This window comes from Lissotriton vulgaris, chromosome 1_1 (genome assembly GCF_964263255.1).
Source record: "Lissotriton vulgaris chromosome 1_1, aLisVul1.2, whole genome shotgun sequence".
Taxonomy (NCBI): domain Eukaryota; kingdom Metazoa; phylum Chordata; class Amphibia; order Caudata; family Salamandridae; genus Lissotriton; species Lissotriton vulgaris.
The window spans coordinates 276,510,762-276,654,940 of NC_141685.1; the positions used below are offsets into that span (position 1 = coordinate 276,510,762).

At 44.4% G+C, this 144,179-nt stretch overlaps 1 pseudogene; it reads left to right on the top strand.

Moving 5' to 3' along the window:
• The first annotated feature begins 6,792 nt into the window (after positions 1–6,792).
• Positions 6,793–70,502, top strand: LOC147746922 (uncharacterized; annotated as a pseudogene).
• Positions 70,503–144,179: the final 73,677 nt, after the last annotated feature.

Below are 144,179 nucleotides of genomic sequence, written 5' to 3' on the forward strand. Positions count from 1 at the left end.
AGCAGGCGCAGGGTTTTGACGCAGCATTGCCCTGAAAGTGACTGAGTGAAATCTCATAGATTTCACTCAGCCACTTTCAAGAGGCGTTCCTGCGCAGGAACGCCCCCCCCTGCGCAGGAACGCCTCCTCATGGCGCAGTGCTGTAAAACGTGACGCATCTCCTAGATGCGTCATGTTGTAAATAGGGCGCAGGGATGCGCCACGTTTCCGCGCTGTTGCGCCACGCAACGGCGGCGTAAACGTGGCGCAAGCCCTTCATAAATCTACCCCTAAGTCGGGAGGGAAACATCGCGGAGGTTAGAAAATACAGACAGCTTTGGAACCTGTTCTATGTTCTTCTGTTCTTCTGTTCTATCATCACTTAATGGCCAAGGGGTAATGAATTTAATTTTTCTTTGCTGAAAATGTTTCTTAGAATGTACTTGTATAATAAAACCTTTCAAATATAGAATTTCTCTTAATGATTTAGAGAAAATTATATAAAATATAAACTCGAGTCTGTGATTATTAAAATTAAATAATGTTGACTAAATGTTGAAGTTATGGAAATAATGTGATTGAGCTGGACTTAATCTACATCAACTGGTCCATCGACCAAATAACGGAGTACCTTTGATGCTATTCACTATGACTTTAGAAAGTTTTAAGAAACTTTAATGTAAATAATGTATAAAGTTACTGTATAGAATAATAAGATACCCCGTATGTCTTGCAGCCTTTTCTACTTATCACTGATTTAGGGACAGAGGTAATCTGAAAAGTGTGTGTGTGACTCGCGGTGTTATGGCCCCGCAGATGATTAAGAGTAAGATGTTCCTGAATTAGTGATGTAAGTGGAAAGTTTTAAGGTACAACCGCTGCATCAGTTTTCTTGGTGGCTGAGATATGGTTTCGATAGGTCAGTTTGGAGATTATTGATTATTTATGTTTTATGTCTATCACCACATGTTAAGTTTGTATTAAGTTATGTGTAGTCGGTACTTTGAAGCTTCCGGGAAGTAGGAAGTGGATGAATGTGACATGAGAAGTCACATGGAATTTTGCATTGTCTGATTTCAATATTGTGATAACACAGGAAGGTGTTATGATAGGGAATTCGTGTATGTATTGAGTCGAGTGAAATAGTGATAGGTACTCTTGTAAAACACTGGCCTTAATTCTCAGAAGCAGTATAGTCTTCATATGTGTTTTATCCCCAGAGAAACAGGTTTGCCTTTTGCTTGTTAGAAGGGTACGGTAGAGGGAAGTGCTACTTTATCGAAAACGAAATTCTGTGGTAGGATAGAGGAATGCGCTGCCTACTGGAAATACAGAATTCTTGTATGCTTGAATGAACTATCTCTTTGGTTTAGAGAAATAGACAATGGAAATGTTTTTGTGTAATAACTAATTGAGTTTTGTTTAAGAAAAGGTTGTAAATACAGTGCCCATAATTTTGTAAAGGAGGGGTTACATGAAGCAGGAATAGAACTGACATCAGCAAGAGCTGCGCTGGAATTGGTCAGTAGTGGAAGGCGTGGGCTATTCTGAATGATGCGTTACTGCGTTTCACACTGGGATAGGTCCGTGCTAGTGTGCAGTGAACTATTCTGATTGGTGCATTAGTGTGTTTCGCGCTGGGATAGGTCTGTGCGAGTGTGATGTGAGCTATTCTGATTGGTATGTTAGTGTGTTTTGCGCTGGGCTTGGACGATATATTCAAATAGGTTGTTGCAAGGATTCTGCTCATACACAGAACCGTGCACAGAGACCCAGGACATAAGTGGATTGTGGTGTACCAAAAACTCACCTCAGTACCTAGAAAACCCCCAACCAGCTAGCATCAGTGTCTCATTAGCTCTTCATCCTATAGCAAAGTAACCAATGATTAGACAACCTAGAACATGCGACTTAGGAATATCTCAGGAATGGTGGAAAGTGAGAACACTCTTTTGTTATACTCTCATACCAGTCCACAACAGGAGTAAAGAAGAGACACGGTAAGGTTAAAATATTTATTTTAACAACTGTATGTATGTATGCATGTATAGGCATTTATATAGCGCACTACTTACCCGTAGGGTCCCAAGGCGCTTCGACCGCTGCGAAACCCTTCCTGGCTTCCCTGAGAGATGGTCCCTTAATGGGTATCTCCAGGGTGAGACCAGGTATCCCCGGCGGTCTGGTGGGGCCGTTAGTGAAGATGAGGCAAGCTAATGCCCAGAGTTGCAGAGTGTGATCGCTGATCAGAGTGGGCACCGAGGCGAGAGAATTATTGAGTCCGCTGACCCTGGTCCAGAAAGTGATCTCAGGTGGAGAATCTTAGCCAACATAAGCAGACATATGATTAAAAATAATAATGGGGAGAGCTTGTTTGGAGACTGGACATAGCACTAACCTCGAGAAACTGCTGTGAGGGGAACAGCTTGATACTTTTGGGCACGCACCGCCGTGAGGGAAACGGCTACCCTACCGGCCAGAAGATTGCCGTGAGGGCAGGGACCACAACACCTTAGGTGCCCCGGCGGCCACAGCGCTCGAGTGATGCCATTGCTGCGCCTGGAGGCGCTTGATATTGGAGGAACCCCTCCCGCCTCGTGGCGGCTAAGCCCGGGCAAAGGGCGGGCCGTCTGTGGCCGTCCGGGGCCAGAGGAGGCCGGGACGGGGCACCCCTCTTGGTTTTCATCACAAAGGACATAAAGTAAGAGACTTTATTTAGACCTGGGACTTGTCATCATATTTATAGTGCACATGGTTTTTACCTTTCTCCTGTTCCTCTTTCTAGCATACTGTAAGCTATATAGTTAAACCTATAGCACGATGACCACACGCTCAAGTAAAAACAGGAACTCATTGGCGGGAGGTACCATCAGGGGGACGTTAGATCATTTCCTAACCAAGACTGCTACAAAATTAGACCATGAGATAGCAGCAGCAGATCATTGTATGTCCCTAGAACTCCACCATAATAAGCGCTCGTCTTTGGGATCCATTCAGTCAGTAATTTCCCCGCCTACACAAATTATAGAAGTAAATTTAAACAGTGACCCCAGTATTCCTTTACTTCTATGAGACCGATTAGCAACATTACAATCTTCTAAAGGGGAAGTCATCAATACTGTTAATCTAGACTCCTCCTTAGACTTCACTTCGGAGGGGTCCTTACCAATTTTGGAGCTCAATCCCAATTCTAGGAATAAGAAAAATTGTATACCACACAAACACGCTGGACAAGGGGTCACATCAAAGAGAAAGCGGGGCGGGGACTGTCACAGGGGTAGACGTTCTACCACAAAGGGTCAAGGTATTCCAGCACAAAAGATTTCCCTTGATGTACAACCCTCAGCGTCTACTTTCTCCGAAGGCTTACTAAAGAGCATAGAACATCTAGTAAAATCTCTCCTATTACCCCTCACTGAGAGAGTTTAGAGGCTGAGGGCCCGATTCACAGAATGAACTTAAGACTCAATCCTAAACTTACTACTGTTTTGGTATTCACAGATTGCACTTACTACTTTTGGTATTCACAGAATGAACTTACTACTTTTGGCATTCACAGAATGCACTTTCTACTTTTGGTATTCACAGAATGAACTTACTCATTTCGGTATTCACAGAAGTTAGGACTCCTAACTTTAGGACTCCTAAATGCCTTCTGTGAATACCGAAAGTCTTAAAATTAGGATTTTTCTCAATTTAGTAGTAGTAAAGTTAGGAGCCCTAACTGTACTACTACTAAATTGAGAAAAATCCTAATTTTAGGACTCCTAACTTTACTACTACTAAATTGAGAAAAATCGAAATTTTAGGACTTTCGGTATTCACAGAAGGCATTTAGGAGTCCTAAAGTTAGTAGTCCTAACTTTACTACTACTAAATTGAGAAAAATCATAATTTTAGGACTTTCGGTATTCACAGAAGGCATTTAGGAGTCCTAAAGTTAGGAGTCCTAACTTTACGACTACTAAATTGAGAAAAATCCTAATTTTAAGACTTTCGGTATTCACAGAAGGCATTTAGGAGTCCTAAAGTTAGTAGTCCTAACTTCTGTGAATACCGAAATGAGTAAGTTCATTCTGTGAATACCAAAAGTAGTAAGTGCAATCTGTGAATACCAAAACAATAGTAAGTTTAGGATTGAGTCTTAAGTTCATTCTGTGAATCATGCCCTAAGTGAACAAATGAGCACGATATCGGAAGCCACCACTTCCAATAGTAAGCTATTAAAGGACTTGACAGCCCATAATCAGCCTAAGGCAATTTGTGGTCAGAAATCTATAGATATTAACATCATTAGGGATACCCCATCAAAACCAACAGAGACTAGTTTGGTCCCTGTAAATAAAGACAGTGCACTAAGGACAACAAGGGAGGCGAGAACAGTGGGATGTGCGAACATGTCAGAAACCAATAATGTTACCGCTAGGAAGGTAGACTCTCCAGACAGGAACACAAAAGGAATTGGGCACCACATAGATCTGCCACCTGAGGCCGCCCCATATGTTATAGTCCTCACTGGGGTCCCAGAGCTGGCAGAAGGGAAAAAGGAAGGCTATACAGACCTTAAAAATAAAGCACTTTATTGGTTAAGAAATAACAGACTGTTGCCCCCTAACATAAATGGGGAAATAGTATTTGTGAGAAGACTAGCCTGGGTGGGGCATAGACCCAAAGATATTGAGGGTGACAGCCTAATTATTAATTTTGGGGATCGTAGGGTAGTCACTCATATAGTCGACTGGTATCTAGAGAGAGGAGGTGGAGGAATATCAACTCGCGACCTGAGCTACTTCTACCCCCATTCGTTATTGGCCTCTTCTAATACTAGATCTACCCATGAGACCTATAAGAGCTTCAGACGTATCCCTCTAGCTCAAACCCCCAGACTCCCCAATCAATGGGTGCCTTTTTATCCACCTCAATTTTGTGCAAATAGGCCTCTATTTCATCATCACGGCAGACAACAACATGCAGTTTTCAACCCACAATGGTCCATCCCTTTAGGTAATCGATACGAGGCATTAACAGGACTGGATGAATTAGATTGACAGCTGCCGAACGCCCCGAAGGGGAAATCACAACAAATGACCCCTCCGCCCCTATGGGATTTAATTAGCCCCCAGAGCAATCTACATCTAGGTAGGGTTAGAATCAAAAATATGGATAAAGAAAAAGTGGCAGAAGGGGTAATGCACCATTTGGGTCAGATTGAGGTAGATAAATTACCTATTGATCTTAGGCCCCAAACTGAACATCAACTCAAGGTAGCTCCCCCCTTAAGTAGGGCTGCGATACCCAGAGATATAAGTGACAAAACTCCCCCCAAGGTGATAAAACCCAGCCATAACATCCTTTCCTGGAATGTTGTAGGATTGGCAAATAAAGTGACACACCAACCATGGCTAGATATAGTTACCAAGTATAACATCCTTTGTTTCCAGGAAACTTGGTCCATAGATGAATCACACATATCTGGGTTTCAGAACTTTCACACACTTGCAGTAGTAAGCTCCCAGGGGAGAAATAAAGGGGGCTTGTGTATTTATGTCTCAACTATAGGAGGGATTAAAGTAGTTAGGTTCTTGACTACTGAGTTCTATCAGATCCTAATAATCAGTAGGGCCCATATAAAGAATATGGTTTTAATACATTTCTATAATAATGTGCCAATAAACACTTTGGGAAATGTATTAATACATTGATGCACAGTGTTACTACTCTTAAGGACCAGATAGCAGAGGAGATGGTCCTGTTCTGGGTGGGTGACTTTAACTGTACTGTCTGTCCCAGCAGTTTGACGGGTATTTGCAGCCTAGGCGAGCAGAAGGACGACAACCCCACCCATTTTACACACTCCAAACTTGGTAACACGTTGAATAGCATGCTTTTCCATTTTAATTTGTCATATATTAATGAACTATGCACCCCAATCATCCCGTTCCGGCCAACTTTTCACGGGAGGGGGTGTAACTCAACAATAGATTTTACTCTTCTATCCACAACCCATGCACAGTTAGTATCCTCATGGGAAACACTTGATGCCGTCTTTAGTGGCCACTACCCAATGTCTTTTAATGTAAAAATTGAAGGGTGTCAACAGATCCAGGGGGACACATTTTTATATCACCCGGCGATTAACCTAGCAACTAGAAATGGATACTCCATTAAATGGGACAAGGTGGAACCTGTGGGACTTATAAAAAACTTAGGGGCAGATTTATGAGTTCTGGCGCATCTCTGCAAATCAGCAGGGATGCGCCAGAACTGATGCGTCACGCAATTTCCTCCTTGCGGCACCACAGATGCGCCGCATTTACAATGCGGCGCACCATGGTTCAAGGAAGGGCAGATGCGTGACGCATCTTGTGATGTACGGGCGGCACATTGCTGGAGTAGCGTCGCAAGTGTGACGCAACTCCTGCAATGTACAGAGGCCACCCATACATAACGTGGTGCGTCACTCCTTACACCTGCTTCAAGCAGGCGTAAGAATTTGACCCAGCAGTGTCGTAAAACTGACTCAGTGAAATCTTGTAGATTTCACTGCGTCAGTTTTACGGGGCTTTCCTACGAGGGAACGCCCACCCTGCGACAGAACGCCCACATGAAACCTGACGCAGGTTTCATGTGGCGCAGGGCTTTACAACGTGACGCATCTGCCTAGATGCGTCACGTTGTAAATAGGTCGCAGGGATGCGCCACGTTTCCGCGCCGTTGCGTCACGCAACGGCGGCGTAAACGTGGCGCAAGTCTGTCATAAATCTGCCCCTTAAAACTTTAAAGAAGGCACTGCATGTAACTCCAAGATTCCCCATGGAGATTCGCCAAGCCAGAAAGCTGTATCAGGCAGCCATCAAATCTAGGAAATTACAACTGAAGAAAGAGGGCTGGTCGGCTCTGATTGTAGACTCAAAAAGTAAGGACAACACCGGTGTTTGGAAAGAAGTTAATGCCCCTTATTTGCAGAATAAAGAGACAGACGTCATAGATATAGCCATCAAGGGGGAAACCTGGATGAACCACTTTAAGCATTTTTACGATAAAGTGAACCCCCTGGACCCTGCAAATTCTATGACCGAGAAGATGGACGTTGATCATGAAAATAACCCACCCAGTGCATTCCCGTTAGGTATTACCTTTAATTGTGAGGAGGTTATCAAACCAATCAAAGAAAGCCCCCCAGGCAAAGCCCCCAGTCTGGACGGAGTCCCAATAGATGTCTACAAAGCTGAGATTGATCTTTGGGCTCCCTTGTTAACCAATGTCCTAAACAACGCTAATTATCATGGGTTCATACTGTCCTGGATCGAAGCAATAGTTGTCCCTATTTTTAAAAATGGAGACAGAAATGACCCCACCTGCTATCGGCCAATCTCCCTCCTTGACGCATTAATGAAGGTAGCAGGCGGTATAATTTTAAACAGGATCCAAACATGGGCAGAGGAGGGCGATACCATCTCAAATCTACAGTACGGATTTATAACGGGCAGAGGGACAACAGAGCAGGGATCAAACCTGGCCCTAGTTATATCCAAGTACACTCAGGCCAAAAAGTGAAACCTTTTTGTTACTTTTGTGGACCTGAGTTCCGCTTTTGACTGTGTGGACCATAAGAAATTATGGTCCACACTAACTGATATGGGCATTGACAATCAAATTCTCTTATTTATCAGGGAATTATACAGGGATGCAGGCGCTAGGGTACGCTGTGGCAGAAAGGGAGAGTGCTCAGGGAAGTTCCCCATTAGGAGGGGTATGAGACAGGGATGCATATTAGTACCCCTCCTCTTCCCCCTATACATAAACTCCATAGACGAACACCTTAGGGAGTCACAGTTTGACTATCCGAGTATTATGGGAACATCAGCTCCCTTATTTTTTTATGCTGATGATGCCGCTATCATGTCTCGAACCAGGGTTGGTTTACAGAGGGCTGTTCTGAAATTTACCAACTTTATGAGAGACAGAGGGCTTAAAGTTAATATGACGAAAACTTACACCATGGCTTGCGGTCCTGGGACTAATGGGCTCCCTGTCCAATTTTTCTTGATGGTCGGAGGATTGAGACTACGGATAAATCCTCCTACCTCGGAATAAATTTTGACAGGAGGGGAAATTGGCACGCAGCAGTGAGTGCCAGAAATTTAGCCTTCTCCCGGGCAGTAGGCACCCTCAAAAAGTTTGCGGCCAAACTAGGGGGCAGACCTGTGAAAGAACTGATCCTGATTTATAAGGCTAAATGCATTTCCACAGCCATATATGGGTCAGGTCTTTGGGGGATGGAAAATGCACAATTGATCCAACAAAAGCGAGAATCAGTTCCTTTGATATTTATTAGGGACCCCCAAATCAATACCCACCTACATTGCACATATTGAACTGGGTTTATCATATATCTCAGATTTTATCAAAATTGCACGCATTTTATTATGGCATAAGGTATGGGTCACCGCTGAGACATCGTTGAATAGAGACTTGATCTCCGATTGCCTCAATCTTGACGGAGTCAAGAACATTACATGGCTAGCTTACGTGGCCATCCAGCATGGAATTGGTGGCCAGAAAGTCATTGAAAAAAATGGCCTTAGATCACATAGTTAGCAAGAGGTGGGTCTTGGGAAAAGCCAAAAAATCAGTTATGGATTACCAGCAAATTACCATTAACGAAAGGCCTCAACTGTGTCTTTTAAATCAACCAAGTTGTTATGCCCGTATGTTATTGACCCGTTTTAGGTTTGGTACTTTTTTCCGCTTGACCACCTTTCCAGATTGTACCAATTTGTCAAGGTAGAATCTAATATGCCCATGTGACGAAATCTCTGTCCAATCAAATATTCATTGTATATTATTTTGTAAATTTTATACTGTACAAAGGTTTTTTTTCTGAAACCTATTTTAAGGGAGTGGGGGCATCGCACTTGTAGACTAGCATTTGTCAGGCAGCTACAGCTAGAAAAGGATTTTGTTACCTATGCTGTATCTAGCTTCTTAAAACTAGTAATCAAGTTCAGAAATTCAATGTAAATAACCATGAGAACTTACCTTTTTTTAGCCTTACCTGTTTTTATTGGAACAAATAATTTTTTTACTTTGCTGAATGTCATAATTGTACAATTTTATAATTAATGTGTTAGGCACTTTTAATGTCTGCTTTCATGATTTCAATTTTGAATATCAAATAAAGCCTTTTGAATTTGAATTTGAATTTGAAAATGGTTAGCATGGTTACAATTCCGTAAAAAACAAAAGGAGAAAGCATATTATAATGCTGGTGTACAGCACCTCCCTATATAGGAACTATGGGGCATATTACCAACAAGAAGCGATATTTATCGCTAAATAGGCTTAGCGATGATTTTTTTATCGCTGCCTATCGCTGGATATGTTAGCGGAGAAAACATGCTATTAGCAACGTTTTTCTCCATTGTGCTAAAATATCCAGCGACAGCGGCGAAATGCGTGAATATCGCTGAGAATACAGCGATATTCACGCATTAGCGACTAAATGCTCTTAGCCATGTTATCCACTTCCCATTGGATAACATGGCTAAGAACTGGTCTGGGCAGGTGTTAGTATTTGGAGATTTTCGCACTTAGCGCGAATATTTCCAACGCTACGCCTGCCTTGCTAATAGGTGATAGCGACGTTAGCGACTGCTTGCAGTCCCTAACTGGTTGGGTGCGCCCACTTTGCATGTCATTAGCGATAAACATCGCTGACATGCAAAGCAGGCCCCAAACTGCTTGCTATTGCCTAAAAGCTGTCGCTAACATCAGTTAGCGACCGCTTGCTAATAGGGCAATAGAATTATCACCGCTTAGCGGCTGAAAAACGGACGCTAAATCGGCGATAATTGCCTATCGCCCCCCCTTGGTAAAATGCCCCTATGTATTATAAACTAAAGAAGGTCTCTTAGGCTTGTTTTGGGGGACCCCATTACCTTTCCGCTCAGCTAGAGTATATAACATCTGGATCAGCATAAGCTCTCTGCATCCCTGGAAACGGAAATCTTCCAAGTGTGTGAAATCATGGCAAGTGTGGCATAATAAAAGCGCCAGAATCTTACTTTGCTCACAGCTGCCAAAATGTTGTGTCTAGAAAGCGTTACACGGACATGTCGAAAAACAGCTAACATGTTTTGATAACCTTGACGGCTTCAGCACTCACTGTTCAGACTAGGGGCACGATGTAAGTCTAGAGATGTCGAAAACAAACCTTTTCTCATGTGTAAACCTTTGTGAAGGCTAACGTACAAAAACAGCTCTGCAGTGTCTTGTGTAAAAGCAACAAATGGTAAAATGGCGTTTAAAGTTCTAATAAGCCATGTTAACATAACATGCATGCAAAAGCAGGCCTTGGGCCACACTACACCCTCCCCTGTTCGGGGAATGCACAATAAAGGGGGCAATATTCATAGAAAGCAGAGTTCAAGTTCGAATGAGACAGAACCAAGTTCAGGAATTTTGCCAAACTTGGAATTGGGAGTAAAAACCCGAATTAAAAAGCAACCAAGTCAGTGAAAACAATCACGGGTGGCCATGGTGTGAAAAAAGACTGCAAAAATTAAGAAAAATATTAAGGCATCAGAAAAAAAAAAATATTCACGAGTTCAGTACGTGTTTATGAAGCAGAAAAAAAAATTCACACTTCAATCCAACAGCCTATAAGCACCACATGTTGCCACTGCCTCCAATAGGAAGTCGTTATCATCATCCATGAACATTTCAGCCATCCAATTAAGTAATGGAAATGAACATACATGTTCTTCAATTGCCGGAACCTTTAGCACCATCAGAGGACAACTCAGGCTTACTTCAAGATAACTGCGCACCATAAAGTCATTGGCCGCAGTCCAATTGTTCCAATTGCATGGAACCCCATGAGCCGCTGCGCATGCCATAATCCCGAAACTAGAACAATCTATTTCATGAGCAACTAAGGGACTCATTAGTAGATTAAAATCAAGATCAGGAGACATCATGTTGCAGAGATACAAATACAGGGCCCATTCAAATCCACAATCCAGGCAATGGAAAACAGGTTGCATGCAAGTAAAGAAGGAAAATCGGAAGGATAAGCTATAAGCTATACTCAAAGTCGCCAGAGGTAGCGATCCATAGTATTCAAGCATCCGGTTATGCAGCTGGAGCAGCCGGGGCAGATCGTCGTGGGGCACAGGATGTGCATCCATTTTGGAGTAAACAAATTAACAGCAGTATTCCCGCTCCCAAAGCGAGAATTAACCGCATCGCTGCTGCTTGAATTCTCCTCCTGTGCTGAACAATGCAGAACAGGGTGTTGTCGTGACGGAACCATTCCGTCATCAGCACAGCTCAACCGTGACTGATGACGGAATGGTTCCGTCACCAGCATCGAAGGGGTTAACAAGAGACCGCCGAAGACACTCAAAAAAATCGAATGAAAAAATGCAGGGATCACACCAAATATAGTTTGGAATGAGGTCACAAGGCCAGAATTTACTACTTTAAAAAAGTGGGCCCGGCTCGTTGTTGACGAGGCAATTAAGATTGTGTGAATCAAAGCACCGAAATGCAGGGGCAGGTCAAAGCACCGAAATGCAGGGGCAGGTCAAGGGATATACCTCAGTACGAGTGTTTGCAACGTGAAGGACGAATGTTTCACGCGCAGATGTAAGGGCGACTTCTTTCTGGGACAAAAGAGCTCTTATTCAACTCATCTTGTTGAACTCTGCTTTCAAGGTTGGAATAGAAGGTCAGATGGAAATATGGAGCCTCCCATGTGGAGGAGGAAACAGGACATTTTTACAGCAAACTACACGTTGGGATACCGTAACAATATCAGGAATTCCCACTAGCCTACCACAGCAATCTATATTATTTAATAACAAATAACTACCGTTTGCAAGCATAGTGAAAGTCCGTGTAATAGCTGGGATTGGGGTGTCTTTCAAGACACATGCAAGATTCGGTGCCTGTACATTACAAGAGCCATGCAATTGTAGATTTCTACAGACTAAGGAATGATCTGGTGTGGATGTGCAATCTTCACCTTTTAAATAATCTTCCTTTCCTTCTCTTAAGCAACAATATGCAAATGAGAGATTCCAAACTTCATGAAGATAAGCACCTCCTAAAGGTTCAAATCTACCTGTGGCATAGCGTTTCATACAGGATTCAAATTTAAACAGGGGAAAAGGTAAAGTTATTAACCCATGGATGAGCCAAACTGCCGAATTGGACTAAGCCACTGAAAATGGTAACAGCTCCAGTTTCTCAATATGCAGCAGTGAAAACGAGGCATCTTTCTTTGACATGAATTGTTGCATGACTGTCAAATTAAAGGGCAAAAATAATGAGGACATGTTCATGTAATCCCAATGTTTTACAAAAATGGGGTAACCCTGTGTCCCTCACAACCTGGGTAAGCGTGATTAACAACAAAAATGGTTTTGTCGGGTGGTTGCAAGAATTACTTTTAAGGAAGGCTGAAATAGCTCAGAACACAAAAGCACACCTCTCTGAGAACAAAGGGGCATATTACCAAGCAATAGCGATAATTATCGCTATTGCTTGGTTAGAGACAAAAATTTACCGCTGAGCTGCGGCAATTTTTATCGCAGATAAACCTTGGTATTACCAAGGTTTATCGCAAATGAGATAAAAATCGGCAGCAATGCATGAATATCGCTGAAAAGTCAGCGATATTCATGCATTACTGAGCTAATGCTCTTAGCCATGTTATCCACCTACCATTGGATAACATGGCTAAGAACTGCTCAGTGCAGGTGTTAGCTTTTGGAGATAGTCGCGCTTAGCGCGAATATCTTCAAAAGTTGGTAATAGGAGATAGCGATGTTAGCGACTGTTTCCAGTCGCTAACATCTTGGCACGCCCACTTTGCATGTCATTAGTGATAAATATCACTGACATGCAAAGTGGGGCCCAAGATGGTCGCTATCTCCTACTAGCTGTCTCTAACTGGTGTTAGCGACAGCTAGGTATTAGGGAGATCATTTTATCTCCGCTTTCTTGGCTTTTAAAGCCAAAAAAGCGGAGATAAACCCCATTGATAATATGCCCGAACGTTTTTTATAATTAAAACAAAGAACACAATTCCGTATTGGTTACGAGATGCTTAAAACGTGTGATTAGTGACTGTGGTGAACAAAGTGACTAGTGCATTGCATATAGTGACACTTATATACAGATTTTTACAATTGAACCGGGGGGGGGGAGAGCGGGGGCCAGGGGTGTTTTCTTTCGTTGGACGGCCAGTATTACAAAGTTAGTTTTCCAAGGAAATAGGTGGTTAATGTCCAAGTTCCTGGAGGTATCTTAGCCAAGTATGAGCGTCGACGTTTCGACCCTATTGCGCCCCAATTGGTGGTCGCGGCGGGTCTTTATCAAGACAAGGGGTTGGAAGGGCCTGGAAAGGAAGGGAAAGGTATCAGAGAGGTGTTGATAATCATCGTCATGAATGACAGGGGGAAGTAGAAATTACTTACATGGGGGTCTGGTAGGGTGGGAATTGACTCCGGAGGGAAGCCCGTCGGTCAACCTAGATGGAAAGGGGGTTAAGACCTGATCAATATTGAGAGGTCTGATGGAGGATATGCAATATTTAAAAGTGCCTAGGTGATTTACGCGGAGTGCTAAAAGGCAATTACGCGAGTGCTGGATGTGCCTAGGTGATTTAGGTACCCAAAATAGTTACGCTGGTGAGTCATCTGCGCAGCAGTTGGACCGGCAGAAGGCTGGCTTACCCTCGGTATTGCGAACTATGGTAGTAACGCTGGCGGTCAAAGCGATGTCAGAGCGCCATCCGAGCTGTAATGGTAATGCTCGAGCAGAAAGAATGAGCCCGGGAAACTCAGGGACGTTAAGTATGCTCGTTGCTGGGCAACGCGGGTCAGTGGTTCTGACGCGCCATGGCTGGCCCAATCAAACTGGGGGCGTAGGACTGGGAGAAGTGAGGCTCATCTCCTCGAGGACGCATGCTACGTCGGTTGCCAAGCAACTTTGTTATGCACCATGACTGGCCCATGCTATGGATCGTGTCAGACGTCACGGGGTACTAGTAGGGGAACCAAATTAAAACATTTAAAACACGATTTCAAGGTTAGCAATTGCAGTAATTCAAAGATTTCACATTTACATTCGCAAGAACCAACATACAGAAATGCATCGTTCAAGGGAGATTTGAAAAGGGGTTCATGTTAAGTCCAAATGAACAGTTTTAAAAGAGATTCATATATCAAGGTTATAGTAAGCCCATTTGTTTGGAAATCTCCTCATGTTCATTCAATCCATGACTCACAGAGTTAAGGATGTGGATCCATTTACACTCCTTTCTATTCAGAGCAGTGGACAAAGAACCCCCTCTTGGGTTTGCATTAATTTTCTCCAAGATGCGCCAACGCAAACTGTCAGGATCATGATTTTGAGTTACTGTGTTATTGTGTTATTTGTTTTTATTATAAAAAACTTTGGGGCATATTATCAAGGGGGTTTATCTCTGCTTTTTTGGTTTAAAAGCCAAGAAAGCGGAGATAAAATTATCTCCCTATTACCTAGCTGTCGCTAACACCAGTTAGCGACAGCTAGTAGGAGATAGCGACCATCTTGGGCCCCACTTTGCATGTCAGTGATATTTATCACTAATGACATGCAAAGTGGGCGTGCCAAGATGTTAGCGACTGGAAACAGTCGCTAACATCGCTATCTCCTATTACCAACTTTTGGAGATGTTCGCGCTAAGCGCGAATATCTCCAAAAGCTAACACCTGCCCTGAGCAGTTCTTAGCCATGTTATCCAATGGGAGGTGGATAACATGGCTAAGAGCATTAGCTCGGTAATGCATGAATATCGCTGACTTTTCAGCGATATTCATGCATTGCGGCCGATTTTTATCGCATTTGCGATAAACCTTGGTAGTACCAAGGTTTATTTGCGATAAAAATCGCCGCAGCTCAGCGGTAAAATTTTGTCTCTAACCAAGCAATAGCGATAATTATCGCTATTGCTTGGTAATATGCCCCTTTGTTCTCAGAGAGGTGTGTTTTTGTGTTCTGAGCTATGTCAGCCTTCCTTAAAAATAATTCTTGCTACCACCCGACAGAACCATTTTTGTTGTTAATCATGTAATCCCAAGGCACCCTATCAGATTTTAACGTTTGAAGAGTCCATGCAAACTGCATAACAGAACGCAACTGATTTTGCCCATGGTACCAAACAGAAACATCTTCTTGCACAATATTGACAACAGATGAAACAATATTATCTAACGTGTAAATGCGGGAAGAAAGGATGTTAATGCTATTATCTACAATGGCAAGCACTTTTTCTAAATTAGCCTGATCAATAGCTCTAAGCCGAGAAGCAGCTTCAATTTGGGAAAGTTTCCAAACCTCGTTGTATGCAGCACTAGCAGCCTGTCCCGACGTTGTCCGGGTATGAATTGCTGCCGGCCAGTAGTATATTGTTTTGTATGATTTCGTTTTGATAGCATTTCTTATCTGTGACAGGCCTGTGAAACGCTCCGATTCACAGTGCACCGCTGATGCACTTAAGAGTGCGCATTCAGTAGTGTGTGAACTCGAGTTTCCCTACTTTATTTTTCCTTGCAATATTATATAGCGCGAACTCGACAACATGGTATGAGAACAATTTACATTACAGAACAACACATTAATTTGTGGTAGGCACTGGGAGATAAAGCAATTTGCCTGGAATCACAGGATGTTGACCTGATGCCGAGATTCGAACTTAGCTCCCCAGCTCTAAAGGTCGCAACTCTAGAACTTGTGGCGGGAGGTGTGTCTAAAAGTGTATGTCGGTGCTGGCCATCAATGAGAGAGACCTGTGCATTTTTCAAATCGGTGGTGAAAAAATATGAGTATGTTGCTGGAGATGTGGGCCGCCGTGCCACCAATGTACTTACCGGGGGAGGGTAAACACCCATTATTCTGCAACTTTCTTTCCGCAGACCATCACTCCGCATACTTTCATTATGAAAGTACCATGACTCCGCAATGCCATTATAACGCATGGCATTACATTTTATATGCTTTTACCACGCATACATTTTCAACGAAATGCATGAATGGTAAAAGCATGTTTTTTTTTAATGTTTGGATAAGGTAAGTATGAGTATAGGGGTATATGTTTTGGGGTACTGAGGTAAATGTTTTTGGGTGTTTGGGTATTTTAAGGGTTCAGATATAGTTTTGGGTTATGGGGTACAGGGGTAAGTTTAGCGTTTAGGGATAGGTATGGGTTTTGGGGTACAGGCATGGGTTTTGGGGTATAGGGGTTTTTTAGGGTTCAGGGTGCGGGGGCGGGATTTGATCACTATCTTATCACTCTTGATCTAAACCCCGTTCTGGTCGACTGAACCTTTATTGCCTGTCATTGAGGGAAGAAAGTGCATCTCTTACCAGGTTAGTTCAATCAATAATGGACTCGGCTCGGAGAAACCACAGACTACTTCTAAGTTTAAAGATTTATTACAAAGTCAAGGTTAACTGCAAGTACAGACATCTCAAAATGAGATTCAAAAGATATACGGGCACAACTACATACATGTGCTCTCTAAAAGCCCTCAGGCGAGCAAAGAATACAACTAGGACTAATTCTAAAATCAAAAGGGCTGCAAGCATAGACACATATTGTGATCTCTCCGTCATTTACAGCAGGAGTGAAAGGTTTCAGGTTAGGCTGTCCCTACCCTGCTCTGGATGGTATCCCTACTTAACAGAATCCCGACCTATCAAAAGGTGTCAGCTGTGAATGACTTCCTAGGAAGGTCACCCACTCTTAGTCTCTTGGTGAAAACCTATGATCTCCAGTCATGACCCCTCTCTGCCTACCCATCCACTCTCTAAAGGGTCCTCAGGCATCTGCTCTAACTCCACCCAGGGGTGCTGACCCTAATACAAAACCCCAATTACAATGGAAACGCCCTCTAAAGACGCCCTTCACGTGATGTTGATTCTGGCTTTTTCCATGATGATCTTCCTCTGGGCCTCGTGCGTTAGAGTTGACCTTGCTTCTCAGACTCTTCTCCGGCCCGCCGATACCCCTCAAACATTCCTGAACCCTCCTCCATGTCTGTACCAGTCTCTTGAACAGAACTCTATTCATTTAATGCTTATTTGGATCCCCCCTTGCACCCGCAGACAGACATCTGCAGCTAGGATCCCAATTCTCATAAACTTCTAACAGAAGTTTGCAACTTATTTCTCGGCACAGCTCGACTTGTACCAGCACGTGCAAATCAGAAACTCTTTGAACATTTCAGGCCTGCAACATTTCTCGCAGAGGTTTATACTCTTCAAATCCTTTCGTAAATCAACATAGCATGTAAATACTTCATTCTTGGATTATAAAACACGTCTATAGAATATATATCTAATGAATAAACAAATCATCATAACATTAGTGCAATCCATGTCTATGCAAATGAATACCTTTCCCAAACCCTTTCAGCTCTGGCCATGGGCCTATTCCGTTCTGTGCTTTGCAGCATGTCATTCTTCCATTAGCAGCTACATAACATGGATCAAGATTAATCACGTCTAATAAGGTTATACATTTTCCACACGTTTCTGCATTAGTCCCACTTCTATATAAAATCTCTAGATTAACCACGCATTACGAAATATAAGTGAATATATTTTCAGCACTCATAGCATTTCTCTTATGATTTGTGCGTACTACTTGTAACATTGGTGTACTCATACATTTTGTTCAGTTTGCGCTCTCTCAGTTCCCCCCTTTGATGACCTCTCGGGGTCATCACTAAGATTTAAACTGAACTAATGGCTATTGCCCCTCGTTTCTGCGTTTCTAGAGCCCTCAGACTCCGGTACTGATTGTCTTGCATTGCAGCCAATCTCTGTAGCTGCTCTCTCCTGGATCTCTCCAATCTATTTGATCTATACCATTGGTATGACCTCACCAATCCCCACAACATGATCACACAGATCACTATTATGATGATAGGTTTCAGCACATACCATACAAAACTCTTCCCTAGGTTGGCGAACCAACCTCCAACTTCGCCCATTCCATGGCCCACCTTTTCCCAGACATTTACTTTAGTCAGGTCTTCGATCTCCTTGTGAATATTAGTTATATTCATAATAACTTTCTCAAGAGGTTTTGAATTGTCTGCAATGTAAGTGCAACATTCCTGGACCTTCAAAGCCTTACAGACTCCGCCTTCTTTTGCTAGCAGGACGTCTAACGCAAGACGGTTCTGAAGCACCATGGCCCTTATCGATTGCATCTCTCCTTCCACCAGCATTAAGGATCTAGCAGTGCTGGCGGACAATCTGTCCACGACTGTTGCCAGTCTCCTAATTTTGACATCATTGAGGATCAGTCCTAAAAGAGGAAATGCAGCTCCAAATACATCCCCAACCATTTCTGCATCTCCTAGGTCTCTTCTCCCTCTTGCTGAGGCCTTGCCCTCTATGATCTCTAAGTCTTGGGCATGGTATATTTTGGGGAAGACAATTGCCAAGTAACATGATCCATACCAGTTATCAGGTAGTCTCACGTAGGCATTTCTTCCACATACAAAATATACATTTGGAATCACTTGCATTCCTTTCAAGAAATCTTTAGTGTAATATTCTAATCTAAAAGCATGTTCACAACTGACTTTCCCTACAAATACATTTTCGTAGTACGTTTTGCTTCGGTGAAGGCATAACTTCCCTCTCTGTGTGCGATCCAAGGCTATTGGACCACTACTACCCTTCCTCTTATGTGCCTTCTCTTCCTCGGTCCAATCTGTTTTCCATTGTCCTGATTTTTTCAAAATCTTTTGCCTTCTGTATCGATCATCCACTTGCCCTATGAACTTCTTCTCGACTTCTGACACCTTGCATGTCAGGTTATTTCTGCGGGCATGTGACGTATCTAAGGTATCCCAAGGAATGAAGAACTTTGCCAATCTGTCTTCACTCTTCCAGTAGTCCCATTTATTCATTTGCTTGTAATTTGGGACTTCTGGTAACACTGAGTCGTAGTTAGAGAAGTAATACTCAAAACTATCTCTTCCATAAAATATGCTAAGCAATAAGCTACATGTAATGCCATAAGTCAGCGGGAGGTGATGATATCTAATGCCTTCATCTACAGATGCAGGCAGTTGCATGCAGACGTAACAATCTTTGACCTCCATGGCATCCACATATTCATACAAAAGTTTGGCATAAGCATTTGACCTAAAGTCGCCTTGGGACTCATCCATGGGTAACCTACGGGCCTCTGCTGCTAATAACGCTTTCTCCTGTATGGTTTCCCCCTCCTTACCAGCAACAGTGGGTTTTGGTGTCACTACAGACTTCTCGTCTGATACCCTTGCCTCACTCTCATGTCCCATTACATATGATACAGTAACTACTAAAGCTATTAGAAGTATCACTCCTACTATTAGTGTGCCTATTATACATTTGGCTCTACGATTCGGGCTACCGGCCTCCATTTCGTCAGACAGTATGATTCTTTCCTTCTATTTCAACACAAAGTTCTTTTCTCTTTATTCCTCTACAGTCTCTCTTGTTTCTTTCAGTCTTTAGAACCACACAATTGGAAGCTGGCAATCTCCTTTTGCAAAGTCTTTTAAGTCTTTAACACAGACAACCCTAGCCCTTCTCCGTCCACTTATAGGAAAGGTCCCTAAGTTTCTCTGCTTCCTGGGCGCTAGGTAATCTTCTTTTTCTTGTTTATTTACAAAGTCCTTTAAGCATCTACGATGAGGCTCGGGCCTGTGGCTTGAACAGCATAATTCAATATTTCCAGACGAAGAATGTGCTCTTCATGGCTTGTTATCTTTGTTCCAAAGTCGGGGAATTGCAATTCGGTGAAAAACATGTGCTTTAACTTGCTTAGGCGGGGAGGGTTGGGGAGTGTGAACGTTAGTGACCCTTCTGCTTCCACTCCGGGCACTAACAGCTGTACTTCCACTGTAATGATGGGTTCAGAGCTGGTCACCAGCACCGCTCTGATCCTCCCTGTCGCTCGTTCCCAAGACATTTGTCGCCAGATATGTCCACTCAGGAGTGGTGTATCTTCTGCTATGCACACGTACTCTTCTTGACCTTCTTAGGTCTGGTGCTTCAGAGCCCTGAGCACCTTCTTCCGGGTCTGAGTCCTCGGATATTGGAGGAAGGGTTCTCTCTGGAGTCGACCTCAGGCTTGAACTCCTTCTTTGCGGCCAGTTGGCTTCTCCACGCCTTACCCTTCTGCTCCTTGTCCTTCTGCTTTGCTCTCGCTCTCTTTCAGCCTGGTCAGTGTCTGATTCGTACTCCCAGCTACTTTCTCCTTCTGTAGCGTCGTCTGTTTCGCTGTTGTACTGACCGTCCTCAGCCTGGTCAGACTCGTTCCCAGCTTCTTCTGGCACCTCTACAGCTTGGCTGGCCCCCTCTATGGCTTCTCGGTCCGCAGCTGGACTTCCATCCGAGAGAGGAGCTGTTTCTTCCAGAGGTGCTGGAACCCTCCGCGTATGAGACGTGTGGATCCAGTTGGGCAGGCCTCCCACCTTCACAGCAGTGTTCGTGATCAGGATGATCTGGTAGGGCCCACGCCAACAAACATCTAGGCAGCTTCTTCTTACGTGCTTCTTGACAAGCACCCAAACGCCAGGACACAGGTCATTTATTTTATTTTATTTTACGTAGTTTATAGAGCGCGCAGCTACCCCCGAAGGGGTGTCCCGGCGCTAAAATCCTGAGTCACCAAGGGAAAGGGGGAGTAAAGCAGGGAAAGCAATGGAGTGACTAAAGTCCGGAGAAGAGCCAGGTTTTGAGTTTGGCTCGGAAGATGGATTCAGAGGGACAGAATCTCAGCTCAATTGGAAGGGAGTTCCACAATTTGGCAGAAATGACACTGAACCCTCTGCCACCAGTTCTAGATAATCTAAAACGGGGCGAGATCAGGAGGCGGAGGTCATTAGATCTCAGGGATCTGGTGGAGCGGGATATCGAAACCCGTTTTTTCAGATAGTTAGGTCCGCAGTCGTTGACGGCTCGATAGGTGAGGGTGAGGACCTTGAACTGAATGCGGCTAGCCACTGGAAGCCAGTGGAGTTCCCTCCGGTAAGCAGAAACAGATTGGCGGTACGGGATGTTACCGATCAGTCTGGCTGCAGCATTCTGGACGATCTGCAGCCGGCCTATCAGGTACTGGGGGGCACCAGCATAGAGGCTATTGGCATAGTCCAAGTGGGACGTGATGAGGGCTTGGGTGACTGTACGGCGGGAATCCAGGGGGAGATAGGGGAGAATTTTTCTGATCATGCGCAACTTCAGGAAGCAGGCAGAGGTGACTTTATTAACCTGGGTTTTGCATGACAGGGAGTCGTCAAACTGGAGACCTAGATTCCGAGCCGAGTGAACGGGGGACGGGGCGGGATCAAGCGCCGTGGGCCACCACCAAGAGGAGGGGATGGAGGTTCTCTGATTAAAAAACAGTACCTCCGTTTTGTCTGCATTCAATCTGAGGTGATTCGCGGTCATCCAGACACTGATGTTGTTGAGGCATTGGCGAAAATTGACGAATGCGGAGTCCGAGTGGTCCCTGAAGGAGAACACCAACTGTGTGTCGTCAGCGTAAGAGACCACCCTGACTCCGTAGGACTCCACAACGTCGGCCAAGGGGGCAAGATAGACGTTGAAGAACAGGGGGCTGAGAGCGGAGCCTTGCGGCACCCCGCATGACAGAGGTTTTTTCTCTGACTTGAAGGGACGCAACAGTACCCTCTGACTTCTAGACGAGAGGAAGGACTCGATCCAGCTGAAGGCAGTGCCACCAATGCCTATCTGCTTAAGTCGGTCAAGGAGGATAGGGTGAGAGACCGTATCGAAAGCTGCGGACAGGTCGAGGAGGACCAGCATGGCCTCCTCGCCCCTGTCCACGCATTCTCGGATTGTTTCGGATACTTCCAGCAGGGCCGTCTCAGTGCTGAATCCGGCTCTGAATCCGGATTGTGATCCATGCAGCAGAGAATGATTTTCTAGGTATTCCGTGAGTTGCAGCTGCACGGCTTTTTCCAGAACTTTGGCGGGTTTAGGGAGAAGGGAAATGGGACGATAGTTAGCAAAAACAGTGGGATCAGCGTCCGCTTTTTTTAGAATGGGGATCACCAGGACCTCCTTCCAGGTGGTAGGGAAGAAGCCATGGTGAAGGGAAGCATTCCAGATGGAGAGGAAGGGGCAGGCGAGTGAAGGCGCCAGTTCTCCCATGATTTTTGCGGGGACAGGATCGGTGGGGGCGCCGGATTTGCAGTGGATAAGTAGTCTGATAGCCTCGTCCTGGTTAAGTTTGTTAAATGAAAGAAAGGACGGTGATTCTGGGGGACTAGTGGGAAAAGGCAAGGTGGCAAGCCCTGTGGGGAAGGAGACACAAAGTTTGTTAATCTTTTCGAGGAAGTAGTCTGAGAGTCCCTCGCAAAGAGCCTGACTCGCGGTGTTCTGAGGAGCCCTGGCCGGAGGGTTAATAAAATCTTTAACAATGCTAAAGAGGGTTTTGGATGAGTTTTTGGCTTTATTAATTTGAGAGGCAAAGTGGTCTTTCATCGCGCTTTTTTTTTGTTTAAGGAATTTTTTCAGGGCAGTTCTATATAGGAGTTTGGCTTCGAGGTCGTAGTTTAATCTCCACTTGCGTTCGAGGGCCTTGCATCTGCTTTTCTCCTCGCGGAGGGAGGTGGAAAACCAGGGAGCAGAGGGTCGCGACCTAGTGGAGGTGATGATTTTCTGGGGGGCGATAGAATTAATCGCATCAACGAGGGTAATATTCAGCCTAGAAACGTTTTCATCAATGTCCGAGGAGAGGTACTCCGACTGAAAATGGAATAACGGGTCCAAGGTGGCACATGTAACCTTGTGCCACTTTCTTCCCAACTCCTTCCTTGGGGCCATAGGGGCAGATTTTCGTCCCAGGGCAAGAGAGAAGGGGATGAGGTAATGATCAGTCCAAGTAAGAGGGAGGGGTGGGAGGACAGTGATATGTGGGAAATTGGCGAATATGAGGTCCAGAGTGTGACCAGCCACATGAGTGGGACCTACGACTAATTGCTTGAGATTGAGGCTATCCATAGTTTCCAACAGGTTGGTTGCCTTCACACAGAGCGGGTTGTCTATGTGGAGGTTAAAATTGCCCAGGACAATGAAATATTGGTGTTTGAGAGATAGGTCAGCCAGTTGGTGGACGAGGGCAGTGAGAGAGGGGGAGGTGGCGGGGGGGGATTATAGACTAATGTGCCAGCCAGGATAACTGCCTGTAATGGCTGGATTTTCTGAGTAGGTGGGATCAGCCCCTAGGGGCCCCTCCAACCCAGCCAGAACGTACTCACCTTCCCTCCTCAGGACTAACTATCCAGGCACCTGGTACCTACCTGAGGATGGGGAACTCACAATATACAAGCTCATATTATTAAAAACACCACTAAATCTATAGGGATACTAAGAATACTCACTGATTACTAGGGATATCCATACCCTACACCACACTTATTCACATCAGTTGGTCTCGCGGCCACCCTGACCCAGACCGTTCTACCCTAGGGCAGATATGACACACAATCCGGTGCGTCTACACATGGGCCTGCAGAACCCAATGCTCCCTTTTCCAAACTGTTCACAATCCTGCGAAACTACACGCCAGTATCCTCCCTGGCGTTCTCACTTATTCAAGCCACAATCCAGTGGGTATAAGCGTTGGTCTCCCACCCAACGTTCTCACTAACGCCGCATATCAACGACGACCACATTCCTATGAACACCTATACATATATATATATATATTGGGAAGTCTCTTCACTAAGGGTCTGCTACTACAATATTAGGAGTTAGCCAATTAATATCGTGTATTCCCTATTCTCGGCATCATAGGTCCACTCACTCCCTATTTATGTGATCACCACTTACCTGATTGGGATTACTCATCCATTCACGTACCTAGTAACTACCTAGGAGCTTTGTTCACCTGGATTGAACAAGAATACAAGGGGACACGTGCCAGTTTTCTACAAACTGGGGGTTGTTTTATTACAACAATATAAACATTTACACAGATCTGACAAAGACTATAGGTAGAACACACCGCTGAAAGAGAAAAGATTAAACATAACAATAGCCTAGGGAATAAGGACAAGATTAAGATGCAAGTGTAAAGTAAACTAATGTGATGAAAACAATATCACCTGATTAGTGTGAAGTCTTGTTCTAGCTGTCATCTGGGTTCCTCTCTCGTCTGTGCCTTGGCTCATCTCAGACTCCCTCTCTCTCCTGCACTCTTGGGTACACCTCTGCGCTGATCGCTCTGTCTCTGGACTCCTCTCCCCCACACGAACTGTCTCCACCTTCTATCTTCAATCTTAATGGTTCCTGCCGCTCTGATCACCGTTCATTCCACTAGCTTATTCACTCTGTCTCTGCGCCAATGTCCAATTAACTCCATCTGCTCCCATAGGTTAGTCCACGATCTCTCCTCCGTCTCTTCTAAAAGGCATTACTTCAGACTCCAGCTATTCACACCTCCTCCTGATAAGCAACTGCTTCTGACTGCTTCCTTCAGTTCCAGCTCACTATTCAACTCAGCTCTTCTCCAGCTTGAACCCTCTCTCTCTCTGCCAACTCCACTCCACTGCTTTTCACTCCTCCACCTTAACACGACCCTCTGGCTTCGCCACCTTCACTCGACTCCCTCTCTGCTTGACTCTCTGGCTGACTGACTGACTCCGCCTCTGCACTTCACTGATATAGAATGCTGTTTCCTCATGGAAAGTTCCAGCCAGCAGCTTCCTCCCACCAATCCCATGCACCAGGCTCCTTGCGCTAGACGCTCCCACAGTGACCAGTCTGCTTGTTTCGTCTAGAGACCTGAGCCCGGGAACAATTCCTGATTAGATTCAGCTCTGGCCGGTTCTCTCCGGTCCGCTTAGGGCGAACAACAGTTATAACTATAAACTTTGCCTTTGCCCTGAAAAGCCTCTCAGCTTCATCAAGATGGAGTCCCTCTAGCTCTAGGCCTGTAGGCCTGAAAGGGGTGAAATGCTCCTTAGCTCTGTCAGAATACCTACATAAACCATACCAATGTGTCTAATATGTCAAAGCCAATAGGCAATAGACAGGTTAAAGTCAAGAATAAAGGCATATTAAGCAGCTATCCTCTTCTAGATCTGGAAAAAAGGGCTTAAAAGGGCCAACACAGGCTATGAATACCTATACTAGATGCGAGCAAGATTAATGATCTATATCACTGCTAAATAAAGCCAAAAACTCTGCCATTACATTGCACCCCTAGATCCTTATCTTGCGAGCATCAGTAAACAACAACAACCATCTAAACAAACATCAACATAATCTATCCAACATAGGCTAAAAATACCTATCCTAGATGTGAGCAAGATTAAGATCTATATCACTGCTAAATAAAGCCCAAAAAACTCTGCCATCCACCCTTAGATCCTTATCTTGCGAACATCATATAAACAATAACATCCAGATAAACAAACATCAACACAATCTATCAACAAATCAAAACCTAAAAAACTCCCTAAAAACAATGACAACTCAAGGAAATTCCACCTGAAACTCAATTGTAGGGAATAGAAACCTAAAAACAAATCAAAGCACCCTTGACTTGAATGCCGAAACATATCTGAGATTGGATCTGATAACAACAGAAACTAACCAAAGCATCCTCAAACTAAATGTGCCTCAACTTCTAATGATAACTGGTGAAATCTAGTGATGTAGGGACTTATGTGTTGAATGAAAACAGCAAGGGGCCTAAATGGGGCCTACTTCGGACAATTTAAGCCTAAATGAGGCCTACCTACTATTGTCAACTTAAGAACTAAATGTGTTTCAACTCCTAATGAGAAAACAACAAAGGGCCTAAATGAGCCCTACGTACTATAGGCAACTTAAGCTAATGATGACTCATGAAACTATTGGTGTAGGGGCTTGTTTGTAAGATGAAAATAACAATGGGCCTAAATGAGGCCTACCTACTGACATTTGTCAATTTAAAGTAAAATCTGAGAAGTAGACATGGTCAAGGTTTGGGCAAACATTAATACATAACCATAACAATCCAAAATTTAAGGTAACCACCCTTTTATCAATCAAGGTGAAAATGTAAGAACAGTAAAAAAAAAAAAAAACAACCCCATTTCTACAAGATAGCTGGTGTAACACCAAGCTTAGAACAACAAAACAACCATTTTAAATCACACTGTGGAACACATGTGTGCATCACCATCCAAAAAAAAAGTCCTTCATTGGCAAAAACTGTTTTGAAGAAAACAGAAAAACTATAATAGGTGACATGTTTTTTTCTTTAAAAGTGGGGCCTGCTTGTCCAAGGGATTATTCATCAAATCCTTTTATAATTCTGTCACAAATAAAACATGTTTGTGTTTTTTTTTTTTTTAAAGTGGGGCCTGCTCGTAGTGATGTCAACAAAAAAATGCAGGCCAAGGAATTATGTAACTCAGTCCAAATTCTTCAGTGTAGGCCACCACCCTGCATCCTCGGTATCCGGACACTTCCTCCGATGCGGCCATCCATCACCCTTCCGGTCTGGTCTGGTCTGGTCTGGTTCCATCATCCAAAAACAATAAACTAAAATAAAAACATGAAAGTAAAAAGCTAAAACAAGAAAAGAAGTGGAAGGGGGAGGGACCCACGCACAACCACAACTTCAGCAATCCTAGAAACAAGAGAACAAGTATCATTATTCTTGCAAAATAGAATTTTCCATTTAAAAAGCACCCCGGGTGCCTTTCATTATTGAAAAGAAAATATCCTAATTAATTAAAAACATTCAAAATTTAACTTTTAATAACATTACGCAGGGCCTAACATACCCTAATCCTCACTAAGCCAGCCCCTCCCTTCAGAGCAGGAGCCATGCTACAGTATGAAGCTACTTGAAACACTGCCATATGATGAGCCTCTCTAAGCCAGCCCCTCCCTTAAATAAACAAGCCATCCACGGAAGAAAATTGGATTGTAGCCAATCATAACGAACAGGGACGTGATCGAAACCTGCAGAGCAAAGGGAAAAAAAACTCGTCTGCACAAACCAGCTGGTCTGCCAAGGTCGACAAACAAATACCTTTGCCTGTTCTCAGGCCTAATTGTGATAACCAACGAAAGCTAGCATTTAAAAAAAAACAATTCTGTTACAGTGTACTGCCAATTAAAAGCTCCAATTTCTAAAAATACTTTTGTCTAACTAATTCAGCTAAAGGCAAGACATTTAAAATATGGGCACTTATTTAGAAAGGGGCAACTAACTTTTGCACACAAGATTATACATTCTGCATTTGGGAAAAAAAACGAATTAACATGGTCCATTGTCAGCTGCTGAAAGAGAAATAATTTGTAAAACAACATGAAATGCAGATACATTTCAACATTGTATTTAATTTAAGGTTTTGCTGACACATTTATAAAAGAATACATTTTAATTTACATTTGGGAAAATAATAATGTTACATTTTAACATTTTTTTTCTTTCAAAGGCACATGGTTGCCTTCCACTAATTAAAAGCACATGTTACCATGCACTGTCGGGCAAGATTGATTATTCTCAACCTGTAATCATTGCAACCAACACATTCCTGTCTAGATGGAAAACCCTCAAAGAAATAATTAATGAAAACAGCCCGTAGCATGCATTCTAACGGGCCATCTTTTTAACATTTCACTCATTTTAAAAGAACACAGCTCTCTCCGTAATCCGACTGGTTGATTTATAACCACATCAGTTCCAAGGCAAACCCACACAAATTCGTAGACGCATTTCAAAAAGAATGTGAAATGAACAGAACCCTTCGCAAAACACAAGATGGTACCTTTCCGTCAAGAAACTGACAAAGCACATAGGCAGACCAAGGAATCAAAAAAAGTCAAAATCAAACCATCAAATAATCCACTGACTTTTATAGTCAGGTCAGATAACCATGCATGTTGACAGCATGTAAAAAATAAAGACTGCCATCTCAACTCAAGATATTAACCCTTTGGCAGCTCAAGCAGAATAATTTCCCAACGACTGCAGATACATGGGAAAATCATGAACACATTTCTTCACGTTTACAGATGACACGTACACATATTTTCAAAACGTTATCCCCAAGCACCCGAGAGAGATCCAGCTCTCTCCTGCCTAACGTAATGATAACATGCCCTGTCCAAGCCATGACCACATGGCGCTATTCACAAGCCATATTTACAAGACAAACTTTTCACAAACAACATTTCCAAGGCACAATGCACAAGGAACACAGCAGATTAACATGAGAACATGCACCTCACAAGCCACATTAATATGGCGCTATTCACAAGCCATATTTACAAGGAGCTATATTCAAAGAACTTCACAAATCATATTACAATGAACACATTTCACATTGCACAGCATAAGCAGATGCAGCAAGCAATTTAATGGGCAATTTAAAAGCATTTTTTACACACATTTATACAATTGGACCATCACAAAGATGTAACTGGCTTCCTCATGTAATGCCATTCTTCAACTCTGACAGTTTAAACACCAAGATGAAACCCATTCCTTCCACCCTGAATAAACCAAATGCCATGATGTAATGCAATCTCCTCACGCTGCAACCGTTCAATCCCATAGGTCTAACAGGCTACCTAAACTGCAACATTACGCCAGATGGAACCAGCGTTCAGGGCACTCCCTCAGAACACATGGGAAACAATCTAAGCACATGGCCAGGCACACAGGATTCGTAAGATGATGACTACGCCAAAATGTAATGGCTGGATTTTCTGAGTAGGTGGGATCAGCCCCTAGGGGCCCCTCCAACCCAGCCAGAACGTACTCACCTTCCCTCCTCAGGACTAACTATCCAGGCACCTGGTACCTACCTGAGGATGGGGAACTCGCAATATACAAGCTCATATTATTAAAAACACCACTAAATCTATAGGGATACTAAGAATACTCACTGATTACTAGGGATATCCATACCCTACACCACACTTATTCACATCAGTTGGTCTCGCGGCCACCCTGACCCAGACCGTTCTACCCTAGGGCAGATATGACACACAATCCGGTGCGTCTACACATGGGCCTGCAGAACCCAATGCTCCCTTTTCCAAACTGTTCACAATCCTGCGAAACTACACGCCAGTATCCTCCCTGGCGTTCTCACTTATTCAAGCCACAATCCAGTGGGTATAAGCGTTGGTCTCCCACCCAACGTTCTCACTAACGCCGCATATCAACGACGACCACATTCCTATGAACACCTATACATATATATATATATATATTGGGAAGTCTCTTCACAAAGGGTCTGCTACTACAGTATTAGGAGTTAGCCAATTAATATCGTGTATTCCCTATTCTCGGCATCATAGGTCCACTCACTCCCTATTTATGTGATCACCACTTACCTGATTGGGATTACTCATCCATTCACGTACCTAGTAACTACCTAGGAGCTTTGTTCACCTGGATTGAACAAGAATACAAGGGGACACGTGCCAGTTTTCTACAAACTGGGGGTTGTTTTATTACAACAATATAAACATTTACACAGATCTGACAAAGACTATAGGTAGAACACACCGCTGAAAGAGAAAAGATTAAACATAACAATAGCCTAGGGAATAAGGACAAGATTAAGATGCAAGTGTAAAGTAAACTAATGTGATGAAAACAATATCACCTGATTAGTGTGAAGTCTTGTTCTAGCTGTCATCTGGGTTCCTCTCTCGTCTGTGCCTTGGCTCATCTCAGACTCCCTCTCTCTCCTGCACTCTTGGGTACACCTCTGCGCTGATCGCTCTGTCTCTGGACTCCTCTCCCCCACACGAACTGTCTCCACCTTCTATCTTCAATCTTAATGGTTCCTGCCGCTCTGATCACCGTTCATTCCACTAGCTTATTCACTCTGTCTCTGCGCCAATGTCCAATTAACTCCATCTGCTCCCATAGGTTAGTCCACGATCTCTCCTCCGTCTCTTCTAAAAGGCATTACTTCAGACTCCAGCTATTCACACCTCCTCCTGATAAGCAACTGCTTCTGACTGCTTCCTTCAGTTCCAGCTCACTATTCAACTCAGCTCTTCTCCAGCTTGAACCCTCTCTCTCTCTGCCAACTCCACTCCACTGCTTTTCACTCCTCCACCTTAACACGACCCTCTGGCTTCGCCACCTTCACTCGACTCCCTCTCTGCTTGACTCTCTGGCTGACTGACTGACTCCGCCTCTGCACTTCACTGATATAGAATGCTGTTTCCTCATGGAAAGTTCCAGCCAGCAGCTTCCTCCCACCAATCCCATGCACCAGGCTCCTTGCGCTAGACGCTCCCACAGTGACCAGTCTGCTTGTTTCGTCTAGAGACCTGAGCCCGGGAACAATTCCTGATTAGATTCAGCTCTGGCCGGTTCTCTCCGGTCCGCTTAGGGCGAACAACAGTTATAACTATAAACTTTGCCTTTGCCCTGAAAAGCCTCTCAGCTTCATCAAGATGGAGTCCCTCTAGCTCTAGGCCTGTAGGCCTGAAAGGGGTGAAATGCTCCTTAGCTCTGTCAGAATACCTACATAAACCATACCAATGTGTCTAATATGTCAAAGCCAATAGGCAATAGACAGGTTAAAGTCAAGAATAAAGGCATATTAAGCAGCTATCCTCTTCTAGATCTGGAAAAAAGGGCTTAAAAGGGCCAACACAGGCTATGAATACCTATACTAGATGCGAGCAAGATTAATGATCTATATCACTGCTAAATAAAGCCAAAAACTCTGCCATTACACTGCCGCAGAGTCAGAAATGGAGAAGTACATGGCTTCAATTATACCAATGTTAGTGAGTTTGGTAAAAGTCAGCTGGAGAAGGGATTTAAAAATGACGGCTAGACCGCCTCCAGACTTACCACCAGCCCGGTTCAAGCATTTTATATCATATCCTGGGGGAATAGCCAGATAGATATCCGGAGAGGAGGAGTCTGTGATCCAAGACTCGGTGAGGAAGAGAATATCCCATTCATCAGAAGAGATGGACATCCAGATGTCATTGGCATGCCGGGGAAGAGAACGGCAATTGATCAAACCAGCTTTCAGGGTGCGCTGATTAGAGGAGGGTAGCTGTAACGGGGGACGTGTGGAGAGACAAGGTTGGCAGGGCGGAAGAGTGAAATTGCATTGCGGGCAATGGTAATGAGCGGCCTCCAGGTGGTTTGGGATGCAGCGAGTGCTGGTCAAGCAAGGGCGCGTATTAAGTAGGTGAAGTTGGGTATTGGTCCAACATGTGCGGACGGGGCTAGTGGAAGAGGCAGGGGAACTGGCCCTGGGCCCGGTCCAGGCCCGGACGGGCCCAGACGGGCTTGCCTTTGGCGCGCCTTCGGCGCGTTGCCGGCGCGCCCGCTGCGCCCGTCCGCTGCGCTTCCTAGCAAGACACATATTTTTATGTCGGTGTGAAAGGATTCATGGGGGTGTGGCCAGCTGAGGTGGGCGTGTCCGCAGTGGCGCCTCGCCCTCAGTGATGGCGAAATGGAGCGTTCGTTGCAGCGCTAGGAGCGCTGTTTCAGTGCACAGGGAAGTGGTTTTAAAAGCACGAGGTATCACACAACAATATTTTTAAAAAAGCAGATTCACTTCCGGCTTCCGCCTCAGGAGACTCACGGATTAAAGTGACGCGCTTTCCAGCTGCAAAAAACTTAATAGTGACAGAAGGGGGCGTGGCCAGCTGAGGTGGGCGTGTCCGCCGTGGCGCCTCGCCCTCAGTGATGGCGAAATGGAGCGTTCGTTGCAGCGCTAGGAGCGCTGTTTCAGTGCACAGGGAAGTGGTTTTAAAAGCACAAGGTATCACACAACAATATTTTTAAAAAAGCAGATTCACTCCCGGCTTCCGCCTCAGGAGACTCACGGATTAAAGTGACGCGCTTTCCAGCTGCGCGCACTTTATAGTGACAGAAGGGGGCGTGGCCAGCTGAGGTGGGCGTGTCCGCCGTGGCGCCTCGCCCTCAGTGATGGCGAAATGGAGCGTTCGTTGCAGCGCTAGGAGCGCTGTTTCAGTGCACAGGGAAGTGGTTTTAAAAGCACAAGGTATCACACAACAATATTTTTAAAAAAGCAGATTCACTCCCGGCTTCCGCCTCAGGAGACTCACGGATTAAAGTGACGCGCTTTCCAGCTGCGCGCACTTTATAGTGACAGAAGGGGGCGTGGCCAGCTGAGGTGGGCGTGTCCGCCGTGGCGCCTCGCCCTCAGTGAGTCATGGCACAGGTCCTGGCACGACGGAACCTGGGCAGCCTGCACCTGAAGGGACACAGAATGAATGGCATCAGACAGACCCTTACAATAGTCGCGGATCATATCATCTGTGATATTCAATAGTGCAGCAGTTGGTACAGATGGCAATCTCATTGCCCTCCCCATTAACACCTCGTGAGGTGACAGTCCCGTTCTTCTGTCTGGGGTACTACGGATGCTCATAAGGACCAATGGCAGCGCATCAGGCCAACTCAGGGACGTTGATGAACACATTTTGGCAATTCGGGCCTTGATGGTGCTGTTTATCTGCTCTACAATTCCTGAAGCTTCTGGTCGGTAACTACAATGCAATTTCTGATCTATGTTCAGGGCCGCACAAATCATCTTCACAAGCTCGCTGTTGAAATGTGTTCCCCTCTCTGATTCCAAAGAGGCCGGTACCCCGAAGCGCGGAATGAGTTCCCTGAGCAATAACTTAGCTACTGTGAGGGTGTCACACCTGCGTGTAGGGTATGCCTCGACCCATCTGGAAAATATGCAAACAACCACCAGGACATAACGAAGACGGTTGCATCTTGGCATTTCGATGAAGTCTATTTGCATTCTATTGAATGGACCTCCGGACGTCCCTAAGTGGCTTAATGCAACTGGTGTTCTTTTTCCTACGTTCAGCTGCTGACAGGTCACACAACGCTGGCACACTGCTTCTGCTGCTACTCTGAACTTAGGGTTGTACCAGGTTTGTCTGAATACTCTCAGCATAGCGTCTCTTCCTAGGTGTACTGGACCATGGATCTGTCTAGCCATTGGGCTCACCATCTCATTTGGTAATACTGCCCTTCCATCCGCTGAAACCCAGAAATGCGCCTCGCCTATCACACATCCTGCAGTTTCCCATGTTTGCTTTTCAAAATCGGGTGCATTTTCTTGCATGCATTTTAGCTCGTCCCAGGTGTCTACAGTTTCCAATATCATGGCTAATTCAGTTCTTACATTTTTTCCGCCCACTTCCACCTCCGTGAAAGAGTACCCTTGTTCTGCACAGTATCTTGCGACTTCGTCGGCATATCTATTGCCTTGTGACACGAAGTCCATATTCCTGGTGTGGGCGGTACATTTTACAACTGCAATACCTGCCGGACATTGCAAAGCTTCTAACAGCAAACGTACAAACTCTCCATTACGAATGGGAGAGCCTGAAGAAGTCATGTAACCTCTTTGAGACCATAACTGCCCGTAATCATGAACTACCCCATAACCGTATTGGCTGTCGGTGTATATGGTGACTCGAATTTGGTTGCTTGCCAGGCAGGCACGCGTCAATGCAATAATTTCGGCTACCTGAGCGGAGTGTACTCCTTCCAGACATGCAGCTTCCACAACTCCAGTAATTGTACAAACAGCATAAGCTGCTCTCAACTGCCCAACTTCGTCTCTTACACATGAGCCATCGACAAAGAAAACTTCATCGGGGTCAGTCAGTGGCTCATCCACGATATCGGGTCTCGGTTTGGTGCATAGTTCAGTCACATCGAGGCAATCATGGTCTGTACATACATCATCATCAATGTCACCTGGGAGTGGCATCAAGGTAGCAGGGTTCAAAACAGAGCATCTCTTGAGGGTCACGTTCTCTGCAGCAAGAATGACTTGCTCATAGCGCGTGAGTCTGCTATTGGTCAGATGCTGTGTTTTGGTCCTGGTCATCAACAGTTCTACAGAATGTGGCACATACACCTCTAACGGGTGTCCCATAACTATGTTTTCACAACGTTCGATGCTGACACCTGTTGCAGCAACGGATTTGAGACATCCGGGCAACGCTGCGGCTACTGGGTCTAAGGTAGCCGAAAAGTAGGCAACTGGTCTACGGGCATTCCCATGGATTTGGACCAACACAGACAAAGCACAACCCTCTCTTTCACAACAATAAAGCAAGAATGTTTTATCGTAATCAGGCATTCCCAGAGCAGGAGCACGACACAAGTCCTCTCTCAGCTGCAGGAACGCCATCAAACAGTCTTTGTCCCATGGTACCGGATCACTCACCTCCTTGTGCGTCAGTTTTTGCAAGGGTTTGGCTTTCAGTGAAAAGTTCGCTATCCACTGTCGGCAATACCCCACCATCCCTAGGAACATCCTGACCTCTCTCTGTGTTTTGGGCGCATTCATCTTCATGATTGCCTCCATTCTGTCTGGGGACACCTTTCGTTTCCCTTTTTCAATTCTGTGCCCCAAGTACTGCACCTCTGTCAGGCAGTACTGTAATTTTCCCGGGGACACCTTGTGCCCATTTGCAGCTAAGTGATTTAGCAAAGCAATGGAGTCCTCCCTGCAAGCCTCTTCTGTTTCTGACGCCACAAGTAGGTCGTCTATGTACTGGACCAGAACTGACTTCTGGGGCAGCACTAGACTTTCAAGATTTTTCTTCAACAGCTGATTAAAGATCAATGGGCTCTCTGCATACCCCTGGGGGATACGACATCATGTTAGTACGCGACCTTCCAGCTTAAAATCGAAAAGGAAATGGCTGTCCTCGTCCAATGGGATCGAAAAGAAAGCCTGGCACAGGTCTATCACCGTGAACCATTCAGCTTGGAACGGTATCTGAAACAATATCACTGATGGATTCGGTACCACTGGACAACATGAGACGACTATGTTATTGATTTTTCGAAGGTCCTGCACTATTCTGAATTTCCCATTTGGTTTCTGTAAACCCATAATCGGGGAGTTACATGGACTACCCACGATTTCTTTCAGTATTCCCTGCTTAATCATGGACTCTATCACGGGTTTTATACCTGCAATCGTTTCTAGAGTCAACTTATATTGGGGTGTTCTTGGAAACTCAGCATGCGGTTTCACTATGATTTTCACTGGGTCTACTCCCTTGACCAGTCCAATCTCCTCCCCAGTGAAATCCCACACTTCTGGTGCCACTGTCTCTCTCAGATCCCAGGGGAGCTCATCCACTGTCAAAGTGGGATAGAGCTCCACACATATTCTCGAATTTGCGACTTTGAAGTCAGCATCATCATCATTAGTCAATACCTCCACTCCCTGCGGTGTGCAGTATATTGTGCAATTCAATTTGCACAAAAGGTCTCTTCCCAACAGACATACTGGACTAGAATCGCAAACCACAAACTGATGTTCATCGCTGTATTTCCCTATTTTTACTTGCACTGGTTCTGTCAATGGGCTGGTTATTCTCCTGTTTGCGACCCCCACCACTTGTATCGTCTCCCCTGACATTGGCAGGCCTGGGACTGCAGCTGATCTTATTGTGGATCGAGTGGCTCCTGTGTCTACCAGGAAGGTCGTGGGGCACCCTGCCACTTCGGCCTCAACATAGGGTCCCCTTTGATCCACATCTAAGGCTGCCCCAAGGGTACAGTCTTCTCTCTCCACTCTCTGTCCTGTAAGGGGATCAACATAGTAACACTCCTCACCTCCTACAAAAAGAGGCATCTGTCTATAGGTTTTTCCCGTTGTCCCTATTCTGGGTGGCTGAGGGAACTGGGCTCCTGGAGCTGGGGTCCCCCCTTTGACCACCTTTCCTTGGTATGGCGTTACCCCTCTTCCTGGAGTACTTTGAACCTCTTCCTCCTCTACCTCTTGTTCTCCGTTTTCAACGTTGTAGGGACACTCGCGTTTCCAATGCCCCACCTCATTACACTGGTGGCACCGGGTCGTCTTCTTCAATGCGGCTATGTCTACCCTAGGTCTAAAGTTGGAGTTTTCCTCGTTGCCCTTATTCTGGTTATTCTGCTTCCTGCCCCCGGTCCCTGTTCCCTGTTGCTGTTGCTGTTGTCCACCCTTCCCGGCTGACTGCATCTGCACCACCATCAGTTTCTCTTTTAGCTTCTTTGCTTTAGAATCTATCTCATCACAGCAGTATCTCGCATATCTCAGAATTTCATCCAAAGGTTTGTTTTGCCAACAGATCAAGTGTTGCTGAATCATTAAACTAATATCCGGTCTTAAACCCAAAACGAATTTAGACACAAACTGCCCTATGTCTTTAGGATCCATTACATCCAATCCGCTATATTGTTTAAACGCCTTCAGCAATCTCTCATAATATTCATGAACTGTCTCTTTGGGTTCCTGTCTAGTTCGATCTATTTTGACCCAATCTATGTCCTGCATTGGCACCTTATCTTTCAGCCAAGTCATCACTCTCTCGTATTTTGCCATTTCTATCTCGGACGGTCCATTAGTCCGTGCATCTCTCTCTGGTTCTGATGTGGGCCACTCAGCACTAACCTTACATGCTGTCCACAAGTCTCCTGGTACCACGATGTCAAACAGAGTGTTCAGGTCTATCCATAGTACCTTGGATATTTTTACAAACCTATCCACCTGCTTGTACCACTCGACTGGATTCTCCCTCAGTTTAGGGAAGGAGTTGGTAAAGGCCGCTAAGTCCCCCCTACTCCATGGCACGTGTACATAATTCCCGTTTGCAACCTCTCGCAAAGGGTATGCCTCTATCTTCTGCAGTCCTCCCTCTGGGGACATCCCATGCATGCTTCTCCTAACGGTCCCTTTCTTGGACCATCTTTCTTCCCATTTATCCAGCGCCCTCCACGTCCTTATTCCAGTTATCAGTTCCCTTATGTGTGTTTTCAATCCTATTGTTCTTCTCTCATCTAGGTCCTGGTCGGAATAATGTAGCCTATGGTTACCCTGCAATGCTTTGGTCCTTGACAGGTCTACCATATATTTGCCTGCTAGTTCAACTAGTTTCTCATGTGCTGCTCTCGCCTTTCGAGTGATGTCCTTTGCCATGAACAGTATTTCATCCTGCTCGTACATCTCCATTCTCTCTAGAGGCAAGGTACCATCCACATGTCATCCAGATCTGACTTTAAGCTGGCGACATCAAGTCTCTTGGCTTTTATCTCGGCTCGCAGTATGTCTTTCTTAGGGGGTTCACTGGTTTCTCTACCGTCCCAACTCCGAGTCCTACGCTTGGGCTCAGGGGAGTTAAGGAGAGTTCTCCCTTGTTCCCATCTCTCTAGGTCCCATGCTCGGCCATCCTGTCTTGGAAGGTGATGAAACACGGGCTTGTTTCCCCCAATCTCATTTTGTCCACTCTCTCTGCCCTCCCTCGCTCCATGGTAGGGTTCCCTGCTGTTCTCCCTCTGGTCGCTGTTCTCTCTCTGTCTAGTGTCACTCAGTATTCGGTAAGTTCCCTCCCGGCTCCCCATTTCCCCTGTACTGCGTTCCTGTCCGTAACCACAAGGGTCATGGCGAGACCTCTCGCAACTCTCGTTCTGTCCACTATTGCCAGACTCATAATGGGTGCACTTAAAACTGTTTCTGTACTCCTGCGTTCTCCTATCCCCTTCGCTGTGAATTGGGCGGGACACCCCCCCACACTCAGGGCTCCTGTTTTCCCGGTTTGCTCTACCCTCACTCCTGGTATGACGAGTGTCTCCGCTGCCGTCCTGTCCCTTCCCGTCCCACTCCGGACTGCTTTCTTCAGCCCCGCAGTGAGTCCGGGTCCTGCTATCCTGGCTTTCCCTTCCAGCTTCTGCTGCTATGATGCTCTTGTGAGCCTCTACTGCCTCATCCCATTTCTTCATGTACTCGCTTAGCTCCTGGAAGGATTTCCGTCCTGATCCCCTCAGATCCATCGGCCATCTAGGGCCCCCCGGATCTCCTGTTTGATCTACTGCTGTATGTACTGGGGTGCTCCACTCCCTGGGTTTTGGCAACTGACTTGGGGAATTGATTGTATCGTTCCTCCTTGCCGTCTCTGCTCTCTCCCTGTTCATCCGTACCTGTTCTTCCCCTCTAGCTCTCTCTGGGTCGTAAATCGATACTATAGGACCTATAGTAACAGGTACTTGCAGGACATCTGGCAGTGCGTAGGACGTGGCACGCTCCGTTTCTGGCGCCCTCTGTACCACAAACCTTCCGACTACCCGCTGCACCGGACTAGGTTGAGACAATTCTTTGCTTGCAGTGGGATCCCAATCTGTAATGGGAAGCGGTCCATGCTCCCCTATGCCAGGCCCCCCTTCTCTGCATGGCTCGACGTTCCCTGTCTCTTTATTATATGGGGGTGGCCTATCTGTCAGTAACCTATTTATCAGGCTATCTTCTGTCTCGCTCTCCTCATCCTCTTCGAATGGGCTCTTGTTTCCTGCCACCTCTAATACTGGGTACAGTTTGTTTACTTCAAGGTTATGCACTCTCCGTCTTTTAGCATCCGCATCCCATTTGGCATCCTGCACTGCTCTTACCAATCGTTTCACCCTTTCTTGTCGTCTATTCAGATTCCTCTCGTGCGCTGCCCTAATCCATGCATTGAGAGCTTCAAACTGGGTCGTTCTAGGCATACGTCTCATTGAGGTCATGACTGCTTTTAATCGGTGTAGCACCTCTAACCTGAACGTCCCGTACTTTGGAAACGTCAGTTCCTCATTTCCTTCTGTAATCTTACTCCACTCTTCCACATTATAGTGTGTAGCCCAACATTTGTCGCCATATAATAAGCCGGCGTACCCTCCGGCGGGGCTTCTTCCCCATCATAAGATCTTCGCCTCTCCCTTTTAAACGCTGCTCTTAACCATTTAAAACATTTCATGATTAAACGTACAATTTCCAGCCTCGCTATTCTGTTTACTTCCTGATGACAATCCACCAATCCTAGCGCGGCTTTGCTAGCTGGCCTATCACAGCGCGGTCTTGCTCCGGCCGGCCAATCCCAGCGCGGCACTTTCTGACGTCACTCGTCTCCGCTTCGCAGCAGCACCCCTCCTCTCTCAGCTCGTCTCCTGGTCTCACATGCGTCCCATTCATACACCGAAAAATGACTACTTCCGACCAAGCCGTCACTTCTCTTGACTGTACGTCCACAGTCTATCTGTAATTGTCACCACAACTGACGAAATGTCTTCCATCTCTCTGATAGGTTGCTTACACATAGTAACTTCCGACCAGCGTCCGTTACTCACGCACTCACTCTTACGTTCCCCCTATCTCGGTCCTGCGGGCGATCAATGGTACCTCATGACCCCCTTCACACTGGTTGACAATTACTCTGGATGTCCGATACACCCGAACCACTTAAGCTCTCTTCTGAACTTAAGATTTGCACCGGTTGCGCGCGCTCACAACCTGTTCCACAGTCACTCTATAGGCATTCAACTCCGCCAGACATTACAACATAGATACAACACAAAAACACCGCAATCTAACACGCATGACCCTTTATACTCACTCTCGACCGATACTGCTGCTTTTCTGTCTCACGTCATCCGGACCCTCTTCGGCGGGCGGTTCTTCCGATCATCGATCTCTAGGGGCCTTGGGGTAATCTAACCTGGCCTAGATCACCTTCCTCAAGAAGGCAACCATCCTCTATAGCTACCAACTGCGGGGGCGGGATTTGATCACTATCTTATCACTCTTGATCTAAACCCCGTTCTGGTCGACTGAACCTTTATTGCCTGTCATTGAGGGAAGAAAGTGCATCTCTTACCAGGTTAGTTCAATCAATAATGGACTCGGCTCGGAGAAACCACAGACTACTTCTAAGTTTAAAGATTTATTACAAAGTCAAGGTTAACTGCAAGTACAGACATCTCAAAATGAGATTCAAAAGATATACGGGCACAACTACATACATGTGCTCTCTAAAAGCCCTCAGGCGAGCAAAGAATACAACTAGGACTAATTCTAAAATCAAAAGGGCTGCAAGCATAGACACATATTGTGATCTCTCCGTCATTTACAGCAGGAGTGAAAGGTTTCAGGTTAGGCTGTCCCTACCCTGCTCTGGATGGTATCCCTACTTAACAGAATCCCGACTTATCAAAAGGTGTCAGCTGTGAATGACTTCCTAGGAAGGTCACCCACTCTTAGTCTCTTGGTGAAAACCTATGATCTCCAGTCATGACCCCTCTCTGCCTACCCATCCGCTCTCTAAAGGGTCCTCAGGCATCTGCTCTAACTCCACCCAGGGGTGCTGACCCTAATATAAAACCCCAATTACAATGGAAACGCCCTCAAAAGACACCCCTCACGTGATGTTGATTCTGGCTTTTTCCATGATGATCTTCCTCTGGGCCTCGTGCGTTAGAGTTGACCTTGCTTCTCAGACTCTTCTCCGGCCCGCCGATACCCCTCAAACATTCCTGAACCCTCCTCCATGTCTGTACCAGTCTCTTGAACAGAACTCTATTCATTTAATGCTTAATTGGATCCCCCCTTGCACCCGCAGACAGACATCTGCAGCTAGGATCCCAATTCTCATAAACTTCTAACAGAAGTTTGCAACTTATTTCTCGGCACAGCTCGACTTGTACCAGCACGTGCAAATCAGAAACTCTTTGAACATTTCAGGCCTGCAACATTTCTCGCAGAGGTTTATACTCTTCAAATCCTTTCGTAAATCAACATAGCATGTAAATACTTCATTCTTGGATTATAAAACACGTCTATAGAATATATATCTAATGAATAAACAAATCATCATAACATTAGTGCAATCCATGTCTATGCAAATGAATACCTTTCCCAAACCCTTTCAGCTCTGGCCATGGGCCTATTCCGTTCTGTGCTTTGCAGCATGTCATTCTTCCATTAGCAGCTACATAACATGGATCAAGATTAATCACGTCTAATAAGGTTATACATTTTCCACACGTTTCTGCATTAGTCCCACTTCTATATAAAATCTCTAGATTAACTACGCATTACGAAGTATAAGTGATTATATTTTCAGCACTCATAGCATTTCTCTTATGATTTGTGCGTACTACTTGTAACATTGGTGTACTCATACATTTTGTTCAGTTTGCGCTCTCTCAAGGGCTAGGTTTGGGTTTTGGGGTACAGGAGTATTTTTAGGGTTCAGGGCTAGGTTTGGGTTTTGGGGTACAGGGGTATTTTAGGGTTCGGGGTAGGTTTGGGTTTTGGGGTACAGGGTTATTTTTATGGTTCAGGGCTAGCTTTGGATTTTGAGGTGCAGGGGTATTTTTAGGGTTCTGGGGTAGGTTTGGGTTTTGGGGTACAGGGGTATTTTAAGGGTTCAGGGCTAGGTTTGGGTTTTGGGGTACAGGGGTATTTTAGGGTTCAGGGGTAGGTTTGGTTTTTGGGGTACAGGTGTATTTTTAGGATTTAGGTATAGGTTTGGGTTTTGGGGTATAGGGTATATTTATAGGGTTAAGATGGGTTAGTGTTTATGGGGTGTTGGGGTATTTTAAGGAGTAAGGGTGGGTTTTGATTATGGGGTGCAAGGGTATTTAAAGGGAGCAGGGTGGACATCCGGAGCTGGAATGTACAGAACCTGGGAAGAAAAAACGATGAAATATTTGACACAACGCGCGCCCTGCACCCGCACACGCCCACACCCAGCACACGATATGAGACATGGCATGAAGGGCAGAATGTAAAAACAACAGTTGATGTACAGAATGCAGAACAAGGTCATACATTCACCCCAATACAGAGATCTGGGCCTAAATCCATCATTTTTTTGCACCCCACACCACCCCAGTTCAAACATGGCCATATGCAAATCAGACTTGACCCTGTCCCTCATGGGAACATTCCAGCCCGAACTGCCAAGCCATGTCTTTCCTGGACTGGACTCAAGCATCCTAGGACTGATTTCTGGCTATCAGCTATCAGATTTATGGCTATCCAAAGCTAGCCCTGGCCAGAATAGCTGGACTCCAGTGGTGTGGAGAGCATGGGACTCACTTCTGAGCATACCCATTCAACTCAGGGTGACAAATGCAAAAACAACAGTTGATGGACAGAATGCAGAACAATGTCATACATTCACCCCAGTACAGAGATCTGGGCCTAAATACATCGTTTTTTTGCACTCCACACCACCCCAGTTCAGACATGGCCATTTGCAAATCAGCCTTGACCCTGTGCCTCATGGGAACAGTCCAGCCCGAAGGGCGGGACGTACCACACGCCCCCAGCATTTGTCACGCCCCCCCCCCCCAGCACAAACCTACAGCACAACGCAGACACGCCCACAAGGGACTACTTTTCTGGCATGGTTCTTTTACTTTTTAAATGTATATGGTGGGCGTCTGCATAGCCTATGTCTTTCTGCTGCAACTGCCCTTTCCAACGCTGTATTGGGTGTTGTGATTGGTGCTGTGGTTCCTGAGATTACCTGCCTCAAAGGTTTGGGCTCTCTCTTTATTATATTAGTATAGATATATCCATCTCTTAGATCTGCCTGCTGCAGGACCTTTCACAAAATCATTTAAATCGGTCAGTCAGTTTAGCCAAATGTGATTTAACTGATGCCAAGGTAGAGTGTTTGAGCCAATTATGGCACAACTTGCCGACAGAATAGGTGGTGACTGAATGTTGACTCTCAAACTGGGGATCTACTCTAACCTCTGTGTAACCAGGGGTCAGACCCAGAAAACGGTGTTGGCAGGAATCTCCACTCTTTTGTCATAGCAACCAGCCCTCGGGATTCATGCTGGAAACATTAAAAGAGAAATTTCCCAAGAGGGCCTGTAAGTCACGAAGGGAAGTACTGGTGTAATTGTTCCAATCGGGGTATTCGCTCAAAACAGGAAAAGAAGGAGCATTTAATTTTTTAGAAGTAGCCAATCCAAAGCAGGTTGTTTGCGAAATAGTAGCATTCCGAAACAACATATGGTTCAGGATGAGACATGCACGATGCAAAGCCTCTCTTCCTTGAAATTGCCAACTTTTAGAACCCCAAACAGATTTAAGATCAATGGTATCTTTCCACAGCTCATAGCCCCTAACAGCCAACTGGTCAATAAAGGACTTAGAATACAATATTTGTGCGTGGGTAAGTCTAACCTTGGAAGAGGACTTCTCAGTCATCTTAAAATAAAATGCATTAGGGTTTGATTGATTAAAATCAGTAAAATAAGAAAACTTTTTCAAAAGAGTTTTTGAGCTGCTTCCACAGGGGCGGGACAGTGTTCCCACTGTGTGTAGTTAACCACATTTCTAAATGTGTTAGCTTTATGCAGGAAGTGATTTCCAAAATCCTGGTAACAGTATAAATCACCATAGTTATCAGAATCTAGATATAAATCTTCAGTATCAAAAGCAGCATAATATTTCAAATCAGAAAATCAAGCCTCTACGGCCTGGACGTCCCAATCATCAGATCGAATATTTTGTTTAACCACATCCCCCATAGAAACACGGAGTACATTGGGAACATTAATAACCCCTGTGGGCCCATGAATCTGGAACTTTACAGCATCCCATAAAATCCCACCTAAAATGGGCCAAGCAGTTATATTCACAAATGTCTGGTCCCTCTTCATGATGTGCGAAGAGGAGTGGGGAGCCAAAGTTCCATCATTTAGTCTAATTGAAGTTTTTTCTTGAACATAGTGTCCATTCATAAAACGAAACAAATACACCACAAATCCAATGGACTTGAATAAAAATTTTTTAAAAAGCACCAGCCAAATGTAAGTCCAAGGGGGAGTCAAAAAATGTTTTTTAAACCAGGTAGCAAAAATCGAAACTTTTGAAGGGGACCTTGATGTGGTCAAGCCAGTGTCAAATGAAAAACGTGATTTATTAGCCACACGGGTCTCCAAATCAGGCCTAGACAAGTCAGCTGGGTAAGTATATTCAGTATCATTAAGAGGATCACTAGCAGGCAAATTCAATAAAGGATTCGCAACTGTATTCATCTTGATGGCAACATCAGGCCCGATGGTCGGATCCTGGACCAAAATAGAGTGTCGCATCATTGCTGGACACAAAACCGCAGGACTGTCTCTAGTCTTTTGTAGGTTCTGCAAAACATTAGAATGTTCATCTACGTCAAAGGTCCGGAATATTCGTATGGGGTCCACCCACCCAGAGACCTTCTAGGGAGAATATTAAGTGCGCGCTGAATGCTATTGAGGTGGGTAAAGCAGTCTCGGCCAGTACCTAAAACCTTAGCTGTCAAGGATTGCTTTAAATCACGGTTCATCCGCTCCACAACTGAATTACCCTTAGGCCCGTATGGAGACAAAAATTTGACTTGGACCCCCAATGAACTCATGGCATCCTTATCTTATCTTATCTTAAGTGACATTTATAGAGTGCACTGACACCATATGTTTCCTGGCGCTAGAAGAAAGAGTGCAGGGATTGTGAGGAAATAAGCTAACCGGTTTGGGTAAAAAGACGGGTTTTCAGAAGTTCCTAAAATTTAATAGGGAACAGCTAGACTTAACTGACAGGGGAAGGGGATTCCATAGTTTTGGGGCCAGGTGGGCAAATCTGCGGCCGCCAAACTTTTTAGTTTTTACTTTGGGGGCGACCAGAAGGTGGAGGTGAGCCGACCAGAGATTGCGTGCCGGTCGGTGCTGCGTGATCAGTGTTTTGAGGAAGTCGGGGCTGGTGCAGCAAAGAGACTTGAAAGTCAGGCAGCCGATCTTAAAGGCCGCCCTTTATTCAACTGGTAGCCAATACAGTTTTCACAGCAGGAGTTTCGCAGACTGCCACTTTGGCGTTATGTAGATAAGTCTGGCCGCCTTGTTCTGCACAATTTGAAGACGGCGGAGCAGTGATTGTGGGAGTCCATGGTATAAAGAGTTCGAGAAATCGAGGCGGGATAGTACCAGGGAGATGACGGCCTGGACCAGTGCCGCATGTGGGAGTAGATGGACTATTTTACGAATTTTGCGAAGCTGGAACATGCAGGCGGAAATCACAGCCCCTACTTGAGCCTTAAGAGAGAGCTCCGTGTCAATGACCACCCCTAGGCTCTTCACCGAGCTTGCAGGGGCGGGGGGGAGCCCAGCTCCTTGGGCCAGAACTGAGGGCCCCAGTGTACTGGGCTGTTCCCAGGGAGAATAAGCTCTGTTTTTCCGGGATTTAATTTCAATTGGTTGTGGTTCATCCGCTGCTGGATGTGGACCATGACCGTTTGGAAGCTATTAGCATCATCAGGAGAGTCGAGAGGGAAGATGATCTGTAAATCATCAGCATAATTAAACACTGTGATTTCCCACCTCTTGAGCGAATGAATCAGTGGCCAAAGGTATAGGTTAAACAGGAGGGGAGAGAGGGATGAGCCCTGAGGGACTCCACAAGTCGTAGGTGTCTTGGCTGCCGCATCAGGGCCCAAACGCACGGCTTGTGCTCTGCCGACGAGGAAAGACTTGATCCACTCGAGGGAAGGACCCTGGATGCCGGCCTGTCTGACATGGTGGAGAAGGATGTCATGGTCCACTGTGTCGAAAGCAGTAGACAAATCCAGAAGCACAAGGGCCTGGGGTGTCCCTTTGTCAGCGTTCCCCCTCAGGGCGTCCAATACTGCCAGGATGACGGCCTCGGTGGAATGGGCCGGCCTAAAGCTGGCCTGATTAGGCTCAAAATAGCAGGAGCTCTCGACAAAGTTTGAAAGGCACCGAGTGACGTGGGCCTCAAGGAGCTTGGACAGGTAGGGCAGGAGGGATATAGGACGATAATTGGAGGGATCGCGGGGTCCGCACCTGGTTTCTTCAACAGAGGCACTAAGATGGCCTCCTTGAAAGAGCTGGGAACCGTGCCAGTCTTAAGGGAAGCGTTCAGCAAGGGTAGTATATGGAAAACATCCTTTACAACGCAACTTTTACCACGTAATGCCTTTACGACGCAACTTTTACAACGCAAACCATTACAACGCATTGCGCTGGGTGGTGCTCTAGGATAGGGAATAGGTTTAATTTACTGTCCAACACCTTCCCTACTATCCACGGGGACTGGAGTTGGAATAGTAAATTAAACTATTCACTATCCAGCGTCCCAAAGCACTATGCGTTGTAATGGTATGTGTTGTAAAAACCGCGTTGTAAAAGCATGCGATGTAAAAGCATGCGTTGTAATGTCGTACATCCGTAGTATATGATCCGGCAGTTTGAGACAGACGTCCCAGAGGACCGAGGGAGGGCAGCAATCATTGGGAGATCCTGATTTGACATGCTCAGCTAAAGTGTTGGGGTCAAGGGCAGGGAACTGGGTAAGGGACAGTGGGTTGATGAGAGAAGTGTCTGAATGCCGCGCATGGGTGAGGGGGGGTATGGAGTTCTTGATTTTGACAATTTTCTTAATGAAAAAGGAGTTCAGGGGCGTCGCAAGTCTCTTGGGTTGGGTTCTGAGTAGGTAGAGTTCTGTCATCCGTGGTAAGCTCATTCATAATCTTAAAAACTTCCTTCGATTTATTATGAGCGGACAGAATTCTGTCAGAGACATGTGAAGATTTAGCCGAGGAAATCGCACTTTTATATTCTTTGCGGGCCGCCACGAAGAGCAGTTTATCTGAGTCGGCGTAGTTACGTCTCCAGATCCGTTCCAGCTGACGCACCTTCAATGTGTGTTCTTTGAGGTCACTGGAGAACCATCTGTGTGAATTACTGTGTCTAGTGCATGGGAATTTAGTTAGAGGAGCGAACTGGTCACTGGCCGTCTTTATCCAGTGACAGATGTCGCCTTCCATTGCATCAACACTGCCATCAGTGTTGGTGGCGGGTCGAGTGTTGGCCAGGGCCGCGAGGAAGCCTTGGGAGTCGTAGGAGCTCCATTTACGCGATGATCCACCTGCCATGATAGGGGCCGTGACCCTGCCACTGACAGTAATGGTGGTGTCAATTAAATGGTGATCTGACCAGACACAGGGGGAGATGACTGGCCGGGATAGGACTAAGTCATAAGTCCAGATGTGATTGAGGGTGTGACCCTTGATATGGGTGGGCACGGAAATTTGCTGAGTCAGATTGTGACTGGTAAAAGCTTCAAACAATTCCGTGGCATGAGGGCCAGCTTTATCATCACTGAACCAGTAATTGAAATTGCCAAAAAGAGCGATTCTGGCATGATGTGTCAACAGGTTTGACAGCTGTTCACTCGTGGAGGTGGGGAACGAGGGCATGGGGAGAGGTATAAGAGTATGAGTGTGAGGGCACCAGCCTCCGTTTCCAGGCTAATGACCAGATTATCCACCTCTGGAAGAGCAAGAGATGCTGTGGTGATAAATTTGAATTGTTTCGATATAATGGCTGCCACCCCGCCCCCAGGGCGACCTGAAGGGCGGTCAGCATGGAGGATGTAATAATCTGGGGGGAGGGCCGCCAGGATATCGGGGTGGGAATCAGCAGTGAGCCATGTCTCTGTAATTAGTAATATATCGGGTTTTTCATTGGTGAAGAGGATGAAGATATCAGATTGATGCTTAACCAGGGAACGTGTGTTCAGGTACATCGCGCGAACCGATGTCTCACTCCTTACCGGCTCCGCAGTATACTTGCGGCTGCTGGGAGAATTGAGCTCCCTGCGAGCGAGCCCAGCGGCATTAATCCACCTCACCGTGCCAGGAGAAGGCAGCGGGTATGAAAGCTGTAGCTGTCTGAGGGTGTTAGCAGGGTAGGAGAGGAATCGCCTAGCGTCCCCGGCCTCTGGGCCCGGCCTGGCGCAGACGGGCTTGCCTTTGGCGCGCTGCCGGCGTGCCCGCTGCGCACGTCCGTTGCGCTCCCTATGAGAGGGGACCATTTTGTAGTTGCTTGGGCGGGAGGGGCCGAGCACTAGTCCGCTCGCCTGCTCCTCACCCAAGATGGTGGGCGCTAAGAAAGCAAACCCCAGGCAGCGCCTAATCGGCTGCAGTGGGGCTAAAGGGGCAAATACCAAGTAGCTGGGCAAGGGAAGTCAGGTCAGTGCTGCGCAAGGGTAAATTTACAATTTACAAATGCCACAAGTTAAAAAACGAAGGTGTGTGCAAAAACGAAATTACAGTGCAGTTTTAAAAATACACAAACATGCAATGAATACGAGCACACAAGTCCCGGCTTCCGCCTCAGGACTATCACTTAGCACACTATCAATCTTTGTATGCCTGGTCCGAATGGAAGGTACCACATGCAAAAATTCCCACAAAGACACGCAAATCTCTTATGACAGATCTAGAATCAGCACTCCTTTGCGGCCATAACCACAAAAAGCGCGTGCAAGAGTGAACTGCAACTAAGATGTACTTATACGCAGTATCAGAAGAGAAAGGACCGCAGTAATCCAAATAAACGCACCAAAGTGGTTTATTAGAAATGTACAACTGAGTTTGGGGCGGGCGTGCAGCAGTAGAAGGTTTAATTTGCTGACAAATGCCGCATTGAAGGACATAATCACGCGTCTGTTTGTACAAACCATGCACCCAATACCGTTGCTGGAGAAGAGATACAGTAGCTGACACGCCAGCATGCGATGAGGCCTTCCCAGCGTGGGCTGCCGTAATCAAAGTCTGTCTGCGGTCTGCGTTGGGTATTAACCTGTCACCAACTTCAATAATTCTCACGTAAGCAACTTTATCAGGACTTAAATGATAAGAGTATTTAGAAGGGAAACCTCTAGGGTAATCACCTCCCTTCCCTGTAGCGGCAATGGCTGCGAAGATGTCATCATCAATATTACTTTTGGAACGTGTAACCGCTGCTACTGCATATGTCGCAAATGCTGTCTTTGCGGCTTCATCCGCGAGACAGTTGCCAACAGCGTGAACTCCAGCACGCTGGTGACCCAGAGTATGAATTACAAACACAAGTGAAAGCCTCTCTTTTAGCTCAGCCACTCGAACCCAGATCATTTTATGTTTTATTGTGCGACCCTTAGAGCCACAATAATCATTTTGAGTCCAAAAGAGTAGATTGTCATTGTATGATTGAACACAGTAGTAAGAGTCACTTACGATAAGAGTAGCCACACTGGGATCTGCGTACTCCAATGCAAGCATCAGAGCACGAAGCTCTGCCAACTGGGTGGTACAGTCCCCTAACGTCTGTGTATGCATGACATTGGACTTGAATTCTCCATTCACCATAGTACCAACCACAATTGCGCAGCCCAAAGAATATGTGTGCTTTGAACCTGTAGCCTCTTGCGTGCTTCCGTCAGTGTAAATGATACAACGGAAATCCTCAAGTGGGGGCATAGTCAGAGGAGCAGGAGGAACGAATTCATACTGCAAGAACTCCTGAGTCTGCAGTGAGGAATCAAAAATGAACGTGACATCCGGGGATGTCAAGGACGTGGCCCATTGTATCCACCAAGGGTGCAAAGTTTTGGAATTGGGTACACTGGCTTTCGTCACTGCCTCTAAGGCAGGATACGGAGTAACAACCAAAATGCATTTTCCCTGCGACAGTGCACGTTCCTTAAGAATCGCCATCTGCACTGCTGTCAACACTTTTTCCACAGTGGAAAACCGCAACTCAGCCGAAGTGTACAAGTGTGACTTGTAAGCGATAGGGACTGTGTCATCCTCATTAAAGGTGAGGTACGTGAAACCCACTGCCCCTGGTACGATTCTTATCACCAGGTTGGTGAGGTTATCATGAGCCTACAAGAATTTAGATTCTAGAAGATCAGCCTGCAAAGATTGCAAGATGGCTGAATGTTCAGGCAGCCAGCACGATTTGGAAAAAGTAGGTTGTATCAAAGTGTAAAGTGGCTTGATCAGCTGGGCGTATTCGGGAATATAGGTACGCCCGAAATTCAAAAAGCCCAGTAAAGATTGCAATTTCTTCAGTGTTGTGAGAGGTTGCAATAGTGCGCATTTCTCCAGGAAGTGAGGAGCCAAACCTCGACCTTCATTGTTGAGCTCCTAGCCCAGGAACAACACTGTGTACTCTGCAATGTGACTTTTTGCAAAGTTGAATTTATAGCCAATATCCGCAAAATGGCAAATTATGCGGTCTACACGGCACAGATGCGGCCATAATTCGTCGTCTGTGAGATAAATGTCATCCACATACGAACATTCATCTGCGTCGAGCCTCTCCAAGAGAGAGAGACAATGCGGGCAGCAAAGACGCCTGGACTATTCATGTAGCCCATAGCCAAACAAAGGAATTGGCGTTGTTTGACACCACTGGCAAAAGCTGTCCATTGACTACTAAGAGGGGACAGATTGTGGGCAAAAAAAACATTGCATATGTCAAGTGTGGTTTTAACCCTTTTATGCACAAGAATATCCACAAGAGCAGAACTGTGAGTATTCTGCCCGCACACGTACGACAATGTGAGTTTAAGTGGCGGTAATCCAACACCAAACGGTACGAACCATCCGGCTTGGTCACAGTAAAGAGGGGGTTATTCATCGGAGACACAGACGTTTCAATTACACCTTGATATTCCAAGTGTTCAAGGATTTCTGCAATGGAATCTTTCGCTTCACGCCGCATGGGGTATTGGGCTTGAGGCTGTGGCATTGACTGCAAAGGAATCTCATGTCAAGGGGATAATTTGTCCCACCCACAGTGAGTACGGTACAACGCCGGCACGAGCGCCATAGCCCAATCTTCTGCAAAATTCAGCACCTGCTAACTCGGCACTGTGTACGCGAAAGCTGGGAGGATCACCTCTTCCACTTGTGGAGCGGCTAAGACAAAGGGTGGGGGCCAATCGACCTCCGCCAACAAAATATCATAGGTTGTAGTTAGATTTTCCACAAATACCCCTTTTATGGTACGTTCTATGTCACCTTCAATAATAAGGACAATTTCATAAAGTCTTTCAGGGAGATGTGTCAGCTGTCCGAACTACAACGAAGGTGTCAGTCGCTGTCACCTTCAGTAGTGGATGCAACGCCTCTCAAATGATTGTAATCTCCACCGCGCTGTCCAGCAGGGGGAGCGGCCATGTCAGATTCCGAAGCTGCATTCTCACTATCTGTGGCATATCTCGCTGGTACCGCAGCAACCTTGTTCTTCTGAAATTGGGGCCTTTGACACGGTGACTCGGCCTTTTCCTTCAGCCTTACGGGGCAGCTTACAGCTCTGTTGGGCACCTTGTCCTCTGCCGCCGCCTCCTCCACTGGTGGGTGAGACCTATGATTCCTGCAAAGAGCGAGGAGAACATTGTTCAGGATCCTGAAATCTATCAGGTGACTTAATCGTAGCGCGGTCGCGCAACTCATATGTACGCTCAGTAGAGGCAGGTGTAGGTGAAGCAGGACGGGACCCCTGTTTCTGTTGCTGTTTCCCCTGTTTATTGTTCTTACTCCAATTTTGTTTCTGAACTTTAGGGCGTTCATCTTTATCAGATGACGCCTGTTGTGTTAGCTGCTGTGCTTGTTTTTTAGCAAAGGCTTAACACCTAAACTATTACGGCTAACGGTCTTATAAGCCTCCGTAATAATTCTCGGTAACTAATGGGGTTTCTCAGCCTCAGGAATATCGTGCAAAGTATTATAGACTTGGAAACTAACCGCATCTCCCTTGACATTAGCAAGGACGAGATCGCAAACCATGTCAAACGCTCCCACGAGTCGCATTCCCACCTCAACAGCCGCCTCTGGTCCGTGCTCACCCTGAACACGCTTAATGATGGAGGGCAATTCAGCCATTGACGGGGTGCCAAAGCACCTAGCATAGACCGCCGCAAAAATCACACCCCAACTGGTACAGTCATTTATGTCCGACACTAAGGGCCCGATTCACAGAATGAACTTAAGACACAATCCTAAACTTACTACTATTTTGGTATTCACAGATTGCACTTACTACTTTTGGCATTCACAGAATGCACTTACTACTTTTGGTATTCACAGAATGAACTTACTACTTTTGGTATTCACAGAAGTTAGGATTTTGTCTTAAGTTTGTCTTAAGACAAACTTAAGACAGACTTAAGACAGATTTGAGACAGACTTAAGTTAGGATTTTGTCTTAAGTCTGTCTTAAGTCTGTCTTAAGTTTGTCTTAAGTCTGTCTTAAGTCTGTCTTAAGTTTGTCTTAAGACAAACTTAAGACAAAATCCTAACTTCTGTGAATACCAAAAGTAGTAAGTGAATTCTGTGAATACCAAAATAGTAGTAAGTTTAGGATTGAGTCTTATGTTCATTCTGTGAATCGGCCCCTCCGTCTTTCTGCAAACTAATGGTAAGGATCCTGTGTTTCTCTACAGGAGTGGTATTCGGGAATACTGCTTCCAGTTGGTCTAATTTCTCGGCAAGCCAGAAAAGCATTTCATCCTTATCCTGAGGATGCTTGCCCAGAACTGCATTAACCATGACGGGACTAAGCTTCAGCCCGTTCGCACCAACTGGATGCGCCGCACCCACTGGGGCCCCACCCGGGAGGTTGCGGGTAATATAATGAACCAGAGCCCTAATCACTGACACTACAGAGGCATAAAGGGGCCTCAATTCAAGAGCTGTCAACCGTGGTGCATTAGGATGCGGGATATAAGCATCTAAAACAGGCCAGGTAGCGCCTGGAATCAACAACGGCCCTTGTCTGACTGCCGTTATAACGTGTGGGAGGGCACCATTAAACCAAATGGCATGCTGCCAAGCAAAAATCGGAAGTTCATGTGTTCTATACAGTGCATATTCCGCAGGTGCTGCAGCTGGCGTGTAAGTGTGAAATACACCAGAAACTGCATCAACCGCAGCAAAAGTAACCCACGAGTTAAACAACTCAAACAGGTGTGCTGCGTTAGCAGAGACAAGAAAAACCACTGCCTGCCCTTCCATAGAGACTAAGAAATCCTGTAAATGATTGCGGCCCGCCACCCTACTATGTTGCGGGATATCGACGGCCATAATGACCCAGAAAGGTAAAACTACAATGTAAAAAAATGTAGCACAACTGGGTAGTAATTCAATAGAAAACCGTTTTATATTATCAAGCTTGAAAAGACCTATTGAACTATAGGTAGGTTTTTTCCGTCACCAATGTCAACTGGAAACAATAGTGAGGTGGTTGTGGACTGATATAAGCACTACTCATGAGTCTCACAATAGGACCACACTTGTTGGCGGTGCCATGTTGCAAGGATTCTGCTCATACACTGAACTGTGCACAGAGACCCAGGACATCAGTGAATTGTGGTGTACCAAAAACTCACCTCAGTACCTAGAAAAACCCCAACCAGCTAGCATCAGTGTCTCATTAGCTCTTATAGCAAAGTAACCAATGATTAGACAACCTAGAACATGCAACTTAGGAGCATCTCAGGAATGGTGGGAAGAGAGAACACTCTTTTGTTATACTCTCATACCAGTCCACAACAGGAGTAAAGAAGAGACACGGTAAGGTTAAAATATTTATTTTAACAACGTGATCTCAAGTGCAGTATCTTAGCCAACATAAGCAGACATATGATTAAAAATAATATGGTTAGCATGGTTACAATTCCGTAAAACACAAAATGAGAAATCATATTATTATGCTGGTGAAAACAGGTCGTACAGCACCTAGTTATAACACCGTCCCTATATAGGAACTATGTATTATAAACTAAAGAAAGTCTCTTAGGCTTGTCTTGGGGGACCCCATTACCTTTCCGCTCAGCTCGAGTATATTACATCTGGATCAGCGTAAGCTCTCTGCATCCCTGGAAACGGAAATCTTCCAAGTGTGTGAAATCATGGCAAGTGTGGCATAATAAAAGAGCCAGAATCTTACTTGGCTCACAGCTGCCAAAATGTTGTGTCCAGAAAGCGTTACACGGACATGTCGAAAAACAGCTAACATGTTTTGATAACCTTGACGGCTTCAGCACTCACTGTTCAGACTAGCGGTACGATGTAAGTCTAGAGATGTCGAAAACAAACCTTTTCTCATGTGTGGACCTTCGTGAAGGCTAACGTATAAAAACAGCTATGCAGTGTCGTGTGCAAAAGCAACAAAAGGTAAAATGGTGTTTAAAGTTCTATTAAGCTATGCTAACATAACTTGTGCGCAAAAGCAGGCCTTGGGGCATACTACAAGGTTGAAAGGTGTGTGATCTGAATTTGGAGAGAAAAATTCTGAGGAAAATGGATTATTATTATGAGCAAGAAAAAGAGAATTCCTCATGGTTTAAGAAAATCAAGAACCTTTTTAAGAAAGATAAAGAAATAGTCAGTAGAGAGGGAATAGTGCTTCCTTCCATGAAAACGGCTGCATCATGTATGATGACGAAATATGGCTATCATACTGCATTTGGTTAGAAAATTGGGTGAAATATACGAAAGATGATGGAGTGTTGGCATTCCCAGAAATAGGTTCATTCAGCTCAGCAGTGATATGGAATTTAAGAGAAAAAATTATGAAACTTGAACCGAAACCTAGGCCAACACAATTTGAGGCTTTAATGGAATGGGAAGATGAGATGTATGAGAGAGAGAAAGATGTAGAGATTCCCTAGATTACAGATATAACACAAGAGTGTTATGGGGATCGACTATTGAGAGCAGAATGAAAAGTTGGAGGTGGGCTGATATGTGGGATGGTATGTATCCTGTCAGAACAGTGGATGAAATAGTAGGAACAAAATGTACAGAAAAGAGATAACATGGAATACAAGAACAGAGAGGATGTGGAATCAGTGATACAGAAGATGAAGTGTTGGAGGATATCTATACTACTATTATAAAGAGAGAACTTGCACCTTTTGGCCAGGTAAACTCAGGAACCACAGCACCAATCACAACACCCAATACAGCGTTGGAAAGGGCAGTTGCAGCAGAAGGACATAGGCTATGCAGACACCCACCATATACATTTAAAATGTAAAAGAACCGTGCCAGCAAAGTAGTCCCTTGTGGGTGTGTCTGCATTGTGCTGTGGGTGTGTGCTGGGGGCGTGACAATCACTGGGGGCATTCCGTCACAAGTGTTGTTTTTTCTTCCCAGGTTCTATAGATTCCTGCTCCCTTTAAATAGTAATTCAGTGGAGGTCCCATTCTCTTAGAACCACCCCAAGCACAGTTATGGGCAAAAATACAACTAAAAGGCCCTGCAAAGCATTATGGGATAAGCTTAGCATAATTTTTAGCATTCCTGAAAGGGTTTCAATGTTTTTGAATTTTACTCATCAGGGACTTCTTGGGACGACGAGGTGAACTGCAGCTTGATGTATAATATTTTAAATGCTATTGCATTTGCCTCATCAGGGACATCTAGGGACGGCGAGGTGAACTGCAGCTTGATAAATAATATTTTAAATGCTATTGCATTTGCATCATCAGGGACATCTAGGGACATGAGGTGAACTGCAGCTTGATGTGTAATATTTTAAATGCTATTGCATTTTCCTCATCAGGGACATCTAGGGACCATGAGGTGAACTGCAGCTTGATGGTTAATATTTTAAATGCTATTGCATTTGCCTCTTGGGGACAACTGGGGAGAACGAGTTGAACTGCAGCTCTTTGTAGAATTATTTGGATACTATAATATTCACTTCCCACTGCTAATCTCGTCCCATAATGGTTTGCAGGGTCTTGATCTCAAAATCATCACCTCTCTCACTGCTTGCTGGAAGCTAATTTCAGTTTTGTGAATTGACTATATGCATTTTAGCATGTAGAAATACTTCTTATTTTACCTTGAATATATGAGGTTTCTGTTTTAATAATTGGAAATCTGACTGAACGAAATATTGCGGATTTATTGTACCAAGTTAGCGCCAATTCCGCCCACCCCTACTTTAAATACCCCTGCACCCCATAATCATAACCCACCCTTACTCTATAAAAGACCCCAACACCCTTAAACACTAACCCATCTTAACCCTATAAATCTACCCTGTACCCCAAAACCCAAACCTATCCCTAAACCCTAAAAATACCCCTGTACCCCAAAACCAAAACCTAGCCCTGAACCCTATAAATACCCCTGTACCTCAAAACCCAAACATACCCCTGAACCCTAAAAATACCCCTGTACCCCAAAACCCAAACCTACCCCTGAACCCTAAAATAGCCCTGCACCCCAAAACCCAAACCTAGCCCTGAACCATAAAAATAACCCTGTACCCCAAAACCCAAACCTACCCCTGAACCCTAAAATACCCCTGTACCCCAAAACCCAAAACTAGCCCTGAACCCTAAATATACCCCTGTACCCCAAAACCCAAACCTAGCCCTGAACCCTGAAAATACACCTGTACCCCAAAAGCCATACCTATCCCTACACGCTAAAACTACCCCTGTACCCCATAACCCAAAACTATCTCTGAACCCTTAAAATACCCAAACACCCCAAAACATATACCTCAGTACTCCGAAACATATACCCCTATACCCATACTTACCTTATCTAAACATTTTAAAAAAACATGCTTTACCATTCATGCATTTACAACGAATTTCGTTGTAAATGTATGCGTGGTAAAAGCATATAAAATGTAATGCCATGCGTTATAATGGCATTGCGGAGTCATGATACTTTCATAATGAAAGTATGTGGAGTGATGGTCTACGGAAAGAAAGTTACGGAATAATGGGCGTTTACCCTCCTCCGGTAAGTACATTGGTGGCACGGCGGCCCACATCTCCAGCAACATACTCATATTTTTTCACCATTGATTTGAAAAATGCACAGGTCTCTCTCATTGATGGCCAGCACCGACATACACTTTTAGACACACCTCCCGCCACAAGTTCTAGAATCGCGAACTTTAGAGCTGGGGAGCTACGTTTGAATCTCGGCATCAGGTTAACATCCTGTGATTCCAGGCAAATTGCTTTGTCTCCCCGTGCCTACCACAAATTCATGTGTTCTTCTGTAATGTAAATTGTGCTCATGCCATGTTGTCGAGTTCGCGCTATAGAATATTGCAAGGAAAAATAAAGTAGGGAAACTCGAGCTCACACACTACTGAATGCGCACTCTTAAGTGCATCAGCAGTGCACTGTGAATCGGAGCGTTTCACAAGCCTGTCACAGATAAGAAATGCTATCAAAACGAAATCCTACAAAACAATATACTACTGGCCGGCAGCAATTCATACCCGGACAACGTCGGGACGGGCTGCTAGTTTTAAATAAAAGACCCCTCCATATCAAAATACCTCTGCATTGGTGACACCCAATGCACCACCAATGGAGACTGAAATTAATAAAACCCCAAACAGATATACTGAATTGAAGAAACAATTTGAACTGGAAATAACACAAACTCTGAAACCTAGTACTTCTGCATTAGAAAAATCAACAAATGAATTAGCTGAGAAAATAAAAAAATTAACGAAAAATGTAGAAGCTGTAACTGTACCCGTAACTATACGTCCTGTGATACCAGTTTTTGAGAATCAGAAAAGAGATGCACATTCATTGACAATTCCTTTAAACTCCAGTATGCAACAAGTACGAGAAAAATGTTATCCTTACGTTAAGGAGATGAAAAGTACAATTAGAAAGACCCCACCTGTTGATTTAACAATGTAAATGTAAATGTAAATGTATTTGAGCTTATATAGCGCACAGCTACCCGCAGTGGGTTTCCCGGCGCTTTCTTAGGGAACCCGTCCTGGTATTCCCCTGTGAGATATCCCGGCAGAGTATCCACAAGGTGAAAGCCAGGCATCCCGCCGCGAGGGGCCGTTGAATCAAATTCCAATATATAGAATTCCAATGGGATCTGAATCGGCAACTCAAACCCCCAGAAAGGAGCATAGATAAAATTGATCTATCTGAAACTATAGTAGGGCCAACAGCAGAAGAATTAAATGATTGGGTTAAAACTTTACAAACGAAAGACACAGAACCAAAGCTTTTAGAAATAGTAAGACTAAAAATCAACATGGAAGAGTTGATTATCGGAACAATTGGTACTGATAGATTAAAATAATATTGAGATGACGAGGTAATGTTTATGTGCAAAAGTATAACTTGGAGAGCCAAGAACTTGCACGATAAATTAGAAGAAACAACAAATTAATTAGGAGTAGAATTTGCAAAAATGTAAATGTTACGGAAACCTTACAGAATAGATTTCACAGGAAAAGATATAGAGCATTTGAATACATCAGGACGATTGACCCAGATAAAAGAATTGATTGTATTATTAAGAAAATGGGGAGACATAGATCAATGGAGAAGTAGGTGGATAAAAAAGAAGGAAGAGACACTTGATAAAGCATCTCTAGCTTTCCCTGTCAAAGAAAAGGAACCAGAAGTAGCAGAATATCCAGTGAGAGAAATACACCAGGAGGGTATGTACATGTGCCATGGAGTATACAGGACATACTGTCATTCACAAATGATTTCCCCAGATTACGAGAAAAACCTGTAGAATGGTAACAACAAGTTGCTAGGTTTGTGAAAGTTTCAAAGGTTTTGTGGGAAGATTTAGATGGATTGTTTGACATAGTCGTACCTGCAGATTTGTGGACAGAATGTAAAATTACTATTGATTGGCAGAAGGAAGAATATCCAAGAGATGAAAAAACAGGAGCTCCAGGTCCGGAAGTAATGAGAAAATATGAACAGGTCATAACCTTTTTAAAAAATAAAATTCCTCCAAAAGAAACAGATTGGGTAAAGATAGATAGGACTATTCAAGAAGCTAAAGAATCTGTACATGCTTATTATGAAAGATTACTCCTAGTTTTCAAACAATATAGCGGATATCAGACTTTAAAGGAGAAGGATATGAGTCATTTTGTTTATTGATTTGTGTTTGCATTGAGACCTGAAATAGGTGACATGATAAAGCAGCAAATGATGTGTTGGCAGTCTAGTACAGTAGATGAAGTATTAAGGTATGCGAAATATTGTAGTGACAACATTGAAGCAAGACAGCGTACGCTTAAAGGGAAAGCTATATGGGCACAAGTGAAAGTTGCTGAACAACAAGAAGCACAATTGATTAACCAAGCAAATGAAATAGGTCAGATTAAATAGAAATTTGGTAAAGAAAAAGGTCAAATGAACATAGACGAAGCTAAAAAGGAATGGCCATGTCAAAATTGTGGCAAGGTAGGGCATTGGAAGAACGAGTGTAAGTTACCTCCAAAAATTAATACGGAAAATAAATCATTTAATCCACAGGTGCAGATTGAGGTGAATCAGCAATCACTGCCACAACAACAGGTAGCTACTCAACAGAGTCAGGTGCCAAAACCACCTCTTCCACAGAGTGTAAATCCTCTGAGATACAGTGCAGAGACAGGTTTCTACGGAGGAGAGCAGGTAAAGATTGCTGTGTGCAGCTGTTTCCCAGTATTGGTTGAAACCGGATGGAAATGATTCAGATGAGAGTTACTGACTAGGAGAGGAAGAGGAGTGCGTGCTTGGCGCAACTCTAGATGTAGATCAGTCTGGTCCTTTTGTGGATGGAAAGGTGAATGGTGTAAATGTAACCTTTTTAGTGGACACCGGTGCTACCCGTTCTACAGTTAGATCAGTAGAAATCCCAACACTTCATCTCTCAGGAGAATACATCTAAGTTGTAGGTGTAACGAACAGGCAGATTCAAACCCCTCTCACACAACCAGTGGAGGTGGAATAGGTTCCTTTAAAGAAATCAATCAATCAATCAGTGACACTTATAAAGCGCGCTACATACCCGTAGGGTCTCAAGGCGCTGGGGGGGGGAGCCGCTACTGCTCGAACAGCCAGGTCTTCAGCTTCTTCCTGAAGGAGAGGTGGTCTTGGGTCAGGCGCAGGTCGGTCGGGAGGGAGTTCCAGGTCTTGGCGGCCAGGTAGGAGAAGGACCTTCCTCCTGTAGTCGCTCTTCGGATGCGGGGGACGGCGGCGAGGGCGTGGTTGGCTGATCGGAGGTGGCGTTTGGGAGCGTAGAAGTTGACTCGGCTGTTGAGGTAGCTCGGGCCTTGGTCGTGTAGGGCTTTGTGTGCGTGGGTGAGGAGGCGGAAGGTGATTCTTTTGTTGACGGGGAGCCAGTGAAGGTCTCTCAGATGTCCGGAGATGTGGCTGGTTCGTGGGATGTCGAGGATGAGTCTGGCTGAGGCGTTCTGGATCCGCTGGAGTCTCTTCTGGAGCTTGGCGGTGGTACCGGCGTAGAGGGCGTTGCCGTAGTCCAGTCGGCTGGTGACGAGGGCCTGGGTGACGGTCTTCCTGGTCTCGGTGGGGATCCACCAGAAGATCTTCCATAGCATGCGTAGGATGTTGAAGCATGCCGAGGAGACGTTGTTGACTTGCCTGGTCATGGAGAGGGAGGAGTCCAGGATGAAGCCCAGGTTGCGTGCATGGTCTGTCGGTTTGGGTGCGGTGCCCAGGGCGGGAGGCCACCAGGAGTCGTCCCAGGCGGAGGGAGAGGAGCCCAGGATGAGGACCTCCGTCTTGTCCGAGTTCAGTTTCAGGCGGCTGGTCGTCATCCACTCGGCTACCTCTTTCATCCCTTCGTGCAGGTTGGCTCTGGCGGCGGCGGGGTCGTTGGTCAGGGAGAGGATCAGCTGGGTGTCGTCGGCGTAGGAGATTATGCTGAGGTTGTGTTTGCGTACGATGGCCGCGAGGGGGCTCATGTAGACGTTGAAGAGGGTGGGGCTCAGAGATGATCCTTGGGGGACGCCGCAGATGACTTCGGTGGCCTCTGACTTGTACGGTGGTAGGCGGACTCTCTGTGTTCTCCCGTCGAGGAAGGAGATGATCCATTCCAGCGCCTTGTCCTGGATTCCGACGTTGCTGAGGCGCCGTACTAGGGTGCGGTGGCAGACCGTGTCGAATGCCGCGGAGAGGTCTAGGAGGATGAGGGCCGCTGTTTCTCCGTTGTCCATCAGGGCTCGGATCTCATCGGTGGCGGCGATGAGGGCGGTCTCGGTGCTGTGGTTGGCTCGGAAGCCGGACTGTGAGGGGTCGAGGGATCCGTTCGTCTCGAGGAAAGCGGCCATCTGCTTGTTGACGGTCTTCTCGATGACTTTGGCTGGAAACGGGAGGAGCGAGATGGGGCGGTAATTCTTGAGGTCGGTGGGGTCCGCTGTTGGTTTCTTGAGTAGAGCGCTGAGTTCGGCGTGTTTCCAGCTCTCGGGGAAGATGGTGGTGTCGAAGGATGTGTTGATGATGTCTCGCAGGTGGGGTGTGATGACAGCGTCGGCCTTGTTGAAGACGTGGTGAGGGCAGGGGTCGGTCGGTGATCCGGAGTGGATGGAGTTCATCGTGCGGATGGTGTCTTCGGTGCTGATCGGGGTCCAGGCGTGGAGGGTGGTGGTGGGGGGTGGTTGTTCGGTCATGGTGTGCGTTGGTTGGTTGTTGAAGCTGTTGTGTATGTCTGCGATCTTGTTGTGGAAGTATGAAGCCAGGGAGTTGCAGAGGTCTTGCGATGGGGTGATGTCGTTGTTTCCTGCGCTGGGGTTGGAAAGCTCTTTGACGATGTTGAAGAGTTCCTTGCAGTTGTGTGCGTTGTTGTCCAACCGGTCCTTGAATGCTGTTTTCTTGGCGGCGCGGATCAGCTGGTGGTGTTTCCGGGTGGCAAGTTTGAAGGAGGTCCTGTTGTCCGGTGTCGGTTCCCTTCTCCAGACTTTCTCGAGGGCTCGGCAGTTCTTCTTGGAGCTCTTGAGTTCGTCGGTGAACCATGGGGCTTTCTTGCTGCCGGGTCTGCTGGGCGGGGTCCTCAGTGGGGCGAGTTCGTCCGCGCAGTTGCTGATCCACTTCGTGAGGTTGTCGGCGGCCTGGCTGGGGTTCGCTGAGCTGGCAGGAGGGTGCTGGCTCAGGGAGGTGGCGAGCTGGTCTGCTGTGATCTTGTTCCAGCTTCTGCGGGCGGCCTGTTGCTGGTGGTGGTGGGTCGTTGTTTTCTTGAAGGTGAAGTGGACGCAGCTGTGGTCCGTCCATTGAAGCTCTGTGGCGTGGCTGAAGTCGATGTCCTTGCTGGATGAGAAGACAGCGTCGAGTGTGTGTCCGGCGAGGTGGGTGGGGGTGGACACCAGTTGCTTGAGTCCCAGGTTGGCGAGGTTGTCGAGCAGGGTGCTGGTGTTGCGGTCGTTGTTGTTCTCCAGATGGAAGTTGAGGTCTCCCAGGAGGATGTAGTCAGCGGAGGGGAGGGCATGTGGGCTGACGAAGTCGGCGATGTCCTCGCTGAATTGTGTGCGTGGTCCAGGGGGTCGGTGGATCAGGGTGCCTCTGAGGGTGGTATTCGGGTTGGTCTGGATCTGGAAATGCAGGTGTTCGGCGGTGGTCAGGGAGTTGTCGGTGCTGGTCGTGAGACGGATGGTGCTCCTGTGGATGATGGCGATGCCTCCTCCCATCTGGTTGGCGTTTCGGTCCCTCCGGACGATCTTGTAGCCCTCTGGGATGGCGATGGCGATGTCGGGAGCTGAAGAGGCGTTCATCCAGGTCTCTGTGAGGAAGGCAACGGAATAGGTTCCTTTAAAGAAATGCATCGTTTTGTGGTATGTAATAGCAGCCCTGTAAATTTACTAGGACGCGACATACTAAAATGAGCTGTGCCATTTTTTGTATCCCAGATGGCATTGCTTTTCAAACCGATGATAATGATCTTTTGTATAAAGTGACCATGTCGATAATCGATTAAGAAAATAGAGGGAAATATTCACTGTAATTGACAGAGAAAAGACTCCTATTGAATTAAAAGAAACAGTTAAAAAGTGAGGGATGGGATTTTACAGAAGATATAGGTTTAATGAAAGGAATAAATCCTGCACAAATTACAGTGATAGAAAAAGCAATCTACCCAAATACTCCACAGTACAAATTGACACCCGAAAATATTGAAAGAGTAACCCCAGTGTTTAATAAAATGATTGAGCAAGGTATTTTAAAAGAAATAATGAGCAGTCCATATAATTCACCTATAATGGGACTGAAAAAGCCAAATGGAACTTTTAGGATAGTACAGGACTTGAGGAAGGTAAACAAAATTGTTGTTCCATGTTGTCCAATTGTGCCAAATTCTACTGTGATCTTATACCAATTGCATAATGGTACACCGTCATTGATTTGTGTAATGCATTCTTTACAATTCCATTACACCCTGATAGCCAACCAATTTTTGCCTTCAGGTTTGGCGAGCTTATTTTGTCATGGTGCCAAATTCCTCAAGGGTATACAGAAAGTCCTTCAATTTTTAATCAAATACTGAAGAAATCCCTAGAAAGTTTGAAAATGCCTGAAAAATCAGTTTTGGTTCAGTATATTGATGACCTATTAGTGGCATCAAGGACCAAAGAAGCTTGCATTTCAGATACTATTGCATTGTTGAATCACTTGGCAGAGGGAGGACATAAAGGGGCAGATTTATAAGCCTCTTGCGCCTCTTTTACGCCGGTGTTGCGTCACTTTTGTGACGCAGCAGCGGCGCAAAGCTAGCACCATGCTGCTGGGTATTTAGAACATGACGCATCTGGGAGATGCGTCACGTTGTAAAGCCCTGCACCACATGTAGGTGTTCTGGCGCAGGGGGGTTGTTTCAGCACAGGAACGTCTCCTAAAAGTGGCTGAGTAAAATCTACAAGATTTCACTCAGCCACTTTTAAGGCCATGCTGCGTCAAAACCCTGAGCCTGCTTGAAGCAAGCGTAAGGATTGACGCAGCATTTTAAGGATAGTACACCCACGAGCCTTGCGCCTGCGACGCAACTCCAGCAATGCGTCGCCTTTATGGCAGCAGGTGCGTCACGCATCTGTCCATTTTTGCCCCATGGTGCTCCGCATTGTAAATGCGGTGCATCCATGGTGGCGGAGCCGTGACGCACAATAACTGCCGCATCCCTGCTGATATGCAGGGATGCACCAGTTATTGTAAATCGGCCTCAAAGTGTCTCCGTCAAAATTGCAGTTTTGTCAGCAAGAAGTACAGTATCTAGGTCATAAGACTGAAAATGGAATTGGAAAAGTGACCGCTGAGGGAATCAGAATTATAAAAGGAATCAGTCCCCCAAAGACACAGAAAGAGGTGAGAATGGTCTCTGGAATGGTGGGTTACTGCCAAAAGTGGATAAGTGGGTTTTCATTGATTGCAAAACCTTTACAGCGACTGACTAAAGGAGATGTCAAAGATCCTATAGTGCTGAACGAGAAGGAGATGGAAGCTTTTGAACAATTGCAAAACAGCTTATGCGAAGCGCCAGTGCTAGGTATGCCTGATTATGAGAAAGAATTTGAACTGTATTGCAGTGAGAGAGATGGGTGTGCGCTTTCAATACAGAGGCATGGAAGAATGAGAAGACCAATTGCATATTTTTTGGCGGTTTTAGATCTCGTACCAAAAGCATTGCCTGAATGTTTGAAAGCTGTAGCTGCTACAAGTGTGAGTCTGGACAAGAGTGAAGGCATTTTGATGGGATATCCTGTCAAGGTTTATGTCCCACATTCAGTTGAAATACTTTTGACCCACACAAGAACTCAGGGGCATATTATCAAGCCTGGGCGATACAATTATCGCCACTTTATTGGCAGGAAACTGCAGATAAAGTGGCAATAATGGGCTTTATAATATGCTCTATGGAATTCCAATCGAAGTTCATGTTAAAGGTGAAGGCCATCTCACTTTATGACCAATAGTCGTTTGACTAGATATGAGAAAGAGATTTTGGGTGCAGACAGTGTGACGATTGTCAGATATGTCAAGGCGAATACTTCAAGCTTATTGCCTGATGCATTGGATGTTGAAGTCAAAGATGATGTTGATCATAAATGTCTGGATGTACTCGAATATTGCACAAAACCATGACCTGACATTAAAGATGAACCTCTGGAAGAATCAGATAATGTTATGTTTGTGGATGGATCATGTTTAAGAATAGATTAGGGAATTTTGAGTGCTGCATATGCTGTATACACTGTGCCAGCTATAATGGAAGTGTCCTGTTTGAAAGGAATACGTTCAGCACAAGTTGCTGAACTGATTGCTTTGATTCAAGCTTGTAAACCGGGAAAGGGTGTCCAAATTACCGTAGTGACTGATAGTCAGTACGGGTTTGGAGTTGTGCATGTTCAGCATCTGAAGTAGAGACTGAAATAATCAAAATCCCAGATCTTGAAGATCGACCTGTAAGTTGACATCTGGAGATATTAGACAACAGTTTCGAATCTGAAAAAGAACAAAGCAAAACAGGTTAAATAAAGAATCCTACGAGTAAAACAGAGAGCTCTGAGAAGCAAAATATTGATGAAGAGACTGGTGAAACGGAAATAATTCATGATGAGAATGAGACTCCAAGCACTAGCTATGGAAAAGTTCCTCTAAAAGAAACTGAATCAAACAAAAAGGATCAGTTTTAGTTGTAGAACCTGAGATCATAAGGTTCAAGATAAGGGGAAATGAAATAAGATGTGAAACAGAATCTGATGAAAGCAAAGGTGAAATAAGCCTAAGGAGAAGTCCCAGAAAAAGTGCTTAGAAAATTGAACGAGAGATAACAGAGACTGAAAATAAGAAACCAAGGAAAGGAGACAATTGGCCTAAAGAAATAAAATTAATACATGTGAATAAAAGTTAAGAGGAACAAGTGAATGAGATAACAAGCCAAGAAGATCAAAATAAAGCAATTAAAGAAAAATTGCAGCGGCCAAAAAGAATAAAGAGACCTAATCTGAAGTACAAATCACCTGAACGGACTTATGTTGCACTGCCTGATATAGAAGAAATGGAAAGCAGTCAAGAAAACAAAGGTGAAACTTGTGAGTAAAAAGGGGCAATAATAAACAGTTTATACTGGAAGACTATAAAATAAAAAGACAAGGGGGCATATTATCAAGGAGGACGATAAGAGATTATCGCCACTTTTGAAGCTGGTTTCGGCTAAGTGGCGAAAATTCTATTGCCCTATTAGCAAGCTGTCGCTAACAGCAGTTAGAGACAGCTTATAGGCGATAGCCAGCGGTTTGGGGCCCGCTTTGCATATCAGCGGTATTTATCGCTAATGACATGCAAAGTGGGCGTACCCAACTTGTTTGTGCCAAAAAACAGTCGCTAATGTTCGCTATCGCCTATTATCAACGCAGGCGTAGCAATGGAAATATTTGCGCTAAGCGTGAATATCTCTAAAAGCTAACGCCTGCTCAGACCAGTTCTTAGCCGTTATATTTAGTCATCAATGGAGCGCACACCGCTAGCCCCTCCTCCGGATCGCCCCTCGGCACTCTGGTACTTGTAGTTCTTTAGTGGATCACCCAGGTGGGTGCAAGTCGGTACTTGTAGGACTGATGAATCTCTAGACCCGATACATGTCCCGGGTTTTAGGATATCGCCCGAGACATGTCTCGGGTTTTGGGATAACTTCCCTCATCAGTAGAGAAAGATCGTTAGGGGTGGAAGAGAAGGCCACCACACAACAGTCAAAGGCCTCGATGCCAGAACCGGCACGCAGGTGCGTCGTCCAAGAGCCCGTCGGCCCAAAGCTCAAGGGAGCCATATTGTGTTTAGTCATCAATGGAGCGCACACCACTAGCCCCTCCTCCGGATCGCCCCTCGGGACTCTGGTACTTGTAGTTCTTTAGTGGATCACCCAGGTGGGTACAAGTCGGTACTTGTAGGACTGATGAATCTCTAGACCCGATACATGTCCCGGGTTTTAGGATATCGCCCGAGACATGTCTCGGGCTTCGGGATAACTTCCCTCATCAGTAGAGAAAGATCGTTAGGGGTGGAAGAGAAGGCCGCCACACAACAGTCAAAGGCCTCGATGCCAGAACCGGCACGCAGGTGCGTCGTCCAAGAGCCCGTCGGCCCAAAACTCAAGGGAGCCATATTGTGTTTAGTCATCAATGGAGCGCACACCGCTAGCCCCTCCTCCGGATCGCCCCTCGGGACTCTGGTACTTGTAGTTCTTTAGTGGATCACCCAGGTGGGTACAAGTCGGTACTTGTAGGACTGATGAATCTCTAGACCCGATACATGTCCCGGGTTTTAGGATATCGCCCGAGACATGTCTCGGGCTTCGGGATAACTTCCCTCATCAGTAGAGAAAGATCGTTAGGGGTGGAAGAGAAGGCCGCCACACAACAGTCAAAGGCCTCGATGCCAGAACCGGCACGCAGGTGCGTCGTCCAAGAGCCCGTCGGCCCAAAGCTCAAGGGAGCCATATTGTGTTTAGTCATCAATGGAGCGCACACCGCTAGCCCCTCCTCCGGATCGCCCCTCGGGACTCTGGTACTTGTAGTTCTTTAGTGGATTACCCAGGTGGGTGCAAGTCGGTACTTGTAGGACTGATGAATCTCTAGACCCAATACATGTCCCGGGTTTTAGGATATCGCCCGAGACATGTCTCGGGTTTCGGGATAACTTCACTCATCAGTAGAGAAAGATCTTTAGGGGTGAAAGAGAAGGCCGCCACACAACAGTCAAAGGCCTCGATGCCAGAACCGGCACGCAGGTGCGTCGTCCAAGAGCCCGTCGGCCCAAAGCTCAAGGGAGCCATATTGTGTTTAGTCATCAATGGAGCGCACACCGCTAGCCCCTCCTCCGGATCGCCCCTCGGGACTCTGGTACTTGTAGTTCTTTAGTGGATCACCCAGGTGGGTGCAAGTCGGTACTTGTAGGACTGATGAATCTCTAGACCCAATACATGTCCCGGGTTTTAGGATATCGCCCGAGACATGTCTCGGGTTTCGGGATAACTTCCCTCATCAGTAGAGAAAGATCGTTAGGGGTGGAAGAGAAGGCCGCCACACAACAGTTAAAGGCCTCGATGCCAGAACTGGCACGCAGGTGCGTCGTCTCAGAGCCCGTCGGCCCAAAGCTCAAGGGAGCCATATTGGGGCAGATTTATGAGGCCCTTGCGGCACGTTTAAGCCGCTGTTGCGTCACGCAAGGCGGCGTAAACGTGGCGCATCCCTACGAACGATTTACAACGTGACGCATCTAGGCAGATGCGTCACGTTGTAAAGCCCTGCGCCGCTTGTGGGCGTTCCGGCGCAGGGTGGGCGTTCCAGGGCAGGTGCGCCTCGCAAAAGTGGCTGAGTGAAATCTATGAGATTTCACTCAGTCACTTTTAAGCCAATGCTGCGTCAAAAGCCTGCGCCTGCTTGAAGCAGGCGTAGGTCTTGACGCAGCATTGTTGAAATGGGGCACCCCCGAGCCTTGCTGGAGCTGCGTCGCGCTTGCGACGCAACTCCAGCAATGCAACACATTTCCGGCACAGATGCGTCACGCATCTGTGCCGTTTTTGCACCATGGTGCACCGCATTATAAATGCGGCGCACCATGGCTGGCGGAGCTGTGGCGCACTGTGGCGCATGTTAACTGGCACATCCCTGGGGATGCGCCAGTTAACATAAATCTGCCCCATTGTGTTTAGTCATCAATGGAGCGCACACCGCTAACCCGCTTAGCCGTTATATCCAATGGGAGGTGGATATTATGTGGTGGATATTCTGGCTAAGACCCTATTGGCGTTAATGCGTGCATATCGCTGTATTCTCAGCGATATTCACGCAATTCACTGCTATCGCCGGATATTTTATCACTTTCGTTTTCTCTGCGATAATATCCGGCGATGCTTGCGATAAAAAAAAACTTGCTAAGCCCATTTAGCGATAAATATCGCTAGTTGTTGGTAATATGCCCCAAAGTGTGAGAACTGAAAGAAAATCATGCAAAAGAACAGTTGACTCAAAAGACATACTTTAAAGTGTGAAAAGAGACATTATCTGAACTAAATTAAGTTGAGAAAAAAATGCCTGAAAACGATACTAGAAGATCTAGGGACCATAATATCAAGAAAGGGCGATACATTATCACCACTTTTATCGGCTGGAAACTGCCGATAAAGAAGTGATAATGGGCTTGATAATAGGCCCTTGTGAATTTCCATAGAAGCCCAGGTTAACACCAGAACCTGGGCTTCTATGGGAATTCACAAGGCCTATTATCAAGCCCATTATCGCTGCTTTATCAGCAGTTTCTTGCTGATAAAAGCGGCGATAATGTATCGCCCTTTCTTGATAATATGGCCCTAGATGTGGCGTTTTACATAAATGGTGTAAAATGTGGTTCTATTGTACAAGTTTATTAATGCTTATATGGATCATTTTAGCAATAGTTATTCCATTTAGACCAAATTTAGGACATGTTTCTGAGATGAATAATAATACTAATAATGTAAAGATAAATAATATGAAGAATGTTGTAACATTGGTGGATAATATTGAATTTCATAGAGATAGGTCAATTAATGATTTTTCAAAGAATGTTTTTTCAAAGTTGTTATATGAATATGTAGAGACAATGGACGTCCAAGACTGTTACGTGTGTATGCAATTACCAGCGTATGTAGCAGAAGGTATCACATATCATCACCTTCCTTTGACTTATGGACTGTCCTGTAGTGTATTAGCTAGTGTATGTTAGAAAATAGGCAAATTAGAATATTATTATTCTGATATAGATGATATTTTTGCTAAAGTTTCTGTAGGACATGGACTGAACAAAGTGAAACCTGCTAAAGTTTTGGATGATTTTTTTCTGGAAACAAAAGAATTAACTATAGAATATGCTTTTAAACATAATTTAACATGCAAGTTTACAAAAGAAGAAAACGTATTTTTAGAAATGTCTGAAGATAGAAGAATTAAGACCAAGGAAAAGAAACTGCAAGTAAAATAAAAACACCCCAATAGAATTTTGATGAAAATAATTATGTTAAAAGTGACACTAATGTAGCAATGGGATTGGATGTCCCACAGCAAGGGAAATTGTGTATTCGTAGAGATATTACTGTGTATGACAACTATTTTGTGGGAGCAAGTGCATGTAAAGATACATGCAGAATTATAGGGCGTTGGGGATTCAAAGGAGGAAATGGTCCAGTATTTCCAGGGATTTATTTTATATATGGAAACAAAGCTTATTATAGGTTGCCGAACCACTGGTACGGAACATGTTATATGAGTCTGGTCTTTCCTAAGATTTTTCAAGTAGGTAGAGGAACTAATGGAGTCCATGAGATAGGTAAGCCACTGCCTCGTAGAAGAAGAGAAAGTTTTGCATAGATAATAGGTGACATTTTTGGAGCACTGATACTAGCAGTGGGAATATCATTTAATGCAAATAGAATTCAAAAACTGTCAACGATAGAAGATCGATTATCAACAAATACGGCTGGAAGATTTCTGATGGTAAATACTGAAATGGTTGCCATGAGAGCTATGGTGATGCAAAATCGACTTGCTCTTGATATCTTATTAGCAAAAGAAGGAAGAATGTGTGGAGTATTTAAAGTGCAACATTGTTGTACCTATATTCCGGATAAAAGTCAAAGCATTCAAAGATACATGAAATTTTTTTACTGAATTACATAAAGAAATTGTCCCACTGGAGTTTGATGGTGTTCTAGAGAAACTAGGTAAACGTTTCTCTGTTGTAAAGAAACGGTTTTCAGAAATAGGTAGTTCATTGATAGGGAAAATACTAATACCAGTAACAATAGTAAATCTAATGGCATTAATGTTAAGACTGGTGTGTATATGTATTAGAAAAAGAAAAACAGAAAAACAAGTAAAGATAAACATCAAGGAAAATAAACAGAGAGAACGAAAAATGGGAGAACTTGAATTAGAAGAATATAAAGAAAAGGTGTACAACAACTCTACAAGGCAGAGTATAATAGATACTAGAGTTTGAGCTAACCTAAAAGATGAAAGAACTAGAAACATGTTCTTCAAAATGTAGGTGTGAGTGGGTTTATGGTGATGAATCACCAAAGGCGGGAGTTGATGGGGCAGGGGAGAAACACAAATGTTTGTACCCCCTACAATGTTGTCCCCTCATAACTATAATGATATTAATTGTGTGAAGCATGTAAACTAATCAACAAAGTATACAATGTACTAGTCACTAGATGCGGAAAAACTAACTGCTATTTGCGAAAACCTTATTTACTAATAAAAATGAGTCTAACTAATATATACCTATAATGATGAGAATAAAACGCATGTATTTGTGCTTGTGGTAGAAATGTTATTGTGGCAAAAGAATGCAGATGGTGAGTAAAAACACGTATATGTTGCTTCGCTAGGTAACACCTAACAGGAGAAAAGTTAGAAGGTGGGAGGTAAACAGAAGGGATTGCTTGCTATATCTAATTTCTGTTGTGTTTGTTTTAAAAATAGTCCCCATTTTGGCCTGAGAGGCCTAGTCTGAAAAGTGGCTGTGAAACGCAGTTGGTGGCAGAGGAAAAATTACAGATAGCGCCCATGTATGCATAAAAGAGAATGTATGTAAAGAAACCAATAGCAAGCTTCTGTATAACTACTCGAGACTATTCTAGGTGCAATTAGACAGCAACCACACTACATACTATACAGAGAATGAACAATTGGTATTGAAAAAATATACAGTTTTGTTTATTTACATTTTTAAATATCTTTTTAGTTCATTTGATTGAATTGTTTTTTGCAAAAAAATAATATATATATATTAGCGTAAAATGACAACAACATCAATGAATAAGTACATTGTATATGGTGATGAAGTGGAAAAATTATATTATCATATTGATACAATCCATACTCATTTTCCAAATCCTTGACAGAATATCGCTGCCCATCGCTGGATATGTTAGCGGAGAAAACCTACTATTAGCAACGTTTTTCTCCATTGTGCTAAAAAATCCAGCGATAGTGGCGAAATGCGTGAATATCGCAGGAAATCCAGCTATATTCACACATTATCGCCAATGGGGAATTAACCTGAAGATCCACCTCCCATTGGATAAACATTGGATTAGCGCGATGTTTTTAATCACTATGCCTGCCTTGCTAATAGGCGATAGCTGTGTTAGCGACTGCTTTCAGTCGCTAACAGTTTGGGTACGCCCACTTTGCATGTCATTAGCGATAAATATCGCTGACATGCAAAGCTGGCCCCAAACCGGTCGCTATCACCTAAAAGCTGTCGCTAACTGCTGTTAGCGACAGCTTGATAATAGGGCCATAAAAATATGCAAAAAGTGCCGCTAAAGCGGCGATATGGCCCTTGCTAATATGCCCCTATATTTTTTCAATACCAAGTGTTCATTCTCTATATGGTATGTAGTGTTGTTACTGTCTTATTGCACCTAGAATAGTCTCAAGTGGTTATATAGAAGCTTGCTAGTGGTTTCTTTACACACTAAGAGCATATTAGCAAGGGCCATATCGCCGCTCTAGCTGCACTTTTTGCCGCTAAAGCAGCAATAATTTTATGGCCCTATTATCAAGCAGCAGTTAGCGACAGCTTTTAGGCGATAGCGACCAATTTGGGGCCCGCTTTGCATGTCAGCGAAAGCAGAAAAGCAGTCGCTAACACAGCTATTGCCTATTAGCAAGGAAGGCATAGCAATTGAAAAAATCGCGCTAAGCGCGATTATCGCTATAATCTAACGCCTGCTAAAAACATGACTTACCTGTTTATCCAATGGGAGGTGGATCTTCAGGTTAAGTCCCCATTGGTGTTAATGTGTGAATATAGCTGGATTTCCAGCGATATTCATGCACTTCGCCACTATCGCTGGATATTTTAGCACAATTGAGAAAAACGTTGCTAATAGCAGGTTTTCTCCGCTAACATATCCAGCGATAGGCAGCGATAAAAAAAATTTGCTAAGCGCATTTAGCGATAAATATTGCTATTTCTTGCTAATATGCCCATTAGTTTTGCCCCTGCGTATAGCAAGCACATAGTTCTGGTAGGGCTCCCCTTTTTTCAAAAGTATAGTTCTCATAGCCTGTGTATGAGGGGAGTATTGTTCTTTTTAGTAATATTCTTCTTGATTACTATTCACAGCAATTTATGTTTTATTACCTGTTCAGGTTAATTAATTGTTAATTGTGCTCACTTTTCTTTATTTTCTCACAGCACTTTATGCTAAGTTATTTGTTTTATGTTTACCTATTTTGATTATTGTTTATTTTACTCTACATTCTTTGCGGCCAAATGTATCATCCATTCTCAGTCTTGGTCTTACAATAATCTAGTAAACAATTTATATATTAAAAAGGTTATATTACAACTAGGATTAGTCATGGCTAACCTTAAAACTTATGGGTTTACAGACGATGATTTTGTATCTATGGTAGGAGCATCAATTAATTTTGATAACAGAACAACATTAAATCCAAATAAAAATGAGTAGCTCTCTTTTGAAATATTATTTTAATGTGTTTTTTAAATGATTTTTAAATGAAATTTTATATGTACTTTTATGGTATCTTTCTAAGTGCCGAATAAAGAAATTTGAATTTGAAATTTGAATTTGAGTACTTAATTAAATGAATGTCTCTTAAGAAAAAGAGAAAATGAATAGAACTGCATGGGCAGTTCATGCTCGAATATCTACGAACTGGGATTATTCCACAAGGATTGCAAATCAAAAATATTCCAGGATTATTTGTTTGTATTAAGGAATTCCTAGAAAAGTGGTCTATGATTGTGAATAGGTGTTCGAGGGACCCTATGATGCTGATAGTCCAGACAGCTAAGGAAATGCTTTTACAGCTACTGAATGAAATTCTGGAACTAGAAAGCAAAATCAAAAGTTCCACAGCTGTGGATGACGCAAAGAAAAGACTTAAAGAATTAGATACGGAATTGAACTCATATACTGACTATATAACAAAACAAAAAACAGAAAAACTTAAAAAAGACATAAGGTTTTTCAGTAAGGAAAACACTTACCCATATCTTTCTGATGGCTATTATATGCAATCAGACACAACTGGACAAGACCAGCAATCTTACCAGCAGACATATAGATCGTGTAACAAAAAGGTAACTCGATTTACTGATACATCAGACACCGATAACGATGGAACATTTACTACGTTTGAAAATAGAGGCAATAGATACAATCAGTGTTTTGATCAAGGATGTCTTCCTTTTTTAGGGAGACGCAATCAGAGCAGAGGGAATTGGCGACTGCAATACCAACCACAATACCAACCCAGACTACAATATCAGCCTTGTGCACAATTTTAAACGCAGTTCCGGGGATATCAACCTATAAACCAGAATCAATATCTAGAAACCTCCAATGCCCGTTATTGGAGGGAATAAAAGATATCCCCATATTCAATTTGAGTACAACCAGCCTAAATGAAGCGACCTATTCTCTTCTGTCTAATGGGTTAAGATATGTACTGAATAAGTTTGAGTTGTTTAATAATCTAATGTAATTTTTTGGGAAAATCTGCTTAAAATGCTTTTTCTCAAATATAGAAAATAATTCCACTGACATTAACAAATCAGGATTGGCACACAAATCTACTTTTATACCCACAGTAGATCAAGTTGCCCCAAAGATCAAAATATTTGAACAGGTGATTTATAATAAGTTATTGAATACAAAGCCTTAATGAAACTCAAATGCTCCCCTGAAATAACAGATAAATTTGTGATAAGGGAGGTGGAATAGCCATACTAGACCCTGTAAATTACATAACCAAAATTGAAGAATGTTAAGTGACAGTAGGTTCTATCCAAAAATTAAAAAAAAGCCCACGCCCAAGATCAAAAAAAAAATATACAGACTATCAACTAAGGCCTTAAGAAATGGCTATATCTGGGAAAAAGAATTCAACTATATGAATATAGAGCACCCCAGGCTAGCGAGTCTGTTTGGTACACATAAGATTCAGAAAGATGAAAGAGACCCGCCTTTCAGACCGATTGTAACTACAGTAGGGTGTGTTATGGAATCCATATCCAAATATCTCAATACAATTCTTCGTCCATATATTCAAGATATTCCTGGATATGTACAGGATACACGACAGATAATTATTCTATTGTAACGAATACCATTACATTCTAACAGACAATGGCTAGTTACTCTAGACGTGTAAAGTTTAAATACAGACCCTCCAGGATTTCGTGAGTTTACGATTTCGCGGTTTGCCGCGAAATCGGCACTTTTGTCAAAATGCAGCGATTTTTACAAAAGTGCCTGCGAAATCGGCACTTTTTAAAAAATCAGTCTCTAGAGAGAGAGTACCCCACTTTCACCAGGGAACAGGGTACCGTGACAATCAGTCAAAGGGAAATCCCTGGGTGCACATATATCTAGAGTTAACAGTATCTTTACACGCACAATTCACGCATGCCAACTAGAACACAGGGAAAATAAAAATCACTCTATTATAACCTAAAGTCAATTTCCACACCAAAATATTGAACGTTCACAATCTTATTTTAATGAAAATATAAAAGGAAAATTTTTTTTACACACAGTAGCAAGTTTAAAATTTCAAAGGACAATCTTTAAAAGTAAGGTTAAAACAACAATAATTCATTACATCAGTCTAGTCCTAAAATCAAGGAAGTTCATAGACACAGCAATATTACAAACATATAATTCATTAAGAAACAGTTTTAAAAAAATAAATGCAAAGCAACAATACAGACTTATACACAAAAACAACCCCCTCTCTTTCTTGTGGCCTATTGCTAAATTTACCACTTCCGATATCTGATCCAAAGGTCATTCATAGATACGGGTGTGTCAACAACAGTAGCATTGCACAAAGCGTCGACGCGTTTCAGTGCAGGTAACAAACTGATATTGTAGCACCTTCTTCAGGACTTCTGTAATTAGGGGTCACCGGCTGAATAGAATATGTCTCTCTGTGGGATTGTATGGAGAAAAAGCAATATATCACTATAATTGCATAGTTCTTAAGATCATAGTTTCATCCACATTCATAATTTACTTCAATCAGATGTTGACAGGATCTCTGTCTATGTGCATTTATCCGTATAGTACTAGTTACTGTCTAGCACCCAACAATTAGTTAGTAGACAGAGAATTTTCTAATACATCCAAATCTATATGGGTCATTTTAGGAGGATCATGCTTTTGGTTCTAAAAGGTCATGTTGTATCTAGTTGTTCCCTCCGTTTCTTATTTGGTGTGGAAATCACTAGAGTTACTACTGAGATCATACTCATTCTCACAAGCAATCATTATTTCACATTCTTACCCCAGGAGGGACGGGCGAATTGACTTGCGTGGGTGGTTCTATGCTCCTATCCGGGCTTTATAGATTATAGTTCAGGATGATCCTGTAAGGTATGATACACCTTGTCAGGGACTATGTCCTCTTATTAGACATATCCTTTGTTTAATAGATGGTATAATCTCTTTACCTTTTTATGTCCGTAGGACTCAACAAGTATCCAACCTCTTCTATGTTTTCCAAGTCTTGAGTTCAATTGTATCTGTATCTACATGGGACATTGCATAGTATTAAGATTATTGCTCCTTTCTAATTCTTCTCTCAACAGATACTTTTTATCTAGTTCAATCGAGACGGCTTCTTACCTTAAAATTTATAAAATCTTTCTTAAACGGGCATATGACGCTTTTGATTCCGTCTGGGAACTGGATATGCTCTGAAAGATTACGTTTTAAATAGACGCATTGGTATTCAAACCTAGGTTCCAATTGCCCCAAATCCACAGAAGGGTGGGAGAGATGTATCTCTTAAAACTGAAAACAAGGGGAACAGCAGGATAGAACCACAGGCAATGATAAGAGAACCACTAGTTACAGACTTTACCCTGTGTCATTCCACTCAGAGGAGGATATGTAAACATTTTTGTTTAATACATAGAATGAGGATAGGTAGACCACCAAGACCTACACCCTGAGGTGTGTCATCTTATTCAGGAAAAGGGGAGGTAAATAATTGGGTCCATACGAAGAAAGAGTGAAGGTAGACCACCCATACCTAGGTTAGAACACCATACCTAGGTTTGAATACCAATGCGTATTTACGTCTCGATTGAACTAGATAAAAAGTATCTGTTGAGAGAAGAATTAGAAAGGAGCAATAATCTTAATACTATGCAATTTCCCATGTAGATACAGATACAATTGAACTCAAGACTTGGAAAACAGAGAAGAGGTTGGATACTTGTTGAGTCCTACGGACATAAAAAGGTAAAGAGATTATACCCTCTATTAAACAAAGGATATGTCTAATAAGAGGACATAGTCCCTGACAAGGTGTATCATACCTTACAGGATCATCCTGAACTATAATCTATAAAGCCCGGATAGGAGCATAGAACCACCCACGCAAGTCAATTCGCCCGTCCCTCCTGGGGTAAGAATGTGAAATAATGATTGCTTGTGAGAATGAGTATGATCTCAGTAGTAACTCTAGTGATTTCCACACCAAATAAGAAACGGAGGGAACAACTAGATACAACATGACCTTCTAGAACCAAAGGCATGATCCTCCTAAAATGACCCATATAGATTTGGATGTATTAGAAAATTCTCTGTCTACTAACTAATTGTTGGGTGCTAGACAGTAACTAGTACTATACGGATAAATGCACATAGACAGAGATCCTGTCAACATCTGATTGAAGTAAATTATGAATGTGGATGAAACTATGATCATAAGAACTATGCAATTATAGTGATATATTGCTTTTTCTCCATACAATCCCACAGAGAGGGCGAATTACATATTCTATTCAGCCGGTGACCCCTAATTACAGAAGTCCTGAAGAAGATGCTACAATATCAGTTTGTTACCTGCACCGAAATGCGTCAACGCTTTGTGCAATGCTACTGTTGTTGACACACCCGTATCTATGAATGACCTTTGGATCAGATATCGGAAGTGGTAAATTTAGCAATAGGCCACAAGAAAGAGAGGGGGTTGTTTTCATGTATAAGTCTGTATTGTTGCTTTGTATTTTTTTAAAACTGTTTCTTAATGAATTATATGTTTGTAATATTGCTGTGTCTATGAACTTCCTTGATTTTAGGACTAGACTGATGTAATGAATTATTGTTGTTTTAACCTTACTTTCAAAGATTGTCCTTTGAAATTTTAAACCTGCTACTGTGTGTAAAAAAAAATTCCTTTTATATTTTCATTAAAATAAGATTGTGAGCGTTCAATATTTTGGTGTGGAAATTGACTTTAGGTTATAATAGAGTGATTTTTATTTTCCCTGTGTTCTAGTTGCCATGCGTGAATTGTGCGTGTAAAGATACTGTTAACTCTAGATATATGTGCACCCAGGGATTTCCCTTTGACTGACTTTTTTAAAAATGCCACCATTTTTACAAAAGTGCCCGTGAAATCACTTCTGTTTCAAGCAGCAACATCAGGCATAGGATTGGAAGCAAAGCAGCATCCGATGTGCGCCTGTTGCTGGAAGCAAGAAGACAGGGTGTCAGCCAGCGAATCTCCAACAGCAGCAGCAGCAACACGAGAACAGGTAAGGTGGCATCATTTGAGTACTTGCCATTTTGGAGTCTTTTTTTTAATCCAGGCTACTTTCTTTCCTTCAGTTGCCATTTTTTAGATTTTTACATCTATATTTTGAATAAAGACCTCTACAAAACAAGCAAACTCTCAAACATGGCTCAAGGGACAGGACTTTATGCACCATAATTCTAGGGATAACGTTTGTATTTTGTATCTCTATTTGCTCAGCTTGGTGCTGCCACAGGTGTGCCACATTGTTGGATTTAGCAGTAGCTGGTGCTTGCATACTGGGATGCCTTGCCCGATTAGGTGAAGAGCTGTATTTGCATGTTTGGCTCTCTAGACCGATGTGGTACAAGCCGAGCGTATGTACATCTTTGATAGGGCCTATGGTTTTCATGTGTCAGGTTTTTGAAGCAATAGTAATGGGCGTGAGGTACTTTCAGGATTGGTGAACTTGGGCCCGATTCACAGAACTAACTTAAGACAAAATCCTAAACTTACTACTTTTGGTATTCACAGAAGTTTGAATTTTGTCTTACGACAGACTTAAGACAGACTTAAGTTAGGATTCTGTCTTAAGTCTGTCTTAAGTCTGTCTTAAGACAAAATCCTAACTTCTGTGAATACCAAAAGTAGTAAGTTTAGGATTTTGTCTTAAGTTAGTTCTGTAAATCAGCCCCCTTGTCAATGCAGCTAGGTTCTGCATAATTTGGGTATTGGTGAGTTGATTCACATGTGTGTTGCTGCCCAATCTGACCTTTACAACTCTTTGCACAGCTGCACCTCTGTTGAAGTCAAGAGATGAAGGTCTACCACGATATCAAATATACATCGAACTAGTTTTTTCAGTCATGCAATCTTGTACACTCTCTGAAAACATTCTTCATTTTCAGGCTAGAATGGTCTACAGTTTGATAGATTTGTCATCGAATGGAAACCACCACTGAACTTAACCCAGTAACAGGAGTATCTCAGTAAATGCCTATGCCTTACATACCTGCTGTAGTCGGTCTGGCCTTGTAGAGAGAAGCCGGTCTGCTTTCGTATGTGTTACACACAATGGGGCTTATTTACAAGCCCCTTGCGCCGCCGGTGCACCACTTTTCCCCATGTTAAAAGTGACGTACCGGCGGCGCAAGGGGCTTGTAAATAAGCCCCAATGTGATTAAACTGTGCAATAAACAGTGACGTGTGATGTGAAAATGCACTGCTTGCTGTCCTGATTATTCTGGTCTCTCTCTGCCAGTACCACCATTAAGAGTACCTGTGTTTACAAAGTATATTGATGTGTTTCACTCCAAAGGCCTCTGCTGCGAGTAGCAAGCCCAGCAGTACAACATGGCATTTCATACTTGTGAAAGAGCCCTTCCACATAGCATTAAAATGAAGCCTCCTTTTATTCTTTGAGGTAGTGAGTGAGCAAGAAGTGGTGTATCTTAAGCAGAATAGAGGGAAGTGTGCATAGCATAGCCTGCAGCAGGAGGGCTTCATACTTTGAGGCAGTGCTAGATTGCCCTCCAGTTCAGCACTTGCTAGGAGTTTGCATACTCTTTTGGGTGGCAAACTGGGCTTCTGAATGGAGGACTTATTTCAGGGTTTTCAAAGCTTTTGATATTTGGCACCAGAGTGGCCTGTATATTTTTAAGGAACTCAAACAAAAGGTACTAGCTACGGGTTGGTGCTTGGCTGGCTCTGTAAGTCTAGCACTCTGCAGCTGACAATTACATGGTGCTGACCCATTTCAGGGTGGTATGTATCCCCATTTATCATCAATTATGTGCACTGGCGTAAGTAAGCATTTCATGACTGCGTTCTTTGAATTTGAGTCTTCCCATCTGTTCTGGCGTAGTGGTTCTCATTTTGCGAACTTGAAGGGTTCAGCTGACCCTTGACCGAAACATTACCCTTGCATCTCTTGGCCCCTTTGTTGCTGTAGTCCGCTCGCGTTTGATGAATGGGGTTTGTAGTGGGCTGCGGGTCAGGGATGACCCCAGGTGTGCAAGTTCTATACCCTATATTGGCCAAAAATTATCTGCATGAGGAGTAACTGTTCGATACCTTGCATCCCAAGCAAAAACTAGGAGTGACACTTGTAGGGGACGTTTTATTCCCTGGAAAAAGCATGGTTTACAATGCATCTTGGGATTCTCATTCAAACAGCACCAAGGCAGAGCCAGGGGCTTTATGCAGGTACAGGAATGAACTTTGCCTGCAATAACTGTAAGAAACGAGAAAGTGCGCTCTTCTTTGTCCACGCATAACAAACCCAGCTCAATCCCCGGTCTGGTTGATGCTGCAAAACTGCTAACAGCGTCAACTGTAAAGCACAACTACTCATCCGTTAGGGTCTCAAGTTGCTGATTGGTTGGAGTGGATCTGTGGTTAAGTCGAAGAGCAAGATCTTGCGATCCTTCCTGAATTGAGGAAGAGACGGTAATTGGTTGGGATGTAGAGTCAGGGAGTTCAAGCCCTCGCAGCAAGGTAGCAGAAGGATCTCCCTCCAGCTGTGGTCTTGTGGACCCGTGGGGTGGGGGCCAGGGCCAGTAGGGCATAACGTAAATGCCTGGTGGGTGTGTGGAAAGGGAATCAGAGGTTAAGGAGCCTTCACCTGTGGACTGCTTCCTCTGTTCCTTAGCCCAGGTTGCCTATTCAAAGTGGAATACTCTGCTAAAACAGTTTCCATTGATTTAAGGCTGAACATGAATGATAAGTAAAGAACAGAGGGGCATATTATCTCGGGATTTTTCTCTGCTTTTTTAGCTTTAAAAGCCAAGAAAACAGAGATAAAATTATCTCCCTATCAGCAACAGGGTGCTAACACACAAATTTGCATGTTAACACCCTTTTTCTCTACGCTTCCCCTTGCATCTCCAATGAGATGCAAAGGGGGCGTTGCAGAGAAAAATAATAGGAGAAATGTTGTTAAGCGACAATTCTCCTATTATCAAGGATATCGCTAACCCTGTTAGTGATAAGAAAAACCTAGCGCTAAACGTGGTTAGCGCTGCTTTTTTTACACCTGGTTTTTTCCTGACTTAGCCATGATATCCTATGGAAGGTGGATATCATGGCTAAGTTTGTGAGCCCCTATCATCAAGCTAACACCAAACTTCGAGAGATTATCGTTGGTTTTTCAGCGATAATCTCTCATTTGGCAGTTAGCGCGAGGATTTTTATCACTTCTGAGATAAGCGTTGCTAATAGCATGCTATCTCAGTGATGAAAATCCACGCTACCCGGCGATAATTATACTAGCGCTAAGTGCGCTTAGCGATAATTATCTCTGGGGCTTGATAATATGGCCCAAACTTCTCCTGGGAAAATGATTTCAATGCGCTAGAACCAGTAGTGTTAACTAATTCGGACCATCCATACTCATTCACTCAACTTCATTTATCAAAGACAGCTATAGTATCGTGAATCACAAACAAGATGAATCAACCAGGGCCCCAACAGTCAATTATGCAGAACAATACTCTAAAACAACTAATATGCAAAAGTAAACAAATTTTAATACAATATGCAAAATTCACACAATGGTTAAAAATACTTAAGCAAATTCATATAATGTCAAAAGGATAAATAAAACCAATATATAGACAATACAAAGGAATAAAAATCGAGAGAATAACAAACACCAATGTGTAATCATAAAAACATCATCAATTCATTACTCCACACAGAATTCATTGTCATAATATATCATTGGTGTCCATAAATCATTTCCTCTATTCACCACCCAATTTGATCCTTGGATGTAACACCATATAATGTGCCGACACGTTTCAATGGCCTTTATTTTATTACTAGCAGCCCGTCTTCAGGACCGAGTTTTATAGACAATTCTCTTTCAGTTAAAAACCAATGAATCCTAATCAAGAAACATATAGACAGTGTGTTATAATTTACTTAAGCATATCATACCAATCAACAATTTACACTGCCCAATATCCCCATTTTTAAAGGTAAAGTTCATACATCCCACATTTAGCATTGTATGACGGAGAACAGAATCCACCTCTTCTGGTTCCTTTATAAGTTGGCTAAAGCAAATTTATATAACACCCCTCCCCTTTTAAGACCCGCTGTTTCTAAATCAAGGAGCCATGTTAGCCTGACATAAGGGGGGTCCCTCGTCACATCTTAATCTGGATTTAATATTGTGCAGCATAACTGCCCCAGGGGGCCCCGAATTTCATTCATCCATATGACAAACGTACACATTTCTCTCCATCCATATTCTATCTTTCATGCCGAATATGTCCTATTTATTAACCAAGATGGTGAGGTAAGTTAGTTATACCCACCTCTTGATATCTCTAGAATGGACCAAGAGATCTTCACAGTTGAAATGTTATAGCGGGGCTCCTTAGGGCTCCAAATGCTACTTGATAATAAAACGGTGGGCGAAGGGACAATAGACAAATTATATTTTAGTTTTTGGCTTTAGGTCCTCTTATGGTTTATGGTGGGAATACATTGCAAAAACCTACCAATCACTACAAGGTGGTCTGTACTCCACCAAAGAAATGTTAAAATTAAGCGGGGCTCCTTAGGGCTCCAAATGCTTCTTAAACCAGGTGCGGTAAAGTGAGAAAAGATATATAAACAAACCCACTTGTGTTAATATAATATGATACCCTCTTAATGTATGGTTTTTAAATATCATATGTCCACAGGTTAGTTTTACCCTACTGATGATGTGTTGTTGCAATAGTAACTTGGGGGTTATTCGTCCCCCCATGTAATGTAGCCGATAATGGAAGAAACTGAATGATTATGAGTAAAATAAAGAGCCGCAAAAATGCCGCAAAATTTCCATATTTGTGCCGCTAAATTTCCATATTTGTGCTGCTAAATTTGCTAATCCATGCCGCTATATCCTGGGGGGTCTAGCAATATACCATGTGATGGAGCAATTTCGGCAGTTCAATGGTTCAAAGAATAAATGAACATTGATTGCAATACAAATGTCATCATTGATTGTCTGCGAATCATTCTTGAGGACAATACATTTGAATTTCGAAGTGAGCTACACAAACAAGTAAAAGGAGTAAGTATGGGCGCATCTTGGGCCCCTACAATAGCAAATATCTACATGGCACATTTTGAACAATTCATCTTAAATGAAATTGCTCCATTCTTTGAGTCAATACTTCACGATATATAGATGATATTGTGTTCATATGGGATGACAATGAAGACACTTTAGCTGAGGTCCTCTTATGGTTGAATCTCTGTGATTCAAATCAGACGTTCACCTCTAATCTGAGTAATATGAAGATCGAATTTCTGGATATCTCAATCAAACATGAGTGTGGACACCTGTTAGTGGATTTATTCACCAAACCAACTGCCAGGAACATTATAAAAGTTTCCATCCAACAACACAAAAAAACAATATTCCCTTCGGGCAATTTCTGCGTCCTAGGCGTAATTGTACAAAACTAAAAAGATTTTGACCTTAGAGTCGCAGACATGAGGAGGAAATTTTTGAATTTAGGTTACCCTCACAGACTAATTAGAGAGTCATACAAACGGGCAAGGTTTTACGACCGGCAACACTTATTAAAAGGTGTAAACCAAAAGCAAGACGCTAAACTAGTCTTTGTCACCCGCCATTCTCTGGTGACGAACAAATTCGCCAAATAATATGCTCTAATTGGCACTTACTCAACATGAATAGAGTACAAACAGATACATTGGAGAAACCCCTTTTTGCGTTTCGCAAAAATAGAAACCTGAAAGATCTAACTGTTAGATCGCGCATGCCAACAAAAAAAGAGCCAATACAGAGAAGTATTGAGGGCATGCTACTGATTGAAGGCAATTACAAATGTGGCATTTGCAAAGTTTGCCTGTTTGCCATGGAAACGAACGATCTGAACTCCAATGGACAAACAATTGTATCAAAAGGCATGACCAATTGTAGGACAAAAAATATAATATACTTGCTGATCTGCCCTTGTAACAAAGGATATGTGGGGAAGACATCATGGACCCTTAATGTCAGACTGACTGAACATAGATCTGCTATCAGAACCAAAATAATGTCCTCACCTATGGTATCTCATTACATAGATACTAATTACACCTCTGATGATACGTTGGTATCTATACTACTATTATAAAGAGAGAACTGTGTCCTTTGAGCCAGGTAAACTCGAAAAGTACACCACCAATCGCAACACCCAATACAGCGTTGGAAAGGGCAGTTGCAGCAGAAGGACATAGGCTAGGCAGACGCCCACCATATACATTTAAAAAGTAAAAGAACCGTGCCAGCAAAGTAGTCCCTTATGGGCGTGTCTGTGTTGTGCTGTGGGCTTGTGCTGGGAGGGCTTGACAAATGCTGGGGGCGTGTGGTACGTTCTGCCCTTCGGGCTGGACTGTTCCCATGAGGCACAGGGTCAAGGCTGATTTGCATATGGCCATGTCTGAACTGGGGTGGTGTGGAGTGCAAAAAAACTATGGATTTAGGCCCAGATCTCTGTACTGAGGTGAATGTATGACATTGTTCTGCATTCTGTCCATCAACTGTTGTTTTTGCATTTATCACCCCGAGTGGGATGGGTATGCTGAGACGTGAGTCCCATGCTCTCCACACCACTGGAGTCAAGCTATCCTGGCTGAAGTTAGCTGATAGCCAGAAATTGGTGAAAGAAATGGCTTGGCAGTTCGACTTGGAATGTTTCCACGAGGCACAGGGTCAAGGCAGACTTGCTCATGGCTGTGTCTGAACTTAGGGGGGCGTGGAGTGCAAATAAAATGATGGATTAGGCCAAGATCTCTCTATTGGGGTGAATTTATGGCATTGTTCGGCATTCTGTCCATCAACTGTTGTTTTAACATTCTGCCCTTCATGCATGTCTCATATTGTGTGCTGGGGGTGTGGGCGTGTGCGGGGCGCGCATTGTGCCAAATATTTCATTGTTTTTTCTTCCCAGGTTCTGTACATTCCAGCTCCGCGTGTCCACCCTGCTCCCTTTAAATACCCCTGCACCCCATAATCAAAACCCACCCTTACTCCTTAAAACACCCTTAAACACTAACCCATCTTAACCCTATAAATATACCCTGTACCCCAAAACCCAAACCTATACCTAAATACTAAAAATACCCCAAAAACCAAACCTACCCCTGAACCCTAAAATACCCCTGTACCCCATAACCCAAACCTAGCCCTGAACCCTTAAAATACCCCTGTACCACAAAACCCAAATGTAGGAAGGTGGCTACCTGACTATGGTTACCCCAGATTTTTTTGCCTTGTGTTTAGCTGGTTTTCGACTTAGTTGGCCTGGTTCCCTGCTAATCAGGGCCCAAGGCTATCTGCTCTCTCTGTAAAATGGATTCCATGTACCCTAGGTGCATAACTAGATTGGCTTGGGTCACCTTATCAGCCCCTGTACAGAGCACTATAGGTGCCCAGGGCATAGGTGCATCCAAGGCCTACCAGGGGCTGCAGCATATCTTTTGCCACCCCTGGCTGGCTATCTAAAATTGACACAACTGGCTGATCACTCAGCTGGGGCAAGGTGGTGTAATCACCCCTTGCTTAGATATAGTATACCTATATCTAAACCTATCTGGACACATATAAACCTGTGAGCCACTCCTATGGCAGGCCTTAACAATCCTGAAGGCAGAGTGCGTGGTTTAATGTGAGATGGTGCTTTAGCATGAGCTGAGCCTGTCTGCAGCTGTCGGGACCAATTCCCTTAGCTGTTCCGGGATAATGCCAAACCATATACTATTAAGTGCATTATAATCCTCGCGGTTATATGTCAACTTTGGTTTGGCTTTATCAAAACATGTCGTGTAAGGTGTCATACGAATTGGAATACTACCCCCTCGCCAGTCCTGGCGACGGGGGTAGCATTCCACCCCTTTAGAGGGGACGACATGTTACTTTTGCTAAAACACGGTTGATTTTTAAAAGAGCCTCAGATCCACAAAATGGATGCTTCTGCCACAAACACATGCCTGACCTCCTGCTGCTGACCGAAACTCAGCAGAGGAGGCCTGGACAAAGGATTTCCTGTCACAGGGAGGTGTCACACCACCCCAGACAGGAGATAGTGGATTGTAGCAGGGAGGTTTGAAAGAAACCAGACAGTGCCTGGGGAGCACAAGGCTTCCCCTTGCATAATCCGGTCAAACCGGTTCTGGGGCAGCCCAGCCCCAGCTCCAGTGAGACCTGGACAGAGGAAAGGGGGTGTAACCACCCCCTTCCTGGTCCCACCCATAGGGAAGGGACCTAGCAGGAGATCCACCCCTCAGATTGGAATAAGAGTGGGAGCAGTGCCAATGCAACTCAGATCATCCTGAGATCAACTTTAAACTAAGAAGACGACTGGACTTCGACATTCTGATGAACAGAAGACTGAAGAGCATCTCCCTTGTGGCCTAGGAGGGGCCACCCTGTGAACACAGGCATCACCCAGCACCTCGATGTCTGCTTTGCCGCCGCCTCCCGCCGGAGCCCGAGTGCAGAGCCTGACAAAACCCAGCTTCCCAAACTTCTCCCAGCCTGATCCACAGTCCCTGCAAAGAAGGGACCCGTGGAGGCACCGAGAGATGTGGGAGCTGACATCTTGAAAGACCCCCGAGACGCTGACTGCGCAGCACCCGAGGCACCCTCAACTCTGTGCTTTGGGGTTGGAGAAGCCCCACAACGGAGCAGCATTTGCACCAAAGATCAGCCCTCCAGCATCTCCACGATCTGCGTGGGGCCCTTTTGTTTTGTGCCACTCAACTCGCCATCCTGGCCGCTTGTCACGTGGTCAGTGGCCATCTTGGCGACAAAACCTACAATTTACACTGTGGCTCCAGACCTGCCCTCGCTCCTGTAGAAAGGAGTACCCGCTCTGACCTTGCTGGTCTGAGTAATAAGCCTTTTTCACTTTCCCCATGGCTTGCATTAGCCAAGGCATGTTTGCTTTAATCGAGTTGCCGACACCGCCATCAGCTAGAGCCTCCAAGAGACAGCTCGTGAACGACTTCTGGACGTCCTTGACCTCTTCGTGTCCACGCAGCTGCAGAGAGAAGCAACCCCTGATCACCTGTTTGCACCCGACTTTGCCTGGTTCCAATCTGGTTCCACGGTGGTCACTGGTCAGTGACTTTGAACATTGTCCCCTCTGCTTTCAGGTCTTCACCACTTCAGATCCACCCTTGGATCCACCGGACACTTCTCCTTCACATCGCCTGCAGCATCTTCAGCTTCAAGCGCCAAGAACCTGCGTGTCAAAACCCGACGCCACTTCGACCCTGTGCACCCACTTCCTGTGGGTGAGGTAACATTGCAACGCCGGTGTCCCTACACTGGTACACACCTCTAGGGTCTGTGTCTTAAGTTTTGTTCCTCTAGGTTCAGCGGAAGTATCTTTAAACTCACTTTGTGTAACTTTTACGCACCATTGACATTGCATTGGTGCAAGCCGCACTTTCCGTGCTGCACCGAGTCCCGTGGGCTACTCCCGACTTCAGCATTGCTAGTCCTGACTGCTCCCAGCGATTCTCTAGGCCATAGGCCTAACCACTGTTCGATTGGTATCTCTTATACCATTTTTTTAGTATATGGTTTGAGTGGCCACCGGCCCTCATCCAAAATTGTGCAACTTTGTATGTTATACTGTGCTTTTGATTTAACGCTTGTGCCCCTTTCCTCATAAAGAGTACTGGGGATTAATTTAGAAATAAACACATATATTTTTATAATATATACTTGTGTGGTGTCCTTTCATTTGATTGCAGGATTGTATGTGGTAAAACAGCTCGCTTAACACGACCTCTTAAGTTAAGCCTTTAAGGCTGCTTAGTCCATGCTACCACTAGGATAGCTTGTCTAACAAGGTTGACTTACAACCAGACATCTTTGGGGTTTGTTTGGACTGATACCAAGTGGTTCCAGAATTGGAAACACTACCTATCAGGCCAACTTCTCACACCAAACCTACCCCTGAACCCTAAAAATACCCCTGCACCCCAAAACCCAAACCTAGCCCTGAACCCTAAAAATAACCCTGTACCCCAAAACCCAAACCTACCCCTGAACCCTAAAATACCCCTGTACCCCAAAACCCAAACCTAGCCCTGAACCCTAAATATACCCCTGTACCCCAAAACCCAAACCTAGCCCTGAACCCTTAAAATACCCCTGTACCCCAAAACCCAAAACTACCCCTGAACCCTAAAAATACCCCTATACCCCAAAACCCAAACCTAGCCCTGAACCCTAAAAATACGCCTGTACCCCAAAACCCATACCTATCCCTAAACGCTAAAACTACCCCTGCACCCCATAACCCAAAACTATATCTGAACCCTTAAAATACCCAAACACCCCAAAACATATACCTCAGTACCCCAAAAACATGCACCCCTATACCCATACTTACATTATCCAAACATTAAAAATAAAACATGCTTTTACCATTCATGCATTTACAACGAATTTCGTTGTAAATGTATGCGTGGTTAAAGAATATAAAATGTAATGCCATGCGTTATAATGGCATTGCGGAGTCATGGTACTTTCATAATGAAAGTGTGCAGAGTGATGGTCTGCGGAAAGAAAGTTGCGGAATAATGGGTGTTTACCCTCCTCCGGTAAGTACATTGGTGGCACGGCGGCCCACATCTCCAGCAACATACTCATATTTTTTCTCCACCGATTTGAAAAATGCACAGTTTCTCTCATTGATGGCCAGCACCGACATACACTTTTAGACACACCTTTCGCCACAAGTTCTCGAATTGCGAACTTTAGAGCTGGGGAGCTACGTTCGAATCTCGGCATCAGGTCAACATCCTGTGATTCTAGGCAAATTGCTTTGTCTCCCCGTGCCTACCACAAATTAATGTGTTCTTCTGTAATGTAAATTGTGACCATGCCATGTTGTCGAGTTCGCGCTATAGAATATTGCAAGGAAAAATAAAGTAGGGAAACTCGAGTTCACACACTACTGAATGCACACTCTTAAGTGCATCAGCAGTGCACTGTGAATCGGAGGTTTTCACAGGCCTGTCAGAGATAAGAAATGCTATCAAAACTAAATCCTACAAAATAATATAGACCTGGCCGGCAGCAATTCATACCCGGACAACGTCGGGACGGGCTGCTAGTATCATATAAAAAGTTCAAGTGAAAGAAGGACAATATTCAGACACTATCAGAAAGAAACATTAAGGGGCAGATTTACCAGCCCCTTGTGCCTCATTTACGCCGCCGTTGTGTCACTTTTGTGACGCAGCGGCGGCGCAAATCCTGCTCCATAGTGAGGGGGTACTTACAACATGGCGCATCTCCGAGATGCGTCACGTTGTAAAGCCCTGCGCCACATGTAGGCGTTCCTGTGCAGGGGCTGAGGGAAATCTATAAGATTTCACTCAGTCACTTTTAGGCCCATGCTGCGTCAAAACCCTGCGCCTGCCTTAAGCAGGCGTAAGGATTGGCGCAGCATTAACTAGATAGGGCCCCCAGAGCATTGCTGGAGTTGCGTCGCACTTGCGATGCAACCCCATGGTGCGCCGCATTGTATATGCGGTGCATCCATGATGGCGGAGGCACGGCACACAATAACTGGCACATCCCTGCTGATTTGCAGGGATGCGCCAGTTATTGTAAATATGCCCCTAGGTCTTTTGGATTTTCCTGTTGGACACAGTAAATAAGGGCCGGAACCTGGAAATTACTTGGGAGCAGGCCATTATGTAGTAACGTGTTTCATTAATGGGGCATAACTGTTTTCTGTTCTCGGATATAGCTAGGTCATCCTTTGGGGTTTCTGTCTGGACTTTACGAGTTAATTTGATATGATAGCCTTCAGTTTATCCTCATTTCCCCATGTTAACTGGGAACCTTATGCACTAAGAGCAGTGCTGACAGGTTTGCAGCAAACCGTTGCCAGTTCTTCAGGCCTATTCCCTTACAATATTGAATATTATAAAAGTAATTCGATCTACTGCAGCATTCTGTTGTCTTTTCTCCAGTCTTATTAAATATTATAAAAGTAATTTGTTCTACTGTAGAAATGTCACTCTATATTCAATATTCATGTAATGGTTGTTGTATTAACATAACAGTCTACTACCATGGGCGGACTGGTTAATAGCAGACTGTTGTCTATCTTCCAGTCTTGTTCCCTTACAATTTCGAACACTATAAAAGTAATTTGATCTACTGTAAAAATGTCAGTTTACTATTCACTCAATATTCAAGTATGTGTGTTTTATCAACATAATGGTCTACTACCATTATGAATATACAGATGCTTTATGCTTTTCTAAATGAATATAATATGTTACCCTTTCTAAGATGGCGCTGATGGATTACTAGTAGTCTGCCGATATGACCTACGACTTTTTGAGTCTGATTCGCCAAGCACCATGAATGATACTCCATCTGCCTCTACATAGATGCTTTGCCATCAATACGGACGATAGGTACTATCATATCCCAAAAATATCGTCTTAGTACTATTACAAATATATGTCCGCAGTATACTGTAGTATGGACCTAATCGATACATTTTTTACATTTTTGAAGATGGTGACTGCACTATTTCAAAACAGTCCGCTGTTATCCAGTAGCATTTCATAGCATTCGGCACGCACGAATAACATGTATAGTATTGTTTTCTATATACATACAATCCTTTGCACTCTATAAGATGGCGGCCGTAAAACTTGATCGAAGTCCGTCGTTGTCTAATATGACCCTCTCATTAGATTCGGCGAGAAAAAGGCGCAAAATCTCAAGAGCTTTAAATAGAGAACCTTATCCTACCCTTCGCATTATGTCGTCTAAACGGAGCACAGGGGATTGCTGACGCCCAGGAGGTTTTGCTGGAATCAAACGGAGACACGAAGGTAAGTGAATATGTTAGGGATCTCTAGTGTCTTAGGCTATAGGTAGTGCCTTACACACTTAAACTCACAAAGAGGTCACTATGGGTCTTTCGGTTTTATTTATAGCTCCAGAAAGTACCGAGTTGTCCGGTTTTCATTATGTCCATTCCCAAGTCTATGACCAGAATATAGAGCCCACTGCAGGCGGGAATCATACTTCCTGTTCTAAGTTAGCGCATTAGATTGATCTATTTTTCGAGTGTTACATAGTTACACTTTTGACCTAACGGCACCTAAACTTATACAGAGGTTACGATCGTGTATTTTGTTTTATACACCGCTCCAGAAAGCACTGATTTGTTTAACGTGTATCGGGAATTATGTCCACAGCCTATGATCAGCATATAGAGCAACCCACAGGAGCGAGAGACACTTTCTTTTTTGAAGTAAGCGTATAAGACATCATCCATATCTTATGTATTACATAGCCACTTAATGGTTTATAGGTATCTAACATAATAAAAGGGTTTATTCTGTTTTATTCACAGCGCTAAAGCATCGAATCGACCAGCATTACTCATGGAGTGTGCCCCACGTCTATGACCAATACTATTACTATTACTATTATGTTTCTTATATAGCGCCTGAATCGACCCCCGAAGGGGTATCTCCGCGCTTGCTTTGGGAACCCAATATATAAAGATATCCTGCAGGAGCCTGAGATTCTTCTTTTATGAAGTGAGCGCATGAGATATTATTACCCTTATCCCTCAGTCTAACTCAGTTATGCCCCAACTAGGTTAGAATAATTAATTGCACATTTTTGGCTTTCATTTTTTAGTTTTTGGCACCCTTTTTGGGCAATTGATATCAACTCTTTATCGCCATTCAAGCTTTCAACAATTTGAGTAAGTGTAGTTCATACAATAAACTTTACTAGGGTATTGTTTGACATTTATTTTAACCCCTTCACTGCGGCGGCTATTCCACCGCAGTGCTAAGGGGGCGGGGCGGAAATGCGGCGGGTGCATGCTGGTGACGGAACTGCTCCGTCACCAGCGTCGGTTGCGCTGTGCTTATGACGGAGCAGTTCCGTCATGGCCCCGCCCACTCGATAGAAGGCTCAGCGCAGGCGCAGAATTCGCGCCGCGCAGGAGCGTCGGGCGGGCCATGACGGAACCGCTCCGTCATTAGGCCAGCGCCACTGTGGCTGATGACGGAGCAGTTCCGTCATCAGCAGGGAAGGGGTTAAGTTGAGATCTTGGGGTCTGTACTGAGTCTCTTTCATATGTATATCAATAAGTTGTTGATATACCTCTTTAGATTAAATAATATGACATTTTCCATTAAATACCTAGGAAACTGTCAGCTTCAATTTGTTCATCCAAACATCCTTTAGCATGTTTTTTTTTTTTTTTTTTTTTTTTTTTTTCAGATCTTTGGTCAGACCACTAGATCAGTGTTCACATGTATAACTTCTCTATGTGATAGTTATATCTGTGTCAGTCTATAGGGGTGTAAAATAAGCACAGTAAACAGTCAAAAGTAAAATATATATATATATATATATATATATATATATATATATATATATTTAAATTAAATAATATGGGCCCTTTATTCTTTATTTCTTCTTTTTCTCTATTACACTTTTCTCTAAGTCGTCTCAACATTCTATCATTAGTTGTGTATATAACTCAAGTCGAAGTAAAATGTTGTAGATATTCTTTTTCTTTGTATGCTTATAAGTTGTCTATCAGTAGCATGTATGATTACATAAGATTGAATAATGAATTGCATCATCCGGCATATGACATTTTTTATTGAATAATAAAATTGCCGTTATTGTTGTTATTTTTCATTAAACTGTTTGGTTAAAGTCACTGATGAATAATGAATATTTTTGGTGTATATATATTGTAAGTATGTAACCACTGTGTTGTCTTATATTTTATAAATTTTTTTGCAATAGACGGGTTCCTGATGAAGGCAGTAGTGCCGAAACGCGTGTAGTTTTCATCTACCGCTTGCCCTCCTCAAGTTTTCATCTACTGCCCGTCTATTCTGTCAAGGATTTGGAAAATGAGTATGGATTGTATCAATGTGATAATATAATGTTTCCACTTCATCACCATATACAATGTACTTATTCATTGATGTTGTTGTCATTTTACGCTAATATATATATTATTTTTTTGCAAAAAACAATTTAATCAAATGAACTCAAAAGATATTTAAAAATTGAAATAAACAAAACTATATTTTTTCAATACCAAGTGTTCATTCTCTGTATGGTATGTAGAATGGTTACTGTCTTATTGTACCTAGAACAGTCTCGATTGGTTATATAGAAGCTTGCTATTGGTTTCTTTACACACTATGGAGCATATTATCAAGGGGGGGCGATAGGAAATTATCGCCGCTTTAGTGGCCGTTTTCGGCCGCTAATCGGTGATAATTCTATCGCCCTATTAGCAAGCTATCGCTAACCGCAGTTAGCGACAGCTTGTAGGCGAAGTGGTTTGGGGCCCACTTTGCATGTCTGCGATATTTATCGCTAATGACATGCAAAGTGAGCGTACCCAACCAGTTAGCGACTGAAAGCAGTCACTAATATCGCTATCACCAACACAGGCGTAGCAATGGAAATATTCGCGCGAAGCGCAAATATCTCTAAAAACTAACGCCTGCTCAGACCAGTTCTTAGCCATTATATCCAATGGGAGGTGGATATAATGGCTGAAGACCCTGTTAGTGATAATGCATGAATATCTCTGTATTCTCAGCGATATTCACGGATTTCGCCGCTATCGCCGGAAATTTTATCGCTTTTGAGATAATCTTTGCTAATAGCACGTTATCTCAGCGATAAAATCCGATGATGCGCAGCGATAAAACCCTACTTAGCGATAAATATCGCTATTTGTTGATAATATGCCCCTCAGTTTTGTCCCTGCATATAGCAAGCACATTTTTCAGGTAGGGGTACCCTTTTTTCAAAAGTAAAAGAGAGAATGTAGTCATGTGTGAATGGCCTATGCCCGGAGCAAAGAGATGTCAAGGCCAGCCTGGTCTACAGACGAGAGTTGTGCCAAAGTTGTCCGGATTTAAAAGCCTGGGAAAGTATGAACATTGAAAACTGAATGCGTGGAACTGATACAAAAAGGATATACAAGTACACGTGAAAATATTTGTTAGCGCATGGGAAACTGTGGAATGATTTTGCACTTTTACAAACTGGTTTGAACAAGGAGGACATGAGGTGATCATCGCTACCCCTCCAATGGACCAATGAGAAACGAGTGAAGCCCCTAAAAGTTTCAATTTTGAAATTAGTTAATCAGTGAAAGGGTATAAAATGTCTTATGAAAATGATCTTGGTGTGGCCTTTTTCAATTGCACCATGACATGCTGTCAGTTGGGGCAATTTTTCTTTGGTGCAAGAGACTTTGAACATTTTTGGACTTTAACTTTTGATGGGGAAGAGAAACGGGATTTGTTGCTGAGATTCTAAGTCGGGAGGGAGATATCGAGGAGGTCAGAAAAGACAGTCAGCTTAAGAACCTGTTCCATGTTCTATTGCTCTATCATAGCCCTATAGCCAAGGGGTAGTGAGTTATTTTTATTTTATTTTGCTTAAAATGTATTACTAGATGCTTATTTATTTATATTTATTTATTTATTTTATAGCATTTATAAGGCGCACAGCTACCCACAAAGGGTTTCCCGGCGCCGAATTAGCAAAACACAGGGCACAGCTAGAGCGAGAACCAATCCGAAGGCACTTATTTGTCGAACAACCAGGTCTTTACGCTTTTCCTAAAGTTCCTGTAGTTTTCTTCTTTGCGTATTTGGGTGGGCAGTGTGTTCCAAAGAGTTGGACCCAGATATGAAAAGGATCTTCGCCCATTCTAGCCCGTTTGTACCTGGGTACCGCAAAGGTCGCTGATGTAGCTGAACGAAGATTGTGATTGGGAAGGTAGGGCTTGGCAAGATCTTGAAGATACTTGGGAGCAGTCCCAGCTTTAATTTTAAACAGATAGCTCAGGGTTTTAAAGCGAATCCGGTTTTCAACCCTGAGCCAGTGTAGGTCCCTAAGATGTTTAGTAATCCTGGCATGTCTGGGGATTCTGCAAAGCAGTCTGGCCGCAGCGTTTTGTACCAGTTGCAAGCGTCTTACTACTGCTTTGTTTGCACCCAGGTACAGGATGTTACCGTAGTCAAGCCGAGAAGTTACTAAGGCATTGACTACGGTCTTCTGGGTGGTAGGTGGCAACATCCAGAGCAATTTTACGTAGCCATCTGAGAATAGTAAAACATATGCCAGCCACTTTGTTGGCTTGCTGTGTCATGGAGAGACTGTCATCTATGATGACCCCGAGATTTCTGACCTGAGTGGCTGGGGGCGGAAGCTTGCCCAGTGACGTCGGCCATTGGGGATCGCTCCAAAGATCCTTATTATTCCCTAAGAGGAGGACCTCTGTTTTGTCCCCATTTAATTTAAGTTGGTTAGCCGACATCCAGCAGAATATCTCGTGAAGGCCTATTCTAAGTGCAGAAGGAGCAGACGTATCCGATTTGGAGAGGGAAAACAAAATCTGAGAATCGTCTGCATAAGTCATTAAAATAAGACCGAAATTCTCTGCAAGATTGGCTAAAGGACGAAGATACAAATTAAACAGCAGGGGACTCGGGATAGATCCCTGTGGTACACCATGGGGAGAGTAGAAAACATCCGAACAAGCCTCAGAAGAGGTGATCTGGAAGGTGCGTAGGGATAAGTATGATTTAATCCATTCTAACGCCCTGCCTTCGACACCACACTCCTCCAACCTGACAAGCAGTCTGGAGTGAGAGATGGTGTCGAAGGCCGCACTTAGATCTAACAGGACCAGTGCCACCGTTTGGCCATCATCTTTGAGCTCTCTGATCTTTGCCGTGATCCCGAGCAGGGCGATCTCGTAGGAGTATCCACTCCTAAAGCCGGACTGGGACGGGTGAAGTAGTTCATTGTTTTCCACATATGTGGAAAGCGCCTCATGAATATGCCTTTCCAACATTTTGGAAAAAGCGGGGAGTAACGATATTGGTCGATAATTGGCCAATAACGTTGGATCGGCGGCCGGCTTTTTTAATAGAGGGCTGACTATGGCATGTTTCCATAAAGCAGGAACTGAAGCCTGTTCCATGGAGGCATTAAGTATCTCTGTAATGGGCGTCAGGGTAGAGTCCTTCAATTGGCTCATGATACTGATGGGAATGGGGTCGCGAGGGGAACCCGATTTGATAGATTTTAAAAGTTTCCTCAGTTGATCTGATGTAATGGGAGGCCAGGCTTCGAGGTGACAGTTTCCTTTAGAGATTATGGAGGTGTCCTCTTGGTTATGAGTGGTAATGCTATTTTTATTGATATTGGAGACGATCTTCTCAATTTTTTCGGTGAGAAAGGACGCCAGATCCTGACACTGCTGGGTATTGAGTGGGGCCATTTCCGCTCTAGAGTTTTCTCCAGCCAATTCCTTCACAGTGTTGAAAAGAGTCTGGGCTTTGTTAACAGCTGTATTTATGGTGGTAGTCACATACCATGCTTTAGCTTTCATGCATGCCGAATGATAGCTGTTTCTGGCCTTGCGGTAGATCTCTTTTTGATGCAGTTCGTAGTTCTTACGCCACTGTCTCTCTAAGTTCTTACAGGTAGATTTTTCTTTCTTGAGGGCCTCTGTAAACCAAGGGGCCGGGGGACGATGTACTGTCCCTTTACAACGGGATAAGGGCAGACTGGCGTTCACTGCGTCATTTAGCCATGTCTGAATGGCATCAGATATGTTTTCCATGTCTCCATCAAGGCATGGGTGGACTTTGTTCAATGCATTATTGAGATCATCTAAATTTAGGTTTTTCCAGTTTCTCCCAAAAGAGTCAGAGGGGGTAGTGGATGGGTGTTTGGTGGGTTTTAGAGAAATAGAGAAGAGTATGAGAAAATGATCTGACCAGCAAATGAGAGTGGTGTTCAGCCATGATAGTTCTTTCATGTTAGAGATGATAGGGTCAAGCAAATGTCCCGCTTTGTGGGTAGGGCCCTTATTACGCAATGTCATGTCTAATGCCATGAAATCATCTATAAGATTTTTACAGATCTTATTGTTGTCGTCATCCAAATGGAGATTCAGGTCCCCGAGTACTGTAAAATTTTGAGCTTTTAAATGGTGAGGTAAAATAAGGTTTACCAAATTTTCTGACCAAGAAGGGTTATTAACTGGTGGTCGATAAATGAGTAGGCCAGAAAAGGTAAAATTAGGGCTGAGGATAATTTTAAAAGATGCCGCTTCGCAATTAGGAATGTCTGCAGGTTCGAAAATGCATACGAAATCTCTTCTGTAAATAATAGCAATGCCTCCTCCTGTTTGGCCAACACGGTCCCTCCTTACAATAGCTTAGAATGTACTTGCATAATAAAACCTTTAAAATATAGTAATTGTATATAAAATTATGAAAAGTATAAACTTGAGTCTCTGATTATTAAAATTGAGTCATTCTGATTACATTTTGAAGTTATGGGAATAATGACATTGAGCTGGACTTAATCGCCATCAACTGATTCCTACTAGTTGGTCCATCGACCAAATAGCAGAGTACCTTGATTCTATTCTCTATGACTTTTGAGCGTCTAGGAACTCTAATGTATATAATGTTTAAAGTCACTGTATAGAATAATAAGGTACCCCGTATGTCTTGCAGCCTTGTCTACTTATCACTGATTCAGGGATAAGTGTAATTAGAAGGGTGTGTGTGGGTGACTCGCAGTGTTATGGGCCTCACCGATGAGTAAGAATAAGATGTTCCTGAATAGGTGATGTAAGTGGAGAGTTTTAGGATATAAGCGCGGCATAAATACCAATGTGGGGGAAGATGATTGGGTGGTCCACTTTGTGAGCATCTTCTCTCGTAACTCTACTCATTTTATCCCCTTCTATCGTTCACACTAGTGATAAAGACATATTCTTCTTCTTCTTGGGAGAGGTAAGGGCGGGGCTGGCAGCCTGTACCCAAAGGAAGGCATCGGGCTCTGATGGGGTCCTAATAGACTTTTTTTTTAGGACAATGTAGACCTTTGGGTACCCTTTTTAACTAACGTTTTTAATCATATAGCTCAGTCAGCCTCTCCACTGTCTTGGAAAACCAGTGTAATTGTGCCAATATACAAGAAGGGTGATAGGGGAGTCCCAAGAATTACAGGCCAATATCTCTTTTAGATTCCACAGCTAAATTAATGGGCCGACTCCTCCTATCGAGGCTGGAGTAATGGGCCAAGGAGAAGAAAATCTTAGTGCAAGCACAGTATGGGTTCCAGTGGGGAAAAGGCACTGTTGACCAGTGTCTGAGTCTCTTTCTAATTGTGGATAAGTACGTCAGAGTGAAGGGTGGGAAAATATATCTTGCATTTATAGATCTTTCACAAACATTTGACTGTGTTTCCCACCCCAAACTCTGACACATAATGGAGGAGATGGACTGTGATCTACCTGTCATCAATTATATCCGCCAGCTATATTCAGACGCTACTGCAACTGTCTGGTACGGGAAAATGGGGAATGTACCTGCCCTTTTAAGATCTTAAGGGGTGGGGGGGAGGCTGGGCTGAGTCCTGGCTCCGTTCCTCTTTTCGATCTACACGAACGGAGAAGAAAAGGCGCTTGTTAGCATGACCTTTGATGTCCCCGTGGTTGATTTACTCCCACTCATGCTGATGATGCCGTACTGATGGCCAGAACAGGGCTAGGCCTTCAGACCCTCATTTCATAAACGTCCTTTATGGCATCATTGGCCTTCCAAGCCAAGAAAGCGAAATCCTTTGTAATTGCAGTCGGGGCAGGAAAACCAGCTAAAACACCTTAGGCCTCATTTATGAGAAATGACGCATCGCTGCGTGGAAGCAGCGATGCGTCACTTCTCAGTGCGCACTCCTTGCGAAATGCCTGATACGTCATATTTAATGATTGACGCATCATGTCGCAAGGGGTTACAGATACGTCCGTATTTCTGACTCATCTGTAAGCGCAAAAGTGATGCATTGCTGGAGTGTGTCACAAAAGCGACGCAACTCCAGCAATGCGTCCTTTCACATGGGGCAAGCCCCATGTGAAAGGGCCTGCGTCAGTCTTACGCCTGCTGTGAGGCAGGCGCAAGATTTTGACGCAATGGCATCCTAGAAGTGATGCAGTGAAATCTCAGATTTCATTGCGTCACTTCTATGAGGCTTTTTGCGGGGGAACGCCCCTGCATACATTATACTGATGCAGGTATAATGTAGCGCAGGTGTTTACAAAGTGACGCATCTGCTTAGATGTGTCACTTTGTAAATAGTGCGCAACTGGAGGCATTTTTTACGCCATTGATGCGTCACAAAAAGTGACGCATCAGAAGCCAAAAGTAGTAAGTGCTTTCTGTGAATACCAAAATAGTAGTAAGTTTAGGATTGAGTCTTAAGTTCATTCTGTGAATCGGGCCCATAATAAATATATAGACTGTGAAGGTTTCCAGCCATACTTGAGTCAGGTGACTAGACCAACCCAAAGATATGTTCTCACTAGACTTAGGCTCGGACTTGTCCATCAGCGGGTGGCTTTTCCGCATCTTAAAAAGCACCCGGTTGGTCCTTGCCCGTGTGATGGAGAATCCAAACAAGGCACATAGCACTTTTTGCTTATTTGTACCCTCTATATGAATTTTCGGGTGGCCTATCTAAAACCAATGTTTAAAAAATATGGTATCTATGATGCTAACGAAGCTATGAAGCTGATTTTTAATATTAATACCCTTGATAATTCCTTTTGTATTGCTACTATTTTATGTAAATGTATTTATGCTAGGAAAAGTATGTTTTAATCACTTGTATTTCTAGTTCAACTCTGCATTTTGTTGTCCAAATATGTACGTTTTATGTGCTTTTATGGTCATTTGTATTATATGTACCGAATAAAGCCTTATGAAATGAAAAACTAATCCAATTCACAAATTTCCGCTACACACCACATGCATACATTCCATAACTCATAGGTAAAGTACATTGGGCCTCATTTATGAAAAGTGACGCATCGCTGTGTGAAAACAGCGATGCATCACTTTTCACTGCGCCCTCCTTGCAACACCAATGATGCGTCATATTTACAGTACGGCGCATCATTGCGCAAGGAGTTACAGATACGTCAGTATTTCTGACGTATCTATAGGAGCAAAAGTGACGCATTGCTGGAGTGTGTCACAAAAGTGATGCAACTCCAGCAATGTGTCCTTTCACATGGGGCAAGCCCCATGTGAAAGGGCCTGCGTCAGTCTTACGCCTGCTGTGAGGCAGGCGTAAGAAATTGACGCATTTGTGTCCTAGAAGTGGCGCAGTGAAATCTCATAGATTTCACTGCGTCCCTTCTACGACCCTTTCTTGCGTTAATACGCCCCCCTTGCATACATTATACCTGGCGCAGGTATAATGTGGCGCAGGGGTTTACAAAGTGACGCATTTACCTAGATGCGTCACTTTGTAATTATGGCGCAACAAGGCGCATTTTTACGCCACGGGTGCGTCACAAAAAGTGACGAACCGGTGGCGTAAAAGTGACGCACGGGCTCATAAAAGAGGCTTATTATACCTGGCGCAGGTATAATGTGGCGCGGGGGTTTACAAAGTGATACATCTACCTAGATGCGTCACTTTGTAAATATGGCGCAACAAGGCGCATTTTTTACGCCACTGGTGCGTCCCAAAAAGTGACGCACCGGCGGCGTAAAAGTGACGCACGGCCTCATAAATGAGGCCCATTGCCATTTACAATGCCAAGAGCTCTAACAGAAACAAAATCGAGAGCAATAGAATAGAGTAGAATAGAAGGATTTTTATATAGCGCATGGCTACCCAGAAGCATCCCAGCGCTGTAATGGTCACTGGAATAGGACCTGCCTTCAATATGATGGATGGATAGAGCGAGTGCATTTCCAATGCTTGTTTTTCTTTGTGACTCGTTTCTAGTTCTGATACAATAATCGTCTCCTTCCACAAAGCCTTATTAATCTCGATACTGCTTTGGAAACGTAATTGAAAGAACGCAGGCACACAGACAGGAGGACATCAAACCGGCGTCATCAGTAGACGAATGCAAACCCCACAAGCAGAGCTTTAATTTACCATATTGGACTTTTCCAGTTGAATTTAACATTGGACGCTTATTAATATCTCTAAAGAGGGAACATATGTGACAGCAGAGCACGAGCGTGTAATCGGGTCTGAGTGTGGAGAAGGACATCCACATACCCAGAATCCTTTGCATAAAATCTGCATACCGGTACTCCTATCCGTAGAAATGCATCTTTCAAATCCTTTTCCGGTACTTTGCGTCTGTTTGTATTTGACAATTAGGGATAAAGTAATATTTGCCTCGAGTTGCGCCCCTTTATACTGAGGCGCCCTATCATTCCAGTGTTTCCTTCATGTCGGCGAATGCGGATGGCCTTTACCTTCTTTGACAGGAAGAGGAAGTTGGAGTTTTTCCTCTGGGCCCTTGTCACCCACATTTCGTATGGTGGGTGACGGGGGATAATTAATTTTTGGAGGGTCTCTGTTTTTTTAGGGAGACCTAATAAATGTTGTTAATATCAGAATATCTACTCATTAGGTCTGAAGTGTTTTCACGCGGATGTATTTTAATGATCTGTCAGACCGGTTGCTGCTGTGCCCTATCGGCTTCAGTCTGCCTGATCCCTTTGGTGCGACATCTGTTGGCGCTCAGCGGAACTGCAGTCTCAGCCTTCATTTATTTAATTTATGCATTTTTATATAGCGCGGACTTTACCCGAAGGCGTCAGAGCGCTTCACATTAGGAATAGAAATGAAACATAATGAGAAACATTACAAAAGAGCAGATTACTAAAACATACGTTACATACATAAGGTAATAGTGACAATTGTGAGCAAACAAAAACATGAGGTAGTAAAAATTGTGAGCAACCAAAAATACATGAGGTAGTAAAGGTAATAGTTACAATTGTGAGCAAACAAAATACTTGAGGTAGTAAAAATTGTGAACAACCAAAAATACATGAGGTAGTCAAAAGTGCACAAGAGGAAAAGTGACAAGTGTGCAGTTATAAGAGAAAACAGAGTATAATTTGAGGTATGATACTGCAATAAGTGCTAGGCACAAGAACAGGCGTTACGTAAGCAAGGTGGCACTCGTGCAAGTATCAAAGGTAAAAACATGTGAGAGGTAGCAACCGTGTGTTACAAGGGCAAAGTGTTGTGTGCATGTTACAAAAGGGCACCGAACACAAGTACATGGAGAATACTGCAAAAAGGCAGACACTCCCACCACAGGAAAACACTGGGAAGGCACTCCCATGGTCATGGAAAGTAGAAAATATCAGTAGTGGGAAGTCTTCCTCCAAATGGCAAGAGGACGTGAATTACTTTTAGAGATGTCTCTGGAGGAGGAGAACTTTGAGGTCCCTTTTGAAGGCCTGAGAGGAGGCGGTGGTCCGGAGCTCAGGCGGAAACGAGTTCCAGATTCTCACTGCGTTGCCTGAAAAGGATTGGGCCATTGTTCTTTCCTTCTTGAAAGTGGGAGGTTCAAGCAGTAGATTCTCTGCATTGCGTGAAGTTCTAGAGCCTCCAGAGAGTTTCAGTTTATTTGCCAGGTAGCGGGGAGAGGAGGAGTGCAAGGCTTTGTGGGTGATACAAGCGGTCTTGTAGATAGCTCTAGCCTCGAAGGGAAGCCAGCGGAGGGTGGATAACATCGGTGTGATGTGATCGCTTCTTTTGGCCCCATAGATGAAACGAGCTGCTGAATGGAAGACAGACTTAAGTGGGGACAGGTGAGATTTGGGGAGGCCAGTAAGAAGAGAATTGCAGTAGTCTAGTCTGGAGAGGACCAGCGATTGCACCAGGGTTATAAGGTCCTGCTCCGGGAAGAAGCGACGGATTCCCCAAAGAAGGCGCAGTTGGTAGCGAGCAGATTTTGCAATAGAATTGATGTGGGGAGTTAGATTGAGTTTTTTGTCTAGAATGACACCAAGGGATTTTGCGCTGTCGACAATGATGGGTTTATTGGTTAGTAGATTCATCTGATCCATCCATGATTGAACCGGGGGAGGAGAGAGTGAGGAGGAGAAGAGGAGGAATTCAGTTTTGGAGGGATTCAGAATCAATTGATGAGATGACATCCAGTTTTGAATGGAGTCAAGAGTAGATCTTAGGATGGAGAGAGATCATGGTCTTTCCCCGGATGTCTGTCGATTTTACGCGCAATCACAGCCTGTGGGGGCCGCGTGTTTATTGTCTCTTATGAGACATACAGCCCGCATCCCCGTTACATCTGTTCTCTCTGCAAAGAAACTGGAACAAAATCACCATCGACCAGATCTCCTCATCGCTCCTTCTAAACACCCCAGCCCACTCTTCCAACCCAGACCAAGCCGCCGCCAACTTCACCCTATGGTTATCCAACACCGCCGACACCTTAGCACCACTGAAAAAACGTCAAAGCAAACCTGGCAGCAAGAAGGCCTCATGGTTCAACGATGATCTTAAGAAGTCCAAGAAACTCTGCCGCTCCCTTGAAAAGGCCTGGAAAAAAGACCCTACCACTAGCACCAAGGACGCCTTCAAAAACGCCACCCGCACACACCACCAACTAATCCGAAAGGCCAAGAAAACAGCATTCAAGGATCGACTTGACAACAACGCCCACAACAGCAAGGAACTTTTCAACATCGTCAAGGAATTTACCAATCCCTCGGCCAACTCCAACGACATCACCCCCTCTCAAGCCCTCTGCGACTCCCTAGCCTCATTCTTCCACAACAAAATTGCAGACATCCACAACAGCTTCGACAACCAACCCGGAGACCAACCCACCCAACCATCTGCTGGACCTTCACCCCCCTCAAACACCCTTAACGACTGGAACCCAATCTCCACTGAGGACACCATCCGCCTGATGAACTCCATCCACTCAGGATCCCCCACAGACCCATGTCCTCACCACATCTTCAACAAAGCAGACTCCGTCATAGCACCGCACCTCCGAGACGTCATCAACTGCTCCTTCAACTCCGCCACCTTCCCGGAAAGCTGGAAACACGCTGAACTCACCGCCCTTCTGAAAAAACCCACAGCGGACCCCACCGAACTCAAAAATTACCGCCCCATTTCGCTCCTTCCATTCCCGGCCAAAGTAATCGAGAAAGCTGTCAACAACCAACTCGCCACTTTCCTCGAAGCCAACAAATCCCTCGACTCCTCACAATCTGGCTTCCGAGCAAAACACAGCACTGAGACCGCCCTCATCGCAGCAACAGACGACATTCGAACTCTACTGGACAATGGAGACACAGTCGCCCTCATCCTCCTCGACCTCTCTGCAGCCTTCGACACAGTCTGCCACAGCACCCTTTTACATCGTCTCAGAAACATCGGAATACAAGGAAAAGCACTTGAATGGAGCACCTCGTTCCTCACCGGAAGAACCCAGAGAGCCCGCCTTCCACCATTCAAGTCCGAGGCCACTGAAGTCATCTGTGGCGTACCACAAGGATCTTCACTCAGTCCCACCCTCTTCAACGTATACATGAGCCCCCTCGCGGCCATCGCCCGCCAACACAACCTCAACATCATCTCTTACGCGGATGACACTCAACTGATCCTTTCTCTCACCAATGACCCCAGCACCGCCAAAACTAACCTACACGAAGGAATGAAAGAAGTTGCCGAATGGATGAAACACAGCCGTCTGAAACTGAACTCAGATAAAACAGAAGTCCTCATCTTAGGCACATCCCCCTCTGCATCCCCCTCATCCCCCTCTTGGTGGCCGGAAGTCTTTGGAAAAGCACCCATCCCGACAGACCACGCACGGAACCTAGGCGTTATCCTGGATTCTTCACTCTCAATGAACAGACAAGTCAGCGCCGTATCCTCATCCTGCTTCAACATTCTTCGCATGCTCAAAAAAACATTTAGCTGGATCCCCACCGAAACCAGAAAAACAGTCACCCATGCTCTGGTCACGAGCCGACTGGACTACGGAAACACCCTCTACGCAGGCACTACCGCTAAACTCCAGAAGAAACTCCAACGAATCCAAAACGCCTCAGCCAGGATCATATTAAACATCCCGCGCAACGAACACATCTCTGGTCACCTGAAAGACCTCCACTGGCTACCCGTCAATAAGAGGATCACTTTCCGACTGCTAACCCACGCACACAAATCACTCTACGACATCGGACCAGAATGCCTCAACTCACGACTGTCCTTCTACACCCCCTCCCGCCAACTACGTTCTTCCAGCCAAGCACTCGCCACTGTACCTCGCATCAACAAGACCACCATGGGAGGCAGATCCTTCTCATACCTGGCTGCTAAAACATGGAACTCACTCCCCACTTACCTTCGCCTTACCCAAAACCACCTAGCATTCAGAAAGCAACTTAAAACGTGGATATTTGACAAGTAACCCTCCTCCCCTCCCTTAGCGCCTTGAGACCCTCTGGGTATGTAGTGCGCTATATAAATTCTTTGACTTGACTTGACTGCGCACGGAGCCTGCTCTTCAAGGGCTCTCTGCCGCGACACCTGTCGGCTCAGAGCGCACCTGCAGCCCGTGGAGCTTCCACAATGTCTTCGGCAGGAGAGTAGTACGGTATAGTATGCAGCTGGTGGGCCACTTTGAAGCACACAGGCGAAAATATAATTCTACAGCCTTGTATTTATTTTATGCGTTTTTATATAGCGCGGACTTTACCCGAAGGTGTCAGAGCGCTTCTCAAAAGGAACAGAACTGATACATGAGGAGAAAATTACGATGTGAACAAATTACAAAAGCAAACATTAAGTTACATGAGGCAAAAGTGACAATCGTGAGCAAACAAAATACAAGAGGTAGCAATCGGTACATTACAGGAGGAAAAAGTGACATGTGTGCAGGTTACAAAAGCGTACAAAGTACAAGTAGAGGTATAATACTGCAATAAATGGCAGACACACAAGCACAAGAACAAACGTTACGTAGGCAATGGTGGCACTTGTGCAAGTATCTAAAGCAAACAAAATGTGAGAGGTAGCAAACAGTGGGGCATATTATCAAGGGATTTATCTCTGCTTTTTTGGCTTTAAAAGCCAAGAAAGCAGAGATAAAATGATCTGCCTATCAGCAACAGGGTGCTAACACGCAAATTCGCATGTTAGCACCCTTTTTCTCTACGCTTCCCCTTGCGTTCCAGAGAAAAATAATAGGAAAAATGTTGTTAAGCGACATTTCTCCTATTATCAAGGATATCGCTAACCCTGTTAGTGATAAAAAAAGCAGCGCTAACCACGGTTAGCGCTGCTTTTTTTTTACACCTGTGGCCTCATTTATGAAGGCCTTGCGCCACCGGTGCGTCACTTTTTCCCATTTTAAAAGTGACGCACCGGTGGCGCAAGGCCTTCATAAATGAGGCCCCTGGTATTTTCCTGACTTAGCCATGATATCCTATGGAAGGTGGATATCATGGCTAAGTTTGTGAGCCCCTATCATCAAGCTAACGCCAAACTTCGAGAGATTGTCATTGGTTTTCCAGCGATAATCTCTCATTTGGCAGTTAGCGTGAGGATTTTTATCACTTCTGAGATAAACGTTGCTAATAGCAAGTTATCTCAGCGATAATTTCCGGCGATGCTTAGCGATAAAAAAAATCGTTGCAAAGCCTAGTTAGCGATAAATATTGCTACTCGTTGGTAATATGCCCCAGTGTGTTACAAGAGAAAAGTGACGTGTGCATGTTGCAAAAGAGTACCAAACAGGAAGGATAATACTGCAATAAGTGGCAGAACACACTGGGAAGGCACTTCCATAGTCATGGAGAAAGGGATTCTCTATAATGGAGGGTCTTCCTTCAGATAGCAGAGAGGGTGTGAATTACATTTGGAGGTGTCTTTGAAGGAGGAGAACTTTGAGGTCAGTTTTGAAGGCCTGGGAGGAGGTGGTGGCCCGGAGCTGAGGCGGAAGTGAGTTCCAGATTCTCAACGCGTTGCCTGAGAAGGATTGGGCCATCAATCTTTCCTTCTTGAAAGTGGGAGGTTCAAGCAGTACATTTTCTGCATTACGTGATGGTCTAGAGCACGGGTACTCATAGTACGGCCCGGCAAGCCTTCCGTGGCGGCCCGAGGACCATGAGACATCATCGTACCCGTGTTTTAAAAAAACATTTTCAAAGAGTGTCTGCAAACACTGCAGAGACACTCGGAGAGACTATGCTGCTCTGTGGGGGGCGGGCGATTCATTCCAGCGAGGCCAGAGTGGAGCTGCAGGGGTGCTAAGAGGAGGTGAAATACAGCAAAGCCCCATTCACATGCAAATGGTCTTTTAAAAGACCTGTGAAGTGCTCGGGTGGGGCTGTGTGTCTGTGCGCGCTGGGGAAGCTGGTTGGGGAAGCTGTCTCAGCCCGGGTGACACACAGGCAGGGTGAGATGACAGAGGGTGACAGAGGCAGGTAGAGGGATAGAGACACAGGGAGGGAGACAGAAGGAGAGGGAGGGAAAGGGAGACCGAGAAATGGAGACAGACAAAGGGAGACAGACAGAGGGAGGAGGGCGGAGGGAGACAGAGGGAGGGAGACAGAGGGAGGGAGACGGAGTGAGGGAGACGGAGTGAGGGAAGGGAGTGAGGGAGGGAGTGAGGGAAGGGGAGTGAGGGAAGGAGAGTGACTGAGGGGATGAGAGAGGGAGGGAGGGAGTGGGGAAGGGGAGTGAAGGAAAGGAGTGAGGGAAGGGGAGGGAGTGAGGGAGGGAGTAAGGGAAGGGGAATGAGGGAAGGGAGTGAGGGAAGGGGAGTGAGGGAGGGAGTGAGGGAAGGAGTGAGGGAAGGGGAGTGAGGGAGAGAGGGAAGGAGAGTGAGGGCGGGAGTGAGGGAGGAGATGAGGGAAGGGATGATGAAAGGGGAGTGAGGGAAGGGGGTGAGGGAGTGAGGGAAGGGGAGTGAGGGAGGGAGATAGGGAAGGGGAAGGGAAGAGAGGGAAGGGGAGTGAGGGAGGGAGTGAGGGAAGGGGAATGAGGGAGGGAGTAAGGGAAGAGGAGTGAGGGGAAGGGGAGTGAGGGAGGAAGAGAGGGACAGGGAGTGAGGGTGAGGGAAGGGGAGTGAGGGAGGGAGAGGGGGAAGGGGAGTGAAGGTGAGGGAAGGGGAGTGAGGGTGATGGAGGGAAGTAGAAGAAAGGAGAGAAAAGGAGAGGGTAGGACAGCGAAGGAGATGGAAGGACAGGGAGGGAGAGCGAAGGAGAGGGAAAGTGAGGGAGGGAGTGAGGGAAGGGGAGTGAGGGAAGGTAAGTGAGGGAAGGGGGTGAGGGAGAGGGGGAAGAGTACAGTAATATGGTTAAGAAAGAAGCATTAACTTTATTCTAAATACGAAATTCACTAATTTGGTACTGTTATTGTGCAAAGTATATGTGAATGTGGTATTTATAATATATAGCTTGCCTTGAAGCTAGCTAAAAGGGTCAAAGACAAGCAAAACGTCATGGAATGAGTACGGTTAATACATTGTGATGTAGTATTCTTCCTGAATGGAGCAGCATTTAGGGATTCCTTATAGACTGGCTATCCTAATCCAGTTCATTATGGGCACAGCCTCCAGTCCTGAGCCTTTCGTCTACATATATTTCCAGGAGTGTTAGTCTAATTACTTCAATGAAAGCAAGATAAAGTAGAACACCTAGGGTCTCATTTATGAAAAGTGACGTATCGCTGCGTGAAAACAGCGATGCGTCACTTTTCACTGCGCACTCCTTGCGACACCAATAATGCGTCATATTTAATGTATGAGGCATCATGTCGCAAGGACTTACAGATACGTCAGTATTTCTGACGTATCTGTAAGCGCAAAAGTGACGCATTGCTGGAGTGTGTCACAAAAGTGACGCAACTCCAGCAATGCGTCCTTTCACATGGGGAAAGCCCCATGTGAAAGGGCTTGCGTCAGTCTTACGCCTGCTGTGAGGCAGGCGCAAGATTTTGACGCAACAGCATCCTAAAAGTGACGCAGTGAAATCTCATAGATTTCACTGCGTCACTATTACGAGGCTTTTTGCGGGGGAACGCCCCCTCTGCATACATTATACCTGACGCAGGTATAATGTGGCGCAGGGGTTTAAAAAGTGACGCATCTACCTAGATGCGTCTCTTTTTAAATATGGCGCAACAAGGCGCATATTTTACGCCGCTGGTGCGTCACAAAAAGTGACGCACCGGCGGCGCAAAACTGACGCAAGGCCTCATAAATAAGGGCCCTAGAATGCAATACACTCTAAGACTAAGTTCCAGGACTGGAAACAGTGGGCCTTATTTATGAGGCCTTGCAAGAGTTTTGCGCTTCTGTTGCGTCACTTTTTGTGATGCATCGGCCATGTAAAACATGCCCCCTGTTGCGCCCTATTTACAAAGTGACGCATCTAAGCAGATGCGTCACTTTGTAAACCTCTGCGCTACATTATACCTGCGCCAGGTATAATGTATGCAGGGTGGGCGTTCCCACGTAAGTATGCCTTGTAGAAGTGACGCAGTGAAATCTATGAGATTTCACTGCGCCACTTCTAGAGTCCAAATGCGTCAATATCATATGCCTGCCTCACAGCAGGCGTAAGACTGATGCAGGCCCTTTCACATGGGGCTTGCACCATGTGAAACAACACATTGTTGGAGGTACGTCACTTTTCTGACACACTCCAGCAATGCGTCACTTTTGCGCCTACAGATACATCAGAAATACTGACGTATCTGCAACTCCTTGCGACATGATGCGTCATACAGTAAATATGATGCATCCATCATGTTGCAAGGAGGGCGCACTGAGAAGTGACACATCACTGTTTTCATGCAGCGATGCGTCACTTCTCCTAAATTAAGCCTAGTGTCCATAATGACCTCGAGAGAGGTGCTCACCCTAGGTCCTGATGACAATGTTGTTCCAGATCCTAATGCAGAGATGGAAACAGCCTCTTGCCTTGGGTTTGGTTTTTTGAACTTCTAAGGCCTCGTTTGTGAGTTTTGTGGTAAAACCCACCAAACTTGCACATTCTGTAAATATGATTCCATGGGGCTCTATAAATCATATTGATTATAAGTTTTTACTGTGTTCTGCAGGATCGGTATTAAACACATATATAAAATACCAAGGGACAAATTTACTAACATTTTAAGCAGTGCGTGCAGGAAGCGAGCAAACATGGAAGGGAAACAGCAACAGTGCGCCAATGCAGGCACCTTTGCTCCGTGGTGCAAGGGTGGCTACGTTACAGGCAAGATTGTTTTTGCAAGGGATCCCTTCCTACACATAAACAATCCTTAACAGCATTTTCCTCTTTCTACGTGTGCTGCAAAAATGCAGCACACATGGCGAGAGGAAATAATGAGGAGAAATAAACAGATTTCTCCTCATTACTCCTTACTGGGGAAAGCATAGTATTTTGACAAATCCCCAGGTTACAAGTCCTTGTAAATGTAGGAATGTGCCTAAAAGCATGGGTGGGTGCATGAGAATGCCCATGTTCCATCCATGGAACGCCTTCCGAACACAAAGTAACGCTAGGCAGCGCCATGCACTATCATGTGTTCATTTGTATTTACTTAACCTTGCGAAGCCACACAAAGTAGCTTTGCGGAACTTAGTAAACAACAAAAGTGATTTTGTGTTGAGGATGTGCCACAAAAGTGATGCAACCCAGATGCAAACTCATTGTAATCCTGCACCAAATGTATGCTAATTAAGGGGAACATCCATTACTACACAGTTTCTACACCGCGCTACCATTACAACGCAGGAATCACAACGCAAGTCGTTACAACGACTTGCGCTGGATGGCGCTAGAGACTAAGGAATAGTAGATTTACTATTCCAACACCTTCCCTACTGTTGCGTAGGCTGGAGTTGGAATAGTAAATCGTACTATTCTTAAATCCAGCTCCTACAGCGCAAGTCGTTGTAATGACTTGCGTTGAGATACCTGCGTTGTAATGGTAGCGCGGTGTAGAAACCGCGTAGTAATGACATACAACCTAATTAATGGGTGTGGTAGATACTGCACATAATAAATAACACATGCCTAAAGCAGACAGAAGTGCCCATTTTCATGAATTGGACACCCATGGCGTGACAAAATGAATCACTAGATAGTAGAAAGACACAGAGATGAACCTCAGAAGTCCCCTAAATCATAGCAACATCTCATTCTTGAGTAAGAGTAGCGGTCATTTTCTGTGGTCAAAGCACCCTAAACAAAGACAAACAGAATCTATTGCTCCCCTCTGACATCATTCATTCCTTACTTTTAGGGATCCCTGGCTGGAGGTCAGCAACCTTGGTTTGGACCCATCCATAAGCAAATAAGTGTTGATTCTTCTCCAATAAGAACCGTCCAGCCCGAACAGACTGGCCAAGTCTTTTCTGACCCAGAACACCATTAACCCAAGACTTGGTTTGCCTTGATTAGAGTTCATCAGTCAGTAACAGCTTAGATACAGGGGCACAGGAATCATGTCTGAGCATAGCCTTACCACATAGGGCGTTCATCAAACACACAAAAGGTAATGGGACGAATGCTTGGGATAAGTCTAACCACTGGCAATTACTTGTGGTAGCATTCCAACCCATCATTCCTTTACTCATTATACCACCTCAGTTTGGACAAAGTCATATCAAATCAGTCTTTATCCTGCCCCAAGACACACTGACATGCATTCTCCTCAACACTAGCTCGCTCAGCAAGCACACCACGGAAATATGAAACCTACTGGACAACTACGCCCCAGACCTCCTCTGCCTTATGGAGACATTGCTGACCTCAGTGTCAGCTTCTGACTTCGTCATGTCTATCCCGGTTGCATACAAGATTGCAAGACAAGACCATCAACAAAAACACAGAGGCGGAATCCCCATAATGTTCAAATAAATCATCAACTGCGCCACCTCCGTAGAGAACAAGAACGAGTACATGAAGCTCCTGCACTTCAAACTATGAATCTTGGACAATTTCAGCCTGAACGGAATCCTAGTCTACCGCCCACCCAGATTACGAGCAAACTTCAGAATTTCTATCACAGATTATGTCTCCCTTCTCACCATTGGTTCCAAAGCCTACATCTTTCTAAGAGATGTTAACTACCACCTGGGAGATTGGACAGACCCCAACTAAGTCACACTCCTCGAAAGTCTAGGGAACTTTGAACTGACACAAAGTGTCACTACCCAGGAACACCGACAGACACATCCTTCAACCCATTTTCACCTCGTTCAACAGTATCAAGGTCAGCTCACTCATCTTAACTGACCATGCTAACCTCCACTTCCAAGTCAACACCTCACACAACAAAATAACCACCACCACAGGTCAGGCCTACCAAAGCTGGAACTACATCACAGAAACAGACTGGTGAAATACCCTATGTGAGAACCAGCTGAAACACACTGGAGACCTAGCCAGAGACATAATGGGAGCATGGATGTCCACCTGCGTCGACGCCTTTTTGCCTAGCAAACAAGACCTGCAGGGGAGAATTGGAAAGAAGGGTGACTGGTACACACAGAAACTCAGATCATCCAGAGATACTGCAAACAACTAGAACGAAAATGGAGAGTCAACCAGAAAGAATCTGACAAGATCACCTACACATTTGCACTAAGACACTACCACCAACAAATCATAGAAACCAAGAAGACCCTAGCAGAGCACATAGAACTCATCTCCATCAGCAAGGAGATCTTCACAATCAACAATGACATCACCTGCCCAAACAGCCACCACCTCACATCGCCCACATTCAAGTCCTCACCACCAGCCAACCAACGGAAGACCCAGGAAATACCATGGCCGCATGGAAACCAGTCACCACGAAAAAGACAACTACCATCATGAGAACTATACACTCCGGGGCCTTGGCGGACCCATGCCCCCAGCACATAAACAGTATGGGCTCCTCCCTAAACCCTACACCAACCTACATCCTAAACACCTTCATTGCTCCTGCCACCTTCCGGGAAGCCTGGAAACATGCAGAAGTCAACACACTCCTAAAGAAACCCTCTACAGGCAACCAGCTAGCAAACTATTGCCTGATCTCCCTCATATTGTACCCAGCCGAGGTCATAGAAAAAGCAATCAACAAGTGACTCACAGACTTCCTCGACAAACACCAGCTTCTACACACCGCACAACACATTTCAGAGCTAACTCCAGCACCAAGACAGCCCTCATCGCAGCAACAGATGACATCAGGATGATCCTCGACTTAGGGGAAACAGCGGCCCTCATCCTGCTCGACCTCTCAGCATTTTTTAACTTGTTCTCCCACTCCCCTCTTATCAGAAGACAGCACCAGACCGACATCCATGGACCTGCCCTCACTTGGATATGCTCCTTCCTAACTAGAAGAACCTATAAAGTCCACATGCAACATTATACTTTGGAAGCAAGGAACCAGTCCCTCAAGGATGTTCAGTAAGCCCAACTCCTTTTAACATCTACATGATGCCACTTGCCAACATCATCAAAATGCACGGCATAAACAAACAACACACAACTAATATAAGAATCAACTTCTCCACCTGCAGAACCGCAGTGGCCACCTGGATGAAGTCCACTCGGACAAGACCGAAGATTTGATTTTAGGACAGAAGACCTCATTGTGGAACCCCACCTGGAGGTCAACAGACGTAGGACCTACACCCACCATTAAAGCAAAATACCTAGGAATCATCTTAGACAACAAGCTTGGCATTACAACCCAAGTCAAGTCCATCCCCAGAACCTGCTACCATATCCCTAGGATGCTGCAAAAAATCTTCTCATAGCTACCAGATAAGACCATGAAAACAGTCACGCAGGCCCTCATTACCAGCAGACTTGACTATGGCAATGTACTATATGTTGGAATCACCAAACAGCTCTTGAACTGACTGCAAACTGTCCAGAAGGCAGAAACCAGACTCAACCTACCAAGCTGCTCCCACATAACACCACAACTCAGGGAACCCCACTATCTCCTAATGCACAAAGGAACACAATTCAAACTCCTCACACACATACAAAGCACTACACAACATAGGCCACACCTACCTCGACAGCCATGTGCACTTCTACCAACCCTCCAGACACCTGTGCTCAGCTGGACTCTCACTGGCTCACGGACCCTTTGTACACAAAAGCAGAGCAGGAGGTCACACCTTCTCATACATGTCTCCCAAACAACGGAACTACCTCCCACAACACATCAGAGCCTCCCCATCCCTTCTTGAGTTCCGGAAGAAGCTGAAGACCTTGCTTTCTGAATAATCTCTTGGGAGACCATCGCCTACCCACCTGCAAAGCACCTGGATATCCCCAAGGGTGATTTGCACGCTATACAAATCTGCATAGCATAATACATTTCTGGGTCCAAACCTAGGGCGGCTCCTCCACGTAGGCGGAGGACGTTGCCACACTGCTTCCTTGCAGTGCGAGAAGGAGATCCATAAAATGGTATTTTAAATACCATTTTATGTTTCTGCTTCTTGCACTGCGAGAAAGCAGAAGGGTATGCCTGGTTGGGGGCGGCGAGTGGGCAGTTATGCAGCAGTCCAGGGGAGGAGTGGCTTGCCCACTCTGAGTGTGATGACTGTTTGGTCGGCCCGAGGGCCGACCAAATCAGTCATACGCACTCTGCATTTTCTCAATGTAGGTTGCATGCAGCCTACATAGAGAAAATGGCCTCTCCAAGGACACCTGTGGGGTTGGCATCCTAGCCAATCACAACGCTGCCATTGCAGCATTGTGATTGGCTTAGGGGAGGGAGGCTGCCTGAGAGAGGAGAGAGGAGACCCAGCGCAGGACCGGAGGAGATGGTAAGTTTTATGTAATTTTTTTTTTATTAACTCCCCCCTCTTCGTGCGACCCCTCCACCCACGATTCATGCCAGCAGCGACTGGTCCAAACTGAGGTGGCTTGGTGGCCAATGGAACCTAGAGTGATTGCCAGTGGCTAGTTGTGTTGCAAACATTTCTCTCATCACCTCCTGTGTGTTCCAAGAAGGAGCTAAGACACAATGACCAGATTTATTAAATCTTTTCACTGAGTTTGTGTCACAAAAGGGCAGCAAAGTGGAGTGAGATTTACTATCTAACATATACCAGGGTTTTGTTGAAAAGCGACACTATGAGCTGGCACAAGTTTGAGTGTGTTGTTGGCTCATGACAGCCAACAGTGAGCCATTGGTGGGTGGGAGTAAAAAGGCACCATACGTTAAAAGATAGGGCACATCTTTCTCTCTCCCTTTGACGCGAGGCAGTGCAGCTTGTTGCAGCTAATATTTGTAAATCTGGGCCCATGATTTTCTAATGTGCCATCGCAAGTTGAAGACACAAAAAAGAAAAACATGCCTGAAGAAGGCGGTAACAGACAAAATCAATGCTGTATCAACATATCCACATGATGTTGAAAATGTCAGGAACATATTCCAAACCGTGGGCCCGATTCACAGAATGAACTTAAGACTCAATCCTAAACTTACTACTATTTTGGTATTCACAGAATGCACTTACTACTTTTGGCATTCACAGAATGAACTTACTACTTTTGGTATTCACAGAAGTTAGGATTTTGTCTTAAGTTTGTCTTAAGACACACTTAAGACACACTTAAGACAGACTTAAGACAAACTTAAGACAAACTTAAGACACACTTAAGACAGACTTAAGTCAGTCTTAAGACAAACGTAAGACAAAATCCTAACTTCTGTAAAATACCAAAAGTAGTAAGTTCATTCTGTGAATACCAAAAGTAGTAAGTGCATTCTGTGAATACCAAAGTTGTAAGTGCATTCTGTGAATACCAAAAGTAGTAAGTTCATTCTGTGAATACCAAAAGTAGTAAGTGCATTCTGTGAATACCAAAAGTAGTAAGTTCATTCTGTGAATACCAAAAGTAGTAAGTGCATTCTGTGAATACCAAAAGTAGTAAGTTCATTCTGTGAATGCCAAAAAGTAGTAAGTGCATTCTGTGAATACCAAAATAGTAGTAAGTTTAGGATTGAGTCTTAAGTTCATTCTGTGAATCGGCCCCTTGAATTTATAGGTCCATATGTGAGTCGCCAAGTATGAAAACATGGCAACTGGTGGTGGTTTTTCACCTCAGCTCTACGTCAAGCCACAGAAAAGACAATTATGACCATTATTATGTCTGAAGTGGAAGATATTAATGAAGTTCTTGAGGTCAGAGAGATCCAAAGGAAGTGAGATGAAAGTTGCAATGGAAGTGCATGTGTTTGTTAATACGTTTAATTGGCTGAGAATCATCATCATTGTGAAAAGTGACCAATATGATTTGTTTAACCTAAGGCCTAGGCAAAATTTAAATTATGCCGGTGTAATTTGCATAATTTTAGGAATTTAATGTAATGCTGTGTTAAGCTAAATTCCCAAAATTATACCATTATGCAACTTTGTGTAATAAAGCACCATTCACAGTAAAAAACTACTGCAAACACATACCCGACACAAAATCTATTTTGGTATGAACAAAGCACCACAAATGGTAATTTGTGTTGCTTTAAAAAAAATCAATTAAAGCGACACTGCACATTGCCCTGCCTTGCATTACTTTGTGTCAGGGAGGCATTCCATGGGTGGCACATGGGCATTCCAGTACATTCACCCATGCATTGTGATGCAAAAAAGATATCTACCAAGTCTTGTGGACATGGATTTTCTCCAAAATCCTGAGCCTCCCTGAGGCGTGTGTAACAATGAGAAAAATCTTTATTTCTCCTTGTTATTTCAACTTTGCATGTGGGATGCATTTTGCAGCACACATACAAAGGGGAAATAGGTTCAAAAATAGTTTTTATTCAGGAAGGTAACTTACAGAGACAGCAGAACTTTGCCATCTCTTTGAAAATATGGCGCAATTGTGCTGTCTCCAGGTGATGCAATGTAGCGCAGTGCAGCAACTTCACTTGCAGCGCTACGTGAGCTCTTTGGAAATATGTCTTAAAGCGTGAATGCATGGCAACAACTGAATGCAAGCAGTTGTTAGCTGTGCTTTTATTTTTTACATTATTAATTTAGCATAAAATGCATCCTCACATCAAAAACTGACGCTAAAACCCAGCGCTGAATGATGGATTTACATTTCATGTAATTTTGTGTGATTTGGGTAGTTGTGCCAAAATTCCGCATACCCCGCTATTACACATACTAAAATTGATTCATATATGTGCTGTTACAGGTACTTACAACTCTTTAATGGTACTGCTGACCTGTATTGATGGTGGACAACAACAATCATAATCATAATGCATTATTACATTATTACCCTTGATGAAGGGTTGTTTTGTCTGCTAATTGCCAGGCAACTATGAGGTATATTATTTACATGAAAATGGCGCAGCACGGTGCCGCAAGCAATTTTGCTGCGCCAAGATATGTAATTTTCAAAATGCAGTGATGCTCCGTATTAACAAGAATATGGCACATCCCTGTGCTCACCCCTGCACCGGCTCAAAAAAAGCTGCTTAAAGCCAGCGAGGCACCCTTGCAGCATGCTCAGTGCCTGCATTGCAGGGATAGCTGTGTTTTACAGGAAGGGACACCTTCCTGCACAAAAACAATTGTTTATGGCGTTTTGCTCATTCTATGTGTGCTGCAAATGCAGCACGCATAGAAAGGCCAAAAAACGAGGCGAAATAAAAGTATTTCTCCTCGTTGCGTCACATTAACGCCTCCTTTTGAAGGGCTTTAGGGACTTATTTACAAGCCCTTTACCACTTTTAATATGGGAAAAAGTGACGCAACGGTGGCACAAAGGGCTTGTAAATAAGCCCTTTAGTATTTGGCACTGCCTCAGATTTAAAGATCCTTGTAAATCTGGAGCAGTGTCAAAAAGCCATGGGTGTTGCTGGGTACGCTCACAGCAACACTCATTGCAAACCCCTTTGCCACAGAAAACTGCGTTGCAGAGGGCCATATTAACAAGGCTGTGTTAAACCATGCAAAGTGGCTTAGCTCTGTTGTGAATTGGCAGCGATCGGGGTTAGCATTTAGCTGAAGCCATCTTGTTTTCGGCAGCCATCTTGTTTGCCATGTGCTACCATGTGCACACCATGTGCTCTGTCCTTCCTTACTGTTGTTTGCTCTTGTATTTTGCCTGGGAACAAACTATATTTAGCATCTTCTACTCTGCACATGCTCAGTTGAGCTTGCAGTTGTCCATGCAGCTGTCTGTAGTCTGTAACTGTCAGGATGTGTTTGCTAGAATTAGCAACTGTTAGCTCCTCCCACTTGTTGACTGTGCATTTTCTGTATGACCTTATATGTACCTAAAACCTTCTTTTTTTACTTGTACCACCTTCTTTTGAGCCCCTGTGTGGGTATAAAAGGACCATGCTCCTTCTGTTCAGTGTGCTACTTCCTACACTACCGAAGGGTGTTGTGTGAATGTAGTTCCATCTCCTGACATTAATAAAAGATTGTTTTTATATTCCAGTTTCCGTGCTAACTTCTATCCTATTGGTCTGTCTGATGACTTTGTGCAGAGAAGGGCGAACTCCTAGTACTGGTAGGCCTAGCTGAGGCCCACCTTGACAAATTGGCCCCAACCAGTGGGGCTCATCGGCGACTCGGATGCCCGAAGGAGTGGTCAAAACAAAGGATTGGAATCTCGCTGCGGAAGATCGCTGCCCAAGGAGACCCGCGTCTTGGCAACCACTGCGTTTTTCCTCTCTTTCTAATCTGACCCTCTAGGTGGTGCCGGTCCTCAACTGAGATCTCTTCTGTTGATTCACCGTGCAGTGACCATTTCGTCGATTCAAGAACTTGGCATTTGGAATCTGGACACCAAGGATTGGTAAGAGTTGTTTTGATGCAACACTTGGGGGTCGATTCTGATTCTGGAAAAAAAACATCCGTACGATTCGTATCCGGAGGCCTCTCCGTACGAATCGTAACCATGCCGTACGACCCGACTAGGACGATACGGAACGGGGTATGAGGACGTGAATCGTATGGTCCACATCAGGTAAGGGCGAATCGTACGGAAAAGCACACAATCACATACACACCGTACGGTCCGTACGTCCCATGATTGCGGGGTACAGTGCGTACCCCTGCGATCATGGGGTGTACGCATCGTACCCCTGCGATCGCAGGGTGTACGCATCGTACACCCTGCGAACATGGGGTACGGTCCGTAAAACCCATGATTGAGGGGTACCGTGCGTACACCCCATGATCGCATGGGTATGCACCGCACTCCTGCGATTATGGGGGGCACGCACCATACCCGGGGGGGGGGGCGTTCCGTACCTGTTTTGAGGCGAACTCCGCTTTTACGGCTGTTTTCGGCTCTCATAGAAAAAGGGTCATACGGTGCGTACCCGACATGAATCGTACATGCTGGGTCAGAAAAACCAGCCGCAAAAAATACGGATGTCGCGTACAGCGGGTTCCGAGGGAGAATTGATTTGTACGGTCGCTGTACGATTCGTACGGAGTACAGCTCCTGGTACGAATCGTACTTCGTCGTACGTACGGGGGACATTGCAGGGTACGATTCGTACAGGAAAAACGGTCCGAACGGCTATTCAGAGCATTTTTTCCCGATTCAGAATCGATGCCTTGCTGTTGGCTTGATACCAGGGATTGGTAAGATCTTTTATGCAGCTTACTGTTGGTTTTGGAATTTGTATTTGGCCCATTTTGGGAATCTGTGATTGTTAATATATAAATTGCAATTTATATAGGCAGGTAATGAGGAGAATTTCCTCTGTTTTGACTAAGATTTAAACGGCGCACCGTACAAGCGCACTTTAAGCGCTACTTTGTGTATAATACTGCATATTCTGCTCTATTTTCGGCATGCCTGTTTCTAGCACACTTCGTAGAATGTGTTGCTTTTATGGTGGTACCAGTTTGAGGCTCGATGAAGCACAACCAGCCCCCCCCGTAGGGGACACCTAATAGGGACATGTATATTAAGTATGGTATTTCTTCTATAATATACAGCACGATATGGAATAAATATACTTGTAAGGATCCTGAGTTGCATTGGCCTATGCATGGGTCATTTGATTTACGAAAGATTCAGTATGTGGAACAATGTATGTTTAAGTGAAAGACTAGGCAAGATATGTTTGACTGTATACAAATGTGGGAGAAAGAAGTGCGTGAACGAATGAAGCGTGAGCAAGCCTTGATTGAAAAGGAACAACGGAAAAATATTTATTTGAAAGCATTAGAGTTGAAAAATAAAGAAATGAAAGAACTAAAAGAAAGAGAGGATAGGGAGTGTCATTTGCAGGTAACTGGCCAATACGCTGTTCGGCGGCCCCTCTATCCTATCCTTAATAAACCGCAAGATGATTTCTTATTGTTAAATCGTTCTCCACCTCCGTATACTCTTCCTTCTGCTCCTCATGAGTCAGAAGAAGACTCTTCTATAGAGCAGGAGAAAGCACGGGAAACTCGTTCTATGTTGTCCGCTGCGCGTGCATCTGAGCTTAGATCTGCTGCTCAAAAAGCCGTTCGTAGTACTGCCCCTGCTTCTGAACTTATAGAAAACATGAAAAGTTGGCAGGAAAGGGAGCAAATATATTTTACCGAGGTATTTGCCGCAGAGGTCCTTAAGAGGTTTAGGAAACATTCTGATGAGTTGGAGCCCAATGATGTAGCAAATGACTGTAAACAAATGCGTGATGGTCTTTTTGTCTTTTCCTAGGTGGCTGACTCAATCAGGCGTTTGGTTAAACTACGTACTGGAGTAGTCCGTTTGTGAGAGGAGAAAAAGGCAGCTAACGCAGCTGCGCAAACATCCTTGACCGGCGTGACACAGGCTTCTACTTCCGAAACAGATAAGACTATGATAGTTCATACGAAACCTATGTGGGAGACCACACCTTTGTATGTTCCTACTAGAGGCGAGGGAACAAGTGATGATAAGGATTCCACTGATGCGAAGGATTATGTTATAGCTCTTGAAGCTGCACTGCCTGACCCGCAGAAAAATCCAGCCACTTTTTATGAAGAAGTTGAGGGAGCCGTTAGCTCTTGTACATGACGCTGCCCGTTATTGATATGTTTTTCGGATTGATATTACCCCCTGATATGTGGAGAACTATTCGTGCGACTTTTGGGGCATTATGAAAAGACTTAGAACAAATGGACGTAGAAAGGGAACCTGCACAGAAACCATGTCTGTTAATTTTAGATCTTCCCGCGCTATATTAGTTAAGTTAAAGACGATTATTCCCCCTAAAATGCTAGACTGGACTGTGTTAGCATCTTGTAAGCAAAAAGCAGATGAATCAGTTTCTGACTTCTTTACACGCTTTGAGGAGGCTTTCCACGATTTTAGTGGCCAGTCATTGACAGATGACATGGGCAGGCATCTGTTTGTCGATAAATATGTCGCCAACCTGTTGCCAGGAATAGCTAGTCGCCTAAAGGTCAGTGAGAGTTCATGGACTACCTCTTCTCCGGTTTCTCTTTTGACTATGGCTCACTATTACGAACACCAGGAGTTAGAAGCAAAGGGGCAATGAGGATAAGAAGACTAAAGAGTTAAAAACAAAGGTTATGTTAGCTCAGGCTTATGGTCTGCCTTCTATAGGTAATGGTAGAGGTGGACGTGGGACTTATGGTCCGTCTTTTCCTGCTTATACTCGTTCGAGTTTGTTTGCTGACCAGTGTGCGTACTGCAGGAACTTTGGACATTGTGCTGCCGATTGTCCGGCATTGCATGCTCAACAGTATCCACGTGGATGGGACAAATGAGAAATCGTTGAGGATATTCAGGACCTTGAGGAAGCACGGATGATTGTGCTAGGTTTGATGCTAATACACGTGAACAGGATGGGTTTAACTCTTTGATAGACGGAATCAATATCAAATGTCCGATTATGTGCCGTCTGATTTGAAAGATTCTGCTTATGCGTAGGACTGCCTAGGATGAGGTAAGGAATCAGTTGAAGTTCCAGTAGATCAGAAGGGTCCCTATGTTACAGCACATTGTAGAAATAAAGAAATCCTGTAGACAACTCTTGTAGTTGTAGTTTATTCCTTAAGTTACAGCTTTGTAAGTTCCAATGTAAGCCTTAATATAAGCTCCTAATATAAGCCCCACCAGGAGCGGCCTCCTGGCTGCTCAGCCCATCTTCTCTAACTGCTCTCACTTCAAGCACAAACCTCCTTAACATTCTAAATGACATCACATAGCAAGAGCATCAGAGCCAGGGAGATTCATTACATAAGAAGGAGATTACTACACATATTCCCCTTTATAATATTTAACAAAACGAAATAGTATAACATAGGAAGAGAAGATAAACATTCCAGAAGTACACATAAAAGAACACCATAATAATATAAACCAACTCTTCTTATGTAATCATAATAATAATGTAAAAGAAAAGCAATAATGAGAAATGTAAGTAATAAAATATCCTTGCCTATGTACTAATAATAAATAGAATGCAATAGTAATAATAATGTAAGTAATACTCAGTAAAACAGCTTCTCTATGTAATAATAATGACAACAATGGCATAGTAAATATAATAATAATACTGTAAGTAATAAAGTAGTAATATAAAAGTCGTAAACTTAAACAAATGGCAGGACCAGGGAATACCATACACCCTCTACTGCACACACAACTAATATACTGTCCACACCATAAAACTATAACATACTGTCGATTTAACAAGAACACCCTCTAATACACATATTAAATTGTTCTATCTGCATACTAATGCAGGACCACACATGCATTAAAGCACAGTAACCTCCCGATAAGAAAACACAAAACCTCCTAGTAAAAAGAAAAAAACACTTCTCTATATACCACACACAATAACCCAAGGGGGAATCCACCCCCCAATTAACCACACACAATAACCCAAGGGGGAATCCACCTCCCAATAAATCACACACAATAACCCAAGGGGGTATCCACCTCTCTATATACCACACACGATAATCCAAGAGGGAATCCACCTCCCAATAAATCACACACAATAACCCAAGGGGGAATCCACCTCTCTAAATACCACACACAATAACCCAAGGGGGAATCCACCTCCCTATAAACCACACACAATAACCCAAGAGGGAATCCACCTCCCTATGTACCACACACAGTAACCCAAGGGAGAATCCAACTCCCTATAAACCACCACACACAGTAACCAAAGGGGGAATCCACTTTCCTATAAACCACCATACACAGAAACCTCCCAAGGGGGAATCCACCTCCCTATAAACCACAGTCCCGCAGTAGCCTCCCAAATAGTTGTAAAGGGGAATACCACCTCCATATAATAATACTGTAAAATGAAAATACACATTGAGTATCAATTTAGAATATGACATGTTGCAAATCAAAAGCAGATGTACATAACATTGGCATATATCACCAAATTCAATGCAGTTTCACTAATGATCAATTAACAATCATCTCACACAGTACAGTTCTGGATTTCCTATTTCCTTTGACCCACACTCTAACTCCTTATAGCAATATTTCATTACTGTTCCAGTTTTAGATCCTCCTTTGTCTCCTGGTGAACTTGTTAATTCCTTTTCTTGGTGCAATTGCGCTCCATAGCCAGAAGATGGCGATGTTCCACTAGTGCTAAGTTTTCCAAAGTGACATTTTCTGTAATATGTAGTTTTCAATTAGTGTAAATGACAGTACCTGTGTCGATTTTCAGGCAGCAACGCCAATGACAAGCCTCACATTAAAATAATCTTTATCACCAGTACTTGACTCACGAAATTAACGCTGATGGTCCCCTACAGAGCACAGAGACACAAGAACAAACTAGGGCCTTCTTGCAATTGGCAAACACTGCACAGTTACAATAGACTGTGCAAAGGCCCGTAGACTACAATCCAAAGATGGCGAGATGCGTCTTGACGGTGCGCCGGGTGGCTTGCAGCAAAAGCAAGTATAATCGCCACACATTGGGGCTGACAGCAGTTTAACTGGACGTCATCAGTTAATAGATCATTGCTCACAGTTGAAGTTGTAAATTGGTTTTGAGTGCAGTTTTCTCCACATTTGTTCTGTCACATTTTTAACAGCGGGGCATGATAACTCTTTAAAAGCATGTGATCAAAATCTGCCCCCGATTATTTTCTACATGTGCAGTCACTTCTCATCAGAGCACACAGGAGCCTTGTCAGCATTCAACACCGGGGCATGACCTTCGCCCCTACCGGGGCTCGATGTGTGCCCGACATCACTACATCACAGTCCATTTCAACACAGCGCTTCATACCCACTCAGCATTAGTCACAATTTGAGGTTGATTTAACATATACCTCTTCATTGATTCGATTTTAGGGCTGGGATTCCAGGAACTTGGGTGGAAGTGATTACGGCGGCCATCTTGGGTGAGTCACCTGTATAAAATCAAGGCAGGGGCTCATTTCTCGAGAATACTGCACAATTTCGCCTGAGGCTTGAGCCGGGCGGTCCTCTTTTTAACCTGAGACCTTTATTGTACTTCTAGCACTTGCCCTGTGTGTCCGCTCCCCCCCCCCCAGCACCAGCGCGCCGATCTTAATTGCGACGCTGTCATCTCACCGATTTAAGGGTGTAGATTCTATTTTAACAATTACATTGGCACTTTAGTTTTACCTACCTAGCTAACGCTGCCTCCCCCCAGAGTTTCCGGCCGATTTTAGGGCTGGGATTCCAGGGACTCGGGTGGAAGTGATTACGGCGGCCATCTTGGGTGAGTCACCTGTATAAAAACAACTGGCCATGGCTCCACGCAGCGGACGCGTTCAGCGGGCGCGCCGGAGGTGCGCCAGAGGTAAGCCCGTCTGTGCCCGTCCGTGCTGCGGCCGGGCACAGGGCCCCCCCCCCTGGTCAAAATACGTCAGTAACCTCATATACTAGAGAGGAGTTACTCTCATTAAACATTCCTAATGAGAGATGTCTAAATATCTTAAATGTGGCTGACTGCTATGATCCGCTTTTCTGTAGTTATTGCGGCCCGCTTACAATCCATGAAAACTGTAATACCATACCCCGACTTTCCAAAACTATGAAGGGAGGTTTAATCAATGCAAGATCCATGTGCAAACATGCTGCACATATCCACGATATGATCGAAGAGAATGACTTCGACTGGCTCTTCGTCACGGAAACGTGGCTGAAGGACTGGTGTACCCCTGATGTGGTCAATGCCTTACCACAGGGGTATCATATCCAACGCTCTGATAGGAAAATCAAACAAGGAGGAGGAATTGCTATTATGCACCGAGATTCCATAAAGTGTACCACCTTTGACCTCCCTGATGTAAAAGGAGCAGAGTGTCTAGGCTTCTGCCTTCATACACATGAATCAAATATCTTTTCTGGAGCTCTGATATTACGCCCTCCCGGTTCTCATAAGGAGTTTCTGGAGAGTTTTACCGAAGCGTTCAGTAACATCATCCCTAAATACGCTAACTTTACTATTTTGGGAGATATAAACTTCCATTTGTACATGAATACTGACCCTAATACCAGGGAGTTTCTAGAACTTCTTAATATGTGGGGCTATCGTTAGTAAACAGGGACCCTACTCATGAAGCTGGACATATTCTAGACTGTATTTGTACGAATCTAATGACCCTTAAGGCAAATAAACCATGCCCTCAGATATGGACCGATCATATGCTTATTCCTTTGGAACTAACTATAGCAAAGGAACCAGCGAACAAAAGGCAGCAAATAGTACCTTCCCACAATAAACACGATTGGAGTAAAATTAGTCAGGACCCGGACTTTCAGGATCTTATGAAAGAGGGCAAACCCACCCTGACGGTTGACACCGAGGTAGATAATAAGACCTTTAATCATTGGATCACGACAAGTCTAGAATTAATTAGTACTAAGGGATCAAAGAGCATGTCTAAGAAAAAGAAAAAAATAGCACTCTGGTTCTCACAATCTCTTAGAGAGAAGCGTGCGGAGGTTAGACTATTGGAGAGGAAGTGGAGATGCTCATACACAATAGAAGAACGACAAATTTATAAAGAAGCAAGAAATCAATATCATGTGCAGATTAAAGACGCCAAAAAAGTATTTTTCTCTGAGGCAATTTCGTCGGCAGAAAATAAGCAGAAGGAGATTTTTAAAATAGTGGATGACTTCCTAAATCCAAAGATTATCAAGCAAGACACCCCCCCCTCTCAGACCCTATGTGACTCCATTGCAAACTATTTTGAGGCAAAGGTCCAGGAGCTCACAAAAGCTTTCCCTACACCATTGAAGGGATATAAAAAGGGAACATTAGACCCAGATACCAGAAGGGCGGAGTTGAATGAGTTTCTTCCAATTAGTTTGGAAGACAGCCGACAGGCAATCTTGACCGGAAGATCTGGATCTCCTTTTGATCTGTGCCCCCCCAAGGTACTACATTCTTTGATTGATCTAGTGAACCCGATTATTAATAACATAATAAATTCCTCCCTTGCATCAGCCACAATCCCTCAGGAATGGAGGTTAGCGGCGGTTAAACCTCTGCAGAAGAAAGCGCTGGCCGATCCCTCCATTCTATCAAACCTACGGCCAATTTCATTACTACCGTTCCTCTTTAAGCTCACCGAGGCAGTTGTAAATAAACAACTGACCAAATTTCTGGAGGATGAGGATCTTTTACACCACAACCAATCGGGTTTTAGAGCCTCCCACTCCATGGAATCAGCTCTCCTTTACACAACTGAGACACTGAGGGCCGCCATGAATCAGGGGGAAAGGGCTGTCCTAGTACTCCTGGATCTGTCGGCGGCCTTCGACACGATCTCGCATGAGATACTGATCAACCGTTTAGCTACGGTGGGCATAGGGGGCACGGCCTTGGCTTGGCTGGAAAATCTCCTTGTGGATAGGAAACAGATTACTGTTCTCGGACAGTATCTATCAGCTAAAAAGTCAAATCTCACAGGTGTACCCCAGGGATCAAGGCTAAGCCCGGTGCTGTTTAATCTATATATGACACCTTTAGTTGAGCTAATAACATCATTTAACATCAATACAGTATCATACGCGGATGATACTCAGCTCATCTTAGTATTAGACAGCAAGTCCAAAAGAGCTGAGGTGAATCTTGGAAATTGCCTCACTGCAACCTTCAATTGGATGAAGGCTAACCATCTAAAATGCAACACGGGCAAAACTGAAATTTTCCCTGTGGGTTCCCACAATCTGTTTTCCCCTCAGATGTGGTGGCCCCCTAATGAGGAAATTCCACCAAAAACAGTATTATCCGCATATCATCTGGGAGTCAGATTTGATGAAAAACTCTGTTTTAAACAGCAAGTGGTTGCAGTGGCAGGATCTTCCTTCAACATCATTCGTGGACTTCGAAAGTTTTTTAACTTTCTCCCTTCATCACGCTTGGACTACTGCAATAGCATATATGCAGGAGTGAATAGAGCTACCCTGCATAGCCTGCAGGTTGTCCAAAATGCTGCTGCACGCCTGGTGCTTAATCTTCCTAGGAGGTCTTCTGCCTCTGCTGCCCTAAAACAGCTACACTGGCTCCCCATACATAAGCGAATGCTTTTTAAGATACTGGTAATTACTTTAGAGCGTACCACAAAAAAGGGCCTAAATATCTGATCTCACGGTTCAAGCCGTACATACCAGCTCGGAACCTGAGGTCATCAGATATGTGTCTTCTGACAGTCCCCAGATTTAGATTGGCCACCAAAGGAAGAAAATCCCTGGCCGTTCTAGGTACCAAGGCCTGGAATAAACTCCCACAAAGCCTACGGCAAATCCCCACTGAGAGCGAATTCAGGAAAGCCCTGAAGACCTGGATTTTTAATTTACCAGACACAGTTAGCAAACTGCTAGTCTAGGCTCTAAATGACTCTCAGGGATAATGAAATTGATGTGAGTAGTTTTTCCGGCCCACCATTCTAGGCTACGGACTACAGCGCCAAGATGCTCCTTGGAGCGATAGAATGCGCTTTATAAAAACTGTTTTACATTACATTACATTACATTGGGACTCACAGTTTAAAACAGGACTGCATATACACTTTACAGTTTCATACAGTTTCAGCTGGCACCTAAAATTATTTAGGGCGACCGTTGTCAGGGTCACTGGTGGGGCAGGTGCCAGAAAGCTTAAATAGTTCAATGTCTTTAGTAATATTAGTACCTTAAGTTCCAGTAGCCATGAAATAGCCTTCTTTTCTCCACACGTAAGTTCTTTTCCTTTTAAATCGTCGCCAATGTAGAAATAAAGAAATCCTGTAGACAACTCTTTTTTTAAAAAATTTTTTTTTTAATTTTTATTGAAGTACTTTGGAATCAAAATAACAATACCATACATAAAATCAATGGGCAAATAAAAAGAAAGGAATATACAAATTACAAATTACAGATGCAGGGACAAATCGCAGTAATCTTTTTAGACAGCAAACATTTATATAAAATCATTCAAAAAATGATTTCCAAATGTTGTCAAACTTTCGAATCTCTCCAATTCGTTGTGCATATAGAAACTCGGTCTTTCTAACTTTTTTCATTTTATGTAGCCATTCTAGAAACAAGGGAACCTGTATTGATTGCCAATTGTGTAATATCAAGGATCTTGCTACAGCTGAAACTATGTAAAGCAGTTTACCCAAATGATCTGCAAAACCGAGGTCGGGATCGTAGCCATAAAGCTTCAATTGGAGGCTACAAGTAACCCTAATATTATAGTCAGTACAGAGGAAATCAAAGATTTCATTCCAAAATGACAGGATTTTTGGTCATAATGCGATTATATGGGACCAATTAGCTGGAGCAAATTGCTGGCATCTAAAACAATTGGCAGAAGTGTTAGCATACATTTTAGCGATTAGAGCAGGGGTGCGATATAGAAGCCATTTATTAAAAAGCATTCTGCGCCAGTTGGACCCTCTCAACACACAAAAATGTAATTTATTTAAGGTCTTCCACGTATTAAGGAATATATTATGATTCTCATGATCCTGCCATTTTTCATTACTTTTAAACTAAGATCTTTCTCAATACTCTGAGAAAGACCACGTTTCCATTCCCCCGGCTTCCTAGCCCGTGAGAATACAAAGAGATCATCCCATAACTGATTAGGTGTACTAATGTATGTGAAATCTAGTAGTTTCAGCATTTTATATATCCTAATGTAAGAGCCACTTAAAAGAAAGTTGCCTTGGATTAATCGTGACATCTGTCCCGGAGTTATCCAACGGCCGTCTTTACAAAAATCTCCTAATTTATAAAACCCTACACAGTGCCAGTTAACTATGATTTCCGAACTGATTTTGATCCCCTTATGAGCAAAAACATATCTTAAGGGAGTCGTAAGGTTAAACTGCCTAAGAGAGTATCTTTTGATCAAAGCATCTCGTCTTTAAAGAAACCAATTCATAGTTTTATATCTAACAAGTTTCGTAGATCTTGGTACTAAACACGGGGAGGGAATTTGAGCTTCAAGACAAATTAAATCCGAAAAAAAATTAATAACTAAATCTGAGCCTTGTATTTCAGATTTAAATCTATTTAAGTATTGTGCCAAATAGGCATTGTAGAAATCTTTAATGTTTGGTAGCGCAAGGCCTCCTTGCTCTGTGTCGGCATAGAGTGTCCCTATTGCTATACGAGGTGTCTTCTTACCCGATATAAAACCTGAAAACAAAGATTCTACCTTTGAGAAAAAAGAGCCTGACAGAAAACAAGGAATTGTTGAAAATAAAAAATTAAAAAGTGGGAGAATGGACATTTTAATCAGAGCGACACGGCCCAGAATGGATAGTGGAAGCGAGTTCCATCTATTAAACATGGTGCGAACCTTCTGAAGAAGTGGGTCAAAGTTAAGAACATATAGATCCGAAACAAACGCAGAAACAGGACTCCTAAATACCTTTTAGGCCTAGGATTGATACAGCTAACTAGATCTGGATGTAGCTCTGGATCTGTACCACTACAGATCAAAATTTCGTTTTTTTTCTTATTAATCCGGTAAATTTCTAGAGTTTCAAATTCCTCGAAAATCTGTAAGACATGGGTCTGGGACTGTAGATCCGGTTTAATTAATAGCATGATATCATCCGAGACAATTTAATTTTGGCAATAGAAATAATCGGAGGAGTAATTTTCGCGCAATTCCGAATTGCAGTAGCCAGTGGTTCAATAAAAAAGGCAAAAAGAATAGGTGACAAGGTGTAGACAACTCTTGTAGTTGTTGTTTATTCCTTAAGTTAAAGCTTTGTAAGTTCCAATGTATGCCTTAATATAAGCTCCTAATATAAGCCCCATCAGAAGCGGCCTCCTGGCTGCTCAGCCCATCTTCTCTAACTTCAAGCACAAACCTCCTCAACATTCTAAATGACATCACATAGCAAGAGCATCAGAGCCAGGGAGATTCATTACATAAGAAGAAGATTAATTAAATTCTGGTTGATGCAGGAGCTACTCATAGCTAAACAATTGGTTCCAAGGGCTCCCCTGTCTGGCTTAACCATTACACCAATAGGTTTCGATGGAACACCTTACCTTATCCCACTGTCACAACCACTTGCATTTCATGTTGACAAATGTACTGTTCCATGTCCATTTTTGCTTTCTCTGAACACACCGGACAATATTGTAGGTCTTGATATGCTCAAGTATTTCAGGGCTACGATATGATGTTCTCCAGAAGGTGTATGTGTTATTTTGAATGACAACTACCCAGTGATTGGGAGATCTTGTCTTGTTAAAGAGGACATTGCATTAGCTTCACTCCCTAGAGCTTTGTGGGCTACTTCAGACACCGATGTAGGGCAAATGGATATTCCACCAGTACATATTAGTGTCAAGGAGGGCATTTAATTGCCACGCTTGTCTCAATACAAAATGTCTCAAGAAGGTGAAGAAGCACTTATATGCATTGTCCATGATTTAATTAAAGTGGGGGTTGTGGAAGAAGTTCCTTATAACATTTGCAACAGTCCTATTCTTCCTATTTTGAAAAGACACTAGGATTTACAGATTCATCATTGATTTACAAGAAGTTAACACGATTCATCATTGATTTACAAGAAGTTAACAAGGTTGTAGTACCACAATACCCTGTGGTTTCTGATATAACAGAAACAACACTTCTTACCCTGGCTCCTCCAACAGCAACTACTTTTTTTGTGATTGACCTTAAAAATCCTTTCTTTTCAATTCCCATTCATCCTGATAGGCAATATTTGTTAGGCTTCACTTTGAATAATCGATCATACAGATTTTGTAGAATTCCTCAAGGGTACACTGAGTGTCCTAGTATTTACAGCCAAGCATTGAAAAGACAACTCAATTTTTTCATTTTGCCTGAAGGACTGGCTCTCATACAATATGTCGATGACGCCTGAACAGTTTGAAAAATGTACTTTGTCTTTACTTTCCTTTCTTGCCTCACATCATCATAAAGTGTCACGGAAGAAATTGCAATATTGTAGACTGAAGGTTACCTATTTAGGTCACCTTCTGTCTAAGGAGGGACGCGCAATTACATCAGATAGTATTTAAGCAATTTTAGACACCCCAGTACCTTCTACTCAGAAAGAGGTGCGTGCATTCATTGGTCTTACTTCATTTTGTAGGCAATGGATATTAGGTTTTTCATACATTGTTAAACCCCTGTGAGTGCTTTTGACCAAAATACACTCCAATTGCCCTTCCATGGACGACTGAATGCCAGAATGCTTTTCGTCAGTGTTAGGCATTCCAGATTACATGAAGGTTTTTAGACTATGTAGGCAATGGATATTAGGTTTTTCACACATTGTTAAACCCCTGTGAGTGCTTTTGACCAAAATACACTCCAATTGCCCTTCCATGGATGACTGAATGCCAGAATGCTTTTCGCCAGTGTTAGGCATTCCAGATTACATGAAGGTTTTTAGACTCTATGTACACGAGAAAGATGGGTGTGCATTGTCAGTTTTAGTGCAGACACACAGCGGCAAGCAGCGTCCCGGAGCATATTTTTCAGCGGTTTTTGATCCTGTTGCTCGTGCATTGCCTGGGTGCTTCCGTTCAGTTGCAGCAGCAGCTGTGTCCATACATCAGTGTGAAGGGATAGTTTTGTCACATAAACTGTTGGTGCTAGTACCCCATGTGGTCGATGCCTTTTTGAATCAGACCAAAACGCAACACTTGACTAGTGCTCGTTTGACAGGATACGAATTGACACTGTTGGCCCCTCACATTACCTTGAAGAGGTGTTCGACTCTGAACCCAACTACTTTGTTACCATATCCAGCTACTCAGCCTCAGTCACAGGAGTCTCATGATTGTATATTCCTTACTGAGGAACAGACAAAAGGTTGCGTTGATTCGCAAGATACACCCCTTTCAGATGTAGATGGAGAACTATGGGTTGATGGGTCTTGTTTGAAGTTACCAGATGGCACGACTTCAGCTGGATATGCTATTACGACACTTCAGACAGTAGTGGAGACAGCTGGTATACCACAGAAGTCGGCTCAAGCAGCTGAGCTAATAGCTTTGACACGAACGTGTGAACTTAGCATTGACTTGCGTGTGAACATTTATACAGACAGCCGCTATGCTTTTGGAGTGGCCCATGATTTTGGCCTACTTTGGAAGGAAAGAGGCTTTCTTACGTCCCACAGGATGCTGATAATGCACGGAGAACTAGTGCATAACCTTCTGAATGCAATGACATATCCAAAGAAAATAGCTATTGTTAATTGTAGCGCACACAGGAAGTGACTGATAAGACTGGACAAGGCAATGCCTTTGCAGATCGCGTAGCTCGTGAGACTGCGATGCAGCGAAGCACTACATCAATGTACGTAGTGAAGTCACAAGCTGAACGTTGACATGATGCTAGACAAGAAGTACTATACATACAGAGGTCTGCTTCTGTGGAAGAACTTGAGCAATGGTCTGATGCGCTACCCTTTGCATTGTTGTCCATTAGATCGGTGCCACATTCACGATCTGGGCTTACACCATATGAGGTGGTAATTGGGAGACCGATGAACATTTGGGGAGTTCCTAAACCATGCCCCATACATGAAGAACCTTGTGTTCTGATGAATGACTATTTAGCACAGTTAACTGACAGTATGATCTCTATTCATCAATAGGTTCGAGAAGCTCTTCCTGACAGATCTATTGGTGAGACCCACGAACTCCGACCCGGTGATCACGTGATGGTCAAAGCTTTTGAGAGGTCGACCAGTTTGGAGCCAAGATGGCGAGGACCGGAGCAAGTGCTCTTAGCTACGAGGACAGCGGTTCGAGTGACAAACAGAAAGAATTGTATACATAGCACTCACTGCAAACGAGTGCTGCCTACCTTGGTGGAACCAGCTGTGCTGACTGACCATCAAGAGATTCTAGAAACAGAGAAAGGCCACGCTATTTCACCTGACGAATCTGAGGAAGTCTTCCCGGACCACACGATCGCTGGAGTATCCCGGTACCAGCTTAGACCGAGGAAAGAACCTGCATTGTTGAAAAAGACTGGTTGAGCTACCGTCCTGGGTTTGTGAAACGGAGTGCTGATGTGGCAAGGGGGGGGAATCAGTCCTACATATTGACACGTATTTTGACCCTCGGTGAAGAAACCAATGGCTGCCCTGGGCTTTAGAGCTCCAACGATTGATTCAACGACAAAGAGATCATGTCTGCAAGGAGATCAACTGTTGCTAAGATCTGTAATAAGAAGACCATTTGTGCTGTAGGATTTGTTGTTACTATGGTGGCTGTAGCAGTGACAACCTGGTATGTTGAGAAAGTGGCTCCTGCTCGACAGCTTTTGATCACCACTACTCCAGTACCAGTTGAGCATCATTACTTTACGTTTCCATACCATGAGCAAAAGCATTGAAAATCCTACCTGAACAATACGTTTATTCAGATGTTGCATCACACTCACAATGCCACAAATACTACCAACTGTTGGGTGTGTGGGATGATACCTGCTCACCAGAAGAAGGGAGGAACACCTTTTATTCCTCTTTCTTTCTCTCATAATGGTTCTTGCCAAGCCTGGTTTGCGCTTTTAATTGCTTCTTGAAAGATGGCAGTAGGACGGATTAATTATCATCTCAATAAAGTGTGTTATCCAGATGAGGATGGTTATCCGTGAGCTGAAGGAACTAAATGGGAATGGGAGGAGTATCGACCTGAGAATTTTTCTATGCCATATGTTTTCCCAAATATGAGAACTATTAAGAACAATGGATCATTTGTGATTTCTGTCACTAGTGTCAAGAATCTGACACCTGCAATAAAAAGATCTTTTGCAGATGGCATGAGAGCAATATCTGCATGGATGACATCAAACTGTCTTCAATGTAACGTAGGGGAAACAGAGGTCATGTTGTTCGGACAAGCAGCAACACACTGGTCCCCTGAATGGTGGCCCTTGGAATTGGGCCCTGTTCCCAGCCCTAAGAGCACGGTCAAAAATCTTGGTGTGCTATTAGACCAGACACTCACCTTTAAGGACCATGTAAATCAGGTGGCCAGTACCTGCTTTCGAGCAATTGGGATGCTAAGAAGAGTGTTTCCCTATCTACCAGACTGTCACAGGAAAACACTTGTGCAGGCACTAGTCATTAGCAGAGTGGATTACTGTAATGGTCTCCTACTAGGAGCTAATGAAGGGCAACTTAAAAAGTTACAAGTAATCCAAAACACGGCAGCAAGGGCAGTCCTTAATGTTCCCCCTAGGACTCCCTCTCGCCCTCTGCTAACCAGACTCCATTGGTTACCAGTGAGGAAGCGAGTACAGTTTAAGACCCTATGTACCATTCATAAAAGTGTGGTAGGCGAAGGCCCGAAATACCTGGCCAAAATCTTCAGCCATATGCCCCTGGACGCTCCTTGCGCTCTGGAAACATGCAGTTTCTGCAAACAAAGTGACCCTCGGGTGGTGCTAGGGGTTGTAAATATGGCCCTAAGTACTTTGAGGGTGATGTGTCCTCATAGTATGACCAATGTTGCTCCTCCTCAGGATCATGTAATTGAGGTTTGATCCAGTACAGCTGTTCAGCATACACAGATCTGCATCTCACATCATTTGCACGCTAATGGTGTGCTTCAATTTCTGGTGGCAGTACACTTGTTCCTGTCTATGTGAGGCCGCAAGGTGTATATGAGTGCAGTCAATTGACCCTAGGACATTGGAAATCTCACTGTGGCACCGAAGCTTGCATTGCTGGCTTTGAATGTGTGGGTGTCCATGGGGAATTGAATATGCTGCCCATTGAAGCGTCCATAACCTGGTTCAGTTTTGTGCTGAAGGCGGATGGAGATGCCATGCACCAGGCCTACTGCCCTGTGTGTGGTGTTTGTTGCAAATAATTATTTTGTACTTAGCATTTTAGCAAGGGGGCGTGACAGTAGATCCCTATGTTCGGCTACAGGGTATCGCTAATGAAAAAAAGTGTGTTTGTTATGGTCCCCCATATTGAGCCTGTTTGTCCTCTGGATAGGGGGTCCAGCCTTTCTCAGACAGTCCTGGCTCTCATCCTGAATTGTTGCACCCTTTGAGGTCATGGTTTGGTGGCTGGGTTTCCATTCTAATGCTGCATGCGTTATTGTAAAGTATACAAAAAGGAATGTAAAGAATGTTTAAATCAATCTCAGTCCCTGGTAAATACTCGAGCTGCATCCCAGTCAATCGTTATTTTGCACACTGTGCCACCTCAGTTTGGACCCAGCAATATGCAAATCAGTCTTGACCGTGCTCCAATGGGAACAGTCAGGCCAGGTCCTCCCTGAACCAGAACACAAGCAACCTAGGCATGGTTTATTGTAGTAGAACATGGGTGCAGCAGAACATGGTATCACGGCCTAGCAGTGCTGCATCCATGACAATATAATACGGAGTTGAAATGTGAGCTATTGCCATCAGCCTGTAAGTGCTACATCTGTACATGATTGTTTATGTAAGTCTTGCTCTCTGTGATTTTATGATTTCAGCTCAAACAGTGCGTATGCTGCGTTTTTGTGCATTGTTCTTAGTTTTCTGTATTGGCTTACTCTTTCTTTCACTCTCTACTCTTTCAGGAACTTTTACCTCCTGCTTTTGACTGGTAGTCTTTCCATAGTTTTTTCCAGTGATTTTTCATTGACCTCTCCTATTTGTTTTTTTTAAACAAAATTGTATTGAGTTTTTTATCGTCGGAATACAAATGTTTCATATTCAGTACAAGTGAGGAGGTAACAGTCATGAATACATATATTCTGTACAAATTTTTAGCGACAGGCTGAACAATCGTTCATAATAACTCCAAATGATGCAGTGCCATATGGCCAACAAAAAAGAAAAGGAAAGTGACAATTCACTTGTATGAATGGATATTCAGACATTAGAAAACTCGTATTATCTAATTATCTAAGCCTTACCACTCTATAACAAAACTAGGAACTTACCCCCTCCCTCCCGTTCACTGGTCCACTACTGTACAGTGTGATATATCAAAAAATTGTATTGATTCAACGAAAAACAAATAAATATAGCTCTTAAACAGTTATATAACCCTGGGCAATATGAGGCGTGGAGTAGTACTGCGTTACACAGTTGCGGTCAAATCAACTAATGGGGATGTGGGAGATGTGGGTGGAATGGACCCAACCTGCGATGTCGGAGGGGTTAGTCTATCTATGGCTTTGAATGTTTCTAGCATTTGGTCCCATTCCAGAGAGATAGGAATCCTACGCAGTCCTCCGAATTCTTATTGCCTAATGGTCGCACTCGCAGCAGTACCCCATCGGATCATTTCCGTCTGCCAAGAAAGAGGTGTAGGGGGAGAAGCAGACCCCCACCTCAGCGTTATGGCACGTTTTGCAATGAGTACAGCCAAGTTGGCGAATCTATACTGGACCTTCTGTCGCTTGGAGCCCTTATGCAGGCCCAAGAGGCAACTGTCCGCCGAAGACCAAACAGTCATACCTGTAACTTCCTGCACTCTATAACTGATTGTTTGCCAGTACACCCGAAAGCGCGGGCACCCCCACAACATATGGAGGAGACCCGTGTCTGCCTCCTGACAACTAGGGCAGGCAAGCCGTGCGGTAGGGAATATGCGATTAAGGTGGTGCGGTGTGAGATACACCCTATGTAATATCATACACTGTATGTACTTGAATTTAGCGTTACGGGAAACTTTCTTAGAAAATTGTAAGGTAGAGGCCCACTCCTTATCTGTCACTTCTCTTCCCAACTCCAGTGACCATTTGGCTCGGAGTGAAGTTAGCGGTATTCCTGAGTGTGCCCGAATACCCCTATACAACCAGCGGGCGGGATGGCGTCCCTCTCCCGTTAGATATATGGCATATACTAGTTCATGCCTAGGGGGTTCAGTCCCATCAGGGAACCAATGGAGTTTAACACAATGAGAGATAGTGGCATGAAGCAGTAACAGTGTTGGGGGGACCCCCTGAGTATGGATAAATTATTATGATCTGCTAGTGTGCCGTCAAGGAACACCGCCTCAACTGTTGATACACCTTCCTCCTCCCATGGGGATGCAACTCTTTTCGAGGTTAACCCAGTCGCATTTGGTATCCCAAGCAAAGGAAATATTGGGAGAGTACGGGTGGACCTTTTTGGTGAATTGCAGGGCCTTCTACCAGTAAAGTAGGGCTGTCTTGAGTAAAGGGGGAACTGTGGGTGGAGTCTTGGCGTGTGGCACTAGTAAAGTGTGAAGAGTGCCCTGGATAAGAAGCTGAGGTGTATAACCAATTTCCTGGATATGTCGTCCCGCTAGCCAATAAGATAACCATTGTAGTTGACTTGCCATGCAATAAGCTCGAAAATCTGGGGCTCACAGTCCTCCCTCTTCAGGTCGCAGCTGCAATTTGGCCAGGCCCACTCTCCTATGTCCTCTGCCCCAAATACGTTCTGACAGGAGTGAATTGAGTGTACCAAAAATGTGAGCTGGGGTAGAGACTGGTATATTAGTAAAATAATATAAAAGACGGGGGAGCATCACCATTTTAGAAATGGCCACCCTGCCCATCACAGATAGTGGTAATGAGATCCAAAATGCTACCTGCCTCCGGAGTGACCTGATTGCCTTCATCAAGTTGCCATCAATAAGGTTTTGGGAGGTTCTATATATTTGTATACCTAAGTACATAAAAGTGTCTGGGGCGGTCTTTAATATTAAGTCACTGAAGGTTACTGAGTCTGGGGAATCTCTATGGAGCATATAAAAAGCGTATGATTTATTCGCATTAATGGCCGCCAGTCCCGATATCTGTTCAAATTCTTTAACTATATTTGGGATGGGTTCCAGGTCTGTAGTGAGATCCTTTAAGTATAGAATAATGTCATCCGTATATGCGGACACTAAGGGCCCGATTCACAGAATAAACTTAAGACTCAATCCTAAACTTACTACTATTTTGGTATTCACAGAATGCACTTACTACTTTTGGCATTCACAGAATGAACTTACTACTTTTGGTATTCACAGAAGTTAGAACTTTGTCTTAAGTTTGTCTTGAGACAAACTTAAGACAGACTTAAGACAGACTTAAGACAAACTTAAGACAGACTTAAGACAGACTTAAGACAAAATCCTAACTTAAGTCTGTCTTAAGTCTGTCTTAAGTTTGTCTTAAGTCTGTCTCAAGTTTGTCTTAAGACAAACTTAAGACAAAATCCTAACTTCTGTGAATACCAAAAGTAGTAAGCTCATTCTGTGAATACCAAAAGTAGTAAGTTCATTCTGTGAATGCCAAAAGTAGTAAGTGCGGGCCCGATTCCCAGAATGAACTTAAGACTAAATCCTAAAATTACTACTATTTGGTATTAACAGAATGCACTTACTCATTTTGGTATTCACAGAAGGCACTTACTCATTTCGGTATTCACAGAGGTTAGTAGTCCTAACTCTAGGACTCCTAAATGCCTTCTGTGAATACCGAAAGTCTTAAAATTAGGATTTTTCTCAGTTTAGGAGTCCTAAAGTTAGGAGTCCAAACTTTACTGCTACTAAATTGAGAAAAATCCTAATTTTAAGACTTTCGGTATTTACAGAAGGCATTTAGGAGTCCTAAAGATAGGAGTACTAACTTCTGTGAATACCGAAATGAGTAAGTGCCTTTTGTGAATACCGAAATGAGTAAGTTCATTCTGTGAATACCAAAATAGTAGTACGTTTAGGATTGAGTCTTCAGTTCATTCTGTGTGTGATATTATTAATTGGGATCCCAAGGTCTACGGCCTCCCTGTGAAGCCTAATGAGCAGGGGTTCTAATGCTAATACAAACAGCAGTGGCGACAGGAGGCATCCTTGCCTGGTACCCTAGGATATAGAATAAACAGAAAATATATGAGAGCCTGTCTGAGCCGTAGAAGCAGAGTATAGTAGTTCTACCCATCTCAAGTATCCTCTTGGAATACCAAATCTTTCCATAAAAGCTAGCCTGTAAGCCCAAACAAGTTTATCAAACAATTGCCGCATAGCCAGAGAGATGCACCCAGTTTTGCAAGAAAGGTCCGCTGCAGCTTTCATTATATAGTGGAGGTGTCTGATATTCAGGGAGGTACTGCGGCCCGGTACACAACCACATTGGTCAATGTTAATGAGTTTTGGAAGATAAGGGAGGAGGCGCTTAGCCAATATTTGACTGAGTATTTTATACTCAGTAGGTAATAAAGAAAGGGGGCACTAACCTGACATGTCACAGAGGGTAATATTGTCAAGGGGGTTTATCTCCGCTTTTTTGGCTTTAAAAGCCAAGAAAGCGGAGATAAAATTATTTCCCTAATACCTAGCTATCGCTAAGACCAGTTAGCGACAGCTAGTAGGAGATAGCGACCATCTTAGGCCCCGCTTTGCATGTCAGTGAAATTTATCACTAATGACATGCAAAGTGGGCGTGCCAAGATGTTAGCGACTGGAAACAGTCGCTAACATCGCTATCTCCTATTATCAACTTTTGGAGATATTCGCCCTAAGCGCAAATATATCCAAAAGCTAACACCTGTCCTGAGCAGTTCTTAGCCATGTTATCGAATGGTAGGTGGATAACATGGCTAAGAGCATTAGCTCGGTAATGCATGAATATCGCTGACTTTTCAGCGATATTCATGCATTTTGGCCGATTTTTATCACTTAGGAGATAAACCTTGATTATAGCAAGGTTCCTAAGCGATAAAAATCGCCGCAGCTCGGCGATAAAAATATTGCCGCTAAGCCAAGATAGCGATAATTATAGCTAGTTGTTGGTAATATGCCCCTGAGATCTCTATTCGGTTTGGGGAGAGAAGCGACTAACGCTTGCATGGTTGTCAAAAGAAGAGTGTGTCTCTCTAGCGCCATCTTGTAGAGGCTCCCTAAACATGGGGTCAATTGCTCGGCATACGCTGAATAAAATTCTGCAGGTAAACCATCCAGACCCGGAGTTTTATTTCTGGGGAGGTCCTTGATGGCTTCTATAATGTCAGTTTTAGAGATAGGGGCTTCTAATTCTGATTGGGCATCTGTTGTTAGTTTAGGATATGGAAGGTCATCCAAAAAGGCAGCTAAGTATTCATATGATACAACAGCCGGAGCACTGTACAGATTTTTGTAATATGTACAGAATGCCATATTGATGTCTACCTGAGTAAAAACAACGGTACCATCCGGGAGAGAAATTTCTGTTATCGGGACATGGGATGGAACATCACGTATAAGGTGACATAAGGTTACATTGTATGTGCCCGTGTCTCCTCCCAGCTCCCGCCTCCCAGCTGCCCCGCCCACGCTCCGCCCCCTCCACTCTCCATTTATGTCCAATGACCCAACGCGCAGCGTCCACGCGCTACGGCCGCGCCGAAGGTGCGCCAAAGGTAAGCCCATCTACGCCCGTCCGCCCCTGGACCACGCCCAGCGCCAGTCCCCCTGGTTCCCGTAATGCCCAGCCCACTCGCATCACTTACGATGCCACCACCCTCCTAGCCCTTAACCCCGGCCGTTCCCCCAACTGCGTCCAAGCCGCTCCTGGACACACCCATGGACCCTTCTCTTGCAACTCCTGCAAGTTCGACGGCACCAAAACCAACTCCTCATCCTCCAACACCAATCAGAGACCTGACACCAACCACCTAAAATGCATCCTGCTCAACACCCGCTCGGTCCACAGACATGCCATCGACCTCTGGAATCTACTAGACACCATCTCACCGGACGTCGCCTTCCTAACAGAAACATGGATGAACGCCTCCTCAGCCCCAGACATCACCATTGCCATCCCGGAAGGATACAAGATCATCCGTAAGGACCGCATCCAGCAAACAGGAGGAGGCATCGCTATCGTCCATAAGAACTCCATCCGCGTCTCAACCAGCTCAGACGTCAACCTTACCAGCGCCGAACACCTCCACTTCCAGATCCACACCGACCCCAAGACCACACTCAGAGGCACCCTCCTCTACCGGCCTCAAGGACCCCGTACACAATTCAGTGACGACATCACTGACTTTATCACTCCACACGCCCTCCCCTCCGAGGACTACATTCTATTGGGAGACCTCAATATTCACCTGGAAAAGAGCAACGACAGCAGCGCCACCACCCTTCTGGACAATCTTGCCAACCTCGGACTCAAACAACTTGTCACTACCCCCACCCACATTGCAGGTCACACACTCGACCCCATCTTCACCTCCAGCAAACATGTCTCAATCAGTCACACCACAGCTCTTCATTGGACGGACCACAGCTGCGTTCACTTTACCTACAATAAGACCACAATCCATAACCATCCTCAACCCACCCTGCGAAGAAACTGGAACAAAATCACCATCGACCAGATCTCCTCATCGCTTCTTCTAAACTCTCCCGCCCACTCCCCAAACCCCGACCAAGCAGCCATTAACCTCACCCAATGGCTATCCAACAGCGCCGACATCCTAGCACCATTGAAAAAACGCCAAAGCAAACTAGGCAGCAAAAACGCCTCCTGGTTCAACGATGATCTTAAGAAATCGAAGAAACTTTGTCGCTCCCTCGAGAAGGCCTAGAAAGAAGACCCAAACACCAACACCAGGGACGCCTTCAAAAACGCCACCAACTTATCCGATCTGCCAAGAAAGCCGCATTCAAAGACCGACTAGATAACAACGCCCACAACAGCAAGGAATTATTCAACATCGTCAAAGAATTTACCAACCCATCAGCCAACTCCAACGACATCACCCCCTCCCAAGCCCTCTGCAACTCCCTAGCTTCCTTCTTCCACAACAAAATCGCAGACATCCACAACAGCTTCGACAGCCGACCCGGACACCAACCCACCCAACCTTCTTCAGGACCTTCACCCCCCTTGAACATCCTTAACGACTGGAACCCAATCTCCACTGAGGACACCATCCGCCTGATGAACTCCATCCACTCAGGATCCCCAACGGACCCATGCCCTCACCACATCTTCAACAAAGCAGACTCCATCATAGCACCACACCTCCGAGATGTCATCAACTGCTCCCTCAACTCCGCCACCTTCCCGGAAAGCTGGAAACACGCAGAACTCAGCGCCCTTCTGAAAAAACACTCAGCTGACCCCACCGAACTCAAAAACTACCGCCCCATCTCGCTTCTTCCATTCCCGGCCAAAGTCATCGAGAAAGCTGTCAACAACCAGCTCGCCACCTTCCTCGAAACCAACAAATCCCTCGACCCCTCACAGTCCGGCTTCCGAGCCAAACACAGCACTGAGACCGCACTTATCGCAGCAACAGACGACATTCGAACTCTACTGGACCATGGAGACACAGTCGCCCTCATCCTCCTCGACCTCTCTGCAGCCTTCGACACAGTCTGTCATAGCACCCTTCTACAGCGCCTCAGAAACGTCGGAATCCAAGGAAAAGCACTTGAATGGATCACCTCGTTCCTCACCGGAAGAACCCAGAGAGTCCGCCTCCCACCATTCAAGTCAGAGGCCTCAGAAGTAATCTGCGGCGTGCCACAAGGATCGTCACTCAGCCCCACCCTCTTCAACGTATACATGAGCCCCCTTGCGGCCATCGCTCGCCAACACAATCTCAACATCATCTCCTACGCTGACGACACTCAACTGATCCTCTCACTCACCAAAGACCCTAACACCGCCAAAACCAACTTACACGAAGGAATGAAAGAAGTAGCCGAGTGGATGAAGCACAGCCGTCTTAAACTGAACTCAGACAAAACAGAAGTCCTCATCTTAGGCACCTCCCCCTCCGCCTGGGATGACTCTTGGTGGCCAGAGGCCCTTGGAAAAGCCCCCATCCCGACGGACCATGCACGGAACCTGGGTGTCATCCTGGACTCCTCACTCTCGATGACCAGACAAGTCAACGCCGTTTCATCATCTTGCTTCAACATTCTTTGCATGCTTAAAAAAACATTTTGCTGGATCCCCACAGAAACTAGAAAAACGGTCACCCACGCACTGGTCACGAGCCGCCTGGACTACGGAAACACCCTATACGCCGGTATCACCGCAAAACTCCAGAAAAAACTCCAACGCATCCAGAACGCTTCAGCCAGGCTCATACTAGACATCCCGCGTAAAGAACACATCTCTGGTCACCTGAAAAACCTCCACTGGCTCCCCGTAAATAAGAGGATTACTTTCCGTCTCCTAACCCACGCACACAACGCACTTCACGAACTTGGACCCGAATGCCTCAACACACGACTGTCCTTCTACACCCCTTCCCGTCTGCTACGATCCTCCAACCAAGCCCTTGCCACTGTACCTCGCATCAACAAAACCACCATGGGAGGTAGATCCTTCTCCTACCTGGCAGCTAAAACCTGGAACTCACTTCCCACTCACCTTCGGCTTACTCAGAACCACCTAGCATTCAGAAAGCAACTTAAAACTTGGATATTCGACAAGTAATTCCACACCCTTCCTCAAGCGCCTTGAGACCCTATGGGTATGTAGCGCGCTATATAAATCTCTTGACTTGACTTGACTTGACTGAGCTAGAAGGGTCCCTGACCTATCTGCGTCTTTATGACCATGCTGAGTGTATGCATTATAGTCTATTTTTTTTTAACTGTTTATTAACGACTACGGAAAAACAGATTATCACAGTACAATGATATGCAATAACGATATGCCACAGTCCTTTCTTTTTCTCCCCATGAACCCTGTAAACCCATGTTATTGAAGGTATGGCAGCATACATCAAAACTAAAGTATTTAATACACT